Here is a 121896-nt window from a genome sequence, read left to right on the forward strand (position 1 = left end):
ATACTCAAAAGATATTTTTAAGATAGTTTTAGTTTGTGACATATATTGTGATACAACTAAACAGTTGGATTAAGTTCTATTATTTTCTTCAATTTCAAATGCAATTACATATTAATATTTGCATTCCACTATTATTGCAACATTTGCAAGTTACAGTATTTATTATAAAAAATCGTAAAATTCTATGTACAACCATCAAAATCATTTTTGAACAAGCTTTGAATAAGGAAAGAATAATACATACACTAAAAATAACTTAATCTAAATATATGAACCTAAAATTAACAAAAATACTACAGTATAAACTCAATGTTTTAAAATTACATTTGTCCTGGCGTTTGGCATCTTTTTTGTGTCACCAGCATACTAAGGCCAGTCTGAAATGATTTTATAGTACCAACTCTAACTAACGAGGCCACATGATCATGGGTTTATTTGGATCTTTACGAATGTTTAATTAATTCCAGTAATGCAAAAAAGTTACTTTTATCATTTCATGTATAGATCAGTAAAAAAACAAATGACAGATTTTTTCGACAAGACATTTCGCACTACATTGCGTGGCATAGGATTGCTTGAATTATTATTGATATTGATTTTTAGTAACTAAGTCGTTGTATAATTATATTAATATACAAACACATGGAAATTTTCTGTTCGAAGTTGGTCTTCGAATTTGTCATATTGACTGCTGAGCTTATTGTGTTTTTTGATTGTATTGATGGAAATATGACAAATTAAACAATGTGCTTCAGAATTTTGTGAAGAGCAGAAATGTTACAACTCCTATTTTCTTCGAAAATGCCACCTTCTTCATGTACTTTGCGTTTAATTTAATTACTCAAGTGTTTTATTCAAGTATTCTTTTGCTAGCTTGATGTGTATTCTTAATTGGGTCAAAATGTGGACAAAAAAAATTAATATTCCAAAACTACTTTCAGTAAATTGTTTTCTGTGTGAATAATCAATTTCACTTTAGAAGGTTTAAAAAATCTATTACATTTAGATAAAAAAAAAACTTCCAAAATACTATTACAATTATTGTTAAGCGTTCGAGGGCCGCACTGGAAGTTCTCTGGGGCCGCGAGTTTGAGATCCCTGGTCTAGATTGAAGTTGTTCAAAAAATATATGATAGTATTTTATCATGAATGATGATTATACCCCCTCCGGAATTTCTTCTATAGTACTACCAAAAGTTGATGAACCAAATATAACACAGGTGCAGTGAGGTACCCGTAATCCTCATTTCCAAAGCTGTTTTAAGTATGTCTGGCGTGTTTTGTGCTTTTTTACAAATAAGACCGCCTTTGCAATCTTACGCTTTGGAATTTTTAGTTATTTTCCTCAAGCCCTGCAGGATGTGGGGGTCATACACAACTCTACCGGAGGGTCAAATGTCTTTGCATGCCTCCATAGGTTGTTTTTCTATTGCAAATTTCTATTTTCAATTGCATTATATTTCTTGGAATCACACTGTCACTGATATGTCGCCAGACTTCTGATATCTCCCCGTCTGCTATAGTTGTCCTGTGAATAAATAATAGGAAATTGAGATTAGACGAATAGTTGAAAGTTTTGCTTTATGTCGGCTTAATTTCTTGATTGATATACTTACTATTTCTGCTATTGCCTCTTGTGCTGCAAGAGTCTCAAAATGCTTAGACAGGTTTGTCCACAACTTTCACATCTGAAGAAAGAGGGGAGATTTATTAATTTTCGTTAAGAATAAATAAAGCAGTCTATATGATTCAGAATGGAAAAGCTAATAAATCCAATATATCATGTTTTATTTAAAAAATATTTTACTGAATTTGGTATATAAACCAACTAATAAAAGGGTTTAGTCAGAAAATTACAAGCATTCGTGGCTCCAAATACTTGAGAAATCAGACTATACAATATAGACCGGTATGAGTGAAATGTTAGGTGAACTTGTTAACACTTTGATTCAATACGCAAATAAAAGTGAATGCGTAATAGTATGTTACAATGAGCAGCAATCAACAATGAGTATATATCCTCACTGATTAAAAAAATCTAACTGGAGGTGCATGAACTATTTGAAACCATAAGGGGTAAGTAAATATGTAATTTCGGCAAATGGGCAACTACGTACCGTACTGAATTAATAACTTCGTAGTATTTGACAAAGGCTGGCTTTCCCACATGTACTTAACAGTGCGATGCCCGGGTGTGATATACAACAATAGTATTCACCTTACCTTTTACCGATTTCTTTTTACCCCAACTTTCAAAAATATCATTATAATCGACAACAACTGTCAAAGCAGGCACGGACACCATTCGTGCTACGCCTTGAAAGCAGCACACATCCGCTCGTTTTCGTCTCGTCAAGTATGTGCATTGGAGCGTGCTATCGAATACGATCTTCGGACAAAAATGCCGGAGTTGCGCATCATGTTGTTTAATGTCATTGCTCAGACAGATATTCAAGCAGGGGTTTAAACACTACCTAGTTTCCACGATTTTCCGTGATATTTGTGAATTCTCAGTTGCATTTCCAAAAATTAGATATAAATCAAATACCGTATTTGCTCGTTTAATAGCCCGGGCGCGGGCGCTTATTTTTTTCAAACATACTCACTAACCGGGCCCTTATTCAAACCGGCCCTTATTCAAGCAGGGGCGCTTGTTATTTTTAAAGTAAAATTACACACAAAAATACCTGTAGATAAGATCGATCAACCAATAATTAATACCATATATTGTCATTTCCAGTTCTTAAGTATGATTTAAACGAGAATATTGAAAATTTTAACTTTTTCTACGCACCGCAGGTACAAATCCAAAAAAAAAAACTTTTACACCGGGCGGGTATTCAAGCACCGGCTCTTATTTATTTTCATGTCCTGTTCACACGGGCGGCTATTCAAACGAGCCCTTAATCAAGACCGGGCGTTAAAACGAGCATTTACGGTAACTTAATTGTCATTCTGTTCTCTGAAAAGATTTAGCTTTGTTGCATCAATGACATTAAACAACATGATAGGCAACTCTGACGTCACTCCATAAGACTACATGCGAAAGATTGTATTTTATGATACGCTCCAATGCACATATTTCTCGTCGCCTTTCGCGATCGTTTTCCGCTCGCTTTTGCTACTCAGCGTCTTCTCTACGTGTAATACCTGCCTTTTTACGCATGTAACGAAAGAAAATAATCTCCATATCCAAGAAGTTTTGCTCACTTGGAAAGCTGGAATGGCAGACAAGCTGTAAAGGGTAATTCTGGACATCATAGACGTTTTTTTATCAGAGAAGATTATAAAGTGATAGCGTAAAGATTTGTGTGCAACATTTTGCAGATAATGACAAAGTTCAAAGTTAGTAATTGTAATGTTTGCGCTTAAACATTGAAATTTCATTTAAAGAGGGTGTCATACAAAACAGCAAAACTGTTTTTACTTCTCTTAACGGTGCTGTGATACAATTCCATAACACAAAGTTTGCACCTATCGAACTTGGTTTAGTAGGTGAATTTATTTGACACATTACATATTCAGGTAACCGTAGGTAACATTGCTGGTACATATTGCCTCGTAGATAGGTTTGTGTCTAAATTTAGCTCATAGCCCATAATTATTATTATCTTCTATGCAGGAGGTTGCATGGGCTGAATTCAACTTGCCGCCTTACCGATCAACTGATGATGCTCATTTAGTTTGGGTCGAGCAAGTCTTCTTGAAATACTTGTGTGAATGGAAATTACCTATATGTTTTGCCTTTTTCCGATTTTAGAAGACAAATTTATTTTGAGGGATTTTGCATATAATGCTCATTGATTGTTGGCTGTTTATAATTCCTATTAATTGTGCATTCTGATCATAACATAGAGTTAAAAAAAATTTTTACGTTATTTACTGACACCTTTTTATTGTCAATACTCCAAGCTGAGGTAATAAACAAAACGACAATACATCTATGTCATCTGGAAGCAAAATAAGTACACTAATTAAAAGTTTGACACATAGAGATAATACGTCATGACAGAAAATACAAGTTAAAGATATGTATGACCATCACATGGTAATTAAAATTTTAAAAAATTAATAGGGACTGTGGAGTATAAAAAGTTCAAGACAAAGATAGAAATAAAAGTTCATAGCTCATGAACTCTCAATTTTGCCTCCATTGCTTTGTGAAGGCCAATTTATTCTGAGTGGCTGAATTCGTTTACCTTTATGATAGCAACGATTTTGTATTCAATATAGCGAGATTTTCGCGCACATTGCATGGCATCGGATTGCTTGAATTATTATTGATATCGATTTTTAGTAACTAAGTCGTTGTATAATTATATTAATATACAAACACATGGAAATTTTCTGTTCCAAGTTGATCTTCGAATTTGTCATATTGACTGCTGAGCTTATTGTGTTTTTTCATTGTACTGATGGAAATATGACAAATTAAACAATGTGCTTCAGAATTTTGTGGAATGCAGAAATGTTGCAACTCCCATTTCCTTCGAAAATGCTATCTTCTTCATGTACTTTGCGTTTAATTTAATCAATCAAGTGTTTTATTCAAGTATTTCTTTGCTAGCTTGATGTGTATTCTTAATTGGGTCAAAATGTGAACAAAAAAATTAATTTATCAAAACTACTTTCAGTAAATTGTTTTCTGTGTGAATATTCAATTTCACTTTAAAAGGTTTAAAAAATCTATTACATTTAGATAAAAAAAACTTTTAAAATACTATTCCAATTATTGTTAAGCGCTCGAGGGCCGCACTGGAAGTTCTCTGGGGCTGCGAGTTTGACATCCCTGGTCTAGATTGAAGTTGTTCAAAATAAATAATAGTATTTTATCATGAATAATGATTATACCCTTTCCTGAATTTCTTCTATAGTACTACCAAAAGTTGATGAACCAAATATAACACAGGTGTAGTGAGTGACCCGTAATCCTCATTTTTCAAAGCTGTTTTAAGTATGTAGGGCATGTTTTGTGCCTTTTTACAAACAAGACCGCTTATGCAATCTTACGCTTTGGAATTTTTAGTTATTTTCCTCAAGCCCTGCAGGATGTAGGGGCCATACACAACTCTACCGGAGGGTCAAATGTCTTTGCATGTCTCCATAGGTTGTTCTTCTATTGAAAACATTTATGGAGTATTCTAAATATATTTCTTGGAATCACACTGTCACTGATATGTCGCCAGACTTCTGATATATCCTCTTCTGCTAAAGTTGTCCTGTGAATAAATAATAGGAAATTGAGGTTAGAAGAACAGTTGGACGTTTTGCTTTATGTCGGCTCAATTACTTGATTGATATACTTACTATTTTTGCTATTGCCTCTTGTGCTGTAGGAGTCTCACAATGCTTAGACAGGTTCGTCCACAACTTTCACATCTGAAGAAAGAGAGGAGATTTATTAATTTTCGTTAAGAATAAATAAAGCAGTCTATATGATTTAGAATAGAAAAGCTAATAAATCCAATATCTCATGTTTTATGTAAAAAATGTTTTACTGAATTTGGTACATAAACCAACTAATAAAGGGGTTTAGTCAGAAAATTACAAGCATTCGTAGCTCCAAATACTTGAAAGATCAGACTATACAATATAGACAGGTATAAGTGAAATGTTAGGTGAACTTGTTAAACCTTTGATTCAATACGCAGATGCAAACAAAAGTGAATGAGAAATAGTATGTTACAGCAATGAGTATATATCCACAGTGGATCCTATATATCCTCAATGGAGGTGCATGAACTATTCGAAACCGCAATTTCGGCAAATAGGCAACTACGTACCGTACTGAATTAATAACTTCGTAGTATATTCAATTTTCCAAAATATCATTAAATTCGACAACAACTGTCAAAGCAGGCACGAACACCATTCGTGCTATGCCTTGAAAACAGCACACATCCGCTCGTTTTCGTCTCGTCAAGTATGTGCATTGGAGCGTGCTATCGGATACGATCTTTGGCCCAAAATGCCGGAGTTGCGCATCATGTTGTTTAATGTCATTGGTTGCATTAATCAAAAGATAGTCCCGAAAAGACTGGGATAGACTAGGCTAAAACAAGCTATCAGTCCCTATGAGCGGCACGTCGTTAAATACTTTAATAAAAATGACTTTTCAAACATGTAAAACCAACCCCGTGTAACTCCGAAAATTTGGTTCCGGTGTTGAATTCGCCGACACGCTTGACTTGGTGCTGACAGATTATTATTGCTTCGAAAATCATCGTGCGACTTCCTGCGTTTTTCTGTGTTCTGACGGCGCTGTCTCGCGTCAAGATTAAGTGAGTGACTTATAAATATTCAAGTTAGTTGTGCACATGGAATATTACACGATATACTTGACTATAGAACTGATAGAATGCAGATTACAAAACAAAATACAGGAACAATCAATTGAGTGGGAAGGCCCTAGGACCGGTTCAGCACTCGAAAGCACATTGACAGTAAGATTTTAAATTCACTTTAGAGCAAAAATTTATATTTTAGTTACGATAATTTGAAATAAATTGCCCACAACGATTGAACCTTGTCTACCATATAAGCATGTATGTGTTTATATATAAGTATAACAGCCACTTTGACAAAGTATTATTTTAAACAAAAATGTGAATACCCCACAAAACAAATTGGAATTAATAAAATGTAACGGTTCCACGAGAAATATTAATGCATTCAATAAATGTGGTGGAGTTATTGCTATTGATCACAAATCAATAATTTAAAAACACTCGACAAAATAATTCAAAACTTTTTGGCACATCTAAAATTATAAATACCGTATTTGCTCGTTTAATAGCCCGGGCGCTTATTTTTTTAAACATACTCACTAACCCGGCCCTTATTCAAACCGGCCCTAATTCAAGCAGGGGCGCTTGTTATTTTTAAAGTAAAATTACACACAAAAATACCGGTAGATAAGATCGATTGTTACAATAATTAATACTGTATATTGTCATTTCCAGTTCTCAAGTATGATTTAAACGAGAAGAATGAAAATTTGACTTTTTCTACGCACTGCAGGTACAAATCCGCAAAAAAAAAAACTTTTACACCGGGCGGGTATTCAAGCACCGGCCCTTATTTATTTTTATGTCCTGTTCACACGGGCGGCTATTCAAACGGGCCCTTAATCAAGACCGGGCGTTAAAACGAGCATTTACGGTATATATATGTTGAAGCCATGTTTAGATAATAGGTATCCAATTTTTGTGAAAAAAGTTATTAGTACCAGCCTAAAATCAAGCTAAATGGATTATCATGGCAAACGTAAAACACCTCTTATGTTGTAATATGCAGCTGGTGACTTCGTATACAATGACAGAATGAGTCTGGGAAAAAATTATCAAGATCAGTAGAACTCCATCATAAAACACTAATTAATTAAAGTTAAAATATGTGTGTTTAATTTATGTTTTTCATACAGACGTCACAATTTCAATCACCCATCGTTCAATTTATATTCTTGCTTACTGCTTTGATCACACAGCATAAATCCTCACACTGCAACTTTTTTATGATCCGAAAATACACATATCTCTTATCAAAATTTACATTCTTTGACAAATCATTACTGTATTGGGTACCTACAAGAACATTTACAACTTACTCTTTTTTATGCTGAACAATCGTAGCACAAAGCGGCTCTCTACTAGACTACAACTACTCATGGGAGCTTTAAAGTGAATTTAAAATCTTACTGTCAATGTGCTTTCTAGTGCTGAACCGGTCCTAGGGTCTTCTCACTCAATTGATTGTTCCTCTATTTTGTTTTTTAATCTGCATTCTATCAGTTCTATAGTCAAGTATATCGTGTTATATTCCATGTGCACAACTAACTTGAATATTTCACTCACTTATTTCATAGTCACTCACTCAATTTTAACGCGAGACAGCGCCGTCAGACCACAGAAAAACGCAGGAAGTCGCACGATGATTTTCGAAGCAATAATAATCTGTCAGCACCAAGTCGAGCGTGTCGGCGAATTCAACATCGGTACAAATTTTTGGAGTTACACGGGGTTGCAGATCAAACGCATCAATTTTATGCGATGAAGTCACAAATTAACATCGTGAGCACAAAAACACAGGTAATTCGGTTAAAATCCTGATGAAAAATTGCATATAAGGGCATTCCCAGATAATCAATATACATAGGTTTACAACAACACAGCATAAGAACTATGCAATTCAACAGTCCTGCTGCGCACTAACACAAATGTATTTCTGAAACGTTTCTTTTGACCAAAATCAGACTTCCCGAGAAAAGCAGTTTACAACAAATAACAGCATAAGAAGTTGCATTTATTTTATAGAAGCTATCAAACTTATTTATTTTTTGCAATGAAGTCACAAATTAACATTGTGAGCACAAAAACACAAATGAATCGGCTATTTCTCACTGAGAAATTTACACGGAAAAGTCAAGAAAATTAAATGAATACAGTATGTACATAACATAGTGAACAGAAATACTACAATTAGTCTTTTTTCAGTCTATGTGGCTGTGTATTTGAAACAAAGGCAATATTATTGGACACGTGAGTGGACCCATGGATCGTTTTGATATTATGTTGTTGTTCTTGTTCCTATTATTCTCCGTCACCATAAAATCGCTTTTCTCTTCGAATACTGAACCAATTGCTTTGGAATTTTCAGTGGTTGAAGATTGATTTTTTCCCAGAAGGCTAGTACTTCCATTTATTTCAAATATTCCTGGTAGCACTGTGGGATTCGTTTTCTTGACAAGTATTTGATTTGTTTTTGTGCTGACACTCCTCTTTTTTTTTGATCCCGTGCTCATCGAACATCGAACGTGGTGTGTGACGAACTTCTTGCTCAAGAGACTCGGAAGATTTTTGAGGTTACCGGTACGCGTAATGTAGTGAACTACTGCTTCGCTTGGTGTCCTTATATTTGTAGACTGCGGTATTTACTGTTATGATACCGTGGTAACTCGAATCAGTTGGTATCTCAATCAAGTTGAAACAAAATCGCGAAAAATTGAAAAATCCGTGTACCTGCAGACCTGTAACAGTGCCGCTCTGCCGATTTGAAAGCCCAAACAGTCTCTTGAAAGTGGGGCTTGCAGTCACAGTTATAATTAATATATTTTAATATGGAGGCTTTTTTGAAATTGGTAAACTGTGTCGTACTGGGTACCGGTACTAGTAAATCAGTTACCATAGCCATGTAAATCAGCTGTTTCACAGTTCAGCTTCGTGCAGGATACGGTACTCTATGGTTTACGGTGAAGTGATAATATATTTCGTTTTATTCTATGTGTCCATATATTTGAGCATAGCTCTCTTGTTTATAAAAACAGGACTTTCGATACTAATAGATGTCTGAGAAAAAACTTATAAATAATGTTTATTAAATCAACTTCAATAGCTAATTCACTTTTCTTTGAATTGCTCCCGAAATCTTCATTCTTGAAACCTACCGTGGTTTTTGCAGTCGATACCAAAATTTTGTGCAATTTAGGTTGTTTTTGGCACACGTGCATAAATTATTTTGACACCTATTTTTCTTACACTTGCAGTTTGCCAACTCAAATAATGATTTGGGGGCTGGAAGATCCATCTATTTAATCCGCAAACACCAGCATCAAGAAGACATCCACGGCCAATAGGTGGGGAATAATTGGCTTTGGTTCTAGGCAACAGTGAAGAATTCCTGCCTGGTATTTCGCCCGCAGAACATGCTCTTTAGTGAATCATTGTTGGGTGGGAGAGTATAATCCATATATTTGGTTTGAAAAGACGTGCCCTGGTATCATTTACATTCTTCATATCTTCTTCATACAGTGAACAAACAAATTCCCCAGCTTTATTTATCAATGCCTTTTTAACCTCAAAAGATTTCCATAGTTGAAAAAAAATGAATTGAAAAACTCAATGAAGGTCTTCAACGTCAGTTTGATGGGCAGTTTCAATCGCAGAAAAGTGCCAAAGTATTTCAATATGAATAGCCTATCTAAGCTGTTTGCAACTGTTATTTTCTCATATACCTTTACGCTTTTCTTCAAGACTTCTTGTTCGGTCCATTTTATTCTTACAGGTATAGCGCTGAAAGCAGCACGGATTAGAGCCTGCGTTAGGTTGGATTGGTGGAACATGGTCGTTTTATTTTGTAGTACAGTATCTAAAATGAGGAAGAAAATCATATTTGGAACAACATGAGTGTAAAAATACCACTAAATATTGACTAATACTTTTCATACATAATGCATTTTATTTGACGTACTACAATCCTGCAGTGTTTGCACACTAGATAATATCTACACTGAATCTCGATATATCACAGTCTGAAATGCCCTATGGCCTATAGAGTATAGACTATTTTTAAAACATCAACTGTCGGTCTACAACTTTATTTCTCATCTCTCAATCGCTTCCAATGCTTCTTTTTTTCAACTTCGGAATAACTTATCATTGCTTCCCAGGTTCTTGTCGACTCTATAAATTTAAACCAACTGACATCATTAAAATTGATTATTTTTCCGTCTTCCACACAAATGTGCATTACAGAAACAGCCAATATTTTCTGAATCAAATATGCCGTAGCTTATATAGTAGTGTAGCGTACCGGCAGTCTATAAAATAATTATCCAAGTTCAGAATATCTTTCAATATGATCTGACGTCAAGTTTCCTCTCAATATTCACTTCAATTTATACTATTTTATTTATTAATTAACAATCTCAACACAACCAAATACTCTAAACAAAACGACAAGCATACAATAAAGCGACAAGTACCAAGATGCAAAAAGCAAGAAAACAGAATGCACACAATAAAAAAAATTTGAACAGTACTGATAATAGCTAATTCCCTGACAACAACCAAAAATACAACGCTAAAATAACTGCAATGGCACTGTACTGAAACAATAATATCGGCCTACTGTCTAACATAAAAACATCCAGCAAATCCCCACCCCGCAAAACCACAAACAAACATCCCCACAGACACTCAGGACCAGAATCCAACCGAAAACCAACCACAATGTACCGGTACCAACCACATCACACCCAGAAGAACAAACCGACAGTGTCACAGCGCCCCCAGTGTCTTCTACGCCAAAATACCAATTATGGAAACAATATCACATGACATCATCCAACAGATAAAACAAGAAAGCAACGCTCAAATATATGGACACGTAGACGAGAACAAATCAGTCCATACCGGTACCTTTGACGCTACCGGTAGCCTACCCTGAAAAAAGTTCCGGATTTCCAGTTGCAAGAATTTCGCAAAATCAAAACGTACAGCCAGTCATCACGGGGACTAAAATCCGTGTTCCCATGGATAAAAATAATACGGCGTAATTTTGGACGAAATATCAAATTTCATGGAATTCATACAGAATTTAAAAATAAATAAAAGTAATAGCCTTCTGGAGAAAAATTAAATCTTCAAATACTAAAAATTTCAAAGCAATTGGTTATTAAAACGATCCATAGGTCTGTAGCAAATGTGCATTGTGTAACTATGGATTATAATGTATTTAACCCTTTCATTTTAATAGTGTGTTCCATTTCACACAATAGGTCATTTTATTGTCGCAACACTGATTACTGATTACATGTACTGCCTTTCTCGTATCGACCAATTTAATGACGTATCGTTCCGGCTTGCCGAGAGGGCTGCATAATATTGTGTTTAGATTCACTTCTGTTTTACTGCGTTAAGTGTGATGTGTGATTCACTCCTGATTTACTGTGTTAAGATTAAAGTGTGTGTACAATTTTATCTGTTTTCGGAATTTGGATTGTGCATCTTCCTATAATATACAACAACGATTAGCATCAACACTGTGTGCTTATTATCGTCTGAAGGAGTCCAGATTAGAGTCACTTTCCATAACGCGTGCCAAAACAATAACGCGGGAATCGAACTTGAACATATAGAGTGATAGTCTTATCCTTAAGACCCATCAGCAACAGCATCTCTTTATTCGTCTGAAGGAGTCCAGATTAGAGTCACTTTCCATAACGCGTGCCAAAACAATAACGCGGGAATCGAACTTGAACATATAGGGTGATAGTCTTATCCTTAAGACCCATCAGCAACAGCATCTCTTTATCCCTATAGGCCCACTAACGTGTCCAAGGGTCGTCACAGTAATATAAGTCTGCTGAATAGTCAAGAATCGTCATTAAATTAATCATAAACCTTTCATACAAGCAAGAAAATATCGTTGTTTGTGACATATTATTCTAAGTCTTGTCTACCTTGGGAGCTACCGTAAGGTACCTATTTAACAGCGTTTTAGGAGCTAGTGCACAACTAAAATTGCTATCTATGTAAGGATATACAAGTGTTTAATAGCTTACTTATACTTTTTAACATCTTCTTAACTCTACTAATAACTCAATTGAATAACTCAACTAATAACAACTGAAAAAGACTATGGAAAGGCTATTCAATTCAACGCAAAAGCGAGCACTACATCTGATGTTCATCCGACAACGGGGGATCCGACAACGGGGGATCCACCTACAGCTGACCAATTTTAATTGTTATGTCATGCAAAAGTCTGCATTCATTGGCCCATTATACCGGAAAAGTAGAGAATAAGGACAGATGGTAACACATAATAATTGTAGTAAAAGCGTCTTTTCCGTAAAATGTTCTTTTGGAAATGGGAACAAGTCATTATTTATTTGTTACTAAATTTCTAAGGAACATTTTAAAATCATTTCAGGTAGTTCCCTTATGTGCGCTACGAAACTGAAAGATAAACGGCCTCGTCTCGCGGCCTAAAATTGCATGAACTAGAATACTTTATATATCAAGAGTTTTATTGCTTATTAATATATTACTTTTATTAATAGGAAAAATTCAATTAGTCACGTGTGAGAAATCGAGTTTATAATAAGCAAGTACCGGTAAGAGTATTTCGACTCCATAATCAGCAATAGACGATAAAATAATTGATAAACACAAAATAAATAAAACTGGTTATAGAATCGGGAAAGCAAACGAAACCTCAAGTAAGGTGTAAAGCGTAAAGGTTTTAGGTGGGAAGGTATTGATAAAAGTAGTAGTACGTGTTCGCTTACCCAAAAGTATTAAAACTAATTAAGGCACGCACGCACACCCACATACAATCATCGAGACTGAGACATGATAAGTCGGGAGTGAAAAAAGCGAGAAAATAAAATGAATAACTCAGTAAAAAGAAATTAAAAATTATTTTGCCACACCAAATTAATAATTTTATGAGAATTGCCCAATTGGATACCGAATTAATCAACAGGAGTTATATACTATAAAGTCATGGATTATAGGCAAGCAAATTTAATTGAGGTTGTTGATCACTGAGGTCGGTTCAAATTCATCCGTCATCAGTCTGTGCAAGTTTTGTTGATGTATACACCTTTTATGTTGAATTAGCTAGCTTCTAAATTGATCATCATGACGTCCTGAAAAACGAAAAAAATATCTGCGAGTACAATATTCAATGATTGCAAATAAGGAAGCAATAGGAAACTACCCTACACTTTTGAGAGGAAGTTGTTGATTTGTGTAAATACTGATCAATATTGATTAGCTATCATTAAACTGCTAGTTGAAAGACCTGAGAAAGAAGAGATTGTGGTTGGGACACAGGAGAAATTGTTCACAAACCATGCAAAAACCTTTTGATGTCGGTCAAACCACACTCATGTTGGTCATTATATTAATCATTAACATCACACTAGTCAACACACATTTGCATGCTCTAACTACGCAGCATAAATTCGACCAAGGATAAAATCTTTGGATACACACAGGACACAGCATATGATACTACAGCAAGTTAAAATATAGGGGAGAATTCAAATATAGCTCGACTGGTCACCTAATCACAATAATAGGTACAGGAGTTAAATTGTACCGTCTACAACCCTCACAAATGATCACACCACCCAATTAGAAAACAAAGATCATGCGTGTGGAATATCAGAAACCCAGCATTGAAAAAACAGGAAACATGCGCATGCAGATGTCAGAATGTGAACAGCCATATGAGGAAAATTCTTATAATATGCATGCTATAGAACAAAATTAATAGCCATCTAGAATGCAAAACAAATGAAGAGGGCTTAATGACTGACTGCTTGTTCAAAAATAAATTATCAATCTAAGAGATGATAACAATATTATGGCTGAACAATATTTTCATGAAAATAATAAGTATAAGTATAATAAGTGAAGAGTGTTCCAACTTATGTCATAGTCTTTCTTTTGAAGTTGTAGCCAATTACATACGAAAAATATATATCAGTGTGGTTCTGAAATAATAACTTTTAATATTTGGATACCAAGTTGGACTTAATTTTTTTCTGAAATGATTTTTTGGATTTCAATGTCGTCAAATTCAAGGGGAGAGAATTCCACAGCCCAGTATAGCATAGGCCATAGGGCATGCTGGCTCACAGATTTACTCATGAAAAGTATGAACAAATTGGAACTACTTCTTCGATTGGAAGTAATTTTAGTTAGTATGTCTTCGAAGCAGTTTGGCAAGGAATTGTTTTGAAAATCATAGACTAATGATAATACTTCAAATTTCATTATACCTTCAACTTTAAGTATATTTAGCGTTTTATAGAAATGGTTTACACTTTCACGTTCACTTTTCCTAAAAACAATTCTTAAAAAATTATTACAAATACTTTGCAATTTTTTATTTTGCAAGTGTTTTATTACCATGGAGCCAGACTGAGCAACAATATCGGATATGGCTGAGTAATAATGATTGAAACATTGCTAGTAAAGCCATTGATTGACACACTGGGAAACTTTGGCAGCAACTGCCAAGTTTCTTTTTGTTTTACCAATAACATGCAATATTTGTGATTTCCATGACAGATTTTCATCAAAGATAATTCCTAAAAATTTTATTTCTTTCAATTTTACAATTTCATTGCCATTGAGCAGCAGATGATTTTGTACAACTCACACTTTTATGTTTACTTGGATGGAATAAACAAATTTAGTCTTGTTAGCATTGAGAGATGATTTATTAACTAACATCCAGCTATGGATGTTGGCTAGTTCCTGGTTCGCAACTATGAATATATCTTCAAGGTTTTTCCCATGAAGAATTAAGTCAGTGTCATCAGCAAACATGATTGACTCAGAGGATTTCAGACACCTGGACATGTCATTAATGTAAGCTAGAAAAAAATAATGGGCCAAGTAAAGATCCTTGAGGAACTCCGTGCTCCATGACACAAATATTAATAGAGAATGAATTGTCATATTGCACAACTTGTTTCCTGTTTTGTAGGTAGCTCCTGATCCAATTGAATGGGACGCCTCTAATTCCATAGTGATAGAGCTTACTTAAAAGGATGGAATGGTCAAGGGTGTCAAAAGCTTTTGAAATATCAAGAATAATTGCATGTCGTTTGCCTTCAAACGCCTTGGTCAGTTTGTGTACCAAAACACTAGCAGCCATAGCAGCGGAGTGTTGCTTGCGGAAACCAAATTGATGCGAGTGGAAAACATTGTTGGTTTTAAAGTAGTTTGAGATTCTACTATACATTATTTTTTCAAGAATCTTAGAAAACGATGGTAGAAGACTAATGGGTCTATAGTTTCCAAGATCTGAAACACGACCTTTTTTAAACAGAGGAAGAACTTTGGATGTCTTGAAGCTTCGAATGAATAATCCACAAGATAGTGAAAGATTAAATATATATTTCAGGATATCAATGATATGTTCTTGAACATATTTCAATATTTTGAATGGAATACCATCGATTCCAAAACTTGACTTGGGCTTCATTTCGCGTATGATATTTTTTTATTTCTAATGATGTAGTTGGCCTTAAAAACATGGATGAGGATTTTTGCTTCCCAAGATATGAAGTGCAATTCTTGTCACAGCTAGCTGGTTGTGGCATATAGTCGAGCAGGCTTTGAGCCACTTGGGAAAAGTGTTCATTAAATTTATTGGCAAGTTGTGTATTACTGCATTCAAGGGCAATCAAAAGACATGAATTGGTTTTATTCTTACCGATTAGTTCAATAATTGTTTTCCATACTGCCTTTATATGGCCTTTGTGAGAAGCAAATTTAAACATATAATAATTTGATTTCTTTTTATGGAGCAGTCGAGCATAAAGATTCATGCATTCATTATACTGTAACCTGTGCTTATCATCTATGTTTTTATTGTTTATTAATTTCCTATAAAGTTTTTGTTTATCTTTGTTGAGTGGAATGGTAACCTTATGATTGGATATGAAAATTCTTATTCAGCTGGGCGGTGTGACGCGTCGTGCTTAGCGTTAGGAATACGCTCGCCACCGCACCTCTGATTACCCTGCGTGGGTTCGAATTATGTGCGAGAGGATTGCGGGACTCGCGTCGTAGGGTGGTCACGTAACCGCTGGTTGGTTGCAGCTTCATCCACCATCAAGTCTATGTATCTGAAAACAAATATTTGGCAAATAATTCCTTACCCGACATAGACTGGTACCCGGCCGTCTCATTGGCTTTCCTCTCCCCGGGATAAATATGGAGGACGTGCGCGGGTCACGTGACTTTGTTTACTGGACGGCAAAAAAACAAAAACGTCCAGCTGGCTCCTGTCAGTAGCAAGTCGGATTATACGTTTCCGTTTTGTTTGGCTGTTGAAAATGGGTATTTCGTATTGTACCGTTGGCTGTACGTAAAGTATAGACAACGGAATGAGTCTTTAGTTATATTCCACTGTTTACAAAATATCCGGAACGTCGCGCAATGTGGATATCATCTATTGCTGTATTGGCAGGACTGCTTGGTGTCAAGTCCAGAAGTCATCTCTTTTGTGTTTCACTGTTTGCGGACAGCACTTCGTTGATGGTGAGTGATAATGTGCCGTTATCAATTTCTATAAATATTCATGAGCCCCCTCATTTCAATGGAAAGCAGATAACAAACTACTGTTATTGGTAGGCCTAGGCGTAGGGCTACTTGCAGATTTGCATGTGTAAGGAATTAATCATCAATTGCCATAAGGTACGGTATTGTTTCCCTAGTTAGCAGGTAATCTATTAGTAAGTGTGAAAAGTTGAATAGATAACTTAAGTTTAACGCCAGTGCTCATGCAAAAAATAACCAGAATTCAATTGAATTCGCCATCTAGGAATACGCTCGCCACCGCATCTCTGATCACCATAGTAGGATTTATTATCTGGGGGGATTGCAGGTGCAACATCGTACGATTACCATTCTATGTCGGGATTAGTTGGTCAGTTATTTGTAGCTGCAATCCTCTCGCACATAACTATCCCCGCATGGGATTGGAACCTGTGAAACTACCAGGGTGATCAGAGATGCGGACCACTGGCGTTAAACTTTAGTTATCTACGGTAGTCAACTTTTCACACTTAGTAATAGATTACCTGCTAACTAGGGAAACAACGCCCTTACTGCCTCCTGGCAATTGATGAGTAATTCCTTACACAAGTCAAGTAGGCCTACCAATAACAGTAGTTTGTTATCTGATTTCCATTGAAATGAGGGAGCTTATTATAGGCACATTATCACTCACCATCAACGAAATGCTGTCCGCAAACAGTGAAACACAAAAGAGATGACTTCTGGACTTGACACCAAGCAGTCCTGCCAATACAGCAATAGATGATATCCACATTGCGCGACGTTCCGGATCTTTTGGAAACAGTGGAATATAACTGAAGACCTGTTTCGTTGTCTATACTATACGTACAGCCACCGGAACAATACGAAATACCCATTTTCAACAGCCAAACAAAACGGAATCGTATAATCCGACTTGCAACTGACAGGAGCCAGCTGGACATTTTTTTTTGCTTGCTTGACTTGACTTTGCCGTTCAGTAAACAAAGTCACGTGACCCGTGCAAGTCCTCTATATAAAACCTATCCTCACTTGCCGCCGTATGAAATGTTCGCGGAAATCGACGTCTGCCTCTAGTTTTTACAGTTCACAAATGAAAATTTCGCGACTCTTGCATTTCAGTCACGCTTGCAGAATCCGGCGCTACGATTCCGGGGTCCTTTCTGAGAAATTATCCTCCATGTTGGTCTGCCAGATTGCAGTTTGATACTTAATTGATACAGGTAGACTATTAGTCCCTTCTGACAATGTCCGCGCTTCAGAGGAAGTTGCAGGGCGCAAGTGGATTACCGCCGAAGGTTACTCCTTATTCCAGGTATTTTTATTTTTTGTTTTTATCTATTATTTTATCGTCTATTGCTGATTATGGAGTCGAAATAAACCTATACATATGCACGTATTGCAAATTATATTACTGTAATTCACATATTATAGCATAGTTCTGTGGTTAGGGTCCATGCTGTTTTCAGTATCCTTTGTCTGTGTGTCCCTCAAAGCAAATCATCAAGTAATCAAAATTGTGCAATTGATATTGCAGTATTGTGATGGTCAAGTGAAATAAGAGTCCAATCAAAGATACATAGCTGGAGTTTGAAAAGTGGGTACTATAAGTTCAATAAGCCTCCGTTTCTCACTCCTCCTCTTCTCTCCAACCATATGCATATATGTGGAAATAATCATATTTCACCCAACTAGAGTTAGTAGTTGGGCTAAAATCACAAGCTTTCATATTGTCAAGGTATATTCTTAAAGCTCCAGCTTATTTTCATTTTCTGCGAATGCTGCTTTTGCCCGTTATTTTATTTCACACGGTGGTTCTTGACCTTTTTGTGACATATTCCTCCCTTGGCCTAGTTTTGAGCTCCTAATTCCTAATAAAACTAATTCCTCAGAAAACCTGTACTTGAATTTGTTAATCTATCTTTGGCAACTTTGATTGGGCAATTTGGCATTTGACTCCCAACTACAATCAGCTTGGCGAAATCCTTTTTTTTTGTTTTCATATTAAATACTGTTCACTCTTGTTTACATAATCTGTAGTCAATTTGGGAATTTTTATAAAATTATTAAAACGATGTGGCTAACAATTCTTATTTCTAATTACAATTCTTATTTTTATTTTTTTTTACTTATTTATTTTTTTTGTTTGTTTACTATAAAATTTATCTAAAGCTCTTTTTTCTAACTTTATTATAGCCCTATGGTTGTGTGTGTGAATCACTTTAAATAATTTTAGGTGAGTGAACACGAACCGCTTCTTTTTGGAAAAACCTTCCATCTTATATTCTGTATGTTTTGAACGTTATCCAAGGTTTTGTTTGCTCTCTTGATTTCCTGATCTGAATTCCCCCTCTGTGGGAAAGCGTTGATTTAACAAGATGTTAATTTTTAAGGCCCCAAGCAAAGAAGAAGGATTATTCCACAACTGCTTGGTCCAACTATTATGATTCGGAAAAAAAGATTCAAATAGATGAGAGCAATTCTGTATTTCACATGTATAGAAAGGGGACAGAAGGACCGATAATCGTTTTTTTGCATGGTGGTGGATTCTCTGGTTTAAGTTGGGCTGTTCTTTCTGTAAGTGAATTTCAATAATATTTTCGTTATGTTTGTGACCGCGACCGCAGTATACTTTTGTAGCCATCATATTATCATCGCCAATCTCATCTCTGAAGAGAGGAAGGCTGGTGGGACTGCTCAATCATGACAAACAAACGATATGTCTGAAATAGTGATTTTACCAGACATGAGAATAGCTAACCAGTTATTAGTTTCAGAAACATGGGACTTGCAAACACCTGACAAAATGACCCAACTTCCAAGGAGCGGGATAATTGCATTTGAAATTTTTGATTCATATAAAAGAGTTGCAATGAAAAAATATTATTTCCTATAAGCATATTCTCAATGTTTCAGATAAGCTTTAATTCACTCTATTAGTCAGTTTTATATATTTTTTTTAAGAAATCTCTGTGCAACTTGATCCATTGTCAGTGTATTGCCTTTGACCAGAGAGGACACGGTCAGACGTCAACTGAAAACGACACAGATTTATCTGCGGAACGACTTTCTGAGTATGAATTCAATGTGACGTTTTTACTATGTTGTTGTATTCAGTATTATTTGATCATAACTGATACTTATACCGCATTTTTATAACTTCCTTCTCTAAATTTGTAAATCGTTATCATATGACTATTCATTTCTAGAGATGTCGGTGAATTTGTAAATGGTCTTATATCTGAATCTTCATCTACAGCATCAGTCATATTAGTTGGACATAGTATGGGTGGAGCGATTGCCATTCATGCTGCAGCAAAAAATAAAATACCAAATCTTGTTGGCCTTATTGTCATAGATGTTGTGGAAGGTAGATTTTTCCTATTTTGTTGCATTCAGTGCATACACATAGGTTAGGGTTATATATATATGTAATAATTTTAGGTATACTAGCTTCGTACTTTGCTATTTGTTGGGCTTCGGTTTTCATTAAATTATATTAATTAAGAGTAGTGTAACAATGCAAAAAAAATGCAAGTTGAATTATCTGTTCTCCAAAAGGGCCTCAATATTTATTAATACAGTTGACGCTATTGTTCAATTTTAGGATCTGCTATAGAAAGTTTGCATTCTATGCAGGGAGTCCTGAAAAACCGGCCCCAGTCATTCGAAAATGCGGAGAAAGCAACAGAGTGGTGGTAGGTTATGTGTACATTTTTGGATCAAGTATAAAAAACACTTCACTCTACTCGTTTGTGAGCAAAAGTTTGAATTTGTTTGTTCCAAACCCCGGATTATTAAAACGGTGAAACAAAATTTTCGTGTGAATATGTTGAATCACCATTAATTAATCAGGTAATTCGATTGCGTAGATACCCATTGAGATTTCTCAAGAGAGCTACTCTGGATAGAAATTAATAGAAAACTTGTGTGAAGTATGCATCTTTCCTAACATTTTCGTGTTCATTATCATCATATCCTTGATTCATTTTACAGTGTAAGAACAGGATATGTCAGGAATCTGGAATCAGCAAAAGTATCTATGATTGGCCAGCTCAAAAGGTTAGAATTTTTGTTTATACACATTTGCAAGGAAATGTTGGCACAATTTTTTTTGTTTCTGAGCCATTCTGTCCTTATTCACAAGGTGCATTAAACATTAAAAGCATAAACTTTAAAATTCAAACTACAAGGATACTCTGTATATGAGACATGTCTCCTTGAAGTTTGTTGGAAGGGAGATCATGATATAGTAATAATATAACAGCAGCCATTTTTACCATTTTCATTTCATGATTTTCACAAGATTACGGTCCCTATGCACAATTGATGTGATAATCCTAAGCTAAGCAACTGTACGGATTTGTTTCATTTACACTCTGGACTTCAGCACGCAACTACAAGTAAATCAAATTGCGAGCACTGACTACAGAATAATCTGGACTGTCATCTTCGGCTCCAGGTCGTGATGTATTGGGTGGGAAGAAAAACATTATAAAAACATTATACCACTAACCACCAAAACTGCTTCAACTTTATTCAACGTTTAGGCGTAGTGCAGGGGGAATCAATGTCGAATTTTTTGTATTTACAAAAATAAATGCAAATACGAAATAAAAATAAGGGTGCATGATTGTGACGTAATAAAAGTAGGACGAAAACGCAAGATGAGCAGTCTTTTATAAACACCTCAATTTCGAATTATTAGCAGTTGCTACAGAAAAAGAATTTGCAAGATATTTGAATGTAAGAGTAATAAAATATAATAGATCAATTTTTAGATGCTGATAAAGTTTAAATGTAGAACGCTTATCTAATTGTGTTTGCAACGTAAAGTCAAGAAAAATAAAATAAAAAGGAATTCACAGAGAAATATTTTAGTACTTGTGATATCAACGTCTTGTGATCACTGATGCATATATAAATACACCAAATTTAGGAATTTAATATTATATGTATTTGTGTTATTTCAGCAAAAATATAATATATTGCACGTCGTCGTACGTACGTTAAGCGGTCTCTCACATTCAGCCAAATTTTGCGTTTTTGAATATGTCGCTTATAGGCATATTTTGTTAACATTCCACTTCCATATGACATCGTGGCTATGTTTGCATCTCCTTTGCCTCTCGAACAATGAGTAATTACACTGAAGAACTTTTTAGACAAAAATTTTGTACGGAAAACTCAATAACTCGTCCCAGATTAACCAACATCAAATGCGACGATTTTGGACGTCAATTTGTCATATCTGATTCACTGCCGCAAGACACAAAACCATCATCATTATAGTCGAGATTACTTTTTTCTGTACTGCTTTTTTCACCGCTTGGTGAGGCCACTTCTTTTTCTATCTTAACGTCTTCATCGTCTTCTGTGCCGGACAATCCTCGCAATCTGTCGACATGTATCCTCGTTCCAAGGGTATTTCGCTGATGCTCATCTACTATTGATTTTGGTGGTTTCAGTTTTTCTGGATCTATGCTCTTTATTGTATTTGTAAGGAGTTTACGAAGTGGTTGAATGGGATCTTCTGTAGGCTTACGACTTGTAGCTTCTTTTATCCATGAACCCGAATGAGTTAAAACGATTCTGAAAGGTATTATTTCGAGGATTTAAATTACTCAAGAAAAACTGGATTATTCCGGCTAAAATTTTATTTTCATTCTATTGAAGATGTTCTAGAAGCAGCCCGGTCCAATCTATCAATGAACAAACGAGAATATCGGTCAGAGACCGAAGACTTATCGATCGAAAGTTAGGGAATCCCCAAAACAGCGCTCTTACTCCATAGTGACACCTTGTGTCCCATCACTGATTAATTAATAACTAGCTAATTATACGACATAATTCATCCAAAATCAATAGGCTTCTGGTACGACATATGATGAATGCACATGCAAAATCTGGAGCAGATTCAATCTCACTTTCGTGAGATATCGCGTGCATCTAACAGACAGACAGACAAACCCCTATCAACATACTTACCGATTAAAATCGATAAGTAATAAGTATCCTACAAACAATCTCCTGGCCGCTGAAACGTTTCCTACCACAACCATATTGTTGTGACAGTCATAAAAAAGTTTCACCAAGTCATTTACTAGCCTGTTTAAAATGTATGATAATACCACGCATCAAATTTTTTAACCTAGTCAACCCGAATCGTTAGAAATTCCAGTCATCGCGCAAAAGAACGACTATTGCTCCTTGTTAATGTTAACGTGCAAAAAAAGTGAAAACGCCAAGAACCACTAAAAACCTTGCCAAAATGTGCAAAAAAAAATTAAAAAAGGCCAAATTAAGCACATCCATTGGTTTAACTAAAATTGGAATCTATTCAACCGAAAGTGAAATCTAAATTCTAGTTAATAGCATTGTATTTTAGTGTGGGCGGTGACATCTTATTTACCTCTCCATGTCTGAATATCTGTTGTCTGACATGCGATTAAGTTGTAATCTTACGCATAGTTGAGTAATTCTTCTTTCTTCCAGCTTCCGAACTCGTTGATTTCTTTCTAGAACCTGATTATTCAACAAATCATTATTATCATAAAGATATATAGATTGAGCCCCATAACATAACCCATAAATTTCGCGTAAAAAAGTTATTAACACTTGAACTTCTGTTTGTGTATGACTTTAAACAGACGTTATGTTCACTCAGAATATGTTCCAAATGGCTTGGTTTCTGTTTTATTTTGGGTCACACTGTACTTTTAGTATAGTATTAGGTGAATATATCCTATTTCTCTACCCTGCGATATACAATGTTAAAATTCTCGCCTCTTATTATATAAAACCGCAATGTTTTGTCAATTTAGCTTCGCTTTAGCGTAACTATAGTTTTACTTACCTAAACCATCATACTCCGAAAATTTTAATCAACTCAATTCTGTCATTTCAGTGTAGAACACTGAATATCCAAAAATAGAATAAGGATAACGTAACCAGATATAACGGTTATAAAACTAGTTAAATGGCCTATACATCTTTCACTAGAATTCCCACAGTTCCATTTTGTACGAATTTTATTTCGTTGCTAAATCATTAATATATAATCTCATACCTGAAGTATAGCTGCCTTTTCCCATTCTTTCAAATCACGTAAGTCTATGGCGTTATCATTCTGTTGCTCAGTCATTTCCTCGTGGGATGGAAGACATAAAGTAAATAATGTATCGCTTCACAATGCTCAATAATTAAATATAGGCTGTAAAATCTACTTATATAATCTGGTACACATTAAAAATGATTTTTATTATTATTATTTCATTTAAAAATGATTCCCTCTTATTTCTTTTCAATTTTGATACAGTTGCTCACTAAATTATACAGTATATTCAAATATTAATATTTCATGGTCTTAGATTATCATCGTAAAATTTCAATTTCGCCCATGCAGTAATTTACATATTTTTCTGCGATGCCATTTTTTCCCAGGAAGTAGATCTTGTGTTGTCTATTATCTTCGGTATAACTATAACCAACCACGAACGTTGGAATGTCGACAGTGTTTTTGCTGGAAATCGACGTAGGGAATATAGTTAGAGTTAGCATATAAATTGGAATTATTGACAAAATTTACCAATGATATAATTTCAAAATCGCCATTATATACGGAAGAGCGTATCTATGCTGGTATGTCATCGTTTGTAAGATAATAATAAGTTTTAGCTAAGACTTTGTGAAAGAAAATCTCGCTGATTGAGTACACCATTAAAACAACGTCATGATAATGTCAAAATATGGATAACTTCAATTTGCTGGCCTACTTTTGGGTCGGTCGGTTATGACTTAAATTTCTATCACATAATCTGTTTTTACTTTGGCGCATTATGTATCACTATTTATATAAAAAAAATGCATAAAAAACTTAATACCGCAATTTAGTTTTTTTGACGGCCAAGAAAGACGAACCATCAAATCACATTATTTATTGATTCTTGTCCAATCCAAACGAGAGTTAGTTAATTTTGGAACATACTGACTTGTGTAACACAGGAGTTGCTGTTCCCTTTTCATGGCATAGCATTATATAGTGGAATCAACACCTCCCGCGGATCACAACAAAGTTGTTATTAAAATTACATTTTCAAATTCTGAAACTTTTCATACACTATATTTATACACACATACACTATATTTCAATTTACCCGTAACTTAACTTATTCCCCTGTTCATAAAATTTCCTATCATAGGCTTGCCTGCTCAATATTATTTAACTTATTTCACTTAAGGTCGGTTTTTCACACAGTCTGCGCATATATTTTCTGACTAATATGAGAGTAACGCGCCATATGCTATTCTTAATCGCATGAATCATACGGCATTTCCAGTAAAGCCCTTTCGCTCGATAATGTATTTGGTAACTTACCAATCGTGAGTGCTATTGAAGCCTAAATAAGATGATAGTGAAAGTTGCGAACACACCAAAACATAAGTGACGGATTTTAACAACTATTTCAGCCCTCAACTAACATGTTATAAATAACATTCAACGAAAAATACCACGAAACCATGTACCATGTAAAATTTTAGGCTCAAATTGTGCTAACTAATTGTTTTGTTGTGATCCATTCATCAAATCTCTGTACTCGCTCACGACTTTATGTGCGAAATCGAAGGTAAACTCGTAACCACAATACGTATCAATTCTATACTAGAAGGAACTAAGTTCGGTTTTGATGTAACCCAGTTAAATAAATACTGTTTGATCATATGTTAGAGTCTGCATAACAAAGGCTTAGGTTCTTGAGTTTTTTTGGTTCTTAAGTTGCGGTTTTCTACTTAATTTGTTCATAGATCAAACTCTGGTACAAATAATACTTTGAAAGCATCTCAAAACTTACTTTAACACTGAATTTTTGAATTACCAATATATCTGAAATAAAATTTTGGTTATTTATATTGACAAATAAATCGCTATGCCGATGTTTGTCATATTGCTGTTTGGACTGGCGGTACCTAATCATTGTTAGTATTTTCGTCACTGGAAGCCTAATTATTGGAAAATGGCGTTTGGGATTTTATGATGTGGTCAAGAATTGAAAAATGTGACGTGTACTTGTGTGGATTCCGGACATGTTAATCATAGATAGACATCTCCCTTTCATATTGGATAATCCGAATACCTCCTTGTTCCTTCGCATAATATGGGCTTATGTTAATTTTTCAGATTAGTCGAACCTATTCAAGTTTCAACTCGTCATTATAGCGATTCGTCGAGTTCAACAGAGATACCACAGCCCCAAATGAGTTCCATTACAGAAGAAGAAAGTGACGAAAGTAGCGAATCGTCTTCTTGTTGCGACAATGTAGCTGTATCGAGGTAACATTTAAAAATTTCACGATAATTCAGAAAACACTCAGAGTGCCATTTCGGGCGTGATATAGTCTTGTCGTAGGTTCGTATCTTTGGCAGCCTGTTGGCGAAAGTCTGTTTTGTTAAACATAACAGGTCCATACGAATTAACGGTTAAGACTCAGCGAAAAGATTTCGATTTTATGGTGTATTTAAAAGGAATGGTTTACATGGTTGTTTGTTGATATTATTTTGCCATTTCAGTAGCCAAATTGTATCCTCAATTTATGATTTCTACGATATTCAAGCCATAAAATATTATTTCCCTCAAATGTTAGATGTGGTAGTGTTTGTACAATCGAAAGTCAAAACTGAAACTGCTATATAGTAATAGACCTATACTTTTACGTTAAAGGGAAAATGTCTTGTTCTTGCTCATCTAATTCAAATTTTAAAAGAATCTTCAATTGTATTTCATTTTTATTTCGTTGAACATTCTTGATTATCGCTGAATCATTTCCTGGTTTCGTATTCTACTTTGTATCTATAACTAAAAGCCTGAATGAACTACACTACCCTGCAGTTTGTACACAATCAACTGCGCAATCTGAAATATAGGTTACAGCGTTTGATTGTTCGTTACCAACGCTATCATCACTATCGTATGCCAGAAATCGATAAATTTCATTTAACGAAGCGCTCGATATTTTTAAAGATCAAGTATATAAAATGTAAAATGTGTTTACTCAAAGGCTGGTTCCCCAGCTGCACAGTAGGAGATAACGGGTATAAAGTGGTTTGGAATTCCCTTATATCTTTCCTCGTCGCAGAACTGAATACCCAATTTGGTCTAGTCAATTTATCATGATATTTGTTTTTTGTTTCTATTTTTAAATGTCCTGCACTCATCACATTTTCCTATATACATTAGGCTGTTGCACAAGCTCTCATTCCACGTTGAATCTAAATAAAGAGAAACCAATTCTATATTTCTCGTTTCCTTAAGGTATTATTTTGTCAGCGCGTACGGCCATTCTAACACAAATCTCGATATCTATTCGAAGGAAAGAATGTAATCTGATATTTTTCCTTCCGAATTCTATCTAATATACAGTAATAGTAAAATATACTGGCATAACGGTGTAACTACATTCCGGATTCAAAAAGATTAAATAAACATCGAAGTGCGTCATAATTCATCAAATTAATAACAGGAAAAATACGTTAAAATTTACTTCACACGAATAAATGACGTAACAATTGCGCGATAAATATGGGGATTTGGTCTGAATTATTTATATGGAATTCACGCGTAATACGGTGTAATTTGTGAGGATTTTCATGTATATTTATTGGTAATTATGTAGTATTTAAAAAAAAAATTATTTTTTACGTATATTGGTGCTGCAGCCAAATTACAGTAGCTCCTCGCATATCGATAGATATCAGTGGCGACTTGTATAGGGCCTTTTTCGGAGCGAAGGCGTGGATGAGCGTCTTATAAAAATGAATAAAAACGCTTCTAGTAACAGAACTGAAAGTTATATTTTCCGTCTCTTACATCCATATTAAGTATTGAACACACCTCTAACTATGTTGTATCCTGTATCAAAGTGATTTAAATAACATGCCAATCGATACATACTTGTGTGTTTGAGATAAATAAAAAACCTGCAACTATAATATCTATATGCCCTTTAACAATTGATAATAACAAAAAACTTCAATACAATGTTTCATTCTTATTGCCTACCATGCCTAACAATACCCTCCACTTGCCAGACTCTCAGGCAATCTATTTCTATTCGTCATCTATTAAGTGACACACGATGTTAAATGAACACAGTGAATGTTATTCGGCTACTTCCTGGTCATCGCGAGGGCATGTTACCGTCGAGATGACCAATCGGTATAATATGGACGGACCTACGTATATCGTTGATTCATGGACAGTATCGGTGCCTTCCTGATTATTTGAGTCATGTATGCCCTTTACTCTAAAACTCTCAAATACGTCCGCTTCAAATTTTCCGCCGTTATCATCTAGATCAGATTGAATCATCCATTCACAATTAAATTGATGACCAAAATCAAATTTTTGAAAATTATAATTTGAATATTGTATCATTTGAGCCGTATTGACATGCATCGGTACGGCTAAGTGAATTAGTAATTTCATGAGATGTTTCACAGAACAATTATAAGCCGTTTACCGAAATTTTACGAAATGCTTCCTTTTTTTTATGACCTTTTTACGCCTTTCAATAGGTTCTATGCAAGAACAACATTTAGCAGAATATACATTTAATAGCAGTAAGAGACTATTGTCACACGGTGGGAAACTTTTCTCATAAAATATGGAAATACGATTTTGCGTGTGTTCGACTGGAAAGTTAGCAACTGGATATTAACAGCCTTCGGAATGCCAGTTCGATTTTTCAGCTTTTAATGTTTAATAGTCTCTCGATAAATGTAGCATTAACTTAATATTTCATGTTAAATATTTTGTATTCTTAGCAAAACTTCTCCCCCAAACCTTCCACAAAATTCAAAAACTCATTATTATACATGGAGAATCGATCTCTCTAAAACTTCAAAATATTGGCAAGGGTGGTTCAAAGGAATGTCTTCCATGTTTCTATCCGTTGATGTCCCAAAAATGTTAATGTTAGCAGGTACGTTTTTTTTTTAATTGTTTTCCGCTGACTCTCATATGACAAGGAATATTTTCGGCCAAGATAAGTTATTCTTGACGTCGTTGAAATGGGCAAATATTGTGATGAGAATATGTACGATATGTACGGTAGCGAACATATTTTTGTAAACTTACCTCGTTTGCCTTGTTGCCCTTCACTGCAACAGCCATGTGTGTCTTATGGACCTGGCAATGACAAAACGACAATGAAGTACTGCTTATGGCATATTTTCTCGTGTTTCTTCTAAAAAGATTGTTTATTTCAGGAGTTGATCGCTTAGACGCGCAATTGACGACTGCACAGATGCAAGGAAAATTTCAAATGCAGGTAACCGAGTATTTGGCTGACGTCCGAGTTCAATGTTATTCGCAACAGGGTATTGTTTTTTGTCATCACGTACACAATATTTGTAATTAAACGAAATTGAAATCGGTCACAGAACAGAAGGTAACGCCCGTTGCGTTAGAACGATCCATTTGTAACTTATATAATATATATTACATTATATGACCAAAATGCACGCTATGCATCTGAAAAATTGACGAACTAGGGGTTCGTTTTGACTGTTGCAGCATATTCCTCAAAATTTCATGCACATGTCCATGCATCTGAGACAAATACCTGACTAACTAATCCCATACCCGACATGGACAATAGGCCGTGGTTCGCCATATGGTTAAGCCGCCTTATTCGGCTTTCACTCCTCCGGGATAAAATGAAAATCATATCCTAATTAAAAATATGAGGTGAAACCGTTATTACCTTTTCAACCCCATGTTCTCATTAATTAAGGTATTGTCTAAAACTGGTCACGCAGTTCATGAAGACGCACCTGATAAAGTAGCGGAAGCAATTGCGGGATTTTTAGTTCGTCATAAGTTTGCTGAACCAGCCAGCGATTTTAAAAGGTAGCTATGATGACCGTTATATGTAAATTATATTCTTTAGATCAGCGTCTCTCAAACTTTTTTTCCCGGAACACCTACGCTTTTTATCTCGCCTCGCTGACATCAAAAGGGTAAAATTGATAATAAAAAAATTATGTAATGGATTTACTTTGTGCATCAACTTACAAAACCGGCTTATCGCGACATCTTTTGAGGCATCCAGTTGTAAGCCAACAATCCAATGAGAAGAGTGGTTTCCAAAACATTTAGCCTATGGTCTAAATTAAAAGTTTGCTGTAAACTTGACAATAAAAAAAAAAATTAGGCCGACGGTTGACGAAAATGCCATGCTTTCCAGACAAGGCATAGGGGGTGGCATGGCGACCAATTTAGTCGCAATTTTGATCCCTATTTCGCGAAACACTTCAAAGATGCTAGAGGAACACGGTTTGAGAAACGCTGCTATAGATAGTCGCCATTGCCTTGCTTTACGTTGCTAACACGTGATTCTTGTTTTCAGACCATTTCCAGCTTGTTGAACTACATTAAGTCACACCCTCTGGCTGTGCAGCATATTTTAGCGCTAGAACTACCGAATACCGGATAGCAGTTTGTCCAGCTACATTCTAAGTTCAGCGTTAATTGTTATGAAATAGATAGGCCTTGGAAGGCCATGCTGCAATTTGTTAATTACCAAAAGTGAATTTGTATGGCATGCGTCACGACACAGACTTCTTGTTGGATTTTGGAAAGTGTCTGCTGCGATCTCTCAAGCACTTTTTTATTACTTTTTCTTCTTTTTCCGTTATTTTCAAAAATAAAATTTTTTATACTATTTTGTGAGCAAGGACTCAGTTTATTTAAATATATATTTATTTATATTTATCTCGCTTTCATGTGCGTACGCTGGCAGGTACCGTACGGAGACAAAGGTGCTGGACCGTCGTTCGGTTTGCCAAGTCTATGTCAAGATGCTGTTGATACTAAATTTTGATTTGTTGTTTGGGCTACTATTGGGTGCGAAAAATCGCTTTTCTTCGTAACTGCGGATCAAGCTATTTTAAATTGTCAGTTTCTAATTTAAGTTTCCAACAATTCAACCGAATTTTCGCGGATATAGTTTAATTCACGGAAGAGTTATTTTGATTTCGTCAAGCATGTGGCCGCCTACGTCACGGCTGTCCTCCATTTTGAACTTGCAAACTCAGTGCCACTATAGGTACTTTTTGTCATCAAATTTTTCTACCGTTGGCCTTAATGAACCAGCATGTTCGCGCATACCTACTGATCAGTGTTGTGGAGGCTCTGCTTGGACTTGAGTCATCAAAGACTCTATTCATTCATACAAATGTAATCACTTGTCATCAAATTACCACTAGTGATCCCCACCAGAGTTGGATCAATTACATTCATTTAGTTCAATTACTCCGTTAAATATTACAATTACACGGTGCAAAAAATATCAAATTACAACTGAGCAATGCTCAAATATATGGACACGTTACACAAAGCGAAGCTACGCTGCCCTCAATAAAATTCCGAGTTTCGCGTAGCAAGAATTTACAGAATCAAACCAGACAGCCAGTGTTCCCATGCATTTAGCCTATTTTATCACAGCTATTTCTTGACTAATTTTCGATTACTACTATTCATTAAACTACAACTCCTAAGAAGGCAATATGATGATTCACTTATATGATTTACTTATTTGAAACACAACTAAAAACTAACGAATAGTATTCGAAATCGCAAAATGAGGTAATGTTTACAACCACGACTGGAAATCTGTCTGAGTGTCGTAACGGGTGCGAAAAGGCATATTGTTACGTCACTTTTTCACATCTTTCTGATTGGCTAATGTTACGAAATAAAAAGGCGATTCTCGGAAAACGCCCCTAACGAAAAATATTTCGCCCCTTTTCGTGTTATTGCGGGCCAGATTAAAGGACGCCGTAGTTTGGTGACCCCTGGTTTATTTGAAAGTGTAATTAAGCCAAAATTTTAGCAATTTACAATTACACAGAATAAAAATGTCTCAATTACATGAAAAACTGTAATCAATTACAACAATTACAATTGATCCAACTCTGATGACCAGTGTCTCTGGTCGTTGGGGTTTCTATCCAACCGTGCTACTACTGGTGTCCCGAAAACCCCACAGTTGTGGGCGGGAATGCTATCCAAACCTTGCTGTTGAAGCATTTAATTCCGAGGGGAAACGTGGCAAAATATAGCTCGGTGATCGTGTGTCAACCACTGCCTGTTGTATTACCAACCATTTGCTTGTAGGATCGCCAAGTATATATTTATGTTCGATATATTATATATCGCTCCAAGCAGACTCAAAAGCAAATCCCCACATAGTTTCAGGCTAACTCTCCGGTTGGGTAACCAGAAGTAACATTGCTTTTTCAACGGGACAAAAATACCAGGATTTTCGTGAAGTCCGGTCCGCCGTTCAGCATACTTTACTTTACGTGAAAACTCGAAGTTAGAACGGACTTTAAAACTCCTTTGCTTGTAAGCTCCAAATTGTCATAATGGACTGCTAACAACAGACCAATTGTCACAAGATAGATTAACTCGCAGTAAGTGTGCGAAAACCTCTCAGCACCAAAAATAGACTGCTATGAATATTGATAAGCTGTTATAAGAATGTAGTCAGGTGAACGGTGGACAGAAGCGTTATTCGTGAAATCTTCGACTTGCGCATATAGTTCCGCCACATGCACAAATAACATGAGCTTTAGCAAAATTACAACTGAAAGACTTCGTGGCTTATGGGGAACAGGTTTTGGATCTTGGATTTTGTTGACAGCATGCTTAATAGTTCCGGAATGGACAAGGGAAGATGACGACAAACACTGCGGTGTTTTCTTCTGTTGCAGCGCGTATGTTAACTGTACCGTAACTGATACAGGTGCGTGACGAGAATGGTTTTTCGATAACTTACTCTAGGCTGAAAATATGGTAATATGGACAGAGATATGGTATATTAAATTGTTGACGATATAATCCGATTAATGGCAAATCCGAGATGTTACTACCCTTGTGACTTGTCTATTATATAAAAAATTAACACAATTTTCTTTACAGAAGTTGTATCTGATCCTCTACCCTGGATATTATCCAGTTGGATGTTAAATTTTGTTGGTATTTGTTCAGCATTATGTAGGTGTAGCTCAGTTCATCCTGAAAATGTTCGTCACATGGCTATCATGAATATTATATCAGGTACACATTTTGTTGTTCGGATGATTCGTTTTCTACTGGTAAATCTTATTTTTGGAATAGATATTCACAAAAGAGGCGTTGCGTTAATTTGTTCTAAAATACATCTGGGGTGAAAATGCTGATGCTGATTTGGGATAAATATAAGGCGTAATCCAATATAAATAATTAAATAAAAGCGCCAAAAATTGCCACGGTCACTAAATTTGAATATAATCGGAGTAAGACAGATGTCGAATAGTTCATAGTATCCAAGCAACCATATTTGACCATGTTACGTATGTTTTTGCTTCTTTGCATAAAATTGTTTTGTATATAATTTGTTGATAATTAGGGTCACTCTGATGACCTCCTAAAATATTCCGACATGGAGAGTCAATATTCGACAAAATAGGTTTAGTTGCAGAATACTCTTACAATTGTTTCTTTCGTACAGGTGTTTTTTGTATTACGGGAACTGCACAGTTCATCGTTCAGAAATACACGTCTGTTTTTGCTGACATAAACTTTGGAGCCTGTGGTATTTTTGCACATATCGCTGGTTGGATGCTATTTATCTCGGGATGTTGTGGATTCTGCCATGGATATGGGTATGACTCATCGGAATATGATGATGAGCCCCGACCTAAACCACGTCGGTCTACACCAGGAGGAAACGAAATTTATCCAGTTACCGAGGATGAAATGGAGATGGCTTCGACGCCTTATCGCAACGGTCCACCTCCAGGCGGATCCTCGAGTAGACTCTCTAGATTGCGTGACAACGTTTTCCCCGCTAATTTTGCTCGGAGATTTTGGAGGGACACGATTTCATTAAATCGATCTTTAGACTCACAACCTTCCCAAGATGAGGAAAGCACAAAATAAAGTCAATCTTGCTAAGATGAGACAGCGTATTTATAAAATGACGCCCAAGATTGATGAGTATATATACATATATATGCTCTCCAATACCATTGGTTAATGAAAATTATTGTTTTCTTATTTCCGAGAAATATGTAACATATATTATTTATATTTTATTATCTCTTACGTTCCATTCATGAATTGATACATATAAGAAAGTAAACGATATTACCAAGGGGTATGATTTAGAAATTCCTTGCAAACTGAGAATCTTCACTTTTAGAAACGTAAGACGATTCGTTGCTGTGATGAAATATTTATGACGCTGAGGGCTGAAAGTGCGATAAATTTCATTGCATGAATCAGAGGTACTGAGTAAATATGCGCTTGGATGCTTTAATTATGAGATCCTAGTTGTAATAACAAACTTTGTATATACCAAAAAGATTAAAATGAGTGAACATTTCTGTTGCTGCGTATTCAAATATAACAATGAACAGCCAGTTCAGTTTATCTGGAGATAATAACTAACTAGCTCAAAGCGTTGTCCCTGACAAATTTGGCATTTTATTTTAGAACGCTTTTACGACAATATTTTTCTTTGTACATCTAATAAGGAATGCATGCAAATTTGCGGTCATGCTACGCAAAACACTTGAACTTGGATACGAACAAGACAATGATAACCCGTATGGCCCATACAATACTATAACTCTAAATAAAAAATTAATATATTTTCTCTTATACATTTTTTATACATGGTATTTGTCGAGTCACGAGCAGATTCAAATTTCTTACTCAACGTATATGGAAAATAATTATCGTATAATTTCAGTTCAACAGTTGAAAATTTTAAACATGGTTAGACTCATCATTGTTACATGAAACAGTATCCGAGGCTAATGCTTTTCTAATCATTTGTAAAATCTAAACCCATTCCCCCAAAATGAATAATTGATTTTGCCCAAGCGGAGACAATTCAGCAAAACAAACTAGACATGTCAAAACTGATCAAATATGAATAGGTCTGGCAATTAGGACTTTTTTTGTTTTCCAGTAATTTTCAACTCCTTTCTACGTGGCCCACATTTGGTAATTGCTCGTGATAATTCTGGTACGTCACAGATGTTCTCACATAGTCGGGCTGGAAATTTCCATTCAGAGATTCAAAACAGAATTGTGTCGAAATAATCGTGAACTGGTCACTGGATTATCTGTGGGCGAATTAGGTATGACTGAGATCACGACACGTTGTCCAATCGGATCTCCGCCAAAATGTGCTTTTTGAGATAATCACTGATTAGCTAGCGCAGATTTCAAAGGTCAAGAAAACACTGTTGATTGACGGCGCCTATCGGTGTAAACTAGCGTGTCTAGGAGATGATTCGTCCGAGAAAATAGAGTGTGTTGCTCAAGTATATGAGCGAAAGAGGCGTGTCGGTACTGGTACGGCCTCGCCTTGTTTCGTCAGCTGAAAAAGTCGGCCGATCGGGATAAGATGTTCGCATATTTCGCAAAACAGTGTTTCTGGGATTTGAAATGATACAACAGAATCATGGGTTTAGAACTGTATCAAATAAGACTCTGAGGAAATTTGGGAAAATCAAAGTAATAGGCTTCTAACGCCTTCTACTGAATACTTAAAATCGATTGGTCATGTATTTACGGAGAAACGACTTTATTTGACAACAAGAAAATATTAGCAAAACGATCTATATATATATATATATATCTACACCTTGTTTCCAATAATGCTGTAACCCATCCATAGGACGCAAAACTGGCTGCTAAGTGCTAAGTATCTTTCTATTTTAGCGCGATCACTCTGAGTGATCATTTTGTCACAGGGGAGGGTGCAAATCATTTTCGAAGTAGTCCAATAAGCAGCCATGCCCATGTTGAAGCTGTCTGTGGTAATAAAGCAGATTAGAATCTCTAATTTATTTGTTCTTTTGTTACAAGCCATGGTTTATCTATATAATACATCTGTGACGCATACTATCAAGCGCGGTTTCGATATTTTTTTTTCGTGTTGTTATTCTGCTTATGTGGCTTCTTTAGCGGTTTGTTTCATGAAAATTTGTCCTCGAAAAATAATGAAAAGTCGAGTTTTCATTTATTTGTGCTTTACTATTTATACAGTCTTACAGTACAGCAAAAACAACTAATTTTATTTTTTCATTTGTCTTTTCTTCGATATTATTACTTGATAAGGTGTAATATATGTATGTAGTCTAGTAATTGCTCCTGTATGTTGCTCGTGATTGAAAGTTTAAAGTTTTGAACGGTTGTTCATCGGAGGATTTTTTGTTTGTCCACAAAATGTCATTTGTAACTGTCCGAAACTGTCATAAAACAATAAATGTTTTTACTCGAGCTCCTAGTTTACAAAGCATACGAATGATATTCCCATTAACACTCACTGTCCGATACAATTATCCGGTAGAATTATCAAAAGAATAATAATTAAAATCACCTTTGCGTTGTCCATATTTTAAAATAAAATGCCAATCATTAACTAAGCTGACCGAACCCTTTTATCTGGTTTTACAAACAACGAATGCGAAAATACCATGATGTACAACACATTTGTAAACACTAAGAAATATAAATATCTTGGTGGTTAAACATATGCATACATGAGTAAACACATCATAATTGTTGACGTAGCTATAGTGCATTCATTTGTAGAAAGTAATCAGTTCTTAGTAATACAAGATAACCACTATATTAAAGTTTATTTAGCGAAGTAAATTTACTGCCTCGAACAAAAAACTCGAATAGTTTACATATGAATAATTTCTAGAACATGCTGGTAACACGAACGACTCCAGTATGTGCTGAACAAACTTTATCACGCGTTGAAACATGATTTACAAGATAGGATAAATTTTTCGTTCAACGACTTGCGAAGGAAATACTGCATTTTTCGCGTAGTCATCAAGCTCGTTCGCTATGTTCAAACGACTTTTCCAGTATGTATTTAAGCGATAACAGTTCGTGAGAGAATACCGTAGAACAATAACCACTCATTGGTTCATTGATAATCAGTGTCGACCTATTAGTGATATGAGATACGAATATTCTCTATATCGTTCGGTTTTTACGTTGACTAGCTCACCAACCAGATTCGGACAATCCATCACTTCAGTTGTGAGTCATGTTGAATACCCTCTTCTCAATTTAAGTTCAACTCGGTCAAATTGTCTTTTTGGATTCCGGAACGTTTTACCTGATATGACTTACGTCCGATCCGTTGACTTAATTCAAAGCCTCCAGGTAAGAGATTACTGGACTAGACGAAAGTGCAAACTGTTTACTATAAATTTTAATGTTATTTAACCCATTCGTGTTATTAGTATGTTGATTTATATAAGACTAGTTTATTCTGGCTTATTTACTTAACGATGATCTTGGCCTTTCGCTTGAATGCAGTGCCTCTTTGTGCAGTGCGATTAATTATGCGTTTTCCGGCCTTCGGACGATAGTTGACAAAATAATTTTTTTGAAAGTTTTCTTCGGGGCATTTCTGGTTTGAATATTAACTGTATAACTTGTATCAGGTCAGAAGCGTATCTTTCAACATATATACCTGTATTTGCAAAACTCTGCAATGTACGAACACTTGGCATCATCATCTATTGCGTGCTACTTTGATCTCTAAAATAGTCTTTCCGTTTTCTAAAAAAACATCATTATCAAGATCGTGGATTTTGCAATCCAAGGTAGTATTCCACATTAACTCGAGTCCACTAGAATAATCGAAGTAATTCATGTCTTGAGTAATCTCCCCTCCAAGGAAAGTTCCAAGTACGAGATTTAGGATATCTTGAAATGAACAAAACCAAATATTTTAAAAATTGATGATCAATTTTTTTGTGCGGTGTTTTTTTTAAACTTTTCCTCTTACGCGTGCAGTCAGCATATTTGTGCCCCACACGCGAGCCTATCGTTTTTTCAATAAAGGTGCATGATTGCCATAAAGTAAGGATATATGGGAGTACGAGACGCATGGTCAAATTTTTGTGTAATTACTTTAAATATATGCTTTTGTACGAGGTCAAAAATTGTGTTCTTATACAAACACTATTACGATTATGACATCCATATTGATATTTGCTCTCCGCTGACTGAAGTTAAACAGTTGAGTTGGTGACTAATATGCCAATATACTGTGTAAACAGTAAGATCTATAAATTAAAACGCTTTTGAAGAATGGTCTAAATTCATTTTTGAACTAACGAGCGCCTCCACAAAAGAAAAAAAATGACGTAGTAGATTTATTCAATCCATAAATTTTGCATTGAATGAAAAAAATTATTGTGAAATGTTGCGTTAACCAGTTTATACTTACATGAATGAATGACAAGTCACTGAGATACAAATGCTGTGTATTTTAGCAATAACTGATCAATTTTGTTTTGCAAAAAGTGAGATTAGCATAAATCTCCAGCATAAATGGTATACTTCCACGCTCTTCGGAAAAGCATAATTATAAGATAATAGTGAATAGTATAGGAATATTGAAAGGAATAGTTTAAAATCACTGAAAAGGATATTGCTATAATATAACAATTTTATAACTGAAAATAGTTCTGTCCTTATTTTATATTCTCTTAATCAGTTTATCACTAAGTATGGCTGGAAACGATAATAAAGCCTTTGAGGCTGGCGAGGAAGATAAATCTGGTAGAGTAATTGAAATGGAAAGTCTAAAACTTGATCCCGTGACAATAGAGCAGAGAAGAATTCGCGATGGAAAGCATACTTTGATGGGAAAATATGTGGAGGAATCTGATGTGGCTCGCCCAGCATGGGATAATCAAATTCAGTTTCTCTTGGCGTGCATTTCTTATGCGGTCGGACTTGGAAATGTATGGAGGTTTCCTTATTTGGCCCAGACATATGGTGGAGGTAGGAATTTTTTTTACTTGAAACTAGCATGACGAATTCTAAAATTTTAAAAATTAATTTTAATTAACTACGCAGTAAGCGTTGGGCAAAACTATCGATAACAGGCAGTATCGCACCCCGATAAATTTCGATTAATCAGCTCCAAAGTTACAACGTATTATAATTTACTTACATAGAATCTTAGTAGGTGCGATATGAAGGTCCTATTCCTTAGTTTTCCCCACTATAAATAACTATATGCAAGTATTTACATTCGTGGATAAAATTGATAAACAAACATGTCATTTGCGACGATACCTGTTAGAAACCATGTTGCTTTCACATTTATACCGACAGAAAAACTGAAAGCAATTGCACATACATATTTCATTTATACTCAAACGATATAAGTTTATTAGAGCTTCCATATGTTGTATTTTTGAAAAAATTTCGAGGTCAACCTCCAAGTTATAAATTTGCGCTTTAAATCTACTAAGTATTTTGTTACCCAGATACAATTTTACAACAGGAAAATACTCAAATATAACATGTACGCGAAGGTCAACTAAAAATATGGCTTTCGCAATATCAGCAAAGTCCCATATAATTTTTTTGTTTGTTAGAAGGGTTGTACCGAATATCACAAGAATGTGTCATGTGTGACCGAGATTTAAAAAAGCAGCAAAATTGGAGATGAAATTTTAGGCCCGGTGGGACCGTAAGCGTAGTAGTTCTTAGCGACTTTTCCCCTCTTTAAATGCTGAAAATTTGAAGTAAATTGGTTTATTAGTGACACTCTTTCATAACTCAATAACAATAACAACAACAGCAATATATTTCATGTCCAACAAGATTTATACGAATCATTGATGCAGACATACACTGGCATCGATAAATGCTTACGATTTTATTTCTATCCTCTTTTAGGAGCTTTCTTAATTCCGTACCTAATCATGTTGGTGATTGAAGGAGTTCCGTTGTTTTTAATCGAACTTGCTGTGGGTCAAAGGTTACGACAAGGAGCAATTGGGACATGGAATAAATTCCATCCGTATTTGGGGGGAATCGGTATTGGGAGCATGATTGTATCAGCCTTAGTCGGTCTATACTACAACATGATTATCGCTTGGTGCTTCTGGTACCTTTGCAACTCTTTTCAATATCCACTACCTTATTCTTCATGTCCTTTAAACAATCAAAGTACCGGGTGAGTAATGATTGTATCATTCAGTTTTTGTGGCAACGTCACGACGAAATGATACTTTTTAGTGTTTTTTTGTTGCATTTTTATCGTTTGCTGCATTTTTCACGTTAAATCACTTGTTTAAATGCTCCAATGGAACTATACATCTAGGGCTTTATAAAATGACTAGTAATAGTATTTCTCCCATTTGAATGGTCGTCCAACTGCAACGACACTTAGAATTGGTTATCTGACCTAGTTTTACTGTCTTTTTATGAACCAGATATATAGAAGAGTGTGAACAAAGCTCCTTCACTGAATATTTTTGGTATCGGGAAACTTTGGATGTTTCAGCATCAATTGATGAAACTGGAGGCCAAAAATGGTGGATGGTTATTTGTCTAATATTGTCATGGACATTTGTCTGGCTCTGCATGATTCGCGGGATTGAAAGCTCTGGAAAAGTATAATTCTTACTTGATAAGATAATTTGAATACCGTTTTTTTACATAAAACCTATAATAATAGCTAATAAGTTTAGTAGTAGAATCTCTATACATATCATCAGATATCAGTGAAAATGTTGCAATTCCAATGTGTCCCCTATAAAATCAGAGCATCTGTATTTTTCTACAATGCTACAGCCACGGAAAAAACACGGCTATGGGGTCGATGTTAATTTGCAATCAACTCCTATTCTGAGTTACATTTTTCAAATTCGACTCTCTGTTGGCTGCTGGTCGTTAAAAAATCCGACACTAGTTTCGAATTTTGGAAAAATCAAGTTTTGATACCAAATTTTTTTTGCTTTTTACTTCTATTGTCTTCATTGAAAGTAGTCCCAACTCCGGAAAATTCAAATTCCGAATCCAGAAATTTAAAAAGTCGACTCCGGCTTCTGCTCTACTGAAAACATACCAAACTCCGATTTCGAATCCTCAGTCGTTGTCAAAAGAATCGGATCTTGATATTTGGTTCATCTTGATACATTTTTTATTTTTAGGTAATGTACTTTACAGCAACATTCCCGTATTTAGTTTTGACGATATTTTTAATCAGAGGTCTCACTTTACCGGGAGCGTCAGATGGAGTCGCTTATCTTTTTTCGCCAGACGTAAGTTTTTATTGCTGCAAATTCAAAAGGATTTAAAGGTGTCATTTGATATTTTGTTCCCACTAAAATATGCTGATGAGTGGTGTTTTTAGGCTTGATTATTTTCGATAATCAATTTTATGGGAAAGACAACGGTTTGTCTTTAATTGTGTATTTAGTAGGGCGAGTATAAGCATGATTTGTAGGCATGCCAATACAATGTGCTGCGCACCTTTGTTTAATCAGTGCGTATGCATACTCAAGTGAAAGATATTATTTACGACGCACAGAAGTCGAAGCCATAGCACCTTTCATTTTTATAGAATTTTTCACATAATCAAGTTTGCCCGAAGATGTGTGTATTTCCATTTTGGACTTTAATTTCAGTGAAGATACTTGCAAAATTAGTCGGAATAGGCATTTTGTATGTACTTGATATCGCCAAGTATTATTATTTACAATATAAACCCTGAAATTCGAGGTTTGGTTATATATTTCTTATCAAATCCCATATTTGCATATTTTATAAGAATATTCTATTCAATTAAAGAGTCCAGCTGCACACTAACACAAATGTATTTCTGTAACGTTTCGTCCGACCAGAGTCAGACTTCCTCAGACAAGCAGTTTACAACAATTGTTGTAAACTGCTTGTCTGAGGAAGTCTGACTCTGGTCGGACGAAACGTTACAGAAATACATTTGTGTTAGTGTGCAGCTGGACTCTTTAATTGAATAGAATAGTCATGTTTATTCCAGCTACAGTATCCTTGCAGTATACGCATACGGATCCACTAGCATAAAGGCATAGAGAAAAGATAGGAAGTTAGTCTCGCGCAACCCAACTCGAATTTATTTTATAAGAATAATTGAATATTTTTCTCTATATCTCTATATTTGCTAGTTAAACATATGTTGGTGCACTAATTTTATTCAGTGTTATTTTCTACTATCGTTTGATAAAGTTGCACACTATCGTCTGTTCTGCAAAATTTAACTCTTTGAACTCTGACGGCTCTGAGCGAAGTTACTCGCTCACCCTGAAGGTTCGCGGCGCCGTATTGATAGAACAATAAAATAAGTCTAAATACTGGCTATTTGGCACGCTTGTAACGCTTTACCAATTATAGGTAGCACGTTGTGAGACATTTCAATCGAAAGGAAATTTTATCGTGCATTCAGAATGTATTTTCCATTTTGAAATACATTTTGTCAAAATTAATAAAATTGACCCTAATCTAACAGTCATTTTTCTTCATGTATGTGAGTTTTGGCTTGAAATTTTGTTAGTTTGGTACAAAATATACTGCCAATATTTGATGTTCATAAAGAGTTTTTTATAAGCTTTTTGTTGATATTCGAATTACTATTGTGGCTGCCATATAACCAATTTTATATTTAAATATTTAATTGTGTATCATTGTGTCGGGTGAACAACATCGATAAGCGGCCATGACGCACTGATTACGCAGCTACGCAAAAGCCGATCACGTGACTACCGTCATGAAGATGTTGATAAGTACGTTCGAAACGTATTGCGTGGCAAAATGCGCAAGATAACTTTCACGACGACGTTCTCAGCGGAACATCGGTCGCCGAGTTTCGATATGATATTAACCCTGTATGGATTGAAGTACCGACGTCGAGTAATGCGTGCAGTAATAGCGAAGTGAAGTTAATATCGTCATATAATATTTCACGTGGAAAATATTTTATTCGCCCATGAGTATTTGTTCAAATATCAACCAAAATAAGTACTTGCCTGCTCTGCAGATCAAAATATCTGATTTTACGAATGTTAGGCGAAGCAAGTGGATGGAATAATATCTGAGAGCACTAATAATGCAGAAAGAGCAACTCTTATTCCAACAAGATCATATGCGTCGCCAGAACTAGATACCCCACCGCAAAACGCCGGTTCCAATAATAGATGCGTCGTATGCAGCAAAATTTACATCATTGCCAAAAAACCAATCCAGCTGCTAAAGACAAAGCGTTGCTGAAACGATGCGAGACAGTATATAAGTACAAATACTGTAATGAGTACCTATGTATAGGTAACAAAACCAACAACCATTGGTATAACTGGCACAACAAAGTGCAATATTGGATTTAGTCTGCCTAATATTTTCATGTTCTTCATTGTTCCGGGCACAACGAAGTGCAATATTCAATTTAAAATTTTTAGCAAGCAGTCTTTTATGTACATACATTTTTCATGGTCTTTATTGTTCCGTTATCCGCTAATAAAATCACAATCTTGTTCATATTGCGTATACGTAACCACAACTTAATGGGGCTTGAGCGGGCAGTCAAAGTCAAATCGTAGTGCGAATTTTGAATGCGTAGTATCGGGTTAATTAATTACTTCTTGCGGACATTTAAATAATAACATCTCGACGTAACGTTATTGCGGATATCGTCACGTTTAGTTGCATTTGCGTAATATGCGTAAAGTTGTGCGTGACGAGACGTTGCCTCTCTTCAATGAGAACATCAATTTGACGCAGCGTCGCTGTTAAATCTACAGATAATCTAATATATTTGGTCATAAAATTTGAATGGCTCATCGTAAAATCGTTTTGGATACGTATATAAAAAGCTATTCAAATTCTCCACATATATTGCCGATTGAATATGTGGCTATTTAGGCAAGAAGTCGAAATTCTTTATATTAAATATTTGTTATCATACAATAATTTCATACGCACTTTCAAATTGCCAATTTTACTGAAACATCGTATATTAGAGCACCGATCATCACAATATAATTAGTCCCAATAACAAACTTTCATGCAATATAAAATTTATTTAAATACTCATTGTGGTTCTTGAGATACGAGATCATAAAGTTGATTCCCTCCGACACGAAAAACAAGCCGGTAAACCGGCTTGCCGGGGCACAGAGCGTACTCAAACAAGCCGGTAAACCGGCTTGCCGGGTTCAAGCGGTTTAAATCATTAGCCATATACGTGATCACGCATTGTCACAGCGGAAAAGTACAGGTTGATTCCATAAACTGAATTCTTTGCGTGTGTACTGAAGTGATGCTAATGTTATATACGCTAAGCCAATATTAATTTAATTACGGCAAACAATTTTTGATAAAACGCTGTTTAATCATTGGCTATAACGAGTGGCATAGAAAGACAAAACGCGGTAAAGAAACATTATTGACTTAGTTTGCTTGATCAACGACACCAACTCAAAGACGGGACTCGCGACTTCTAACAGCAACTATGACAACATGTCCGGGACAAATAAACAGGAAATTCAGACCGCCTTAACGCAGTAGCCCACCTTGGTACTCTACTGTGAATCAAAGCGCTTGATTTTAACTACTGTATTCTCATAGATTTCAAACCAAATAGCAGATATTACTACTTAGTTTTAGCGAAAACTAAGCCACGTTTATATAAACTATAATTTTAAATTTCAATTTTTCCATTCAAAAAAAATTATTTATTTTGGTCTGATAATCCTATAGTATCTTATGCAGCTTAGACACAACCCAAAAATTGAAGGTAGCTTGCATTCCATCGACACTTGTTTCTATTTTTTTCACAGCTGTCCGTTTTAGCGCAGCCCAGAGTTTGGTTGGACGCAGCAACACAAATTTTCTTTTCACTTGGCTTAGCGTTTGGAGGAGTGATAGCGTTTGCGAGTTACAATCCTTTGAAGCAAGACTGTCAAAGAGATGCTCTCATCATCGCGCTCACGAATTCCTTTACATCTATTTATTCGTCCTTGGTCATATTTTCAATATTGGGATTCCGTGCCTATGAACAAAACAATCGTTGTTTGGATGGGTAAGAGTTGTAAATCTACCTGTGATATCAACGTTAGGACAACTAAAGAACTCGTCTTGAATAACCAAGTTTTAAAATAAAAATCATGAAGTCGACTCTAGTTGACATTGCAGACAAAGTCACGACGCGGAAACTAACGCTACTGTTCCGTTTACAATTTAAATTTCATTTATTAAATATCATTTTACGTGACCTTTGACCCGAGGAGACATAAAATGCTTTATTGCCCAGACATGGTAAATACCATCTTATCTTGTGTCTGACATTTGGTAGATTTGTAGAATCTCTGATCGACAATATTTTTATTAGAAGCAGATTTAATGAATCAATTTATATGTGTCTGTATATATATATTGAAAATAAAATATTTCATTACCTATTTCTGTTTCCCAGCAACTACGATAACAATTATGTATTATAACATCATTCAGAAAAATAAACGCATTTATAATATCGACTTCGTTAAATGTTAATATTTTCCCATGACATACCTATCACACACAGTATTCATATTACAAATCTATACAGCGACGAATGAAAGGGTATTTTTGCCAAAGACTTTCTGTGGTTTCGTAGGCCTTCACTTTTTGTAGATGTTGAAAAATGATGCCATCATGTGGCGATTAGATTCTTTTTCTACATATACTGTATTGTGAATTGCTCTCTTGTTTATTTAAAGGAACATCGAAACTTTGTCAAATTATTTTGACCTTCCTGAAGGTAATATCACCTATGAAAACTATAAAGACGAAGTCAAAAGATTGAACACCACTGATGAAGTAGATGCACTCAATTTAACATACTGCGATATTAACGAGATCCTCAGCGAGGTACTATATACTTTTCTTATATACATCTAATTATATACATCTAATTCCTATATACATCTAATTATATTAGATTTATCTGAAACGAAATACTGACAAACTGAAATAAACGGTTAAAATAAAAAAGGCCAACGTACATCGACAAAATTTAATTGAAATGTATGAATGATGTTTTGTATATCTGAGTGGATTTTGTTCTGAGAATACTTAATTTGGTGCCTCATAAATAGTAATTATGTAGATTATATTTATTACTGAGGCGCAATATGAACAATTTTGAAAACAACCTATAAAACACAGTTAACTTGGGCACGACGAATATCAACGAAGACACGGTCTATGGAAAATTCTCATGATAAAATATTAATACTTTTACTTAAATTGCGGTTATTACAAAGTGATTTCAATTAAACGAATCCATTTGTTTTGCTCCGTGAAGAGCGCTTTTAATGAAATTTGGTGTTTAAATAATATAGGCTTCACAAGGAACGGGACTCGCCTTTATAGTATTTACGGAAGGAATAATCAACATGCCTGGGAGTCCCTTCTGGTCAGTATTATTCTTTCTCATGCTCCTGTCACTAGGACTTGGATCGATGTTTGGAACCATAGAAGGTGTAGTGACTCCACTCTGTGACTTGGGAATCAAAGGCATCCCGAAACCAGCTTTGACAGGTAAATTTACTAGTAAAATACTTCAGTCTTATTATTATTTTGAATCCCAAACACTTATTTTTTTTTTACATTTTTTCAATAAATTCATTGCATAGATTGCTGATTGCTATAGTCTGTCTTTGGGTTAATAGTACAACGACCTAGCTATTAAAACCTAGCACCCAAACGAAATTCGAATATAGTTGTGGGATCTAAAATTGAATCGACGTGAAATTCCGCGGTCTATATGAAGCGAAGCAAGGGCAACCCATCTAACGCGTAGATAAAATGTTTCTGACTAGAAAAAAAGTTGAAAATTCATTGTTCAAAAAAGACATTCTTTTCATTGATGAATAGCCTATATATCCAACACGTCACTGAAGTACTTAGAATTTTCTGTGAAAGGGATAATTTATTTTCATTTCTATAACTAATGTGTCGTCATCTTTTATAAAGGTATGATATGTCTCGTCTCATGTGTTGTTGGATTGTTGTTTACTTGTGGTGCTGGAAACTATTGGTTAAATATATTCAATGATTATGCCGGATCCATTCCACTTCTTGTAATCGCCTTTTTCGAAATCGTTGCCGTAGCATGGCTGTATGGAATTAAGGAGTAAGTATAAATTCGCCGCGGTCGTTATAGTAAAAGATATATAATATGTTTATTAAGTAATGGGGTGTACTGGGATATTGTGTACTCAACTGCAAGTCCTTTCTCCTTGTTTACTTCCTACTTCGGATCCGTATGTGTAGTTGCCACAAGGATGCTTGAGCGAGATAGTAATATAAAGATAAATAAGTAACATAATAAAATGGATATTAGAGTAATATGTCAAATGACCAGAAGTTCAGAATTGAATGTAGGAATTATTACAGGACCTGGTCGATAGTAGCTTCGAAATTGGTTCCTACTACACGGCGGTGTCCTATCAATACTCGCAAATAATTTCTGTATTAGTTTTTGTACATTTCTCAGAATTGGCAGTTTAAGCAGTATCACATATAATATAAAATTAACTGGAAATCCAGGTGAATTTCAATCCGGTTTCAAATATGCATTTTCATTCAGATTTAACGAAGACCTGAAATGGATGATTGGAAGACCAAAGAGCATCATGGGATGGATTCTATTCTATTACTTTCGAATATGTTGGGTCTTTATTTCCCCAGTTGCCCTGTTGGTTGTTCTGATCGCCTTCGTTTATGATATTGCTTCATCGACGTTGGACTATGATGCTTGGATTGGTGATGTATGTATGATTATTCTTGAGTAGGTAAAACCCATCACTGCTATAAAAAAATATTGCTCTGAAGCTGCTCTATGTAATTTTGATGAGCGCTGAAGTTTGGGACGCTACTTGAGTAATAAAGTGTTGTATAGCGAATTATAGGCGAGTAAAAGTTTTAACTCCCTTTCATATTATGCTATAAAAAGAAAGTTTCGCTTGTTATGGACAGTCACGATGAGGAAGAAAGAAATATATTCTAAAAGTAAACATTATTCATTACATAAACATTACAGGGAACTATAGAATCACTGGAATATCCTTGGTACGGACTGTTGGTAATATATCTTCTCTTATTATTACCAACATTACCAATACCAGTTGTCTGGCTGTATCAACTTATTCGAAAGTGCACAAAGCATATAACGTTCGATAGTATTTTGGCGGACAAAAGCTGGGCGTCAGAAGACTACAAAGAATCCATGAAATTCTGGAAAATGGCGAAAGATCCTCCAAATGCGGATAAACTTTCCATTGACTCCTAGGAGTACTAAAACGAAATAACAAATGCCTTTCGTTTCTTCTGAGCCGCATTTTCAAATGATATTCATATACATACGAACCCTTGTTTCAACTCAGTAGATGTAACAGCACAAATAACTCTTTTCGGATTATGGAAAATTTAATGTTTTTCTGTTCAATTTATCAATAGATGTTTCCACTGTACAATACTAAGTTTAACTATTCAATGGACTGATATTTTTCGTTTCTAACATAAACATAAATCTTGTTAACAACTCATGTTATTATTCCAAATATTCTGAGGTGGGTTCGTCACATGGATGCTATTAATATCATGTGCAAATCGAATTGTTTGAGCAATTAGTTTGAGCAATCTTGTAAACAAGCATTTAAAATATTGTCATATCAGTCGAAAATTTATTGTGAAATAGAACGAGTCAAAGAATTTTTAATGGCATTTTCATGAACGGTGTTATGTTATGATGTTCAACGTAGTGGTGCTATATTTCATATATAATTTAACCCTTGATCTACAGCAGGGGCTTGCAACCTGGAGGGCCAGATACCAATAACTGGGTGAAACCGCGGGCTGCAGCTTCATTTAACATGGGCTTTCTAGTATAATTGTATGAACAAAAATTTTGGTTTTTAATTCTATGATATGCGATTTTCGCCTCGCTAGCTAACTGTTAGGGCATTATAAGGGGTTCGAATTACTCGCCATATCAGATTAAACTTAATTAAGAACTGGTTTTGCAGACGCACACCATTCAAAATTGGCACTTCTTCGCGGGCTGCACACTTTTTCCTTGCGAACCGCATTTGGTCCGCAGGTTGCACAACCCTGATCTACAGTATACCTGTTAGCGTAGTTCCGTACCGGTACGCGAAGTGAAAAATTATGGCAACAATACATACTCGAACAATCTATAACATTTTTAATCTTGTTCATGTAAATAAAATGTGGATTTTTGCATAAAGTATACCGGTATATATATATACCGATGAGGTGTTTTAGGAAAAAATCTACCGGGAGAATAAAATGAAAGCTGTGCAGGATTAATGTCCATTGTTCTTTTTGAGGAGAAATGATGGCTTTAAACATGTAGACCAGATTATAAGCGCCAACACTCTGAAACACTCAAAATAAGGATGACATTTTCGCAATTGTAAAGTTTAAAGTATGGGGAGAATTTTCTGGGGTCAAGGAAACATCCATAGGTTTTTATGTGCACACAAGCAATGCGATGAAATAAAACTCTTCAAAACAAACTGCCATTAAGTATTGTACCGTAGTTTACGAACAAAGTTTCAGAATTTAGATGATTGGTAAAGAACAATTTATTAACTAATTTGAGGTCAACGAGAAATATGACAGGAGGGCGATAATTAAAATTTTTCTCCCACCCATAATTAACAGTTAACAGCCAGTGGTCCAGTGCAGGCTTGCAGTTTTATCTCGATCTGAACAGACGAAAAGGCGTCGTCTTGCAGCGTGCCTACGACGAATGAAACGTACCAATGCCTGCAACTACCATATTATGTTGAAGTAAATATCTGGAATGCCAGGTGCGAAAGCCTTCGATTGGAAACACTACGTCACAGGTTTAAATATGTCTGTTACATACACAGGCAGTCAGATGGAAGTCGAGTTATAAATAAGCTTGTTTGTAGCTTTGACGAATTGAAACAAAAGCACGAGCACTCTATAACATGTTTCCGATGATGCACATCCGTTGATATAATATCGTTCAGACGTTCACTTTCCCAAATTCAGTTGATCATAAAAACGCAGCTCCATAAAACGTAAAAAACTAGACCAATCAATATTGTCACAACATGATGGAAGCAGATCTTGCATTTATTTCAAAAGAATGAGAAAATATGGATTTATCACTTAATCATAATAGAAAGCAACATTAACTAATGTATCAATAGATACCAATTTTTAGTCATGTGCATGCATGACAGATGCATATATTACCACAATGGTCACAAGCCTAAATTCCACTTATACATCACAAAGTGAGAATATTCATGTAGGTCCCATGTTTAAACCTCACTTGAAGTTTAGGCAACTTCCCTGGATTTCCATAATATCTTTCCTATATTGATGCCATCACCATTTTTCTGCTGATTGACAACCATTATTCAGATTTGTTCGTAAGCATCTACTTCAAACAATTCTCTCTCGTATTCACTTAAAAACCTAGAATACAAGCGTTCGGAGATTTCATACTATTGTTTTTAGAATATATTGATTTCAGTATAACAGATGAAGAAGAAAATTCGACGCTCCAGAAGTATGTGTACCGATATGGAGGCAACTTATCTTGTTCCCCTACATCAAGTTGTGTGAAGGTACTGAAACTTATGGGCAGGGGATATATTCACTTGGCTAACACAAACAGTCCCCGAACTCGTAATAGAACTAAAATAAGGAAAATTAGAATAAAATTATGGTCTACTACGGGAGTACCAAAAATTCAGCAAGGTATCTAAATAAATGCAAAGGTTATACAAAATCTCTGCATGTCAAAAAACTTACTTTAATAAGGAGTTCAAATGCTTGATCAAAATTTTCAATTTGAATTCTGGTATTTCCATCTTCATCAATATTTCAGGTAACTTTACTGTTAAAAGTAATATTATATTCTTAAATTTTAGTTACCTATACCTGTATACCTATTATAGACGAATACATACAATTGCGGAAAGTTACCATCACATATATAAGAACATGCCAGATAACAACAGAGACCTTAATACAGCGGTTTCCAACTGGGGGCCCTTGGCTTCTCGAGGGGGCCACAGAGCAGTTGGAGGGGGGGGGGCACAATGCTGGGCACATAACTGATTTTACCATTCTCTTGGCATTGAAAAATAAGCAATTTCACAAGGTCTTAGGACATTATTGAGCATGAATTGTTTGAACATAATGGAATTTACCAATTAAAATAACACTATAAATACCACTGGAATGATAAACAGGGGGGACATGAGTGCTAAAAGCCTCTGGAAGGAGGCCACAAGCCATAAAAGGCTGGGAACCACTGCCTTGATATTTTGAATGATTTTGTTCTAACTAGGGCTGGGCATTTTCGAATACCTGATGATTTCAGAATCGAATCGAATATTTTTTTCGAATCGAATCTCGAATACTTTGGAGATATAAAATTGTATGTAACTCTGTTACTGTGTTAGGCCCTCCAGACACATAAATCACTGAAAACATAGTATACATCACTCAGGCAGATTGCTGAGCGTTCACACACAATAAACACAGTTTTTCCTCAATAACTCACAACAGAAAAGAGTCATATGTCAGAATTGAGTTGAAAAAATATGGCTTCAAGAAAAAAAAATGAGAAATTTAGCTCGACCATTGGCGGGAAGAAAAAAAACAAGATGGCGGCAATTCGAAATTTTGCTCTGAACCGATTCGAATAATTTCATATTCGATTCGAAATGCCCAGCCCTAGCCCCTAATTCTAACCTAACAATCATTCTCATCAAATTCACGGTTATTTCAAGAGAGAATTACAAATGTTATTATTACTATCGAGTAAAAGAATATGCATTAATTAAGACAAGTTTTAGTTTATACATAACTGAGAAAACTACTGTTTTATTTCAGATCAAAATTAGCAATGAACAGCTTTTTACAGATAAGTAAAAAAAAAACAGAAAAAAATGATATTACCGAATAATCTCAATAAATGATGAATTCCGTAGATCATGGAAGGTGGGACAGCAGCACCTTCTTCAGGTCGAAATGTTTCTGGTAGAATGCACCAATCCCAGGACTAAAAAACAACATCAAATTGTGCTACTTTAAAAAAAGTTTTGAAAAAAAACTGTCATATTGGCCATGGATATAATTATGGGCATTATTGATGACAGTGTCCGGAAAATACGCCGCAAGAGCATTTTTCTGTAAAACAAGTATTTGTGATAAAAACAGTTAGGTTTATAGGGTAAGAGTATGCTCTTGGATAACGAATCTTTTTTAAATAAAAAGTACTTCAAAAACCTAACTGTTTTTATTACAGATACCGTACTTGTTTTACAGCAGAATTCTCTTGCGGCTAAATTTTCTACGGCGAATTTTCCTAGAACCATTGATGTCTTAGTGATTATAGTGTTGGACACAACTATGCTGGTTTAACAGATAAGCTTAACCATGTCATGTCTCAGGCTGCCAAACTCAGTCAAGATATATTGAATTTGACAGGCAACACTGAAAGAAATAGCGTCACATGATAATGGAACAGAGTAGAGAACATAATAAAGTCCGCATGTACATTTCCAGTATTACATAATTCTATATTGCAGCTTTTGAAATGTGTGCTAACAAGACTGATATGTCATAATTTAGCATATATTCCTCCACAAAGTTTTCATCACTTTTAAACAACATAATTACAAGCAATACATATCTACCTTTTTTAGTTCCACCATATACTTTATATCGCTACCTGCAGCTGATAAATATTGATCACGATCCATGCATGGATTAGCATTAAATAATGGTTGGCGGAGACTGAAATTAAATCAAAGTTTACACAAATCGTATGGTATGAAGTTAGCTAGCTTGTATACTTGAAAATTCGGTACTCCCAAAGTGTGTGTACCAGGTCAGGGTTAGGGTTCAATTTTATTCCGATTTTTCTTATTTTAGTTCTATTGCGAGTTCGGGTCGGGGACTGTCTGTATTAACCAAGTGAATATACCCCCTGCCCATAGGTTTCAGTCCCTTAACACAACTTGATGTAAAGTAGGTGAACAAAATTAGTTACCTCCATATTGGTACTTCTGAAGCGCTGGGAATTCTAATCAAACTGCGGTCAAAATAAGGGATATAATATATATTGGGATACAATATTGACATAATGTAATTGTTCAACCAATGTCCAATGTCACCCATACTTGTAATTTTGAATACAATATACTAAATAAGAAGAGAGCAATGCTTGAATCTATTTTCATGATTGTCACACATCAAGTTTGGACCCTTAATTTCGCCCCAAATTTTGCTTTTTTATTTGAGTGAGAGATGAACCAATTTTTATTCCATCACGCTTGACTGCCTCCACTTTAATAATTCAAATAAAACAGCAAAATTTGTGGCAAAATAATGGGTCTACTACTAAGGAGAAATCCAAAAATGAAAGTATTAGCCCACTGAATTTTTGCAATCGATTCATCCAATCATTAGTTGAGAACAATACCAACCCAAGTTAGCAAAACGATCAAATACACTTTGTTCCCAATAATAAAATTTCAATAAACTTACGGTGCTGTAGAACAAGAAGGTCCTTCACTGTTAATAGTAGCAGATGCACCAATAGAAGAATGTCTGTTATGTTTTGAAGGTGCTCTTAGAAATATGCAAGGTTCTATGGAGACAAAGTATTTCGGATCTGAAGAAATTGAAATCTCACGTTCTGAAATGTAAATAAAAAAATTTATTTCAGCGGAGTTGTGTAGATGTTTGTTGAAAATCTGTTGAAAGCCACAGAGAAATGCGATTGTGAAAGATGACAAAACGCTTGAAAATACTTCTTGTTATTATTGAATGTAACAGTATCATAAATATTTTCATATCAATACTCATCTCGTCGCTGTGGCGCATCGTGCTAACTGTTAGGAACATGCTCACCACCGCACCTCTGATTACCATGCATGGGTTCACAGGGTCGAATCCTATGTGGGCTTAGTTATGTGAGAGAGGATTGCTGGACTTCTCTCCAACGTAAGGTGGTTCACGTAACTGCTGGTCGGTTACGGCTTCCACCATCATAAAGTCCACGCCTCCGAAAACTAGTAACTGCTAAATAATCCCATACTCGTCATGGACTGGTAGGCCATGGTTTCCCATATGTTTAAGCCGTCTTATCGGCTTTCCTCTTCCCTGGAACAAATATGTGAATCCTATCATATCAAAGAAGCAATGCATACGGTACAATTATTTGTGAAATAAAGACAGATTCAACAACAGAACATCTCACAAAGCAGAATAACACAAGAATGTCATACCGGGTGATAAATCTCTTGTTTGAAATGACGATGTTGCAGATGAAATCATTCTGTACATGCTTGTATCTGGCTCCGTAGGTGACTGCTAACAATGTTTGAAAAAATTGCAACATTTTAATTGTGTAAATTATACTTATTTTACAGTGGAAGACTGTTTTTTAATAATAGAAAATAGCAAATTGAGCCAACAGAATATCTTTTTGGTTCATATGAATTATTCGACTATATAATGTGGTTTCACACAATTTTGTCATTTAGGATAGGATTTTTCATGGACTTGGATGGCGGAGAAGGCTATAACTGATTAACCAACATTGCGTTGAGTAATGTTCTTGTTAATATACTCTAGATAGGATTTGTATCTGTGTATATGCTCAATTAAGTGAAGCACCTATTCTGATACATACCTGATGGGATGTAGACTCGTGATGAGACAATCGACTGGATCTCCTTCTACCTTGAGCATCTTTTGACAAACCAGTCTGATCCAGATTAGGTTGGTTTGGAATCAGATATTTATGAGTTTCTTCAATAAGTTGTTCCTCAGCAGTTTTCTTTCTAGCATAGAAATCCAGTTGATTAGTATTGATGTAGAATAGTATGTTGAATATTATGAGATTATGATATTGTCTTTCAATTTCAATGATAACAATGCATAATTCAAAAGTAAATATAGGGCCATATGATCATGCATGCAAAAAATGCATTGTTGGTCAAATAAAGTTACAAGCAGTCAACTAATGGTAGAAACACCACTGACAGATTGATATAGCCCATTATGCTTGTGACAAATATATATTTTCTATACAACTCTCATGCACGCCCTTCGCTCTGATCACCCTATACAAGTAACCTCTGATACCTAGCGATATGTAAAGAGGTGCTTTTATTCAAAAAAACTGAAATTTTCCTGGGTCTGCATGACTGCATTGTACCATTTGTTAGGTAAGGAAGGGGGGACATGGGATTTGAACCCGAGAAGGCCGAGATATGTATTCCGCAAATTGGTATCAACTTCTACAGTGCATGGATGAAAACTTGACACTAGTTAGCGGATGGAACAACAATATTATTAGAAATGATATTTAGAAGAGTTTGTTGTATGGGTAACTGTTATACTTGTGAGGTCTAGGATTTTCCTGATTTCTAGTAGGACTTGATGTTGATTCACTGATGTTTCGTTTCTTAGGTGAAGATGATGAAACCGATGAGACATCAGGATGCTCAGCCAGAGCTAAAAGATATTGAAGTTTCACAAGAAAATAGACAACAATAAAACCCTTTTGAATTATGATTTGACTTCTACTTATTTACAGAGCAATTTATGACTTTTGTTAAAGACTTAGAACCATAATGAGTTTGTTGAAAAAAAAAGAAATATTCATACAAACAATGTTATGGATTATGGAAAATCTGCTATTCCAAAAGTGCTCAAAGGGTGAAGATATACAATTAACAGTTTATTTAGAGTGATTCAATTTACAAATATTATTAATTTGACAAAAACTTCAAACAAACAATCAAAATTTAATAATTTACGAATACCCAATATAACTAATCAGGAATGTATTTGATTTTCTTTAACCCTGATCTCATGCCTTGGAAAATATTACAAGTACACTTACAAGTAGTCTGGATGTTTCCAGTCTCTTCATTTATATTTTCCGTGGTATTTGTCATAAACTCCTCTTGTTTTATCATTTGTGAGCCAGATTCACTAGTGGGAGAATCTTCAAACACTGAAAATAATAATTTTAGGAAATTATGATCAACAAGAACTTAAACAGTAAACCTCAATATCAATGTACAATACCTAGTTGCTTCTTTGTTGTATCTGCTTTTATCTCCGGTGGTTGGTTGGCACTGCAGAATATGGAAGAACAAAATGTTTGATCATTCACACAAGTTAGCCGATTTGTAAGTAGCGTGTAATTTTGAATTTAAATACCAGCTCTCTTACAATCAATAAAGCAAAATGGCAAAATTTGACTATGACCAAACACACATTCTGAAAAACCAATTTTGAGATCTTGAAGTTAATATAGATTGGGTATTGTTCCAACGGCACAACTTCAAAAATCACTACTACTCTGTGAATAAAGATTTTTCAGTTGCCGAAAAATGAAAAATATGGGTAATTTTCCGTTTATCCAGAATAAAAACAAAGTTAAAAATGGAAATATTGTAAATGACTGTAAAAAAAGAATCCTATCAGTAAATATCAGTTATTTATAACTGATATTGAGTACAAAAAATGATTAGATTTGTCTTTAATAACATTGCCAAAAATGAAATAACAGAAGTCATTTTCTGTTTCGATGACATTTCGAAAGATGCTGAATTCCATTATCAACTGTAAATACAAATGTTATTGAGATATTGTTAACACACAATTTACTCTACTGTATGAAAAATAAAATCCAAGCACTTACTCCATTCCAGGTGTCCTAATAGCAGTGTTCTTAGCTAAATGTTTGAATTGATTTCGTTCAGGTAAATATAACAATGACAGTGGAAGAGCATAATCGAAAAGCAGTTTTAAATCACAACAGACTTCTTCACAAAGATTTAATCTGTCAAAATAAGAGTATAACAAGTTTGACTTCTATTGTACATCAGTATCTTAGAAATATCTATCAATTTGGTTACAAAATGAGAAACAAATGAATTCACATGACCACAAGAGAACTGTTAATACGATAAACCAATGGCACCAAATGAAAAAAATTCGATACCCCCGAAATATGTGTACCAGGTGTGGGTTAGGCCAAAATTTTATTCGGATTCTCCTTATTTTAGTTCCATTACGAGTTCGGGGACTGTCTGTGTTAGCCATGTGAATGGGCATTTAATGAAGAACTTATTAGTAACATGCCAATTTTGAATGAATGATTAAAAAAAAACGGGTTGATAAAATAATTGAAAATTTCAAAGCATGTTGATCATTGAGCTATATAATATTTTGAAAAAATATCCGATACAATTTTAATGAATCTGATACTAGCTGAGGATGTTGAAATAATCTTAGTGTAAAATGATTCAAAATTGACGATTATCAAAAATGAAGTCACTCCGAGCTTTCCAGTAAAACTGGCAGGATTCCGCTTCTTAAATTTTATGAATACATGATGAATTTGATAAAAAATTGATTCAAATTGAAAACTAATTGCGAGGAAAAATTCTAGTTACTATATTATTTGAAGATCCATACTACTTACCTTTTTGCAGGCGGAAGTAAGATTTCTGGACCAACTGGTTGACCCATGGCAGTCGTTGTTACTCTTTGTCTATCTGCGGCATTTAGAGCATGAATTGCAAATCTTTTCACATAATTTTCTAATATTTGAATAACATTGGGTCTTGCTGGGAGATTAATCAGCTGAAATATTGTAAAAAAAAAATGTCAATCATCTTCTTTATTTGCAAATATGTTATATATTTTAAAAGTGGCAAGATGAGCCTGAAATTTTAATATAACTTATTATTATGTAAAAAAATTTCATTTCAAGTTTATGTCACAAAAATGGCACTTTTTCCACGTTTCAAGACTGTCTATAGACAAATAACACCAGACACTGCAATTACAACTTCTAACGGTTTTAGCGTGAACAGATCGTAAATAAATTGTATATAAAGACAAATCCTATTCAGATAATATAAATAAATATTTATCCTCGTCTTTTGCTTTTGAATTTACAGTAAAATAAGGTTGCAAAAGTTATCCATTCAAAATTAAAATAAATGTAAGTAAATGTAAATTTAGGAAAGAATGGAGTGTTGGACTATTTGAAGTTACCATATTTCTTTTCTTCACCAAAGCATTATCTTCTTCTAGTCGTCTTTGTAGAGACAGTGGTATGTCAAGACTGACTAATCTACGTAAATGATGTTCATCTTTATTTGATGGATTATCTTCTTCAACGATATTATCATGATGATGTATGGAAGCAGTTCCAATTGTTGATGTACTGCTCAAACGAGGTCTTTTCTAAAATATAAATTTCAAACAAATGGTTATTTAAAATATTGAGCATGGTCAAGTATGAGCACAAAATAAAGAAAAATATGGCAAACGATGATATTGGAATGAGAATAGGGAACTCGTGAATTGTCTTTCATTCAAATAGTTGAATCTAAAGGACTAAGTTCATTTGAAAAATAAATTTTCGTGGGACCCTGTTAAACAAAAGAGAATAAAGAGTTTTATAATGCCCGACAAACTATAAATTATGAGCCAAAATTTCCCCTATCAGAAATCTTAAACCCTGCTTTACATTCAAACTAATTTATTCACTAGATATGACATAGTTTGAAAAAATATGATTCTCCTGTCAGAATTGGAAATATGCCCTACCTCAGGAGGAAAATCATCATCAGATTCTGATAATTTTTCTCTTGTTCCAGTACTTGTTGTGAAATCAGAATTAAAACTTTCTCCAGAGCTTGAATCTGTATCAATAAATATGTTGGTTATATCACTCCTCTGTTTAAAATATCACGCACAGGATGTATATTGGACACAAAGTGGAAATATGGACTAAATTGTGTTATGTCAACAAAATTAAAAACCGCACACTGTGTGGCGGTTCCCTGATCGGAATGATTTTTTGAGAAAACTTGCTCAAAGCAAGGTCACATACACTCACTCAGAATAAATATAATTTTGAGTGAAGTCAAGGGTGAGCAGTGGAAATGTCAAGAGCTCGTATACATGCTGGCAAATGCATTTTAATACAAGACAAGACTGATACGAGACAGTTTAATAAATTAACACAACATGAAAATAAGATGAAAAAACATTACCCGAGTTGTTTGGTATTTCAGCATCTGGCTTACTAGCAACTCCAGGTAGATGATGTCGTCTTCTGCCTTTCTGAAGTTTCCTGCCGTGTATTGAATAGGAAATATCTTATTTAATAAATATAAGTTATTTCTTGTGGATTGAAATTTGCATTGGGTAAAGCTGACCAGTTGTAACATTGGTCAGGTTCTTAGGACTGACGGTGGTAGCCCACGGTAATCAGTGTTTAGGATATCAATCGTGTGAATTTTATGCCACATTGTTTGCCATCAATCATCTATCTATATCAACAATGCACAACCTGCGGCCGTAAGGCCGCATGCGGCCGTCGTGACAAAATAATGCGGCCGTCCACATACAAAATCCTATGAACAAAAAAAAAGAGTTCAAAATATAGGATTTGGCGGCTATGATGGTGCAAAAAGAATGATGAACAGCTTGTGCAGACGTTTGAAGACGAGGAAAATCTGCTGGACACATGGAAATGCGCAGTTGAAGTGTGCGAAGCAACGTTTTCAAGAATGACGTACCTGAAGAATGACTACCGAACCAGATTGTTAGACATTTTATTATACTTTTGGGGACAAGAAAATGGGAGCGACCGCCCCTCCCCGACTTTCGATTTTTTTCAAAATCGTGCAACCATTATGCAACTTGCTGCAGTATATCTGCTCAAGAATAGGTCCACTGAAAAGAAAAATTCGTTTAAAATGCGAATATTATACTTCCAAGTAGTTCTACATACTTTATAATCGGGCAGACCGCACCTCGCTCGGGTCAAATACGCGGTTATGACATCATAAGAGCAAATAAATAAATAAAAAAATTTGCGGGCCTTCGGCGCGCTCATCAAACACGTTGCGGCCGTATTGAATACAAATAAATGCAAAGTGGCCGCCAAGAGCAAAAAGGTTGTGCACCCCTGATCTATATGAAATCATCTAATTTCAATAAAGCTTGATAATAACCTTGTTCAACATTTTAAAATAATCATTAGCATTACTGTTGACTTACAATTTCTTTATTGCTCTTCTGGCCAACTTTCTCTGAAGTTTTCTATTTTGATCATTATCTTTCAGAACAAATGATTCGTCAGCCCAACGATCCCATGCATGATTCCAACCCTACAACACATTGTTTGGAATTATGGTATACAGCATGCAAATAGCATATTGTACCAGTAGCATACTAAGTAGAAAGACATGAAAACAGGTGTAGTATGAATTTTCCGTGTAGTATCAGTATAGCAGTACTTAATAAGCAAATCACTGTTTGCACAATTTCTGAATCAAAACTAATTGAGGCTTTTTACCTGAAAATGTATTTTATACTCTACAAACTTCTTTCCTTTAATGTCCTTAATTACATCAGCATCCATGATCTAAAAGCATGATTATTACAGTATTAATAAGAGGTCAGAAGACTGACAAAATAGAAATAAAGGGGCCGAATTAAGACAATCACAATAAATTCGCGATCATTTAATTCAATAATAACTTGAATAATATTGAAATAAAAAGCAGATGTTTCAAGTTCAGTTTTATCCCTTCAAAAAAATTACATTTAATGAGTTCGATTATGGACATCTCAGCTTTTGCACTGAAAATAAAACCAACAATAACATGATGGAAATGATGTTGTTTATCTGCTCCCTATTTGCAGCTTTAAGTCTCCCACGAAATTAGACAAATCCTGAATACCGTACCGATCATACCTTGGCATTATACAAAACTCGGGCTTTCGTTTCATCTGGTTCAAAACATAAAACTTTTTCTCCTACGACATGCTTGAACTTCATGTTGCTTGTTCGATATATATAATGTGAACTTCAACTCTAATAACGTTTTGCATACGTGGACGGCACAAACAACAAGGAATTAATTTCAAAATAATTCCTGAACTCAGTTTCTCACTTTCCGACTTTGCTAGTCAGTCAGAAACAAGACAATTTCCTAACGAGAACTACAAAACGCTTTCTTTGCAATTCTGCAGGAAGTTCGCACAAATGTCCCCCAAACACGATTGTGGAATTTAGTTTTGCGAGAACGAAATTTTGCGCGAAGGTAGTTTGTGTACATCAGGGGTCGGCAAACTGCGGCCCGCGAACTAATTTTTTGCGGCCCGCAAACGTCCCGAGAACTTTAAATGCATAATACAAAAATTGATGATAAATTTATCGTTGTCTCCACATGGACTTGTGCGGTAACGAATGCAGCTGTACGGAGTTTTTCTGCAGCGTCAGCTATATATGAGTTTTATGTCATTTACTTGATGTTGGTTGTAATTTTAAATAAGTTTCTTTTGATTTTTAAAATATATGAATGGGAATTTTTTTTCTCTGGAAACGGAAGGAAGTTCGCGTTGAGGGTCGAACATTCCGAAGTTCTTAGACAAAAAATATTTTTCTTTCTTGCTCCGGACTCCATTATCCGGTCACCTACTAAGCGTGATGTTGCTATGGGATTTCAATATGTCAATATTGTTAGCGATTTAGGATAGGATAGGATTTAGGATTTCACTATCACATCAGCGCTTTCGGGCTTTTGCACTGGATCCGGTAATGTCTGAATGTAGTCAATATTGTGTTTATGTATCTTAATACAGATTTGCAGATAAAATGATTTCAGTTATTATTATTAATTGATATATTCACAAGCAAAAATGATTAGCAGTAAAGGAAGCTCTAGCCAAAATTCTGAAAGTCGAATTACAGAATTTAGTTAAGCATTGAATTAACATTTGCAGGACGGCTCCACCCCGCCGCTTTAAAGGTGTTTTTAACCACTGTTAAGGCAAATTTGTGGCATTGTTTGTTCTTTTTGATAATGCAAATAAAATTAAGAAATGTCTATTACGTTATATCCTCTTTTTTTTTAAATTGGGCATGGAATTAATTTATTCCACAGTAAATTCAAGTATTTTCACATGTCACGAATATTGTGCTGAACAAGAGCCTACGCAAGCATCCACTGGTTTCAAACAATTTATTATGAACTACAGATTTTCAAAGGACTAAAATCTTTTCGGCTCGGCATTGCCCACCTAATTAATTCAGTAATTACACCCTGGGTTTAAACACTGGCCGATTACAGAATTATGACTTTCCCCATGAAACCATCCATTTAAAATGAATTATTATCATGTCTAACCTGACTGGAAACTGACCGAGAAGCAGTGGTTAGCCAAGCGTTTTATTGGCTCAACCCTCTTCGGGGACAATATGAATCTTATCCTCAGTTAAATGCCTACCTATAATTTGAATACAAAAATAGTAATTAGTATATATCTTTGTTTCTATGACATGTCACATGTTTGTTTTGAACTAGTCTGTTAATAATGTGTGACTTCAATGTGATATATGATATAAGTGAGATACTGTTTCAACAGATTGGAGTATTTGTGTTTGGTGTAGCGTTCCCTTGGGCGATGTGGGCATGTGACTTGAACCTGTGATATCGGAGTTATTAACTTGAATGTTAAAATTGTTTTTTTCCACTTCTGAAACATCTTGATTTTATTACCTTCTTACCACCCTATAATAGTTTTTATATTTGTTTTGAGGGAGAGGTAATATAATTAGTTGGCAAGATGATATATCGTATAGCAAAACATAGTCTTCTATCCGGGTAATTACCGGTCGAAGTCGGGCACAGCAATTTGTGACTTGTTCTAGATTTGTGTATTTTTATAGGTAGAAAAGCCATATCTGACCAGCGTCGATGTTAATCACCTTTCAACTGCAAAGCATCGGGATGCTTGACAGCAATTCTAATGTATATACTTATCCTCGTGTGATTCGAACTTATGAATCAACTCAAGAGTAAATCCCAAAGCATAGCACGATGTGTCAATCGCCAAGCTTCTGGGCAAAGTTTTTTCGTAATATACATTTCAAAACAAAATTCCCATATTCAACATTTCTTTAACTTTTTATTATTCTAAAAACTCGCATTGACCTACATACAGCCGAACTTTCATCTACAATTATTGTACAAAATTTGTTGAAGGTTTGGCATCTATATCATTTATCAACTATTGAGCAAGATACAAAAATTCTATGTAAATTTGTATACTGTTTTACAGCTTCCACCTTATGCGGACTAAATTGACAAATTCTTAATTTTGAGTGATATCGAAAATTGTGCAAGCAAAATTTTGTACCTTTTGAACTCGAAAATTGTACCAAATAATTGAATAAATGCATAACTTTCTAGTTGCTTTTACCTAAGATCCAAAATGGTTTGCTATGATTACTGACTTTAATTCTAGTAATAATATGTTATGGGTGCGGTGGCCTAATGGTTGAAGCGTAGGTCCTAACAATGTTGGCATCTCATGTTGAAATCTTGGTTTGAATGGCCATGCCTACAATCTCACCCAGCATTTAATAAACTAAGTAGGTAGTGCAAAACTGGAAACATTTTGCCTCCGGAGCCTTCTTTGGAATGAAAAACATATAAAATGCTATATAAAAAATACATGGTTTCAGAATTTTATATTTCACAGTTGTGTTGGGATACACTCACTAGCGTACATTTGAGAGATTATGTAACATCTATATTTACTGTCATTTTATGGTAAACCTGATTTATTGATTTGAAAATTATGCAAAAAATGATAAACATTTGGATAGTTCGGCTATTGCTATGCACCAGTAAATCAATATTATATAAAAAAAATAAATATATATATATTGCAAACTAATTGCATTTATTTTGTTCTCTATCTTGGCATTATTGATATGTTTATATGAAATTGAAGCGATATTTTAAAAATGATAATAATGATATAAAACATCAGATTCTTGCTGATCCACGTTGAAGAATTTTCATAGTTTTTTAATTGCTTTGTCAAAATTAAAATAGTTCATAGCATAAAACATATCAATTTCTTATTATATATGTTTTAGGATATTGCACATGTTCCAGTTAGAAGTGCAATCTACATTTACTATGACATAGCATACTACTTTGTCTTCGTAATTCACTCATCTCTCATCATTATCACTGACCGACAGAATGACAACTTCATCAAGTTTGCAGGAAGCAGTTGCTTACAAACTGTAAGTAACATAAATTCAAATTTATTTAGATCGAAAAGTTGTTTAGTATTAAAATGAATCAGACTCAAAATATACGTATTGTCATTTCAATAAAGTGTTTTTAGGTTTTTTATGTTTACAAATACTCCATATATATTATTAATATTCATATTTGAATTCATATTTTAATATTGATTTTTACAATTCATTTTTAAATTTTAAAACGATTTACCCAGCATCCTTATATATCTCAAATTATCATTATGATGGAATAATATTCTTCTACAACCTTTGATATTAAGCAGCATAATTTCAATAATATAATAATGTTTTTATGATTACCTGGATTCTAATGTTACAATTGTCTTTTTTTGCGTTATATTATTTTATTTTTTAATTATTCAGAAAACATTACATGAATGTGAAAAGAAGAGAAGATGGTTTCGATCTATCATCACCAAATTCTCCAGTGTCAGGAGGATCTTACAATGGTGGACATAAAACGGTAAAGTTTCTACTTTGGTTTATATTTTGTAATGCAAATTTATTATATATTTCTTCAGTGTTCCGTATCTTTGTTTTTAAAAAGTCTGTATTTAAATAGCCACCGATAAAGTATTTGCTTACTGTAAAATATGGAGTAAAATTGCTTGTGTTATAAATATTTTTGTTTTATATGACTTACTGCCTCAACCATCATTATTATTACTGAAATTATCTTTATATCAATCTTACTAAACAATATATATCAAATTCACCACATTTTTTTAATAATTCAAGTTTGGATTAGGATTTCCAATTATTAATCTAATCAGAACAAGCACTTTGCAATATCTGGTTGTCAGTCCATATCAGATTGGTGTATAATTTCAAAATAAATCAAATTTTTCAACATGGTTTACAACAAGCAAAGTTCTTTTATGTTATAGTCATGCTAGATGTCAATATGGCATCCTTTTCGGAAAAATATTTTCAACAACGATCTGAAAAGTCATGTTTGAGTTTCATCTGACCACTTAAAGTGTCATAATTATAATCAGTTTATCACAAAGCAACGTTCTGTTTTCTCGTTATTCGGAAGGATTGGTTTGTTGAATGTCAATATGTGCATAGCACTGTAAACACCAGAATGATTTTCTTATATTTTTAAGCTTACTAGGGTCTGTTGCTCCTAGAAACCATTTATTCATTTAATATCAAATATATGGATTGCTAATAACATGTTATTGATCAAGTATGGTATATGGTGTTAAACCTTTATTTAGTGTGTATAACCTATGATTCATACTTGATTGGTGTTATATGAAATAATATTTCTCCTACCCGTCAATATCAGTAATTACATTGCAATAGCTTTTGTTAATCTGATTTTAGATATATTGAAAATTGGATATGATTTTCCGAAAGCTGATAACTACTTTGCAATTAATTATTCTTTGTCATAATTCATTCTACTCTGAGAAAATTATGATCACTCACACAGTCACATTATTCAATTATTTATATACCATGACATAATATAAGGGAATTTGTTTTGAAGCATCATAATCTTGACCTCCTTTGTAATATAGTCTGTGTCATTCGTTGAATGTGGATTTGTGAGTTAAAATTCGGAACTGTGATTTAATTCAAACTTGGTATACACTGCCCAGACCATGCATTTAATATGCTTATTTGGTCTTCATTTTTTTTTCTTTTTTTCTTTGTAGCATTCAACGGTGAATTATGCGAAACTACAAGACAGAAGCTTAAAACATTATTTCACTCCACAAATGATTCGAACTCAGATTGCAAATTTGGAAGCAATGCCACCTGGTACAAAACGGGAGAAAGACGTGAAACATAATATGCGGAGAACAATGAGAAAAAGAACAACTTTTGAGGTTACAAATTATTTACTTTTCATTTATTTCGTCGAACGTTTTGAAGTACTCCATCGCGCCCAAAGCTTTTTGACACTGACATCATGTTAAAAAACATTTGCTCCTACTCTCGATTTAAAAAAAATATTGGATAGGAAATCTCGCTGTTCGCTGGCGTTTTTTTCATTCCATTTGAATACTCTGAGTCTGGCTTCCAGCTTTTAATAAATGGGAAGTGAATTTACAACTCCCAAACGAAATGGTAGTACCAAACCCCAGACTTCAAATCAGAAGTCTGCGTCAAAACTGTTTACAGATTGAGACAAAAATGTAACTCTTGTAATATGGACTTTCAACATTTATCAAGTTTGGATACATGGAAATACCTGTATCAAGGACCATCTTAAATTCAATACTTATATTATGAATATTTCAGTAGGTGCAGAGGGTATGATATAATCATTCAGCGCTATGCTTTGAACTCGATTTAAATTTATTTAGTATGGCCTTGATAAGCTACAATATCAGTTTATTCGTAACATAGCAACGCATTGAAAAATCAATTACCAGCATCTGATGTTTGTGGAAACATAGAAGCTTAGTCATGTTTGAATTTGCAGCATCAGATGTCAAACATGTATTTCAAGAAAACAGTAAACATGTCATAAAACTTGAGATGTTTGTTCTGCCAACTCAGCTAATAATCTTAAACTTTTACATAGACAAACAAATGTGCGTGTCATGCTTGGTTTGTCCGTCATAAATTCAAGAAGCTTGGTAATCTGTAAATACTTTTTGAATGACACTTTATCGCATTGTTACCTCATCCCGTAAAACATAATTTATTGAATCGTTTGATTTATTTTGGTTGTTTAAATATGTCTGTAATATATTTGTTCAATCATTTGAAAACGTTGACCTTGGCATATGGTGATTAATTAAAATAAATCAGTGAATTAATCATAATTTCCTTGTGTTACTTATGGTGACAGTGGTTTTGTTTTATGTGGCATTTGTGTTACATGCCTATTGAATAATTGTTAGAGTTAACACCTGCTTTTACTGTCAATGGTACTTTCTGAATTTAAGCAAGCTGTCACAGTCATTACGTACTTATCGACCTTGATCAGGGAATATGATATTGTGAATTGGCAAGTTTCTGACTTTTCTAAAATTCAATTGTTCTGAAAATGGCTTGAAATGCCCTTGAAATATGTAGGACTATTGTTGGCAGGAATGATGCTTATTCTCCACATTTAAATGAGGTTTTATTTGTTGGCAAATAAAAAAAAACTGTTCACAATATTTACAGTTATAATATTTATATTTTTTAGGATTTTGTTTTAACAAATGCTGATATTAAAAACGAAGCTTATGCTGCTCAACTTCGTGCATTGAGAAGTATGGAAAAAGAAACTGCTTCCAGGTAAGAATGATGTATTTGTAATTAATTTTTAATGTTCTAATTATTATTTATATTGTTTATGAAAAATGGATGCAAATTCTTTTTCTATTTCGTAATTTTACAACAGTCACGACTTACAAGCACTCACTCAGTGAATTAAATCACTCACCCGTGCCTTTGTTATCGCAAGCATCAATATTTAATTTAAATTTTATGATACTATGGAAAAGCACCTACATTCAGATAAGCTACGGAAATACGGAGCAAAATGTTATTAAGTAAGGTCTTAAAAATTGTTGCTATGGGATTCAATATTAATATTCATTTGTAGTTTAGGATATTTGTATAAAAAATTGTATTTACGTTTTTAATGATTGGATATGCAATTAGGCCTTTAATTTACAAAGTGGATAACTTTATGAAGCAACATTTTACAATTGATCCTTTTACAATATACACTATATATAAATATATCGATTTCAACAAACAAAAACTATTTAAAGAGCATTCACCATTTCACCATTCACCAGTCTGTAGAATTTTATTGAATAAAAATCATGATTTACGAATGATCATATATGGTTATAAATAAACTATTTTTGATTATCTTGGCCTATTCATGGTCCTTAAAAATCTTGTGTCACTCGATGTACCACTTAGTAGGTTTCCCACACCTGCTATTTAAAGAAATGACCGAACATATTTGCCAAGATCTTTTGTAAGAATACACTCCACTCGTCCTAATTGCCTCTTCAACTAACAATACAATGGCACGCTTGACTCTCATACTGAACAGGCTACAAAATTATTTTCGAAGTTGTTAAATGGCTTGTTTACAAGAGTTCATTTCTGTAAAAGTGCTGTAAAAAATCTCGTAAAAATCTACGTATTATATGTGTAGGTGTATAATTTTTTTGGTAAACATTGTTCAAAAAGGGTATAAAATGGTTTTCTTACTCATATTTTTTCAAATAGAAATGGTTGAAAAATGTGGTTTATGAAAATTCTGCAATACTTTAATACTATATAATACTATGCTCTATCAATACTAATATTCCTGTAAAAATGCTATAAAAAATCTCGTAAATCTGCATATTTTATAGTTATGTAGGTGTAGGACTTTTTGGTAAACATTGTTTAGAAAGGGTATAAAATGGTTTTCTTACGCAAATGTTTTTAAATAGATGGTTGGTTGAAAAATGTTGTTTTATGAAAATTCTGCAATACAAAATTTTTCAATTATAAATTTTGAAATACCCCCGAATTCAAACCACACACCAGCATACATAACTAATATTGGCTACTAATACTAGTATAACTAGTATTGTATGTTATGAAAATACATTTCAGACATACTAGAATTTGTAGTTGATTTCTTGACCGACATTATTGAAGCAGGCTCAATTTCGGAGGAAATAGTATTGTTTCCACTTTTGCATTGACTACTCATTTTATTATTCTTGTCCCATGTTTTTAAGAAGGGAAGAACATTTTATTTATTCATTATTTTTTATCATATTATCAGGTTACATCGAAAAGTTGATCGAACGGTTACATTTTCAAGAAGAACAACTTCACCTCATGTGACCAAATCTGAAGCAAATAGAATTATTGGACATGCTAGTCAGATACTTGTTGCAACTGTAAGATTTTACTATTTAAAATTGATTTCTTGCTTCATTTTTATTTATTTAAATCATTTTTTACACAAATTTCACAAAATTCACCCATGTTGTGCAGTTGAGAACTATCAATTTGGTATTGCTCACTTCAAAGAGTTTGCATTAGTGCATTCAATCATTTTATTTTGGTCCCTAACAACATGCAGACAAACAAAATTCATAGGTATCTTTATAGCGATCATAACTTAACCATAAAGTTATCACCATAAACAGTAAAAGAACACTGTAAAACAAACATCAACTATGAGAAGAAAATTAGGTTACTTATGTAAAGAAAAAAAATGATAAAAAATAATGGAGACAGAGATATTAGCATTTCCTTATTTCTCATGAAAAATAAATTACACTATGGAAGAAAGTGATCTTGAAGGAGAGCATTACGAATGTAATGATCCAACATCAATAAAAAATCAGGAAGATTAAGCTAGGTTTCAGTGCGGACAAACAATCTTAAATCAAAAGCCAAATTTGGTCCAGTAATTTGATAAAGGCTTTTGAATTTAGCCAACCATGCTAAGAACAATGGAGGCATGAAAACAACATCTTATAAAAACAATGAATTGTTTGAATTAAAAATCCTATTTTCATCAGCTCAGTTGTCAGTATTCCCGTAGTGTGTGTACCGGGTTGGGTTAGGGCATAATTTTATTCCGATTTTCCATATTTTATTTCTATTACGGTGTTCAGGGACTGTCTGTGTTAGCTAAGTGAATATACCATAATCTCATAGGTTTCAGTCCCTTTACACAACTTGATGTAAAGTAGGCGAACAAAATTAGTTACCTCCATATTGGTACACACATTTCTAGAGCGCCTAGTTGTCTATCTTCTAAACATTGAAGGCAAATGGAGGTCCGTATCTTGGCAATGTATTATATCAATAGTCAATGTTTGAGCATAGTTTGATAAATTTTTCCTTGTTTTTTTTGAATACATAACTACTAGCTCAATTTCAATTCACATACCTGTTTAGGAAACAGTTGCATTAGCTCAAGAGATTTTGAATGAGCAATATCATCATGATTCATCAAGTCATCATAAACAACGTCCCAAGTCAGCTCCGACATATCTTCCTCATGCACATCGAAATCAAGCAATACGAGATTCTGATCATTTGCACGGAATACCAGAACGTCCTCAGACAAGCAGAGGAAGATATTCATCTAGTTCAACAAACGAAAAAAGAAGAGTTAGAAGACCAAGGTAAAAAAATTAGCTTTGTATAAAAAACAATTTTTTTTTTGAATTTTCTTTATCCTATTTGTTAGATAGGATGATGTATCATATTATCTTTGTGCTAGATAAAAGATAAAAACACTCACTACTCATATGGCGAAGTACTGCCCCTTGCCCATTTTTGATCCAGATCATGTATGGAGTACTAAGTCAGTTCAATTTGTTCCTATGCATGTACATGTTTAAACAGAGTTAGAATTTTTGATAAAATTATTGTATCTTCTTTTTGGCGATCCTGAGAATTATCAGGAAAAATAATAATAACAATAACTATTTACTGACAAAAACAAGATGGTAGCAATTTGAAAATGGGTTAGAATCAGTTTTAATAATTGAGTCTTTGATTTGGAGTTCCCTATCCTTGTTTAATCTTTTGTTGCTATTGACTTCATTATATACAATCATCCTTGTGGGCGTGGCATGTGTTATATGCAGATTTAGCAATATAAAACACACTAGATAAAAGATAGAAAAGTTGCTTAATTCATCAATAATTTTACATATCAAATTCGCAAGTTATAAGGGCAATACTTGGTACGAGATATATTATGTAACAGTCAGATCGAGTATCTGGCTGTTTTGGTTCATGCATGTTCTTTATATCCAATTTTAACAGTTGTAAAGTGAAACTAAATTATTTTATCTCAGATATGCATGGGACGTTCATGGCCGACGAGTTCCTGTAGTTTATCACAAACAACAGAATAGAAGATTTTCAGATGATTCATCAACCACTGTTTCAACTTCATCTTCTCTTGATATCCGCAACTATTCTGGAAGGAAGTCTGAATTTCCAAGGTTTTTTTGCCTACTAGTTGGTTTTGTTATTACGAATATCAGTATGAATATTTATTATATTTCACTTTTTATGCGGAATACTATACAGTCAATTAATTAAGTTCAATTAAATTTCGAAGCGGCTCGATGATTGGCAATAGCATATTCAGCTAAGTGTTAGTAACAGACTCGGCAACACACCCCTTCATGGGTTCGCAGATTCAAATTCACTGTGCGAAATGATTACTGGACTCCTCGTTATCGTAGGGGGGTTCATGTAGCCCCTGGACGGTTGCGGCTTTCTCCGCTATCAAGGTTATACCTTCGTAAAAATGACTGATCGACTATTCTCATACCTGACATGGACTGGTAACCAGACGAGATGCTGTGGTTCGGCGTATGATTAATCCACATCATCAGCTTTCTTCTCTCCTGTGATAAATCTTCCTAAAACCTGAAATTAACTTATTTTTGTGTTTGTTTTCAGACCTGGAAGACCAATGTCAGCCAAAGGACCAAGAACACTTCCACAATATTATACAAAAAGAGATTCCAGAAGCAGACCTTTGTCAGCTGATGTTATTTATGTTCCTTATGGATATCAGGAGGTTGGATCATGATCACAAATTGCATGACTAACAAATCTTGTCATTATATAACAGTTACCTCATCACGCATTCATTGTATTTGTCATATGCATATATTATTTTTATTAATAGAATTTAGCATTTAATTTTTTTACTATCGTAAAACAATTCGTCGGTACATGAAATTTAATTTGAATGCATATATCGTTTTTTAACATTATATTTTATCTATATTCATTTTATTTTTAGCCATCACCACCACCAAAACGACCATCTCATCTGGATTATGGATTTGCAATTGATATTGCGACACAAACTACTGAAGATGTCGGTTCACAAACGGATACAAAGAGAAGCAAAGTGAAGGTCGGTTCTGAAAGTCATGTGATTTTTATTTCAGTGTTTGTTGGTGGATTTGAACTGTGGTTTCTTCAGATAGTCATATAGCATTCAGGTGATTACAATACTGCATTTTATTTTATTCCAACAGCCTTGGTTCAATAAAAGAAACACTGTCAATTTTTTTTACAATAAGATGCTATAATACCCTATACAACACTGTTATGTGGCTACCATTAATTGAATAACAGAAAATGTTAACATCACTCTAAAATAAAGGTAAAGGACATGCTGTATAGTTTTGTTGTTCTATTATTTAGGATTCAGGATATTCTATGATTATCCCGAAAAAGAGAAACTCAAAATGTTTTTTTTTGGTTACCGATTCCTGGAGGCTATGATAATACCTCACTAGACAATTAATCATTCTAGATACATAGCCACCACTGGTGTCCATATAGAGGCTAGCAATGCTTTTGCATATAATCACAACCTGAGGGAGAGGTTCCTCAAGGTCAAGTCATCTTTCTCATCTCTGCCTGATTTTCCTTTTACTAAAAAATCACACATATTCGCCAAACGCCGTTCAGCAAATAAACAAACTGCAGCTCCCAAAATTGCAGCAAGTAGTGTCTATCTTTATTAATACATAACAATAGAGGCAGACACTGTAAAACAGAAAGTAAACGACATAGGAAGATAAAATGACTTTATTGATTGATTTACACAGCATTTAAAATAAGAAAAAATGAAACATTCATAATAAATACAATATGTAAAATTTTCAAACCTATATTAGTTATGTTTGAAACAATTCTGTTAATTTTCCGAGCGCATTTAGTTATTTTTTAAAAACCACTATATCTCCCAATTTTATCATTCTTTTTTATTTTCAGTCAAAGCCTGATATTCGCAAATACACCATTCAAATATGGACGGGAGATAAATCAGGTGCTGGAACAAGAGCTGATGTTTATGTTGTATTAGATGGCCAAAACAGAAAAACTGAAGAAATATTTCTAACTGAAAATGTTGTTGGAACAAGACCATTCAAAAGGGGACAGGTATGTTCTCGTTTTTCACATTACTTATGTTATACTTATATATACTCAATGTGACGTTATTAACAAATATATTATGATTTCCGCTATAGTCGTTGTCTGTTGAAATGTGGATACTCCCGCAGTAAATGTACCAGGTTAGCGTTAGGCCATAATTTTATTGCGATTTTCCTTATTTCAGTTCTATTGCAAGTTGGGTGACTGTCTGTGTTAGCCCAGTGAATATACCCTCTACCCATAGGTTTCAGTCCCTTTCTACAACTTGATGTGAAGAAGGCGAACAAAATTAGTTATATTACTTCTATATTGGTACATACATACGCTTCTGGAGCGCCTAAATTTGGGTTCTCACATAGTATGTGTACCAGGTTACGGTTAGGCCATGATTTTTTTCCGATTTTCCTTATTTTAGTTCTAATATGATTTCGGGGACTGTTTGTGGTAGCCAAGTGTATATACCCCCTGCCTGAAGTCTTCCATCCCTTTACACAACTTATTAGTTACCTCCATATTGGTACACATACTTCCGGAGTGCCAGAATTTGTGTATGTTCTTTGAAATCTTGTCTTTATGAGTAATTTAGCTGAATTTACCCCAGTGTGTAAGCTACTCTTAGTATATGGATTCAACTACCAAAATTTATTGTTCAAGCTAAATTAAACCGCTTTAAGTCTTTCATTTATTGATATAATAACAACCTAGCAATCTACTATATAAGCTGTTACTTTACTTTTGCATGCATTGTATTCACTTCTGAAGGTTTTGTGATCATAATTCCAGATCGGTTTGTTATTTTATAAAGAGTAGAATGTCTAATAACACGTTTCTTTAAATTATATTTACAAGTGCAATTACTAAGCAACGCTCAGGACATAAGAAAAAGTTTGATGCTATAATACAATTTTTAATTTCAACAATGCTATGGGTTTTTCCCAGAAATGTCACTTTTGCTTGGACTTGTTTAACGTTGAATACAATATTCATTTTATGTTCAGGTCGATGAGTTCAATATTGAAGCAGATGATGTAGGATCATTAAAGCATATAGGAATTGGTCATGATCAAAATGAGAGAGGTAATATACAAGATGACCAGAAAAATATATTTTGAACATAGTCTTGTGAAAACATAACTTTTGTGCAAAGCATCAGAGGTTACTGAAACTTTTGGGTACGATCATACACAAACAGAAGTTTAAGTGTTAAATAAAATTTTTCATTTTTGCGGAAGTAATTTATTAAATTTATTGGTTTATTTTTTGGTGTCATCCTGTAACGATGTAATTCAATTTTGGATCCCAATTTATATGAAATGTTAAAATGTATTTGGTGTGCTTTGATGATAACAAATAGAATTGTACAAACAGTTTGGGGTTTGGAAATTTTATATTTGAAATTTTTCAAAAATGCAATATTATTTTTTATGTTCATTCAGCCGGAATATTTTGAATTGAATTCTCTTATTTTTAAACGTTATATAAACATTGAGGAATATGTATATTTTAGATTTCAGTTGGTTTGTTGACAAAGTTGAAGTTAGATCAGAAAATGAAACCTGGAAATTTTCATGCAGAAGATGGTTTTCTGGAAAATCCAAAGATAAAAAGACTTTCAGATTTTTGAAATTGAAAAAAGAGAAAGGTAATTTGATTTCTGATCAAAATACCCATATTAATATCCGTATTATACCCTTTCCTCTCCCCCCGACAAACAGGAAAAAAATCCTATCCTAATCGTGTTTCACAGTTGCCAGATCTCTAACTCCAGATTCTGCTGGTAGTAGGAAATCTTCTACGCGATCACATTCTTCAGTATCAAGTCATGATACTTCTGATCATCGAGATTTGAAGAAGAAAAAGTTGAAATCGAGCTCTGCTTCTAGTTCTTCTCATTCTACTAATACTTCTTTAAGGTGAGTTAAAATTTTTCAAAATCGTTCAGTCTGGGTTGTCAATTTCTTGCATATATTTTATAGTTTGTATTTTCAATGACCATCTTCATGATAGCTAATACATAGTTATAAAATATAGTTTGCAGAAATTGACCAAGGCAATAGGTTTGGTGTTAATCAAGAATGTCCAAATTTCAAATTCATGATTCGGAACTAATTCTGAATAATAATATCAACAAATCGTCGTTTTGATAAATGAAGTCTCACAGTACGTTCACAAAAGCTATCATTCAATTTCTGTATGCTATAATAGGTAGACCACCAAGGAAATCATTGACTTTTGCATTATCTAATACAGGTTGTTATATTATGTTCTCATTTGAACATGTCCTTATTTACAATGAGTTTAATATTTTGTATTTGAAATTTGAATTTTTTTTTTTACAGAATTAGATATTCAGTGTTGTTCATCATCCTTAATAAAACAAAATATGAAATCAATGTATTATAAAAAATTTCTGAATTTTTTCGTATTATTCACCATTTTACAGTGAAATCATGCTTATGTCAAATTTATTCATTTAAATTCGGTATATATCATGATTTTAAAAGTCAAAGAGTATTAAATTGGATAGGCAATGTTGAAATTGAAATTCTTTCCATAAATAGTTTTATTTTTCTTTTCAGATCCTCTCATGGTACAAGAGATAAAAATAAGCAGAGACACAGGCATAGACGTAGAAGTAGGGATGCTAGTCATACTAGTGACGCTAGCGATAGTGGAAGCGAATCCGATGATGAAAGAAGCAATTCGAAAATGGTTATTCGGAAAAAAATAAAAATCAAAACAACCAAAATGAAGACAACTGAAACTAGCAAAAACAAAGCTGTGGATGATGGGTAATATGAATGTTTGTGAAATTGAAAAACAGTGATTTTGAATCGTAAAATTTTGTTTGACCTAAATGCTTTGAATGTTTCTCAAGTTTTATATTTTGTTCTTTATCTTGTTTGGCCAAACTGACTCTAGTTTGTGATGTAAAAAGATGATACTGAAATTATTTTTTTTATAAATAAAATTTTACTTTTATTAGAATAGTTTGTTGTAAAATAGGAAGGGTCAAATGTTTTTTCATATTGAAAGATAACTAAATCATATCGCGATCTTTGCCTCTCATTGTGTCAGCCAATCACATCTTCCCAGATGCCAGGGTTATAGGTCAAAATTATTTAAAATCATAATTAATTGGGGACCTGAATTCTAGAATAATAATTTATTCGGGTATTGGCGTCATGCCTCAGTTCTTATACTCAGCAAATATTCTTGGTATATATTAAATTTTCTTCATGAATTCACTTACTTTTTGGCATATTACCAATATATTAACAATACACGTAATTTTTATTATAGAAAATGGGCAAAAAAGAGAAGTTCATCATCTAGTGATGAAAAATCTGAAAGTACCATTGAATACAGTAGTGATAGTAGCAAGCCTGTTGATGATGATGGAAAACTGAGGAAAAAATTTGAGCAAAGTCCTGTTGAAGAAAGTGTCGACTCTTCAACTTCATCGGATTCTGATTCAACAATATCTGAAGTTTCCATCGAAGAGGTTCCGAAACCAATTCCAAAATTGGAAAGAAGTGAGAGTCCGCGCATCAAAACTGAATCAAAAAAGAATTCGTCATCAGAATCATCATCCAGTGGCGAATCAGTATCAGAGAAGGAAGATATACCTGTCGCAGAATCGACGAGAAAAAATTTCACAATGGATTTACGGCTAAGTAGTAGTAGTACCTCGATCGATTCGGTCGAGGAGAAGAAAATTGACATTCCCGATCCACATACAGCTAAAGTTTCTCATGATTTAGATGACGTGTTGAAATCTTCATCGAGTTCGTCATCTTCGTTCTCTGAAGGTGATAGAGCTAATCCTGCGAAAAATCAAAGAAAGGCTTCACTTTTTGAATTGAATAAAGGAAGTGAGAGCGAATCGTCATCAAGCAGTGATGATGAAGAGATCAGAGAAAAAATTAATGATGATATTGGGAACGAAAAATTAAATGAAGTTGTGCAACCTTTAACTCTGGCAGGTACTTTTGATTCATGTATCATTCAGTATCGTAGACTTATTCATGTGATATCTGCAAATTCAAAGTTTTCTTCGATGTGCTTTCACATATTTATTAAATGCTTCATTGGAAAGGAACTTTTTTGCAATGACGATTTCTTTGAAAGTTTCTAATTGGTATTAGAATGTATTTTTGCACCATGAAAAATTTTTCGACAGTACCTTACACCAACTTCCTTTTTACTTGAGAATCTTTCACTCCAATCAGATTAGAGATGTCAAAAGAATTCAGAGACAAAATTTCAAATATTTTTCGTTGAAACAAGACATCAGACAAATTGAATAGTGCCCTAAACTTTATATTCAGGATATATTTAGAAATCGAACCTTAACCTGTAGAATACCATATTACCAGAATGTGGATATTCAGTGTTTATATCTGGTTAAAGCGTCTTCTAACCTTAAGATTTATTTTTATTTCAAGTTGCTAAACCAGAAGTAATTGCTTCATATGAAGTTCAAGGTGTGGGAAATGAAAGCACTTTTCAAACAAAATCAATTTCTGAGCATGATGAATTGTCATCAAGCAGTGAGTCTGAAAGTTCAGAAGATGGTGAGATATTTTATATATCGTTTAAAAATACGAAATATTATTGCCAACTTTGACAAGGGATGTCCATACCTAGTCTTACAATGCGGCCTCTATTTTCAGTTCTAATAAAATTCGTCATAATAATACTCTAAATTTCATGACAAAAATAGCAGAATTTAAAGTCTGAATTTTTTCACTTGTTTTATTTTTTAAAATTCTTCATTTCTCCTCCTATTTAATGCATATATTCAAAAGTTTAAACAGCTGGCGATATTTATAATATTTTGATGTGTACCCAATCTTTATGCATGTGTATAATAAGTAAATTGGTAACAAATAAAAATTGCTGTATTCCATGTGTAACTGAATCTAATTGAATGTGAAAACTACTATTTATTTGATTTAAGAAGTAGAGGGGAGATATATGGTTGGCGTGGCGATGTGGCTCAACGTGCTAAGCGTTAGGAATATGCTCGCCACCGCACTTCTGATTACTCTGGGTGGGTTTGCAGGGTCAAATCCCATGCAGGGATGGTTATGTCCGAGTGGTTCACGTAACCGCTGGTCGGTTACAGCTTCTTCCATCATCAAGTCCATGCCTCCGAAAAACGAATAGCTAACTAATCCCATACCTGACATGGAATGGTAACCGGACGAGAGGTTGTGACCGTCTTATCGTCTTTTCTCTTCCCCGGGATAAATATGTAAATCCTATCCTATATATTGGGTATACATATGAATAAATACATATGAATAAATGTTGCAAAATCAAAATATTATAGTCTCATAATTTTCTTAATGTTTCAGAACACACAATCAAGAAAAAAACAGTTGATGAAGAATTATCCAACACTAATGATGCTGCCAAGGATTTGTTATTGTCTGCTGGTGGTACAGAAATTGGGACAAATTTGGAAGAGAATCTTCATGCTAATGATTCTATAATCTACTCCGGTATGGTAATATATATATTTTTTAATAAACAATTTTGGAAGAATCTATTTCCCACTTGTTTGTAGTTTATATTCAGATGACCAGATGGTGCGGTATCCTTGAAATCTACTTTTAAAGTAATTTCAATGCATTTACTTTATTTTAATTTAAATATAATTTACTTTCAAAAAATCCAGTTACAGAAAAAATGAAAAAAAAATTATTACCTGAAATATTATTTTGAAATAGCCAACTGTTGTATAGGGAAACATGGGTGTCATGGTGTAGTGGTTGGCTTAACTATATAGTTGTCGCAGGTCAAGATAAAAAATAATTTCTTATTCATTCCGGGGTGAGGGATCTTGAAAAGACAGCTTAATCATATGCCATACCATGGCTTCTTATCCGGTCACCCACCAGTCCATATAGGGTATGGGATTAGTTAGCCAGTTATTTGGATCAGTTACGTGAACTTGATGGGGTCAAGAGCTATAATTAACCAGTGATTACCTGAACCACCGCACAAGGGCGAGGAGTGCAGAAATTCCATTACACACAATTATCCTTCATGGGAATACCTTCATGTTAAACCAGAAAAATGTCAGTCCTAAAACATTACTGCTTGATAAGAGTTTGAAAACGGCATAAAAAAAACAGAAAAATAAGCTTTCACATGAAATATCAAATATTCAACTAAATGCACTAACTATTGGTTTTAGCACCTACAACTACAGTAGAAGCATCAGTTCATCAAACTGAAGAGGAAGCACAAATACCATTGAAAAAAACCAGTGATAAAATGTATGAAAACGTTGATTCCAAATCTGAATCATCGTCATCATCAAGTAGTAGCAGCAGTTCTGATTCAGATGAAGGTGATATGAATATGTTGGCTCATTATTCTGACACACTGCCATGCACAAAAATGAAAAAGTTTCAATAAAATGAATACTAATAGAAATTCACAGGCATTGGTAGTTTTATAGATATGAAAAATATGTAACCTTTAAAAATATTTATATTTTTGCAAAAATGGAAATTGATCACTCACTAGCTGTTGCTATTCACCATTAAAAGCGTTTAAATTCATTCCTACTTCAACTTGATTACATCTCCATACTGATGATTGAACTATGTCGCTTGAATTTCCATGCAGATGACCCTTTATTTTACTTTATTATATTGTCTACCAGAACTTTTTCCCAGTATATTTTGTGCAATTTTATGCTTAAAAACGATCCCCATTCTATAGACAGGATAGTCAGCTTGTTGTGTGGTACTATAAACACTTCACTGATAAGATATTTCAAGTTCAAAATATTCACCACTTCACCTAAGAAGAATTGTGTTGAGCCGGATCAATATATTCTGGTCTTTATAAAAACACAGTGGCTCCATTTGTATCAGTAGATAAATTTCAATAACTTCATTGGAAGAGCGAAGGCATAAAACATATGATTGAAAAAACATGTAATTAAATGCCACTAATTTTAGGGTAGGAAAAAATTCATTACAATGGAATAAAGTATCACTTATAGTAATAGCATATATCATTATCCATCTGATTGATCTTTTCAAATATTTCAGACATTCTAGCCGATCAGCCCACACCAGAAATAGCAAAGAGAAAATTGTCATTGGCATCAGTTGAATTTGAACATCCAACACGTGTCAGTGTGGCTGCTCCTATGAATCCAGAGTATCTTATCACTGCTACGTCTGGAATATCTGAAACACCTGAGAACGAAGTTGCAGAAGTACATCAGGTAATAGTGAATGCCACCATTATTGGTTTAGCTTTCTTTTGCTGAATAAAAACTTTTGAAAAATAGAATATCTGAAGACGATTTCTATAATCTACTGTTCTTTTTGATTTGTTGTATTTATCATTCTTGGAATGGAATCATAGTTTTTTTCAATTTTTGCTAGAGTGAAATTCAGCATATATCACAATACTAATGCTAAATAGTTCTCATATCATTTAAAATCATTTTCTGATCAAATTTCCAGAATAGTAAGATATTCAGATATATTAGGTGTATCTAAAGAAAGTAAATCAGACCGAACCAAATTTATAGAAGTATGTTAAGTAATGATAGTTGTTAATAAATACTAATTAGTCTTTCATGGATTGGTAGACACTATTATAGTCCATCTTTTGTGTGCGAGCAATAGGATATAACTGATGATTTGTTTGGTTTGTTGTTATTTGGTTGTTGAGATGCATAATACAGTGAATTTTTTTTTTGCTGCCTTCTCGAAGTATACTATTCAATTCAGAAGTCCTGCTCCACACTAACACAAATGTATTTCTGTAACGTTTCGTCTGACCAAAATCAGACATCCTCAGACGAGTCGAAACGTTACAGGAATACATTGGTGTTAGTGTGCAGCAGGACTCCTGAATTGAATAGTGTAATCATGTTTATTCCTGCTACAGCATGCTTGCAGTATTCGCATACGGATCCACTAGCATAAAGGCATAGAGGAAGGATAGGTACCGGTAGTTAGTCTCGCACAACCCAATTCATAATTTCAATTTGATGTATTTCGTTGTATTAAGATAGGAAATTTTCTCTGATGCAAATTCAACTAAAATAATTACAATAATCTAGAAGTTCTAATGACCATTTTCTATTTTTTAATCTCAACATCTTCTTTCTAATATTTCAGGCCCAAAAAGTTGAAGTCATGCCAATTGTGTCTGAAGAAAATCAACAAAGTAAAGATTCTTCTGATGAACTGTCATCTTCTTCATCTAGTGGTTCTCATAAAGAATTGTCTTCGTCTTCATCAAGTGAAGATGAGGATGAGAATACCGAAAGAAGAGAAACAGAACGAAGTAAGAACTGTCCTTCCAAATAAATATTATTTCCTTGCATATCGATAGATATCAGTGTATGCGTGTATAGAGCGTGTATATTGTATAAAAAAATCGCCTAGGGCTGTGGTTTCCAACCTTTTCAATAGTGTGAACCCATTTGGTGACATGCCTGTAAGTTGTGGATTTTTCAAATAAACCCTTTGTACAAGTGATCTCACCTAAAAACAAAAGCTTCTGATCAAAACTGCACACTGAAATTGTGTTTATGGCATGGGTACTGATATAATATGGGCTCTCCCAGGAACATTTTCTTGTATAGATAAGCTACTCAAGAAAAAATAATTTCAAAGTACCATTGAACTTTAAAATTTGACTACTTGAATATTAGAAGGATACAAACCTGGTATGTATTCGTCCCCTTAAGGAAGTTCTTGTGTTGGCCTATGATAACCTGGTTTATATAGCTGTCATCCTTTTCAATCTATATCAAAGGTAACGGTACTTTAATTAACAACCCTGCAAAGTTCAAGGACTCCCAAAATTTTCCTGGGGCTTTCTGTGTTTCCCTGGGGCTTTGGCCGGGTGATTAATGAGGTTCGTATTTTGTAATTTTGGAAACTTTACTGAATTTCTAATCCGAAGCTTATGATTATTTTCAGCTGAAACTCCATTACTGAGTAACATTTTGGCTGCATCAACTGTAGACCAACAACCAATTTCTCAATCTGAATCTATAACTAAAGAAACAACAACTAAGATTGAACAAGATGGTGATATTTTAAAAGTTCATATTGAGGTGAATTATAAAAAAAACAAGCTCACTCTTAAACACTGAATGGAATGGATTTTATCTCACATTTATAGGCGATAAGAAACGAATTATGATAAAGACCAGTTGAATACCCAATTAAAACTTGCGTAGATTTGTATTTATAGTGTACACCACAGAAATCAATAGCTATCAGGGATATAGACTCTAACAAACTGAATGGTAAACAATGGGTTCGAAAGCACTGCAGAAATATTTTTTTTTATTGATTTATATACGAGGTGTGGCTAAAAAGAAACGAGACTGACGTCACAGATTGCGCAACACGATTAACCATTGGTAATCAACACTTTTACAGTGTGGTGTAATATGTGTTCTTTGTTCAACAGCTTTTTTGACACAATATCGCAATTATTTTTGCTCTTTAGGAGCCATAGGTGAATGTGATTAATTGCTTGTTGAAAAAAAAATTGCCGTGCGAGATCTGATTGAGTTTTTTGGCGATAGGGGGTTCAATTGCAGAATGACGATTGAGCAATGAATTAACATTAAATTTTGTGTCAAACTTGGAAAAATGCATGTCAACTGGGCAACATTTAATCGTTGAGCTTTCTGCTCCTCAGTCAACAGCCTTGGCACCATTTTGGCACTCACCTTTCACAAGCCAAAAGTGTCAACCAAACTGGTGCGAACCGTTTTTTTTTGTCTTTTCCAACTTCGCAATGACGCGAATTGTTGAGCGACGGTCGCTGCGAATCAACTGCCTTTCACAACTGAACTCACAACTGATACCTTTTCGATGTTGGTATCAGTTGTGGAAGTGCAAGGCCTTCCTGACTTCGAATCATCCTCCACATCCTCCCTGCATCCCACAAATCGCTTGTGCCATTCAAAAACTCTTGTTCTGGACATGGAAGAATCTCCATAAACATCACACAATTTCTTCAAAGTCGCAGTCGCCGTTTTTCCAAGTTTGACACAAAATTTAATGTTAATTCATTGCTCAATCGTCATTCTGCAATTGAACCCCCTATCGCCAAAAAACTCAATCAGATCTCGCACGGCAATTTTTTTTTCAACAAGCAATTAATCACATTCACCTATGGCTCCTAAAGAGCAAAAATAATTGCGATATTGTGTCAAAAAAGCTGTTGAACAAAAAACACATATTACACCACACTGTAAAAGTGTTGATTACCAATGGTTAATCTTGTTGCGCAATCTGTGACGTCAGTCTCGTTTCTTTTTAGCCACACCTCGTATAATGTACATATGATACCAGCATGAAATTGATAAAGAGGGCAAGTGAGGCATCTAATGCAATCTCGATATATAATGAAGATTTTGTTGATCTTACCTAGATAAAATTCTACTTTGATAATGATTTGTTCGCATCACATTTGTTATTCATCTTTAGGGGATGCCTGATGATACTTTCAAGTTTCTTACTCTTAAACATTAACACGCTATTTTAAATTAGTAATTTTTTATTTTTTTATTTCTCCACTCTTCAGTGAATTCAAATTTTGTAAATGGTGATTTTCATTTTAATTCATCTACTTCGAATGAACTAAAAAGATATTAAAATCACTATCTCTTTTTAGCAGGAAACGGTTATCCCTCCAGAGCCTTCATACTCAGTTGAGGAAACAGCGCCTGTGATAGTTGCGGAAGAAAAACAATTGGAAACGAAGGAGAAAAGCAGTTCTAGTAGTTCATCATCATCTTCTTCATCTTCATCTGAAGAAGAGGAAACTGCGGAAGAAATTTTGTTGAGAGGAAAAGATATTCATCAGTCTGTACTTGATGATGATTTTGACAGAGTGCGAGAATTGGTCGAACGAATTCCACATTTGAAAGAGTGAGTTAGATTGTTATTCCATGTTTTTATTGGGGAAAGGAAATCTCATGAAAATCTATATTCTAAAAATAGCAAACATTATTCAGCAAGGAATTGGTCTTGTATAGGCTACCATACATGTGTTCATCTATGATCATCAGAGCATGTTGTGTTATCAAATAATTCTTGTCGGTGAATCATATCCTGAATTTAACCATTTCATAAAGTTAGTACTCAATTTGCTACAGAGAGGAGAACCTATCATTTACCTTATTCATTCATTCATGATAAAAATCTGCAAGGTGGCTTTATGATATGACAAATTGGGGTTTATCATCCAGTTATCAGACAATGCTATGTAAGGGTACTGGTTCAATTCCAGTTATTTTTGATACATAGTTGTGGTTTTATTGAAAAAAGTCATAATCAATCAAAAGTTATACACTTGTTTCTGTGTCATTTCCGTTCTATAAAAAAGTAAACAGAAAAGGAAAAATATTTTTTGTCCAATCTAGTACTCTTGATGAAAAAGATTGGACTCCTCTACACGTCGCTGCTGCTAATGGAAGATTGAGAATAATCAAGGTATAAAGTTATGATATTTTAATAATATGATACGATTTTCATATTTATCTTAAGAGAAAGTAGCATCTATAAGATGACTTAACCGCATGTCGAACCACATCCACTTGTCCTGTTACTTGTTCAAGTCGAGAATGAGAATAATCAATCATTTTATGGTGGAGGTAGTCGTAACTCAAAACCTACATACGTTTATGTGGATTACCCCACAATGGCGGAATTCAAACAATCTTATCTCACATAATTATCCACCATGGGATTCCAACCTGCTTAAAAGTAACCAGTGGTGCAATAGGAGGTTTCTAATGATTAGCATGGTTCGTCGAGTTTCGTATTATTTATATTCACTTTGAAATTGGCATATTTTTTTACAGTACCTTGCGGCGAGACGCGTCAACTTGAACTCAGAAACAATGACAGGATATACTGCTATGCATCTTGCTGCTATGAATGGACATGTTAATTGCATGATGGTAAGCAGGAGTATATCTACTTTTTAATTTTGTGTCATCCAGAAATGACCAAAAATAATAATAATATTGTATTTTATGATTACACTATATGTCAGCGTTTCCCAACCTTTTTTGGTCGCGGACTATTTTCTCACCGGCGAAAACCTTAATTTAATACTGTATAGTTATAATTTTTTTAGTTGTCTAATGTTTGAATACATGGCATACATGCATTATCTGTTGTCTTTATAGGCATTTATTGATACTCCCGTAGTGTGTAACAGGTTAGCGTTAGGCCATAATTTTAATCCGATTTTCCTTATTTTAGTTCTATTACGGCTACGAGTTCGGGGACTGTCTGTCCCTTTACACGATTTGATGTAAAGTAGGCAAACAAAATTAGTTACCTCCATATTGGTACAAACACTTCTGGAGCACCATTTATTCATGTTATCTGTTACCCTGTGGTATTCTAAAACCCATACACTGGAAGGTCATATACATTTGTTTTCAGAATTATAAGCAATGCCTTGCTTTTAAAATTGATGGTTGTGATTTTTACTTCTTTAACAAGCTGTCACGTTTACTGTTGCCACATTTTTGTATTGTAGATATTAAAATCCATGAGAGTTTCAGTTGAATCCAGAAATGTGGAAGGACAAACACCATTGCATTTGGCATCTATGAGTGGACAGTTAGATGTTGTGAAATGGTTGATTAATAATAGAGTAGAATATAGAGCGAAAGATAATAATGGAAGGTTATTTGAAAAATTTTGAATATTTTTCTCGTTTTATTCATCTCAATTTATCATTTTATCAATTATTTTATCGTCTGATGCTGATTATGGAGTCAAAATAAACTTATATACCTAGCATACACTTATATACTCCATGTCAACAATAAAAATGCAACAAACAATAACAGTACTTATTAAATATTTTAGCCTCTTCATAATATGGCCTTTATCTTGGAGTTTTCTAATATAATAGCTAGAATTTTGAAAACTAGGATTAAACCATTAGGAACCAATGACATATGATACATGCATGTAGTGGAAAAAATACTATTCTGTAATAGCCATGAATTCCCCATTTTTGATTATAGATCTGTAGCTGACTTGGCAAAACAAAATCACCACAAGAACGTGTTGGACTTCATCAAGGCTTATGAAGTAAAAATGGGAAAGATAAATAGGTATGAATTTGTTATTTTAGGTATGGTAGATTTTTTATCCTGTGTTTTCGATCACAAAGAAAATGCAGGCAAATATTATCATTGGTCAATTTCTTAATATTGTTGATAATATTAGATGAATATGTATTGTCACAACCTTAATTCACTGATTGATAGTTGATTTCCTTTTCAGGATATTAGATAAAGTTTCAAAGTGTCTTTCTCACTTTAGAGTTTATGTTTTAGTGACCGGTGCTGTTGAGTTATTTTTACTTTCTTCTTTAGCAAATCTTCATCTAGTTCTTCCTCATCATCGTCATCAAGCAGTTCTTCGGAATCAGAAGATGAAGTTAGTTATGTTTGAATTTACGAGTGATGTTTGAGTTTGTATGTAAAACTGCAGAGAGATTTGTGATTGGATAGAAACGAATACCAGTTCATAGTTTTCTGAATTATTAAAACAAATTTGCAATTTGCCAGGTGAACATTTACCGCCTGTGATAAATCTTATTGAAATATCATGACTCAAACTAAGGTTTTCTGCAATGCCATTCGAGTTAGATTTATTGGGCAATCATGAAGTTTACAGTGTTCTGCAGTGAAGTGCCTGTTTTCACATATACCTAATAAATATATTTCTCTACTTCAATTTGATTCTCAAATTTTGATACAAAATTCTGATTCAACGCATACAGAGAAATTGAGACGATTTTCAGCATTTTAATTCCACAATGACTTTAGCGATACAAACCTCTAATTTTAAATTCTAGATTGACCCGCTTCGTTCTGAATCTCACGCTTCAATCGTAAAAAAGAGAGAAGAGGAAGAAGTGGAACAGAAAAGGAAAATGTACCAGGAACAACAGAATAAAATGTTGAGAAGGAAAACTAGTTTTTTGGAAGAAATTCGGATGGAAACTGAACAGGAATTAGCTGGAAACTTTGATTAATTTATCTGTATACATTTAGAATGAGGGAGCTCCTGAAGTATGTGCACCAAGATGGCGCACAACCTGATAACCCTAACCTACCAGTAGGTAGGTTATCAGGTTGTGCGTCATCTTGGTGCACATGCTTCGGGAGCACCAAAATATGTAGTACTTTATGTGAAGAAGATTCTACTATAACACTTTTTAAAGCTGAAGGGCAAAAAGAAAATTTAATTCAGCTCTTTATTCTGAGCTATTATGAAATACAAATCAAACTCTGGCTAAGTTAAGTTCACAATTGTGTGTCTCTCTACTACTCCGAATGCAAAAAAATGTGGACCCCATTATATTATGAACAACTTCAACTATGAAACTTTTATATTAGCCAATATTAGCTTTGTTCCAGTTAAAAATTCGGACTCTCACTCCCGACTTTGGGATGTCTGAAATTCCGGTAGTTGGGTACTAATTTTTTGGTACTCCCGAAGTATGTGCACCAAGATGGCACACAGCCTGAACCCTAACCTGGTACACATACTATGTTCATGTTGTGCGCCATCTTGGTGCACTTATTTTTGGAGCTCCAATTTTTTTAATATGTATTGAGATCAACCTCATTTTTCACCAAAATGAAAATATCCAAACCAGATTTCCAATGCATGATTTCAATACTACCAAAACGCATCTACGCTTCTTCAGTCCTGGTTTTAAAGGAATTAGTCGCCCATTGAGGTAGAGGATGGGCTATTAATAGTATATGGCATTGAAGCATGTTTATACATAACTCATACTTGTTGGTAGATATAATTTCTAACAATAATAAGGTATTTTAAATGTGCCATATATCTGGATCAATGTTTTTTTCCTCGCATTGTTATATCAAAATATACATGAAGGTATTATTCACATAGAGCATTTGAAAGAATTTCTAAAATGACTTGCAATTGAGATTTTTTGTTTTTATCCAATAATTTAATCATTCTTACTTCTTGTCTCAAATTTATTTTGTATCATGCATGTACAAGCAAGATACAGAATTAAAATTTGAGCGCATGTGATTTTGCTTAGATGCAGTTATATTCTTTAATCATAGAAATTTAATTTTTTATATATATGTCCTGATTACTTTTATGTAAAACTTAGCATTCTATATGTAATGTAACTTTAACTATATAAACTAAATATTTGTAGCACTCGGCCAATCAAAAACCACCACTAATAATATAGTGTCTGAGGCAAATAAAAACTTTGTTTCATTTTAAACAAAATAGTTTCCATAGATCATTTGGCTAAAATAATATTCTTGCTGGTATTAAAAATCAAATTCTTTCATTTACACATGATTATATATTTATTTTACATTACGGATGTGCTCTGATAATCTGAACGCTAATATTCATATGTAAAGGTGTGACAATTTCTTTCATAAACATTGAGTGGCGTAATAACATGCGATAGATGTTCCATCAATGAGATATAGAAATATTGCTTTTTTACATATTGAAGCTTTCATTGTGGCATTTCATCAATTTTGCAACCACCAAATATTTTCTAATCAATGAATTATGTATTTTATTGTTTGCTATTAATCCCATATTTAAATTAGCTAGTATGTCCAACTTCAATTGCTTTAATGTTATCTAATTTTCCACTGTGTAGCTGATTCATTTCATGATTGCAATAGTTGTATTTTGTATAGTAAGATAATTTTATTGCATTTCTCGTTCTCGCACTTTACACTGTAAATTTATTAGGCACAGAGTGGCAAAATGCAATGCTCTGCACTGAAAATGATTGGATATTAATGAGGAATTTTGTTTCGAATTGTACTTTATAATTGGAATCAGGAATTTCTACCCATTTTGGCCTATTCCATAATAAGCCGAGTTCTAAACATGTTCGTATTAAATAGGGGATGGTATGGATGCGAGAATTTTATTGTTGTGTTTAGTCAGCAACCTTCTACTTTACCCAGCATGGACGTAATGGCCATAAAAGTGGGTTCTCGATCATTGTCTCCAGGAGCGAAGTGATGAATATTCGATTACTCTAGCGAGGTCCAAACAAGTTAAGTCGTTAATTTTAGGAATTTGTTTCAAATTATCATTAGCGCGATATACAACAGATATATATATTACACTTTAAATCTCCTACCTTAAAAATCCACTACCTATTTACTAAGCTATGGTTATAGCCACAAGAGAACAGGTAATAAATCCCTTCAACAGTTTCAGTTATAGCTAGTGCTAGTTCAGTCATAGCTAGTGTCTGAATTTATATTTCCCTCATTATCCATCATCACCGTTTATCTTCGTTCAACATATTTATTGCTAATTTCGTGCTTATGAAAATGCTTTTTTCACATCTATATATATATAGGTTACAATTTTCACGTCAACAATGCAAGCTTTTTGTAAATTTGTGTATACATCGTCAATCTCTACTTCAGATGTTATCACTTTTCCTTTAATTGGATAATAAATCTATTCTGATCTTTGTAGCAATAATATATTAGTATTGGATTTTCCAAGGGGCATTTCTTATCTATAATGCAGCGTTTTCCAATCTGTTTTGGTCGCGGACTATTTTACCATCGCGGGAAATCTTTGTGGACTCAAGGTGAGTTAATTGCGTAACCGAATTCTGTATGAAGAAGCAATAAAACCAGAAACAACAGAATTTTAACGAAGTCAGTTTATCATCCACATTCACAAATTTCAATGGGAACCATAGCGAGGGTGCTCCATCATTGAGACATCGAGAACTGCTCGCTCAGACAAACTCAGAAGCTAATTTGCGATCACTCGTGACGATTCGCTGAGGAAATCATAAGAAGGAATTTAAAACTAAAATTTTCAAATCAATTCATTCTGATTATAATCTTTCGTGTCGGCTCTGAATGTTTCTATCGCCTTCGTACAATTAGACAAACTTTATGGCTGGCTCCTGAATTCGCTGTCATTTTTCTGTTTGTATTTTTCTATCGAGTATATGTTATTTTTGCTTCAAAACAAAACCTCTGAAATGTTGTTACTGCGTATCTGTTGAAATCTGATGGAATTCACATAATGGTATTTTATATTGAAATTAATATTTCGCTCAGAAATTTTTATAATGTTACTTTTTTGTTATTTGCATTGGTGATTCGAATTTTACCAAATGACCCACTAAAAGATGTGAAACAATGGAGTTACAAGAAACAAATAGATAAAAAAAACATAAATATAACACTCAATTTTAACGTAAGCGAAAAGTACCTGTAGACTGTACCTGTGTGTTTTAGTCAGAAACCCGCAAGTGCGTTGTGCAATCCAATCGTTTGATTCAGCCAAAGTGTCACTTTGGATTCAGCGAGGCGCGATTGACGTGACGTGTCCAAGTCACATGTTACCAGGTATTCTGATAGTCTGCGGTCTCAACTCGGGTTGGGAAATACTGCTATAATGGTTGTGATTGGTGGATTTTTGCTTGTTATGTGAAAGTTCATACCCGCTCTCTGAGTAAGAATTGAATCCATTCATAATCAGCAATAACGAAACAAGGCGAAAAATCGCAATGAATCAGATTCAGATATTTATTTCGTCGTGCTTAAAATATTGTACACACAAAATTAAGCAAACATAATAATAAAAATATAAAATAAACAAACATACAATATTTCCGCAAATGACGCGGGGCCGCGAAAGTCTATAAAGTAATTAATCGTGTCAGCGACACCTTGTTTGCTGAGTTGAAAAGCAGATGAAATCAAACAAACGTTACTAAATAAAAATTATATCCTCATGACTTGCTGAATAAATCCAATTTTGAAAATAGAAATTAAATATTGCGCGAGTCAAATAGGAACTCACTTTTGCTTTGTAACGTCATGGTCGGTGTACGTAAATACAACAAGGAGATTGCTTATTAACATGACGCGATAAAGCGTAGTTAGCAACCACAAAACAGGAAAATTATTTTATCTGTTTACAGTTACAGAAAATCAATAACATTTAAATTCGAGAAAAGAAACATTAATTCAATAGTTGGAATAAGCCACACCACAGAAATTGAGTTGGATAACGCATGCACAATAATGAAAATATTAAGTATATGCTTTTAGATACGGTAATCTGCCGTTGCCGACAGAGTAACAAGTGTTAAATAAAAATTATGTCATCATGACTTTCTCAATAAATTCAATTTAGAAAATATAATTTTAATATTGTGCGAGTCAAATAGGGGGGGAAATGACTAAAGTAGTCATTTTTTCTTTGTAACGTCACGGTCGGGTGAGCCTAAGTACAACAAGAGAGCTACGCACAAATATATGGACACGTTAGACCAAAGCGAATCAGTCCTTACCGGTACCTTTGACGCTACCTGTACCCTCAAAAAAGTTCTGAATTTCCAGTAGCAAGAATTTTGCAGAATCAAAACGTACAGCCAGTCATGACACTGACTAAAATCCGTGTTCCCATGGATAAAAAATAATACAGCAAAATTTTAGACGAAATATCAAATTTCAAAGAATTCACGCAAAATTTTGAAATAAATAAAAGTAATAGCCTTCTAGCGAAAAAATTAATCTTTAACCACTGAAAATTTCAAAGCAATTGGTCCAGTATTCGAAGAGAAAAGCGACTTTTTAAAAACGTGTCAAAGAACAAGAACAACATAATATTGAAACGATCGTTATGTCCACTACGTGTCCAACAAAGAAAATTGCTGACTAACATGACGCGATGAAGCGTAGTTAGCCTCAGCAACCACAAAACGGATATCGTATTATAATCAATAAAATCAGTAGGAAAAGACAGCATGTACTGAGCACCCGGAATTGGACTCCAAATTACCGTGCACAGCCCGGTTCATGGAAGATAATTACATGTCCGCTGGAACCATTGAGGTGTTATATACACCTCAATGGCTGGAACCAAAGCGTATATATAATATAAGCGAGGCAACGCTCAGACAATGGACGCCATCTTGTGCCTATTGTTCTCGGCAATTTAACTCGGCGCCCTATGAGAAGTTCCAACACAATTATTGGAACATACCTATTATTTTCACTAATATTTTAGGTAGAAAAATTTTGAAGATTGCGTTTTGAAGTAGAATCATAGCTGGACATGCTTATATCCTTTCATGTTGGCCAAATTACATTTATAGTACATCAAATTGTCTTTGAAGACGAGTATACCGGTTCCGAATTGCTTCCGAAGTAAATTGGCCATTCTAATCGTAATAATTAACCCTTTGACAATGGCGTTCCTTATGATGTCACAGATGAAAAGTTGTATTTATTCGACGAAATTACCGGCCGACCCAACTTTGCTTCAATGGCCGTTTCTATTTTCTGGTTAATATTTTTCGTCCGTCAAGCTCCATACTGCCTTACTGCTCGGCTCCAAGCTGCGCTAGAAGAACAAATGACATTGTAGGATTGTTGCGGAGACATTTTACTGCCTTCAAGTAGACTACTGGTAACTGTAACCTACCGTAATTTTTTGAATGGGTCGTGTGGCGTAAGCTGCCAGTACTCTGCAACGTTGAACGCTGAATAGTCGGCCAAATGATCTAACTCGTCTATCTTTTATGCCCCCAATTAATTTGTCGTTTTGTTTTCAGATTATGGGAAAATTTCAATGGGAAAGCAACCCCTCATCATATTCTGCAAATACTTCACAGAACTTTGCAAGAACGTGCATTTAATTTTGATACTTTAATTAACATTTCTATTGAATTTATTGAAAATAAAATATATATATGCAGTGTTTGCAGATCATGACGTATTTGCTTTAGTCATAAAACCCTAAAACGGTTTTCATCTTGTTGGTTTGGACATGTTATCGAGGGCGCTAAGTGGTCTCCTTTTCCAAACCAAACCGGTTCGACAGGACTTCCACTGTTTATAACTAACCCCCAATTTGTGATCACATGTGGTTGGCTGTATTATTAGGCTCTGGATAGTTTCTGAGTATATGCTTGCAAATTTCAACCCAGAAATATTTTTCCCGGTTGCCGTCACATTCAACACATGCACTGCGCCTATACAAAACACAGTTGTCTTTCTGAGTAGATTGCATAAAATCTGATTACAACGTGAGACGTCTGAATAACAAGTCCCGATTTGCATCCGAGTTTGTGTCAGTTCCCAACTTGAAAACTAATTCTGTATCGTTTTACTTATGAGAATCGAAAATAAAATCTTTATACCCAGAAATGGGATTCAACGTGTTCGTGTGAGCTTGGAATGCTATTGGGAAAAGTCAATGATTCAGAAGCAATCCGTTAAACAGTCAGCTGCGCTTTGGTATAAAGTCGCGAGCCCGGTATATTTGCCTAACTCGATGAGGTCATTGTTATTCGACATAGTAAGGTTACTTTAGGTTATATTTGTATCGGGAACACGTGTCCATATGACGCAATATATTTGACATGCCATATAATGTAGCTTGTCGAGTTTTGTTTTTAAAAAATATTTCAACATGGACTGAACTTTGTACTTTGCAAAAAACATGACACAATGTTTTGTTTATTCAGAATGCGTCATTTTCGCTAATAAGGAACAAAAACAAGTTTGGACCCTGTGAATGATTGATTTAGGAAAACCAGGTTGAACCGGATTGCTAATTTTAAGTTTATATAAATCGTCACTCAGGAAAAAAAACACAATTAATAAATTTTAGGTTCCCTAGTGCGCACCTAATTAATTGGTTAATTGTAAATTTGGTGTAGAGCGTTGTCCAGTTGGGAACTGGTATATGAGTATGATACAAACGCTAGAGAAATAAATGAAACTATTTTTTCAAACAAAAAATATTATTTTGAATATTATTGTTTTTAATATCAATTCGGTTGATGTATCAACGTTATTTAGTGTAATCTCGTATGTTACCCGCGGTACGGATTTTGATATATATATGACGCCATAACTATGCGACACGTTATACTTCAGAATATAGATAATATTCGCAGAGATAGTTATCGCGTAATGTATGGTGTCTGTAAAAATTAAACTTGGCTATAGGCCAGCTATTTCAGCTAGAAATCGGATACATCGCTATAATGGATAGCAAATCATGCGCACACATTTTAATTAATCTAGCAAATATACCAGGGCCTCTGAGGTAGGGAAATTGTCGAATATTGCGCCATATATACATCACGCCATAGTGAGCAGATCGAAATCGGAGAAAGATTAATGCTATTTCATCATTGATTATAGAATGCCGCTCTTTGCAAATTTCTTTTCATTCATCACGCTGAAATGAAGTCATCCGCTCGTTTATCTCAGACAACTCAGTAATTTTAATACTCTAGCTTGCGATCGTATACAATAAATTTCAATATCTAATGGAATATAGTTTGTGTCGCGTTGTTTAGACGTAGATAAATCAGTTCAACAATTTGTAACATCGAGGTTACTCTAATTTTTAGGATACGCTCAAAAAATCGTTGTACGCATGACTGGAGAAAAAAAAAAGATTCCGCTAACTTATCATCCATACCATTTTCCATAGTTTATTTGGCAGGTCAGGTTAAACAGAAAAATGAAATTAAGGTTAGGATGCAATTGAACATATTTGAGTTTAGTATACCAGAATATGAGTAACGGGATATTCATGTAGAAAAGAAATGAAAAATATCATATATAGCAGCTGACTATGTATTTTATACTGAAAAATATTGGTGGGCTTGAAATAGAATTTAGTATCGAATAAGCAAATATGGTCTAACAGAATTACGTGAATATTGGAGGGTAAAGGTATTTATTATACGTTGTTGCATATAAACTATATGTACATTTGAAGATTATCGTAAATGTCATATAAAATCTATCAATCACGTTTATTTAATGACTGTTGATTGAATGACTTTATTATATTATATATATAAATATTTGTGACAAATCAGCGTCGGAAGGGTGAAGAATATTTTTATGTAGACTTAAATTTAAAAAAAAAACCTTTATTACGCATTTCTGAATCCTTTGTGCGAAATTATCCTATTTGCTAACTGTATAGAGTAAAATGTAGTAATCCTTGCAGACATTACCCTATTCATTCACCCGTATATGTAAAACGTCTCATGGGGTGAATTATTTAGGCATTGTACACATGGGTGAGTAATACCCAGTTTCTAAACTGTGAATCTCAAATGTTGTAAAAAACAACAACAACATTGTTTTCTTTTAACAAGTCAGTCCACTGCTACTAAATTAGTTCGATATAAACGATAGATAGTCTAAATTCTAGAAAGAAAGAAGTAGTAGCAATTGCAGACAATATTGCGTAGTCGGTGCATACGTTAAACGTTTGAAATGACTATTCAATCGATTGAATAATGTGCATCGAAATCAGTTTATTGTCCTCGGCTCACGTGGGCCAAACGTGTAGAGTAGAACGTCCGATAAAGCTAAAATAACAGTACGGTTACACTATTTCATGTATGGGCCTTGGCAGGGAAAGGGTACTTCACATTTGTCAGTATTAGTCAGCCCTGAGTCATCATCGGATACGATTATTAATATCGACAGTCTCTGATATTAACTCCAAATTCTTTTAGGCTAAAATATTTTTGTAGAGAAGCGATTGTAGACGAGAGATAGAGTTCTTTGCAATATGAATGCCTGAGGCATTGGGGAAAATATAATTTGAGGTCGGGGATGATTAAAAAGAAATTTGAGCTGCGGTGTATTGAAGGAAAATTTATATCTACGATTGATCGAAGATATTCCATTTCTATACGATAGCAAGTTCCTAACGAACGACCCGTAAAACTGTCTCGTTGGGTGAGAGAAGTATTCATTATACTTCCAATAATAATTTGCTATCCTGAGAATAGAAAGATATAAATCAACCTGAAGAAAGAGTGGTGTCAGATTCAATGATGTTTTAGCCGGATTGTAACAAAATTAGCGCAGTGTTGTTGTTCGATAATTACATAGTACAGAAAACATAAAATTACTAGAATAAGGAGATATTCTAACAAACAGAGTTGTCTCATAACCGGTTGTGAAGTCGGTACATTATTTAATTTTCAACGAATGTTGAAAACGAAACGAATGTTAATATGCAAGGCCGAATCATGGTCTTTAGGGGTCGTAAGACTTTGGTGCTCAATATATATATATATAAATTATAGTAATAGACATGTAACTAGTGTTCCGTTTTATCATAAATTGAATAATTATGTTTCAGTATTCATTACTGATTGAAGGCCAAATTATGATTAATTTACATGATATTTTTTGGAAATAGTTCTCATGCCTATACAAACATTTATAGAGAGGTTCAATACAGCCCTGCTAATATGGTTTTCCACACAACTAAAACCATTGACTGCGTATCGTTAATTACGCCTAAATTTTTTCCGAATCTCGCTTGAAAATTGAATATAAATTTCATTTATGACTGTAATGGCTCTTCTTAAAATTATAATTATCATAATCTAATATCTGAGTGCAAAGTTTTGATATTTTTTTATTCACGCTTCGCAAACACAAATTTTCACGTTACAATAAATCATTTGCGCATCGCCTTGTCGAACCGCGATAGAGTGCGAGCTGGATTACGAAGCGATATTCTGACCTCGATTTCGTGGAATAAGGCCTTGAAAATTTCGGGAAGCGGCCTTCAAGTTTCGAGAGCTTATCATCGAATATTACATATTTTTTGTTTGTTTCAGATGAGGGGTGTTTGCATTTCTGGTAAAATAAAATGTTTACTCAGAAATAATTACAACTGAATTTTAACAGAAGAATTCTGCAGCGAAGACAATATATAACTCAAAATATATCGATATTGTATGTATATAAACAGCACGCATGTCGCGAGTAAAATTAGTATTCGACACAAACTGGTAGATTGCGGTTATCAAGTTCCCCATATTTAAAAAGGGCTTCCAATTGGATAAATTTTCCGAAATGATATGCCTCAAATAAAGTAATATACCTATGCCAGAGGATGTGATAATCCAACGTGTTTGTTGGGATTCGGAATCAGCAGCTTATCCTAGCGGACAAAATAGCCTACCTTGTGATTGGTAAAATATATATGCGAGTTCGTCGCTGATTTTAGTTGTTTTTTTGTGTATCCGAAATGAATTGTAATAATTACATTGTCGTGACGTAACGGATATGAAACAACGCATATGATCAGTATTTATGTGCTAGAATATATTTTACGTATTGATATTTATCGTTATGGTTGTTGTTTTGTTCGGATTATGGAAACGCTAGAAAAGTAAATAATACTAGAAGTAGTGGGAAGGCTTTCTCGATCAGAAATTAGTGTAATTGTATACACATTTTTAAACCTGAAGCCGGCGATAATTTGAATTATCAGCTTCAAGGAAGCTTATTGGTGAAGCAATTTCAAAGTAGTAAAATAATATCTAATATTTCCAGTATCTCTTGGCAATCCAGTGATTGCGCACAATTGCGCTGGGAGACTCGCGTTGCATTTCATTTTTATGTCTCGAATGCGTATTTCTTTGCTTCTTATGAATTATTATCAAAACATGGAAGAATTGCGTTTTGAAGTTTCCTACTAAAAATTTGGTCCTAACCTTCTTCGTTAATCAGAACAGTTATTCAATATCATTTATTGAATTATTTACAATTGACCTCTACAATGAGGGGGGCCAAAGGGGCAGCACGTCATAGGGGTGAGTTTGTAAACGATGCTGCTTACAGAAAATTTTGATTATGTATTATGACATCACAATGCATGTTATTTAACATGGTAACGCAATAATTTAGATAACCGATTCGTTTGGTTGTGTTAGGCTTGGGAGTGGAAGTGAAATTCCTTCGAATAACGTTATGCTTGTTTCGAATGGACTTCTATATAGCATTTTGAATGAGAACGATTTAAGAGGATAAACAAAGGTAAACAGTACGTTTATGTAGGATAGAGTGCTATACCATTCAAATGATAAAACCGCAAATACGCATTGTCCTATGCTTTAACAAAGAATTTACCCGGTAGCTTACTTGAAGAAACAAGCAGCTTGAAGAATTAATTGGAATAGAACACTCTGCAACGATTTTCAATGCAAAGTCGGGTGATTTCTACATTTCCTAACTTTGAGAGCTGTATCGAAGTGAACGCGTGACAAAAAACTGACAAAAATTTAGCTAGGCTCTATGTGACACAGTAGGCCTATGCCGATTCCTCTGCTCGAGTGGAATAAAAAGGTAGACTAACTCGTAGGTCTACGGCGACAGCATGCCAAACATAATTATGATTTGCCACATGAGTCTCGCCTTTGGAAACCCTTCCCTTTTGTTCTAAATCAAGCATTTGAAAACCCGACCACCACGAATACGTTCCCGTATCAACCAGTCCACAAAACGAAATGTTTTTCGTTAGTAAATGTATACTTTGAGCGAGTGTTACGTCACAATTGCATCATAAGATTGAGCAAAATAGAAAGTTTGACGTCATATTGATCAAATTCAAAGATTTTATCTATTTATTTGGCTTGAATTTAAAAGTTTCATATTCGCATTACGCCAACAATCGCCGACAATTGGCGCATATGTTTGAAACACTCAATTCGTTCTGGTACACGTGCATAGGAGTTAACCCATTGATTATCTTATGCAGTATTGAACATCATCTTATTTGTGGCTTGGCCATCTGTAGGCTAAAGAATTATATATTTGGTTGATATCTTACAGATAATAACATTAAATCATATTTCAAGCGATTATTTAAGTTTACTACTTAACACCTAAACCACTACAAAATACAGCATTCAACATTGTTATTAAAGTCAGCACTGAAACTGAATAGACAAAGAATGACAGAAGAAATAGAAAAGAAAAAAGATATCCAAGCAAATGGATGGAGCGCCGGCGATAGAAACGGAAACATTCCTCATGAGAAAACCAATGAAAGATTTCCAGGTAAGTTTAACTTGGGATTATGAAGCGTATATAGTTGCCGTTTACCTCAAAACCAAATCGGCCTACCGTGCATATATATAAGGACAACAGTATAGTGATTTTTGAAGCACATAGCAAACAAAGTGAATGCTCTTTTTCCTGAATTCTATCTTCTAATCTTATATTTGCAGATATAAAGCCATCGATGCAAATAATTTGGAAGAATGTTATCATAATGTCGTACATACATTTATTCAGTGTTTATGCTATTGTACAACTTCGTCATTGTTTTTTAAAGACTCTTTTGTTTGGTAAGTCTTTTTTTCACGTATTGTAATATATAATTACCATCCATTTATTCCTAATTTTTGTAGCGCATCTGTTCCGTGCAAATGATACGAGATATGGTGTTCTGCCAATCTGCAATCGAATCGAGTATGAGGTTATGTGATAAAAGGCCGATAAATTGTTGAAAATGGCCAGTGAAGCTTCGACTCCAACATGTCAAATAATATATCTGTAGACCCCCGACCAGTAAAACCTTTTTATGTATATTATATAACTAATGGCGTTCCTCTTTTTCAGGTTTTATAACAGGCTTTTTCAGTGAACTTGGTGTTACAGCAGGCGCTCATAGACTGTGGACTCATCGATCATATAAAGCAAAACTTCCACTGCGGACATTTTTAATGATTATCAACACGCTTGCGCTACAGGTTCAAATCTGGATATGAATATAACCATTTTGTTGAATATTTTTCGTTATTGCAAACTATATTATATCATGCATATCTTAACACTTTTTCAGAATTCAATATTTGACTGGTCACGTGATCACCGATCTCATCACAAATATTCGGAAACTGACGCAGATCCACACAATGCCAGAAGAGGTTTCTTCTTCTGCCATATTGGATGGTTAATGGTTCGCAAACACCCAGACGTTATAAGAAAAGGAAAAAATATTCCGCTGAATGATTTGTTGGATGATCCAGTTATTGCATTTCAAAGAAAGTAAGTGGTGTTGACGATAATAGCAAAAACGAGAAACTTCTATAAAACCACATAGGCCTATACCATGTAATACCCCTCGAGCCTATACCAGTGATTCTCAACCGCGGTTCTCAACAAATATTCTTTCTGCGGCTCTACATTGCCCTCTAAAAATTAATCAATTTCAGTGCCAAATTTTCATTGAAAAATATTCAATGACTTGATATTGAAAAACTGAACTCAAGTACTTGAAGTCGTCGTAGTTGTTAGGTCGTTTTGGGCGCAACTTTTTGAGTTTTTTTTTTATGATGTCATGGTGTTTTTCACCCCACAATCTTGAGCCTAGATTTGAGTACTCTGAGTTCATTGTTCCCAGCAATCACAAGCAGGCTGCCCCGTACGGCTTACACTGTGCAGTTTACGTTTTTTCGCACTTCGCACAAATCTAGACATGTTATTTTGTCTAGACAAAATGTCAAGCACGCCCTCAAAATAGCTCGCACTCGTTATAAATATTATCGGGCGTTTCAATGTGATTGGAAAGAGAGGTATTTTCAAATTGAAATAGACTAGATATCATTGGGAAAATATGAAGCTAGCAATCTCATCACAATCGCGCTTTTCCAGCCTTCAGCCTTAAAGTCGAAGCCATTTTCAAATTAGCGTTTTAACCAGAGTTTTGTTGATGTTGTTATTTGAAATACATACTTGAGTTTTGTTTCCATTTTAATTTTTTTTATGCGGCTCCTTACAACTTTAAAGTTTGAAATGCGGCACTGCCACCAAAAAAGGTTGAGAACCACTGGCCTATACCATGACCCTGCTTTCAAAAATGCTTCCGAGTGATGAACAGTCAACTAAGTACAATATAACATTCGTCCACTTAAGTTAAATGATAGACTATTATTATTCGCACGGTATGCAATCTTTCACGTAAAAAGCTTATGTATATGATATTCACGCCTGTCGTTGTCTGGTTTCAAATACTTGCTGGCTGGATTACTCGTCAAAATGGACGAAAAGGCACGTAATATGGCATGTTTAAGTTTTAATTCACTTCTCGTTCTTATAGGTATTTTCTCGTGCTTGCTCCTCTGTGTTGCTTTATCATACCATCTATAATACCGTGGTATTTTTGGGGAGAAACATTGTGGAATGGATACTGCATTAGTGTGTTGAGATATTGTTGTGTTCTAAATATAACTTGGACAGTCAATAGTTTTGCACATCTATTTGGAGATCGACCTTATGACCGAACGATTCATCCTGCTGAAAACTATTTTGTATCTTTAGCTGCAATAGGTAAGTTATTGTTAGTTAGTAAAGAGGGAGAAAACAAATGGGTGCGCTTTTATCTCTGGCCTAGATAGTATAATTAGTCGATGTTTTCATGACAAGTAAAAACAACATCCCCAAATAGTAAAATGCAAATTGAAATTAGAACCGTCAGTACCTGGTCAATATTTTCAAATACTACAAATTTGAAAGGGATCGTCTCGTCGTTTGAAAAATGATAAGTTTGTCCTGAACTAGCCATGGTCCGAATATGGCAACACATACAATAAACATACAGGACGGGAATTCAGGATGAAGTTGCCAAAATTTCAAATGAGGTATGAAACATGAATCATAAAGGTGCTTCATGGGCAATCCAGTGGTGGGATTCAGCCGGTTCTATAGAACCGTCTCACGGAATTTTATAATATCAGCGAACCGGTTAGCATTACTGGTTATTATCAATGTTCTGTTTGTAACAGAACCGGCTGAAATATATAACTTTTGTGAAGGAACCGGCTGACAAAAAATTTGAATTCCACCACTGGGTCAATCTCACCTTGTAGTAAAAAAACACGACGACATGCTTGCTTTATAATTGGTATTCCAACTTGTGCGCAATTTGATAATGCATTAATACAATATAAGCGAAAAACACGGCACAATAGGAACTAGGAAGATATCTCAATTTGGAAATGGAAGCTATAACACGTGTATGTGGCTGCAGAAGATTAGGTGTCGGCAAAGGCCAAACAAGCACAAACTTTTTCAGGTTTGCATAAGGGACACTAGTCGTTGTTCCGCAGCAATAACAAGGCATTAACTCAGTCTTGGTAATGATATATGTTCACAGTAGTCGCATACTACATATTGTTCTTCACGGCACCCGTCTAATACATTTTCTTTCACTGTATTCCAGGAGAAGGCTTTCATAATTATCACCACACCTTTCCCAGCGATTATTCTACTAGTGAATACGGATATCGACTCAATCCCACGACTGCTTTTATTGATCTCATGGCGTTTATAGGACAAGCTTATGATAGAAAATCTACAACGAAAAATGCGATTCAATCTCGCATGAAAAGAACTGGAAAATATTCTGATATTAAAGAGGCTGGGTGGTGATTTGTAATATATATACTTATAATAGTCGGAAATTAAAGTTCAACGCCATGTTTCATTTCATCTATTGTTGTTGGTACCGTGGATCTTTTCTCCAAACATATTTGTATAGACCTGCAGTAGAACATATCCGTTGAATAGCCATCCATTTCGCGACTTGAACCCTTCCCAAATTATATTTCTTTTGGAATTATATAAATTTAATTCATAAGTGTGTAGTTAAGTTCCTGTAAATTTCATGATTCTCCGCATTTTGTCGAATTGATCTTTCTTCTATATTGTTCTAATATACTCTGTCTATATTTTGAAATATACAATTCTTCACGAATTTAGTGTCGTCAATATTTCAGTACCATCAGTATCAGGTTACAAGCTTTCTAAAGACCCTAGCTTACGCATGATAAATGTACCGAAGACAGAAGCGAGGGGGTAACTTACTGTGTTGGCATCGCAAATAATACGTCTTGGGCTCAAAACATATGCCTTCCAACTTGGCCAGTGCTTAATAAGTTGGATAGGCAATGCCAAATAACAATAGCTCTTTATATATACCGTAATTAGACCTTTTTTTGAGCGAAAGGCGTGAATAAGCATCTTTTAAAAATCAGTCGTGGTACAAAAAAACAGAAACACCAGCTTATAACTCCGATTGTAAGTGTAAAAAATCAGTCAACAGGAGCTCTAATAAACCATGGTTCAGGTCCCTTGCAACCCCCCTTTTTAAAAAAAATCTATCCGAACTCCGAAACCATATATGACAGAGTAATGAAAAAAAGCAGTTTGGCGTATTAAATCAGGCAGAAATTATGTTGAACAGACAATATATTCTCTTCTTTAGAAATAATTTATGGAAGAACGTTTTCAAAAAAAAAAAGACAATTTACTGCACATTTGTATCGAGGAACAATTGATTTGATTCATATTGCAATTTATAACAGGGGACCAGTTGGAATTTTAATAAAATAAATACTACCAGTTGAAAAGCTCGTTTACGAGATGCATTCTAATGCTCAATCTCCCACATATACTTCACCATACATATTTAACCTCAAATGGTGTGGTGGCGCTGGGCATACTAATCTTGAATCATTATTTACAATAGTTTTGTTTTTCCAGACATTATGTTTGAACTTGTGTTTTCGTTTATGATTGTATTTCAATTTACTAGTTCTTTCGGAATAGGAATTTTCATCAAGATCATTGATGAACTGTGTTATTTCTTCTACATCAACGTGCCTTTTATAGCAACAGTGCAAAGCTGCTGGACTTATTGGATGAGCTTCTGTATTGAAGATATACCCGCCTGTGAATAGAAATTGGATCTAACTTACTAAAAAAATTAAATAATCAATGGGGAATCTTCAAAATCTCTATTCCTTTCAAAAGAATTTGCCCTAGGCACTCACTCGGAGGCTCAAAAAACTCAACTCTACATGCTATCTCTGGGGATACAAAAGTGATGGAGCATAGTAATGGGCAATCAAAGAAAGTATGAGCTATTTCGTTCACTTAGGCACATGCAAAATGTTGCTAAAAATTAATGTATTTTAACCATAGATTTGTCAAGCCCTAAACATTACGTGTTCTTTACAAAAGCACAGTCTCTCCCATGATTCTGTGACAGCAGGTTCAGATCATTGTATGTATTGGAGATTTAAAATACTCTATGATTAAGCAGCATCTCATCTTCTTTCTCTTGAAGGGAGTATTATATACAAATTCTATCTGTTCTATTATTTTGACTCGCTAATGGAGTAGCTCATACTTTCTTTGATTGCCCATTACTATGCTTCGTCACTTTTGTACCCTCAGAGATAGCAGGTAGAGTTGAGATTTTTGAACCTCCGAGTGAGTGCCTAGGGCAAATTCTCTTGAAAAGAAAAGTGATTTCGAAGATTCGTCATTGATTATTTAATTTTTGTAAAGACTACATAATGTTTAGGGCTTGACAAATCTATGGTTAAAATACATTACTTTTTAGCAACATTTTGTATATGAACGAAAGTCGAGGGCTTTAATGCAACAGGACAAACTTTGAGAAAATGAGGAAAATCTTTAAACATCACTTCAACTTCAAAATTCCAACATTTGCCCTTTGTCTTGAAAACCTTGTATTGGAAAATTCTGACTTATGACCGAATATGAATGTTCTTACTCACCAGCCTCCACAACACATTTGCTGCCATCCTTCATTGTCACAACATGACCTTGTTTTCCAGTATTATGTAAAAAATTATCAGGATCGAAGAGAAGGTAAAGATATTTAGTAGTTTCAGCAAGAAAAAATGATTCCATCCTATTTTCCAAAGTATGATCTCGAACATCTTTTATCTTAACAGACAAAGTAAGATTATAATAATTATTTATTATGAAATAGGCTAGCTAATTTTGTCAAATTATTATTGTATATGTTGTTAGAAAAAAAACTTTGTGCATGCAAATATGCATTTGTTGAGAATGAAAGTGCCACTTTGGCGACTAATACTTCAACATTTTGTTTTACTCGAATTTTTTAACTCTAACAGTACTAACTCCGGTTTCCTATGTTTATGCGACCTTATGTTGTTTACGTTAAAGATGGAACTGAATTAGTTTTCAACGGCTTACTGTTGCATAGCCACACTCTGTCTTGGCCGTTGTTTCAATAGCATGAAGAATTTGTTTTCCCATTTGTAATAGCAGAGGATCTTTCGTTGCTTTGTATACGTATAAGATACTTTCAATCAATTCTACAGAGAACAAAATACTTTCTATTCAAATGAAAAAATTTTAAAATCAAATATGATAACGACATATAGACACTTAGACAGCAAATATTTGAAAAATAACAGATTTAATGCAAAAATTTGAATTTAATTTCATAAAAAGGCTGGGTGAAGTATGATGAATAGCACATTGAATTTTTTATTGAAAATAATACTGAAATTATACTACCTGCTGTTAAAATTTGGAATATGTTTGCACTTGGCTTTTTTATTTTATATCTTAGTATTAGGCTTGCACGTAATTGACAAAAATCGATTCCGTAATTACGGCAAAATCAATTACGTAATGACCCCGTAATTGCGATATTTTTCCACGCATTTAAACCTATCATAACAACCAATTGAATCCACTTCTTTTCCGAATGGGACATTGAAGTTGGGTTTTCATATTCTTGGCAGTACTACACGCCGTCGTCAGATGTTAAAGACAAATATCAAGGAGTGAATTCAAATTAATTTTATTCTGATTTTTATCTTTTGTGTTAGCTTTGGTTTTCCTTTATCACCTTCGCAAATTAACCGCCCATTTTTATGCGATCAATTTTATTTTATCATTACCGACACTGGTATACGGATATTTATGAAAACGATAGTTTTTCAAAACCACCTTAGTACTGAATAAAAATTACGGGTTTCTAATTTATTAACCAACGACGAGCGTATTCTCTCGTTTGATTATACTTGCGATTTCCTCGCGACGAAGACTTGTTTTTGCAGCGTCTTCTGCATTACCGACATTACTGCCTTGTTAGCATTTTATAATAATAATTATTGATGTCGACTTATTGACGATATTCCGATTACCATGCTTCATTTTACATTTAATCATTTCGCGGACTGAATGTTTATAACATTATTTGCGATAAATTTAGATCAAATATTATTTATTTGCGTATAATTTAAATACCGAACTTATATGATATGCCTTCTCCGAAAATACAAAGTTATATCGCAAAACAATGCACTTTGTGACATTTATTTTACACTCACGACATTTATTTGCTAACTCAAGTCGGCGATCCTATCGGCCGAAATTGACACATATTTGGTCGGTATTCAAGTCGACGATAAATCAAAATAAGTTGCCGCATTTGGTAAGACAGTTAATCATATATGGCCGAAATATTGAGAGGAATTGTGAAAAACATCATGAGCAAGGCCAAGTCCAGACTGATATATAACGATAAAACCGTTAACAGAACATCAAGATTTTGTAATAGAAAATGGATCTCGCACAGAATAAACACACTGGCTCATATTTGATAGCAGTTAAATTTTTAGCGGTCCGCGAGGAATCCGTCGTTTTGTTGTTTCTCTGCCGTCTCAATCGCTTTACCGATGCCGAGAAGACGAAGTTGCGTTGGTTCATTACGCAATCTTTCTTTTGTCGTTATATTGCTATTTGATAAGCGCGACATTTATTATCACGGCGAGGTATTGGCGCGAGTGATCAATCGCTCTTTTCGCTTATTTGGTTCCAATTCGTCGCGAAAGCTCTTCGTTAAATTTCACAAGATCGTCGTGTTGAAAGGTTAAGGATATTTTCCTGTTTATACCCCAAGTCTGAAATAAAACAGCCAAAAACAGTATGATATTCCATGTTCATATATCAAGTGTTGATATTAACAATAAAGAATGGTTAAGCATTACTAACCCACACTTGGTGGGGAATTCCCACTATTTAAACGCGTGACTATAAAATAGAAACGGAACATATATACCATAAGTAACGGAAAACTGGAACAAGTAAATAATAAATAAAAGTAAAATGGACACAAATGTTTGATAGACCATGTTTGATAGATTGATGTCCTGCGTTCATTAGTCATTTCACCCGAAGAAGTTGAAACCGGGCGTGTTAGCGTCCATCGGTCTTAACACAATTCTTCCCCCTATCTACGGTTGTTATGTACATTGGCCATGGCCATGCTAGATAAGATGCGAGAGAAGTTGAAACCAGGTGTGTTGGCGTCAATCGGTCTCAACGCAATTCTATCCCTTATCTACGGTTAAGTTGCGGGAGAAGTTAAAACCAGGTGTGTTGGCGTCAAACGGCCCTACTCAGTTCTTCCCCCTTAACTACGTTAATAATTTACATTGGCCATGCCAGATAAGTTGATAATAGGTTAGTAAATGGCAACGCGTCATGCCTTCCTTCACCTACGTAACAAGAGAGAGAAAAACGGCTGCGAATACCGGAACTCTAACTTCTTCTACTTGTTGAGCTTTCATTTTTCGCAATCGACGAAATTGACTGCTTTGAAGAAAGCTCGTTTCAATGCAATAATTACGACTTTACGTAATTCGTAACTTCCCTTCCGTAACTCCAAATAATTACGTAATTCCGTAAATCCGTAAATTACGTGCAAGCCTACTTAGTATTATTACCTGGGCGCAGTGGATAACCTTCTCTCAATTTGTATGGAGCTTTTTGTGTGATGCTGTAAAACTCTGGGGTCATCCCGAACTGATTCCAAACTTCAAAATAATTCAGTAGCGTCTTGTAAGCATTCTCTATGTCTCCAACCATAGTCTGAAAATATCATGATTTTGGGGGTGGCGAGTCTTTTTTAGGCATATAACACTGTAGAAATAGTCCAACAACGTTATTTACACAATGGTTACCTGAAGACCTGGCCAGAAAGCTTCTAATGATTGGAATATTGGTATTGTTACAGCTCCTGATTTCATATTAACCCACATATACCAGTCACCCTGTTTAACGTATTTTTCAATTGATGGCATATGTTCTGAAATGTAATAGAATATTGACATTTGATATTACAAACGAGCAATGTTTTGGTCTGAATAAAAACTGCATTGACAACTCTGAGACAGTTCAATCTGGAAGAAAAAACGAGGGAAAACCAGTCAAGAATACTTCATAACATTCGCCGAATAGGATAAAATATCTGTTAAGGCACCCTAAAAACCCCTCTGGCTGTGCCACTGCTTGTGGTTATTGATATGTGACATACAAAGAACATGGGGAGGAAATGAATACCACAGACTTGATATTGGCAATATGGAACAGACGGTACCAGGCTAACCAAATGACGGAGTTTGCTACATTATTAACCTTACTTTTAAACATTGTCATTAAATCTGTACTTCTTAATAAATTTGCTCCTTTCACCATGTATTCGAAATATGAATCCACACCAGCACCAACACCAGAATCAACTGCAGTCCATACACCAGTCAGTACATTTATATGATTCCCAACCTGAAACAAAAAATACAATGAAATTACAATCAAGAGCTAAGGAATTAGAAGTTGTCAAATGCTTGTAGGTGCTTGTATTGCTGTGTGAGTGAAGATAAGAGTAATTTTGTTTATTCAGAAACATTAGCCTACTTCAAATTTGAAAATTAGGAAATCTCATTTTTCACCGATAGATATAATTTAAACATGGTCTTATTTACTAATAATAATAGAACAAAATATTTAAACACTATTAGTTTATTGCAAGGTATGCAAATTTTCAACAATTCAGGGCAATTCCATCATAAATACATTTCTAATTCACACTTTTCATACAACTCCAGACCAGTGGTTCTCTAACACAGTTCCGCAGAACCCTAATGGTCCGCAAATACAGTGCAGGAGTTGTGCATGCTTATATTTTCAAATCCGACGACTGACAGTCCATATTATTATATGTACAGCCCATGTATAACCAAATACATGGGTATATATATTATATAATATACCGTAATCAATAAAAATGTGTTTCACTAATGTTTCAAGAAAGATGTCAGGTGTTCTGCATCATATTGTTGTTTCCTTTTTTGCACGGCATATTTTATGACAAGATGACAAAAATTCATATGATCAAACATACATATATTCAATTACAAAGGGGCTCCCCAAAGCCTCTGGTAGATTATTTTCTTTGAGTTCCGCTCCTCCAAAAAGATTGAAAATCACTGCCAAAAACTAATAGTTCAATTCTACATAGTTATAAACTTACTAGTCCAATTTTAGAAGCCATTGAATGAAGACTAAACATAGCTCTCATGGCTTTATTTTCATAAATACTTTTCCCAGTTAATCTTGATAAAGTGCCAAACTCTACAATATAAGTTCCAACAGCTGCAGTACAAGTCTCCGGTGTTTCATTAGGATCAACTCCATGCAATAAATTTACTGTTCCATAAGGCATCCCTGTTGGTGTGTTGAATGCTAAATTGAAAAGCAATTTGATTCAAAATATGTTCATTATTTTCTTAATTCAAGAAGGAAAACAAGTGAGTGAACTGTAACTTTGTGAGACACAATACAATAATACATCACAGCAAAAACAAGATTTTAAATAACACCTGGTAATAACTTTTGTGCAAATCTTTCTGCTAGTCTCAGTAGTGGACCATTACATGGCCAGTCATCTTCAACTGCAACTCCCATATGTCTTGACATTAGATGAGCAGAGAGAAGACCACCGATAACTGCAATACAAAAATGATTTGAGCTCAAATCAGCAAACAAAGAAAGCAGGGATGTCCTGAAGTATGCGCACCAAGATGGCGCACAACCTGAACTCATGTTGTGTACCAGATTAGGGTTTAGGTTATGCGACATCTTGGTGCGCATACTTCAGGAGTACCGAAAGCAGACTGTTTTGCTATGATGGAACAGTACATCAAACACGTAACACTCACCTCTGATATTAGTTTCGAATACTGAAACATTGACATCTTTATTGGGATTGAGAGTTTCAGCAACAACATTCGCAACTCTTTGAAATTCTGTGTTGTTGCCCATAACCTAAAATGAACAAATGTAAGGGTTGTTCAAACGAATTGAATTTTGATAAACAAAAAAAACGTAAAAATTAGAATTGGACAACCTATTAAACTTGGGTACCAGATGAATATGTGTTTTATAGTAAAATAATATTGAAAGTTAAAGAAGTCTAGATGAGTCAAAATTTCCCAATTTGACAATCTAACTATGGCCCAGACTGCGCAATATGTTTCATATTCATTCACCAGTTATGACACGGCAATGGCAATACCCAAAATAATCATTTAGTTAACGGTAAGTATTATAAATTAAAAATTCATTCATTTTTCACTCATATGAGCAATTATAAAATCTTATCACAGAAAGTACCAGAGCAACAATATTGGCCATACTCCGAGTGTGTCTAATGCATCAACGAGAGTCAAAGAATAGTTTCCCCATGTATTCACTCCATCACATGTCAGAGGTCGAAGTTCATCGTGGGGGTATGCATGGTGTACATAGCCATTGTAAGCGAAATAAAACATTTCTTTGGTTCTTTGCCTAAAAAAAAATACAACATGGATAAATATACCATGTCCTCTACATGTAATGAAGTCTTGAATTTTGGGCAAATGAACTTTAAACTAATGATCAATTGTGTCTCCAAAAAGTCAAGCAAAATTTAGGTTTGGAGTTTTCATAAATTACCATCAATGGGGATAACCGGGCCTACCCAATAAGATGAAATGATTGGTACTCCACATTTTAGAGGATAATAGTAGGCTCGACGGTTGGCGCATTGTGCTAAGTGTTAGGAATTCGATTGGCATCGCACCGATTACCCTGAGTGGGTTCGCAGGTACGAATCCTTGAATAAGTGAGAGAGGATTGCTCGACTCCTCACCGCCATGGGGTGGATCACATAACCACTGGTCAGTTACGATTTCCTCCATTCCATGCATCTTAAACAAATAACCAGCTAACTAATCATGTATCCATCATGAACTGGTAATCGGACAGGAGACCATGGTATGCCATACAATTAAACTGGTCTTATCACTTTCCTCTCCCCCGAAATAAATATGTAAATTCTATCATATCCTAGGGTTTATGCAATTGGCTACTGATCTTCATTCTGTATGACCAAAAGGAATTTAAAACTATATTTCATAATAGAAAAATGAATGTATTGTTCAAAATTGAATTCAGAAAATTTGCCTTTCAATGTTTTATAATCTTTAATAAGCTACAACCATAAATTCCTAGTTTACCTCATATTATCTACTTCGTCTTTTGTGAATTCATATTGTGCAAAAACGGCTACAAATAAAATGTAAATGCACCAACAGCATATGTATAAGCAATCTCGTAATCTAAACTTCATTACTATACCACACTCTGACTGAAAAAGAAAAAAAGCTTTGTGTAAAAGCTGCTAATGACATTTAACTCTGTAACACCAATGATTTATGATTGAAGGTAAAAGATATATGAATTGAACTTGATGTAAAGCATATGAGCTACAGCTTAGTTGGTATATTCTAAGAAAAACTTCAACATATTGCCTGAAAGGGACAATGCTTAAAAATGCCAAAACATAATAAATACAGTTGATAAAGCAATTTGTGCCATACACCAGGAATGCAGCAAAGAAAAATTTTGAAGAATTTTGGTTAAAAGTTGTGCACATGATAACATTATATATTTTATGAATAAGGAAACTCGGGGTTTATTAAATCCCATGCCAAGGTGTAATAAATTGGGTAAGCAATGCCAAACTGGAAAGATTCTGGTTCTCCTTAGTAACAAGTAGCTCCTTAGATATCACTGGCTGCTTGTATAGCGCCTTGTTTGGTGGAAAGGCATGATAAGCGTTGTATAAACAAAAATCTAAATTGTACAATAAGAACATTATTCAGGTAACATTTAAAACTTAAAAGTTGTAAATCTAACATCCACAGGTAAACTTTAATAAGGAAAAAAGTGGATGATATTGATATTACACCAAAAAGTTTGGACCGATGAACAAGATAAAAAAAACACAAAACATTTGCTAGGTATAATCTGAATAAGCAATTGCTGTTGACAGTGGTATAAAAACAAGGTACAATAATGAATTCGCTCTACATTATAAATTACATTGTTACCTCATTATATGGCAGCTGTTGGTCTCAATTCATAAACAAGTTCTGAATATTGGATCTACAAGCCAAATTCACAGTTGTAAAATTTTGCATTAGCAACCGTGTTAAAATACTATGATTAGTGGAAACAGATGAAATAATTTAGAATTTTCATAAGAACATGGAACAAAATTGGCATAAGGTAAGGCAAGCTGGTTACATCATAAGTACTTGACATCGGCAAACTATGGCTCGTGGGCCAAATCCCGTTCGATGGGTACGGTAAATCAATCTGGCCCGCTCGATGCTGCGATAACCAAAATTTTGAAGTTTTAGTTAAAAATAGCTCAAATAATTTGTTGAGATTGCGATTAAATTTGGTTTTGGCAGGAGACTTATTGTTTTCCACTTTTGCGACATTGTAAATATTGTTCATAAAATGCAACTTATATTACACTCACATGGCCCGCCAGTCAAGTCTCAACCTACTTGATATTTGAAATTGCTTATTTCTTTATCAAAATTCATTTGAAAGAGCATATTAATGGGTTTGACTAGCCTGCAATGACATGGATGTAACCTACTGTAAATTTTGCACAGCTATTTTCGTACAATACTTTATAATTCTGTTTCTTTCCCATGATTAATTTTCCAAAATCTTTCTCTTGGAATTCGGTCAAAAAATAAAAGACCTGAAGCTCTTTCAATTGCTTCTATTGGATATAAAAAATTCTTCAGAGGAATACTTGGATCAACCCATTCATTGGCCATTACATATGAGAGTAATTCAAATCTTGAATTTCTCTCACATACAACAACTTTATACAAATGTGTAGGTACAGCAATATGATTCCTACCAATCACTTGATAAGATACTCTCATTTTACCACTGCCATCCTGTTTTGGCAAGTAAAGTGGACCAGTGCATACATAAACGTTGTCATAATGATATGCAAGACTTCGTACATATTTTTCTAAGTTATTCCAAGCCTGTTGATTCATAATTGGATTCTGAGGTACAATATTTGAAAGATGAAAAGTGTCATCCATCCATTCTTGAGATGCTCTGTGATTTGATGCTGCCGCAAGATGTCCACGATCATACCCAGAATTCCAAAAATCTTGATTAGTTCCACGAAAAAATGGATGAATTGACGAGTCCGGTGAGAAGGAACTATTGAGTCGATCAGATTGTTTCGTATTCAATAAATCTTTATTTATATGCTCAAATACCCAAGATGCATTACGTAATCTGTTATCATAACCCAATACATAGTTTTTCTTGATATTAATATTTCCATTGTTTGGAAATCCAAACCTCATTATTTCATTTGGTCTGTTGATATCCAGTGGAGCAGCAGCTTCTAATTTCTTGATATACCCATCTTTCTGTTTTAACAAATGCTCAAGTTTTGAACCTGCTATTCCACCACCAATGAATGTTACAGCCAATGTGGCTACTTTCCGAAACGTAGCCATTTTGAATAAAAAACTAATTAACAGCACCACAATGTTGCTGCAAAAAACATGGTAAAAATGCTAACTAAATTATGTGAATTTCAAGTTATTATTGAGATATAAGGCATCAATTTCAAATAAGAATTGCTTCCCAATGCTTGAAAGTTTAATAAACAAAGTAATTAACCATTACAGAAAAAGATGTTTTACATGCTGATATACACATTATCAACAACAGTTCTGTCACCTCTTATATATACATAGGCTATATAATTTGGTTGTATCAAATATTCTGTTTCAATAACAATATTAATAAATTTTCACATCATTTATGACATAAAATTCACTCAAAATACAGATAATTAAAAGTTTTTCTTCCCAAAATAAAAGACCATGAATGAATGTTTGATGTGAGTTCTACATTTTGAAGTTTAGTTGAAAAAAAAAAATACATTTCTGTTAACTAACTTTGTCAAAGCACATTGGTGCTCCATGTGGTTTGTATGATGTTATATTGTTATCTTTGAGGAAAACTTCTGTAGCCAATATGATATCAAGTGGAATTGCTTGGAAAATAATAGCCACTTGGGTGAAATATTAATCGAAACATTTTAGACAAAGCTGTTCAAATAAATGCTTGAGGTTTAAATGATTATGGTAATAGGTGGTATTCCCATACCCCATTTAAAACGGAAATGTTGAGAAAAAGCCATGGCTCACCATATGAATAATTAAGCAAACTTTTTCTCTCCCCAAAATATCAATAAAAGGGAAAGAAACAAATAATATCAAAATTGCTGATAACAGGAAAAACAATCATAAAAACAAGGCAACGCCAATGCCAGAATGAATTCTATCACAGTATGAATTCTGAAATGAAATGCTGAACTCTCATGCGTGTACAAAAAAAAACTAACAAAGCATTCTGACGGGAAAATAAAAAATGACGAAAATTACTTTGCTAATTTCAAGTTCAGCTGTTCAGTCAGGTTAGAGTTGCATATATGCCTTATTTTTGATAATAAAAAAAAAGAACTTTCAAATTGACTTGTTTATGGTAGTATTTTTACTTTTTGTGCAAAGTTGTCCAAAAAGCAACAGCTTGAAGAAATGCATCGGACATTTCTTCACTTACTTTTTCATATTCACCTTCAATCAAGTCTTCTGTTTTATTTTTGACTAGAATGTCTGCTTCACCTATTTTAATGAAATTTGTCGAAAACTTAATTTTCGTGCCAGCCCATTCACCATGCTGAAAAATTTTCGTCACTTTTTCTCGGCCACTTTTTCTAGAGCTTGCTCCAGGTACCATAATGTCAAAAACATGGCCGGTTTTATTCCACGGACCATACACGATGCGCTCATCTTTATGTTTGTCATATAATTCTGATAAAAGACAGTGAAGCATGGCTTTTGTTATAAGAAAATGAGAACTTAAAAATGGGACGGATAATTTCCAAAAGCGCTTTTCTAAAATCCATAGATCAGGAATTGTTTGAAATTGTGCTATAGAGTCTGATATCCTTTCATAATATTCTCCAATATTCATTATTGATGATTTTTTAGATTTTGTCTCAAATATCGGAAAACGTTGCCAGCTACTAAGGGTAAGGTCCTGTGACATTGTTGCACAAGCTATTTCTCTGAGACTGATAACCATTGAGCCAACTATACGAGTTCTTGACAACTGTTTTGCAGTTATCTTGACCAATGGACCTTGTTTTCTGTTCTTTTCCTTTTCATTCTTATGATCCATTTCTAAATTATCTTCTTCTTTGAGTTTTTCGGATAAATCTAGGGATGGTCCTACATCTGCATTGGGGCTTTGTAGGCCACCTGAACTCCTTTTTGTAACGAACATGGCCATACATGGTCTCAATTGCTTCCCCAGCAATGAGCAACGTCTAATAAATGACAAATGCTCAAGCATAGTTAACTAATAGTAACCATACTATGTCGAAGATTCCTGAAAAAGTCAGCAGATTTTGTATCATTGAAACTACTTACCAAAGTCAAACTACTACGAATACAAGATTTCAAGAAAACTTGATTTTTATATCAAACATATTGAGCAAGGGGGCATTAAAAATATAAAAAAAACATTGAAATGAAGATAACTAAACATTTGTGAAAATCTTACAATGACATGGTTATTGACAATGTTAAAATAAATTGAAATTGATTAATCTGCTCAAATGAATGTCATAATGGAAAAGATTTCCTCTTTGTTTAAAAACCTGGATCAAAACGAGGCGAAGAAGAAATATATTAAAATACTAATACATATGAAATTATTTCGCCAAATATGGAATTCTTGGATATTAAAATATACATCATCGTCAAATATGATAGGCCTACTTTTTTGGATGCATACATAATCAAAGGCCACATAAACTGATAATTCAAACGTATTCCAAATTAGCTCTATTCAACATAGAAACTTTTTTTAATTTTTGCACTCAACTCAAAATAATTTTATGTGAAACACAAAATAAGCAACAATAATAGTCCTCAGCATGCATGCATTTTGTTAATATTACTGCATATATAAACTAATTAAAAATACATTTACTGATATTGAATGAAGGATTTTTAGCAAAGAAATCATGGTATCAAATTATCGAATTTTGGGCATCAAATTAGGTGAAATTTATACAGTTATTGTTATTTCTTGTTCTTGTATTGAATTATTCTCTTCAATTGATTCTCTATCGAGCTTTCTCTTTTTACGATTTTCCATGTTAGTTATTTTTTCTTCAAGACTCAGTCCAGTATGGCGGTCCAAAACTTTTTTATATTGTTTTGAAGCACTTTTTTCACTCAACAGAAAACCATTTATGTCATAATTTTCAATGTCTGCCATATTATAAGGAATGCTACTTTTCACAGTAACCGTATCACTGGGGAATGTTGCTATATTTGCATCAATAATAAATTTGTCCAACATACTTTTTGTCACTGCACTTTTAATAGAAAAAATAGAGTTGAATCTTTGAAAATGAGTGAGCAATTTTTTTGAAGCAACCTCGCTTAGATTCCATTTCAAATTATTAAAAGCACAATCATATAGAGTTAAAGGGAAATCTGCCATATATCCATATTGTGGCTTTTTCGGAGTTTTTTTAACATCTAATAAGTCAGATATAACATTAGGTTCTTCAAAACCTAATCCAATTAAGAATAAAATCCCCATCATATATCTAACCTGATGATAAAGAAATCCAGTGCCATGTATAGTAGCAACATAAATCTGATACGGATTGTTAGTTTCAATTTGATCTTCTTGTGGATTCAACTCTATTGTAAAGTTTCTTATTCTACGAATAAATATGGTAGTCTCCTCTACATTCATTTTGCAAAAATTTCTGAAATCATGCGTACCAATAAGTAATTTACATGCCTCATTCATTTTCGTAATATTCAAAACACCTTTTGGAAAGAAATATTTGTAAACTCTTCCAACACAATGATGTCGTGCACTGAATGCTTCATCATCTACTGGTGCCCAACCAGTGACTCTTATTTCTTCTGGCAGAACGTGATTCAGAATACTACAATAGTCTAGTTCTTGATTTGTATTATCTTCATCAGAAACGTGACTTTCTTGAGATTCTTCAGAATCGCCACAATTCCCAACTTTTGAAGTTTGTTTGAAACAGCGTAAATTCAGACACATAACTTGTGAGAAAGCACTGACACCTTTGTCAGTCCGACCACATCTAGTATAGTCAGCTTCCTTAACGGAACGAACTAATAGTTTAGTTCTTGATAATGCTTCGAACATTATTTTTTCAATTGTATCATCTAAGCCAGGGTTATCTTGCAATCCCATGAAATCCCAGCCGAAATAAACGACCCTGAGAGCAATTTTTCGTTGCCCATATAGAGCTCTGTCAAATTTTCGTTTCTTTTTCCGCTTGTTTTTTTCTTCTATTTTGTTGAATTTTTGATTCAGTTTCTCATATTTTGAATTCAAAGTACTGCCTTTACTTCGGAGCACTTTACACTCCTCTTGAAGATATGTAACCTTTTTTATCAATTCCTCTTTACTTAGTGAAGATAATTCCTCAGAATCCATAAAAATTTCTCTGGCTTTAAAAGTTGATACAGGTTTAAGAAATCTCAAAATATGGATACGAATATAACTTTTGCCAGAAAAAAGTATTTTATTCATACTACAGTACTAGCAGGAAGCAATGATTGTAAGTAAAGATTAATTAATAAATACAGAAATAACAATGTCAGTGATTAAAATGTGACACAAACTTCCAAACATTATAAATTACAGCCTACAAGCAACTTTTATTAAAGTGATGTTTTGATCCAATTCTAGCAAAACGACTCTCAGATTCTGATAGCCTACACTCAGAAAGTTGATTGAATGATTTCTGTAACAACAATAGCTGTAGATTTAGACTAATTGTCAATAAAATGAGACTTTAGAAACATGTCAGCGTTAAAACATTGTAGAAAAAAACAAATGTAAAGTCATATGTTTTGCAAATAAATACAGACAGACGTTATCAAATTTTTTGATACATTTCCATAGATCATAGGCAACCTAACTTAGTCTATAATACTGTTATATGCAAATTACTGGACTACTGGCACCGGTATAGGATTTACATATTCATCCCTGGGGAGAGGAAAGTCGATAAGACGGTGTAACCATACGGCGAACCGAGCGTATTCCTAACGCTTAGCACGGGTAGAACGATCAAAGTGACTATAAACCAAGTGAGGACATGCATTGGTAACGTTATAAGCGCTCGTGTGACGTCACACCAGCCATTTTGTGTCCAGAGTTCTATCACTGTATGATCCTAACTGGGTGTGATTTAAACCTGCGATCGTTAAACAGCCGAATAAAAAAAAAACGATGCTCAATAATTCGGACCAAACTTTCGCAGCGGCAAAACGAATTAACATTCTTCTGAAAAATTAATTATCCGCAGATGTTTCTCGGATGACTCGCTCGGCGGTATGGTCAGCATATACGAAGTTAAGGTTAAAGTCATCCAACTTCACTCGATAAATCAACAACCCAATAAGACCAAAATATTAAACAAAAAGATACACATTTTATTATTAAATTCCTGTCGCTACTTGCACAGAACCTATTTTAACAAACTGACAGAACTACAGTCTACAATACAAATTATACTACAGAAACTTGCACTATTTTTGCGGTACATGTCATGATAATAAAATATGCATATCGCAAATTTTCAACAAGGTGTACATTGCCAAAATAATATTAAAAAAATATACTACATGCATGGAATGAAGGATAACGGCGTATATCAAGTTTACAAGAACATCTAATAATCTGGAGTGTATAAAATAAGATATTATCTATTTGACTTGAGCTCTTGCCGCAGGTCTACTAGCATACCGTTTTTCAATAATTTTATTTATCTCCTCTTTTGCGTGAATATTTAACCTTAAATTAAGAAAACGTTTCAAAATTTTTAAAGCGATATTGTGGCAAATGGGAAATTATATTTCAAGCAACTTTATCTGTCAGAAAAGTAACAGGCGAATATATATTATGAAAGGCATTAATATTTGCGCGAAATATAGTTTATACTACGCGCAAAAATACGATTGCTTTTTTGGATGGGTGGCATAAATATTGGGTAAAACTATCAATTTTCAAATATTTATCAGGTGTGTAAGACCTAAAAAGAGTTAGTAACGATTGTAGGCATTCATTGGCATTGACACTTTCCATAGAAACAAACAAACAATTTGAACCCCATGTCTTTATATGGTTCCGCCGGAAACATCAAGGCTAATTTTTCACTGTTGGATATCGGTCAAATTACAATTAAGTTTTATCAACGAGAACGTAGAAGACATGATGAAAATTACAATTAAGTTTTATCAACGAGAACGTAGAAGACATGATGGCGTTGCTAGATCACCTAGTAAATATTTTACATTTTCCGACGCAAAAGAATCGAAATATCCTGCCAATAATAAGTTGATAAGAGCTGGAACACCAGTCGCGGCGGCTGTTTTTTAAATTTTGTACCGTACCTTATAATGTACATGCTTCGATGAAATTCATTAGGCCGCACAATGTGCTAGCCATGAGATCGTTTACATTCTATAATTTTTGAAGCAACTGTTGCAAGAGGTGCAAGAGCTTGTTAAATTAAAAAACATTTTTCCGAGTAAATTCATTTCATCAGCTTCTGGAACGATTATTGTAAAACGCAGGCTTCAAACTTTCGGCATGGTGTGAACAGGTATCATAATACCAGTTCAAATAGTACCTGATTTAAACGTATGCATTAGGTTAATGTCGTTTCACACTTATGAAGGAAAGCGATATGTGTTTTTCATACGGAACGTTGCTACGTAATTGCGTAACGAAGTAATTAGGGAACGTTGTTGTTTAACTCAAGTTGGCGGAGTGGACATGTCAAGAATTGGAGAATATTGAATGAAATAATTTATACAATTCTACTGGTGCACGACAAATTATATCTAGTGTCGAAAGCTATTCTTAACCTATGCAAATGTGACGATGTCATATTAGGTTGAAACAAGCAAATCGAAGTTTTTGTTATTTGATTCGGAAGCTTTTCAAAAAACTTCACGCTTTTCAATCTTGCCGATTTTTGTATGATAAACGCCACATCTTATCTCCATCTCATAATTATTCTCCTAGATTGTCTTTCAAACAATATAAGTTAAAACTTATCTGCATATAATATAAGGTTCACGAGATATGAGGTTTCAAAGTTGCATTAACTCACACGGGATGATAAGATAACTATCTCAACTTTCACGAAACCGCACGATACCAGTATGATTACACGAGGCAAATAGCAAAGAAAAATATTGAAATTACTCGAATAAAATGACCACTGTGAAGCTAGTAGCAATTTGACCTTTGTGTGCGGCGAAGCGGAAAGGTGAATATTGGCAGCAGAAATGAAGGAGTGTCATAATCTACATCCGAAAAAATGTAGAAAAACGAATTTAGAATACGATCAATGGAAAGATACTAATCATTTACGATAAATTAACATCTACAAAGCAAAAAATAACAATAAATTACATGATAAACAATGAAAAAACAATAAAAATGACACGAATTTTATTTAACTTCCTTCGAAATAGCAGATGAGCAATTCCTAAATCAAGTCAAGTTGTACAGTAAACGAAACTAAGGAGATGGATGACGAGTTTAAAGAATGGGGAGTCAGCGTACCCCCATAGGAGAACATAAGCCTTCCAAATTTTAAAACCTAGGGTATTCTCATAGCTAAAAAACGTCCTTATTCGGAAAATTACCTATAGCTAAAAAAGCTGATTTAGTCAAATTTCAAAGCCTAGCAGCACATCCTTCCGCCCAAGAGGCATCCGATTTGATTATTTATTATTAAAGAGGTTTATCTGAAGTTATTCACACAACTCAAACCTAAGTCTTGTTTTTATTAGAATCTAGGGTATTATCGAAGCGAAAATGGCCTATTTTTGAAAAATTGCGTATAGCGAAAAAAGCTGATTTAGCCAAATTTCAAAGCCTAGCAGCACGCCCTTCCGCCCAAGAGGCATCCGATTTGATTATTTATTATTAAAGATGTTTATCTGAAGTTTTTCACACATCTTGAACCTAAGCCTTGTTTTTATTAGAATTTAGGGTATTATCGAAGCGAAAATGGCCTTATTTGGAAAAATTACTGATAGCGAAAAAAGCTGATTTAGCCAAATTTCAAAGCCTAGCAGCACACCCTTCCGCCCAAGAGGCATCCGATTTGATTATTTATTATTAAAGAGGTTTATCTGAAGTTTTTCACACAACTCGAACCTAAGCCTTGTTTTTATTAGAATCTAGGGTATTATCGAAGCGAAAATGGCCCATTTTGGAAAAATTACGTATAGCGAAAAAATCTGATTTAACCAAATTTCAAAGCCTAGCAGCACACCCTTCCGCCCAAGAGGCATCCGATTTGATTATTTATTATTAAAGAGGTTTATCTGAAGTTTTTCACACAACTCGAACCTAAGCCTTGTTTTTATTAGAATCTAGGGTATTATCGAAGCGAAAATGGCCTTATTTGGAAAAATTACTTATAGTCAAAAAAGCTGATTTAGCCAAATTTCAAAGCCTAGCAGCACATCCTTCCGCCCAAGAGGCATCCGATTTGATTATTTATTATTAAAGAGGTTTATCTGAAGTTTTTCACACAACTCGAACCTAAGCCTTGTTTTTATTAGAATCTAGGGTATTATCGAAGCGAAAATGGCCCATTTTGGAAAAATTACGTATAGCGAAAAAAGCTGATTCAACCAAATTTCAAAGCCTAGCAGCACACCCTTCCGCCCAAGAGGCATCCGATTTGATTGTTTATTATTAAAGAGGTTTATCTGAAGTTTTTCACACAACTTGAACCTAAGCCTTGTTTTTATTAGAATCTAGGGTATTATCGAAGCGAAAATGGCCCTATTTGAAAAAATTACTTATAGCGAAAAAAGCTGATTCAATCAAATTTCAAAGCCTAGCAGCACACCCTTCCACCCAAGAGGCATCCGATTTGATTATTTATTATTAAAGATGTTGATCTGAAGTTTTTTACACAGTTCGAACCTAAGCCTTGTTTTTATT

General features: G+C 34.3%; 10 protein-coding genes across 17 annotated transcripts; 5 read left to right on the plus strand and 5 right to left on the minus strand.

Annotated features, from left to right (window-relative positions):
- Positions 1-17983: 17983 nt before the first annotated feature.
- On the plus strand, positions 17984-30636 carry LOC120341100 (protein phosphatase methylesterase 1-like). The gene is made up of 11 exons (XM_039409536.2): positions 17984-18180; positions 19259-19442; positions 19830-19939; positions 20075-20235; positions 20473-20563; positions 20862-20927; positions 26044-26196; positions 28687-28844; positions 29131-29192; positions 29658-29773; positions 30273-30636. Exons 1-11 carry the CDS (start codon positions 18113-18115, stop codon positions 30289-30291), a joined length of 1188 nt encoding a protein of 395 aa, XP_039265470.2. The 5' UTR covers positions 17984-18112; the 3' UTR covers positions 30292-30636.
- Positions 20940-24110, minus strand: LOC120341101 (uncharacterized). Its single transcript, XM_039409537.2, has 3 exons — positions 23935-24110; positions 23278-23390; positions 20940-22457 (listed from the first exon to the last, which is right to left on the minus strand). Exons 1-3 carry the CDS (start codon positions 24007-24009, stop codon positions 22103-22105), a joined length of 543 nt encoding a protein of 180 aa, XP_039265471.2. The 5' UTR covers positions 24010-24110; the 3' UTR covers positions 20940-22102.
- Positions 30637-32037: 1401 nt separating the features above from the next.
- Positions 32038-34057, plus strand: LOC120341531 (uncharacterized). Its single transcript, XM_039410061.2, has 3 exons — positions 32038-32672; positions 32849-32986; positions 33420-34057. The coding sequence occupies exons 1-3, from the start codon at positions 32492-32494 to the stop codon at positions 33848-33850; spliced, it is 750 nt and encodes a 249-aa protein (XP_039265995.2). The 5' UTR covers positions 32038-32491; the 3' UTR covers positions 33851-34057.
- Positions 34058-38457: 4400 nt separating this feature from the next.
- Positions 38458-48398, plus strand: LOC120340852 (sodium- and chloride-dependent transporter XTRP3-like). Its single transcript, XM_039409237.2, has 10 exons — positions 38458-38743; positions 39650-39929; positions 40189-40369; positions 40909-41019; positions 44566-44807; positions 45487-45637; positions 46111-46309; positions 46745-46904; positions 47361-47541; positions 47814-48398. The coding sequence occupies exons 1-10, from the start codon at positions 38467-38469 to the stop codon at positions 48060-48062; spliced, it is 2031 nt and encodes a 676-aa protein (XP_039265171.2). The 5' UTR covers positions 38458-38466; the 3' UTR covers positions 48063-48398.
- Positions 48399-49882: 1484 nt separating this feature from the next.
- LOC120341170 (MSL complex subunit 3-like) lies at positions 49883-60901 on the minus strand. 4 transcript variants are annotated; one of them, XM_078119991.1, is made up of 18 exons: positions 60594-60901; positions 60192-60260; positions 59894-60003; positions 58882-58961; positions 58433-58527; positions 57875-58066; positions 57297-57457; positions 56511-56651; positions 55892-55941; positions 55704-55817; positions 55198-55312; positions 54486-54636; positions 54079-54160; positions 53336-53462; positions 52483-52582; positions 51743-51845; positions 50588-50672; positions 49883-50248 (listed from the first exon to the last, which is right to left on the minus strand). In XM_078119991.1, the coding sequence occupies exons 1-18, from the start codon at positions 60675-60677 to the stop codon at positions 50191-50193; spliced, it is 1917 nt and encodes a 638-aa protein (XP_077976117.1). In that variant the 5' UTR covers positions 60678-60901; the 3' UTR covers positions 49883-50190. The 4 variants fall into 4 exon arrangements, with proteins under 4 accessions (XP_077976117.1, XP_077976116.1, XP_077976115.1 ...); XM_078119990.1 differs by having other exon boundaries at positions 54079-54163; positions 60594-60900; XM_078119989.1 differs by having other exon boundaries at positions 53336-53486; positions 60594-60899.
- A 2888-nt stretch (positions 60902-63789) lies between these two features.
- LOC120341242 (uncharacterized) lies at positions 63790-89433 on the plus strand. Of its 2 annotated transcripts, none has more exons than XM_078119931.1 (28): positions 63790-63941; positions 64326-64425; positions 65630-65803; positions 67117-67208; positions 68713-68830; positions 69843-70072; positions 70754-70903; positions 71370-71490; positions 71719-71835; positions 72705-72872; positions 73865-73943; positions 74374-74508; positions 74614-74779; positions 75446-75658; positions 76170-76852; positions 77315-77443; positions 78230-78376; positions 79075-79230; positions 79943-80121; positions 81029-81197; positions 81839-81975; positions 83553-83809; positions 84304-84373; positions 84745-84843; positions 85434-85582; positions 85930-86019; positions 86284-86347; positions 86769-89433. In XM_078119931.1, the coding sequence occupies exons 1-28, from the start codon at positions 63898-63900 to the stop codon at positions 86946-86948; spliced, it is 4416 nt and encodes a 1471-aa protein (XP_077976057.1). In that variant the 5' UTR covers positions 63790-63897; the 3' UTR covers positions 86949-89433. The 2 variants fall into 2 exon arrangements, with proteins under 2 accessions (XP_077976057.1, XP_039265654.2); XM_039409720.2 differs by having other exon boundaries at positions 83556-83809.
- Positions 89434-97652: 8219 nt separating this feature from the next.
- Positions 97653-102526, plus strand: LOC120341183 (stearoyl-CoA desaturase 5-like). Of its 3 annotated transcripts, none has more exons than XM_039409656.2 (7): positions 97653-97803; positions 98694-98826; positions 98997-99116; positions 99391-99521; positions 99614-99819; positions 100871-101100; positions 101993-102526. In XM_039409656.2, the coding sequence occupies exons 2-7, from the start codon at positions 98721-98723 to the stop codon at positions 102199-102201; spliced, it is 1002 nt and encodes a 333-aa protein (XP_039265590.2). In that variant the 5' UTR covers positions 97653-97803; positions 98694-98720; the 3' UTR covers positions 102202-102526. The 3 variants fall into 3 exon arrangements, 2 of the variants coding, with proteins under 2 accessions (XP_039265590.2, XP_039265588.2); XM_039409654.2 differs by having other exon boundaries at positions 97664-97803; positions 98673-98826; XR_005569381.2 differs by lacking the exon at positions 97653-97803 and adding an exon at positions 101287-101411 and having other exon boundaries at positions 98543-98826; positions 101993-102129.
- A 478-nt stretch (positions 102527-103004) lies between these two features.
- Positions 103005-112437, minus strand: LOC120341173 (ER degradation-enhancing alpha-mannosidase-like protein 2). 2 transcript variants are annotated; one of them, XM_078120162.1, is made up of 11 exons: positions 110964-112437; positions 110080-110253; positions 109626-109731; positions 109287-109412; positions 108938-109149; positions 108048-108189; positions 107589-107713; positions 107352-107496; positions 104806-104927; positions 104358-104529; positions 103005-103501 (listed from the first exon to the last, which is right to left on the minus strand). In XM_078120162.1, exons 2-11 carry the CDS (start codon positions 110098-110100, stop codon positions 103209-103211), a joined length of 1464 nt encoding a protein of 487 aa, XP_077976288.1. In that variant the 5' UTR covers positions 110101-110253; positions 110964-112437; the 3' UTR covers positions 103005-103208. The 2 variants fall into 2 exon arrangements, with proteins under 2 accessions (XP_077976288.1, XP_039265572.2); XM_039409638.2 differs by having other exon boundaries at positions 110103-110253; positions 110964-112436.
- On the minus strand, positions 112434-113294 carry LOC120341184 (endonuclease G, mitochondrial-like). The gene has a single exon (XM_078119703.1). The coding sequence runs from the start codon at positions 113292-113294 to the stop codon at positions 112434-112436; it is 861 nt and encodes a 286-aa protein (XP_077975829.1).
- A 34-nt stretch (positions 113295-113328) lies between these two features.
- On the minus strand, positions 113329-120096 carry LOC120341174 (tRNA pseudouridine(38/39) synthase-like). The gene has a single exon (XM_039409639.2). It carries the CDS (start codon positions 117445-117447, stop codon positions 115924-115926), a length of 1524 nt encoding a protein of 507 aa, XP_039265573.2. The 5' UTR covers positions 117448-120096; the 3' UTR covers positions 113329-115923.
- Positions 120097-121896: the final 1800 nt, after the last annotated feature.

This window comes from Styela clava, chromosome 14 (assembly GCF_964204865.1).
Source record: "Styela clava chromosome 14, kaStyClav1.hap1.2, whole genome shotgun sequence".
Taxonomy (NCBI): domain Eukaryota; kingdom Metazoa; phylum Chordata; class Ascidiacea; order Stolidobranchia; family Styelidae; genus Styela; species Styela clava.

Coding starts and splice junctions, on each gene's coding strand:
- LOC120341100 (XM_039409536.2), top strand. CDS start 18,113: ATGTCCGCGCTTCAGAGGAAGTTGCAGGGCGCAAGTGGATTACCGCCG. Junction 20,236..20,472: donor TGTCATAGATGTTGTGGAAG/GTAGATTTTTCC, acceptor GTTCAATTTTAG/GATCTGCTATAGAAAGTTTG. Junction 28,845..29,130: donor AAAAATGTTAATGTTAGCAG/GTACGTTTTTTT, acceptor TGTTTATTTCAG/GAGTTGATCGCTTAGACGCG.
- LOC120341101 (XM_039409537.2), bottom strand. CDS start 24,009: ATGACTGAGCAACAGAATGATAACGCCATAGACTTACGTGATTTGAAA. Junction 23,391..23,934: donor AAAAGGCAGCTATACTTCAG/GTATGAGATTAT, acceptor TTGAATAATCAG/GTTCTAGAAAGAAATCAACG. Junction 22,458..23,277: donor AGATATTCAGACATGGAGAG/GTAAATAAGATG, acceptor AATACCTTTCAG/AATCGTTTTAACTCATTCGG.
- LOC120341531 (XM_039410061.2), top strand. CDS start 32,492: ATGAGCTTTAGCAAAATTACAACTGAAAGACTTCGTGGCTTATGGGGA. Junction 32,673..32,848: donor CTGTACCGTAACTGATACAG/GTGCGTGACGAG, acceptor TTTTCTTTACAG/AAGTTGTATCTGATCCTCTA. Junction 32,987..33,419: donor TATCATGAATATTATATCAG/GTACACATTTTG, acceptor TCTTTCGTACAG/GTGTTTTTTGTATTACGGGA.
- LOC120340852 (XM_039409237.2), top strand. CDS start 38,467: ATGGCTGGAAACGATAATAAAGCCTTTGAGGCTGGCGAGGAAGATAAA. Junction 39,930..40,188: donor TTAAACAATCAAAGTACCGG/GTGAGTAATGAT, acceptor TTTATGAACCAG/ATATATAGAAGAGTGTGAAC. Junction 41,020..44,565: donor CTTATCTTTTTTCGCCAGAC/GTAAGTTTTTAT, acceptor TTTTTTTCACAG/CTGTCCGTTTTAGCGCAGCC.
- LOC120341170 (XM_078119988.1), bottom strand. CDS start 60,677: ATGAAGTTCAAGCATGTCGTAGGAGAAAAAGTTTTATGTTTTGAACCA. Junction 57,458..57,874: donor TGGTGAAGAAAAGAAATATG/GTAACTTCAAAT, acceptor ACAATATTTCAG/CTGATTAATCTCCCAGCAAG. Junction 52,583..53,335: donor CCTTCTTGTTCTACAGCACC/GTAAGTTTATTG, acceptor ATTTAATTTCAG/TCTCCGCCAACCATTATTTA.
- LOC120341242 (XM_078119931.1), top strand. CDS start 63,898: ATGACAACTTCATCAAGTTTGCAGGAAGCAGTTGCTTACAAACT. Junction 68,831..69,842: donor GTCAGATACTTGTTGCAACT/GTAAGATTTTAC, acceptor ATACCTGTTTAG/GAAACAGTTGCATTAGCTCA. Junction 70,073..70,753: donor AGAAGAGTTAGAAGACCAAG/GTAAAAAAATTA, acceptor ATTTTATCTCAG/ATATGCATGGGACGTTCATG.
- LOC120341183 (XM_039409656.2), top strand. CDS start 98,721: ATGACAGAAGAAATAGAAAAGAAAAAAGATATCCAAGCAAATGGATGG. Junction 98,827..98,996: donor AACCAATGAAAGATTTCCAG/GTAAGTTTAACT, acceptor TTATATTTGCAG/ATATAAAGCCATCGATGCAA. Junction 99,820..100,870: donor GTTATTGCATTTCAAAGAAA/GTAAGTGGTGTT, acceptor TCGTTCTTATAG/GTATTTTCTCGTGCTTGCTC.
- LOC120341173 (XM_039409638.2), bottom strand. CDS start 111,076: ATGAAGTTTAGATTACGAGATTGCTTATACATATGCTGTTGGTGCATT. Junction 109,413..109,625: donor ATTCGAAACTAATATCAGAG/GTGAGTGTTACG, acceptor TTTGTATTGCAG/TTATCGGTGGTCTTCTCTCT. Junction 107,497..107,588: donor CTTTCTGGCCAGGTCTTCAG/GTAACCATTGTG, acceptor TGATATTTTCAG/ACTATGGTTGGAGACATAGA.
- LOC120341184 (XM_078119703.1), bottom strand. CDS start 113,294: ATGGCTACGTTTCGGAAAGTAGCCACATTGGCTGTAACATTCATTGGT.
- LOC120341174 (XM_039409639.2), bottom strand. CDS start 117,447: ATGAATAAAATACTTTTTTCTGGCAAAAGTTATATTCGTATCCATATT.